Genomic DNA, 144,179 nt, shown 5'->3' with positions numbered 1-144,179 from the left:
GACTCACTCTTTTCAGCTTCCAGTCCCTGGGAGGTACTTAGTGAGTGGGGCTACCTTGATAGCTCTTATGTCAAAAAGAAGTGGGATGGAGGAAGTCAGGTATCCTACCAGCCATTTAAAATGCTAGGAGTTATGAGTCTCCTCCCCCAATAACCTCCTTCTGAACCCACAAATTAAAAAAAAGACTGAAGAATTCTTTCTATAGAACCCCCAGAACACATTAGCTGACTTATGACTTTGTACCACATGACATGTTGATTATAAAATTAGAATATGAAATTAGCCTCCGTTGGTGAGAGAGGCAAGCTTTCAAGCTATACAGAGCTCTTCTTCAGGTCTGGGAAAGGTACGCCTAGCATCACAGCAAAATGCAGATTGTGGAACAGATTGTTTAGCATAAGTAGTTAAAACATATTTAAAGGACCATTCAGAGGTGTTAACGGGCCACTCTTGCAGTCATAGGACAAAAAGAGGGGATTAGTGGGTTACAGATTGTTGGAATAAGCCATAAATCCAAGTCAGGGCTATACTACAGACATATATCATTATAACTACACCACTCAGGGGTGTGAAAAATCCACATCCCTGAGTGACTTAGTTATACCAACCTAAGCCCTGGTATAGACAGTGGTATGTCAACAGGAGAGCTTCTCACATCAATATAACTACCACCTCTCTGGCAGGTGGATTAACTATGCCAACGGGAGAAGCTCTTCTGCCAGCATAGCAGCGTCTTCACTAAAGCACTACAGTGGTGCAGCTGCACCACTGTAGCACTGTACATGAAGACAAGTCTATGGGTTTGTTTACACTTACAGTGCTGCAGCTGCGCCACTACAGAGCTTAATGAAGATACTATCTGCGCCAACGGGAGAGCTTCTCCCATCAGCGTAGGTCCTCCACCTCCCCCGAGAGGCTGTAGCTATGTTGATAGGAGACACCTTTATGTCAATATAGCACTGTCTACACCAGTGATTAGGTCCCTCAGTGACTTAGTTATACCGACATACGTTTGTAGTGTTGATCAGGGTTATTTCCTATGACTGCAGAGGTGTGAACAGGCCACTGTACTTTGAAGGATCCCTTAAAATATGTGCTAACTACTTATGCTAAACAATCCGTTCTACCTTGCATTTTTCTGTGATGCTGGAAGTACCTTTCCCAGACCTGAGGTAGAGTTTTGTGTAGCTTGAAAGCTTGTCTCTCTCCCCAACAGAAGTTGGTCCAATAAAAGATATTACCTCACCCACCTTGTCTTTAATATCCTTGGACCAACGCAGCTATAACTACATTGCATACATAAAATTAGCATGGCAAACATTACATGGATTAAAAGCTGGCTAACTGATAGGTCTCAAAATGTAATTGCAAATGAGGAATCATCGTCAAATGAGCATATTTCTAGTGGGGTCCTGTAAGGATCTGTTTTAGGTCCTAAGTTATTTAGCATTTTTATTAATGACCTGGAAAGAAACACAATCATTGATAAAGTTTGCAGATGACACAAAAATTGGGGGAGTGGTAAATATTAAAGAGGACAGGTCACTATTGCACAGCATTCTGGATCACTTGGTAAACTGGGTAAAAGAAAACAATGTGCTTTTTTTAATATTACTAAATGTAAGTGCATTACATCTAGGAACAAAGAATGTAGGCCATATGTACAGATGGGGGGTCTCTATCCTGGGAAGCAATACGTCTGAAAAAGATTTGGGGATCATGGCAGATAATAAGCTGAACCTGAGCTCCCAGAACAATGCTGTGCCCAAAATGGCTAATGTGATCCTTGGATACATTAAAAAGGGCAGTCTTGAGCAAGAGCAGAGAGGTTCTTTTATCTCTATTTGCCACTGGTGTAACCACTGCTGGAGTACTGTGTCCAGTTCTGGCATTGAGAATTCAAGAGGGATGTTGATAAATTGGAGAGGGTTCAAAGAAGAGCCACAAGAATTGTTAAAGGATTAGAAAATCTGCCTTATAGCGATAAACTAAATAGATTCAGTTCCTGGAGTCTAACAAAGAGAAGGTTATGGGGTGGCTTGATTACAGTCTATACGTATCTACATAGGGAACCAACTATTTAATAATGAGCTCTTCAGTTTAGCTGAGAAAGGTATAACATGATCCAATGGCAGGAAGTTGAAGCTAGACAAATTCAGAGTGGAAATAAGGGGTACATTTTTAACACTGAGAGTAATTGACCATTGGAACAATTTACGAAAGGTCATGATGGATTCTCTCTCTTTGACAATTTTTAAATCAAGATTGATTGTTTTTCTAACAGGAATGCTCTAGGAAATATTCTGGGGAAGTTCTATGGCCTGTGTTATATTGGAGGTCAGACTAGATCAGTGGTGGGCAACCTGTGGCCCGTGGGCAATCCTGAGGCCTGTGCCGCATCCCACAGCTCCCATTGGCTAGGAACAGCGAACCCCGGCCACTGGGAGCTGCGGGCAGCCGTGCAAATGTAAACAAACTGTCTGGTGGCCCACCAGCAGATTACCCTGACAGGCCACGTGCGGCCCGCAGGCTGCCCACCACTGGACTAGGAATCTATGAAATGATAAATTTATGATGGAGCTGCTTTCCTCACTGATTCGTAAAAGAGAAAACTTAAATTCTTTCCAACGGCCAAGCTTCTAAAGGATCCAAAGTAATTGCCTCCAAGTTCAAATTTGCTTGGGGATTCTGGGACCTGTTAGGAGGGATTGTTTTTGTATACTTTTCTTTGAACCTCTTTCACTGCACTTTCTCACAGTTCTTCATAATTTAAGGCCCCCGATTGTTTAGATTAAATTGGAACATTGTGTTTATGTCCATACAGTGTAGTACTAAACAAAAGCAGAGTCACATGAAAGCTTTTGGAATAAGAAGAGAAAAAATTAGACCCCTGATTTAACTTTGCTGTGTCACAGAGTGAATTTATCTTAAATCTCCAAAATAGCAACACTACTTCAAACCAACCAAGTTATTATATCAAAGAACAGGCATTCAGAACATATATTGGGACAAAGTTCCTGCTCTACCTTGGTGGGTCCTGCACTTATTGGCAGATTTGCTCACTTCAGTGATCTCCCCCTCTGGTGGAACCCACAGTCTGGGTTAACTCCTCCTGTGTCTGATCAGGAGTTGGGAGGTTTGGGGGAAACCCAGGCCCGCCCTCTACTCCAGGTTCCAGCCAAGGGCCCTGTGGATCGCAACTGTCTATAGTGTCTCTTGTAACAGCTGCATGAGAGCTACAACTCCCTGGGCTACTTCCACATGGCCTCCTCCAAACACCTTCTTTATCCTCACCTCAGGACCTGCCTCCTGGTGTCTGATAATGCTTGTACTCCTCAATCCTCCAGCAGCACACCCTCTCACTCTCAGCTCCTTGTGCCTCTTGCTCCCAGCTCCTCACACGCACACCTCACTGACTAACTGGGAGGCTTTTAACCAGTTCCAGGCAGCCCTTGATTGGCTTCAGGTGTCCCAATCAATGTAGCTATCTCCACTGCCTTCTAGAAAGATCTTAATTGGCCCCAGGTGTCTTGATTAACCTGGAGCAACTGTCATTTGGTTACCATGGTACCAGGGATTTGTTTAGCCTGGGGCTAACATACCTGTTCCTCACCCCTTTACTGTAGCCATCTGGCCTTGCCCCATCACAATATGGAATGGATATATTCATTCTACTGAGTATTTACCCTTCTCATTGTCTGACAATATGGTCAGTGCTAACCCCAAAGCTGAGCTCCTTACTAAGGTCTTCTTCATACATCCAAACAGATTCAGCTAACTGAAATGAGAGTGTCTACCCAAACACGCACTGGTTTAACCAACACAGTTTAAAACACACCATGCTAAAGTGGTGCAAGTTCATGTCTGTACAAGGCCTTAGATGTTGAAATTGGGGTTCCCAATTATAATAACTGATCAAAGTACTGGTTGTTCCCTATCTATTAACTATACCTTTCAAATACTCCCATCTGTAAGCACCGGGCTTCGAGGAAAAAATAGTATTCAAATAACCATTAGCTGCACATTCATGTTTTTGTATTAGTAGGGCTCTAGTCTAAAGATTCAGAAACCTGTGTAGTGGCAGGACAAGGAAGTGACGGTTGAAAAATGAAAATCTATTTTCACAAAAAAAAAGTACATTTATTTTCACGTCACAGCATTTACTATGGAACTGTTTATCATTTTTGTGGACTTAACTTGAAGAAAAAAAATATTTTCCACAAAATACATTTTGTAAAAAGGACATTTCTGATGAAAAACCTTTCAGCCAAAAAAAATTCAGCTAGCTGCAAGCAGAAGGTGTGATGAGTAAACTGAGAATAAAATAGAAAATAAAATTATTACCTTTTCTCTTTCCCCGTAAGCTCCTCCTCTAAATTCCTTTAACCAGGGCAGTTTTTTCCCCAAACTGTGGTCTGTACACCACCATGGTGCACAGAAGAGTTGCTGGTGATCAACAGAGCTATATGATCACACATGGCTGGCTTTCTTCCTCATCATGCCCAGCTGCTAGTTTGCATTAAAGGCAGCTCAAATACTAAAGCTGGTAAGAAATTTTCCATCCAAAAGGGGTTTTTTGCCCAACAGAAAATGTAGTTTCTGCAAAAATTAAGACTTTCCAAGGAAAAGCATCAACTTTGCCAAAATGTATTAATTTTCCTTTGTGAAAATCAAAACAAAATGTTTAGTTTCAGGCTGGTTCCGCATTAATCTGTGCCCCCAGGAGCTGCTGCACTGTGGAGCTGTAGTTCAGGTGCATTTATATTCTGACTTTTTGTCCTAATTCAAGCTAAAAAGAAATGTCAAACTATCAGATTTTCTCACAGGAAGAAAATTCTGATTTTCGATCAGGTGTAAATATTTTCCTGATACTACTTTTGCATGGAAGCCATTGCTGTAGTTGCCACAGAGATGTTATCTGAGCACCAATACAAGGCCTAGTGGCCCACAAAAGAGTTTCTTGATTAAAAAGTGGTTCAAAGTTTTAAGCTCCAGCACTAGGGGGTCACATTTCATATATTCTAACTTGTTCATTGAATTCTTACAGCACTGTATAAACTATATTTTGTATATTCAACCTTCTTTTAGCCATAGGGTGTCTTCCACTGTGTACATGTCTACATGAGAACTGGAGGCACCATACAGCATCACCACTAAGCAGGCTCACTTGCCAACCTACAGACAACGCTACAAAAGAAGTTAATGCAAACCCCAGCATCATGATCCAAGTGTCTCATACAGACTGGCTCACACCACCTAGTCAGACCAGTGTTATGTGTACCTGAAACTGCCTAGAAAAATCTAATATCATCATAGTATTGAAATTCAACCAGAATCCATATAATGGTGTAACATATTTGTGTGGGAAATATTAAGGCCAGAGGATTTGGCAATATGGGATAAGAAGCCTTTCACCCGTTAGCACTAAGGTCAGTGGTGAATAAGAACTTTCACTACCTGAACATTCTTTCATGGCCTAGTGGAAGTGAGCAGGCAGCATCAGTTCAGTCCCTAATAGGTATCCAAATCACTGAAATCTCAGCTGTTGGCAATTTCAACAGCATTCAGGACTGAATGGGCATAGGGCCTTTCCTACCCTCCCACTCCAAATGGTCATCCAAAAGACAAGTGAGTCACATTGATGGGATAGCAGAAACCTTCATGTGTCACTATCTGCATTACATCAGTTTCATGGATAAAGAGAGAACTTTGGTTTTCAGGGCTGTTGATCTAGCTACCAAGAACTTTCCAATTCTGTACCCACTGGATGGTTCTAATGGCAGACAGCTTATGGCACTGCTATGTTCCCTTCAAAACTATGCTGCTTAGTTGTGCAAGGTCAGGTTTCAAGTTTTTTGAAGTCCGTTGTGCTCAGAAATTTTTTTTTTGATAGAAATCAAAATAATCTAGGGTGGCATTGTAAGTAACCATTCCAATCCTCCCTTTTATTTGCTTTAGTTTTATTAGAATTATTTATCTACATTCCATGACTGCATTTATATTCTAGTTTTACAATGTTATGATATAAATCAGAGGCTGGTTCCTTGAATGCTGAGTAGTATTCAAAGCCCAATTCATAAGCATGCCTTGCACAATCATTTCTGGACATGGTTCAAGTTAGCTATGCCATCTATCACATTTCTGAACCAACTTGCTAAAAGCTCATGAGTGACCATTTTATTAGCCATTCTGTATGTGCTCTCTTGGTGCAATTATACAATATGCATATGTCTATTTGAACTGCTTTATTGAGGAAGCAAAAATCTTGTAATTTTTTCAAAAGAATTGTTGGGATTTTTCCCCCACATCTGATGCAGTAGTATGTATTGTGCAGTATCTGACCTAATATTTTAGTATTTAGAACTTGGTAAAGTTATAATGCAAACAAACAATTACAGTGCTCACCCTTAAAGTCTTACCAACTGGTTTCAAAAGTAAATACACTTACAGTAGTCAAGGTATTTCCTGTAGGAGGTATGGGAAGTACAGGGAAATAATATAGATGCTGAGATAGCTTTATGAATTCATCCAAGGTAAAACAGGCAAAGTTTTAGGGGTGACCACTGTATATTAATGCCAGTGAAGCTGCTCGGTCAGCATCAAAGACTATAAGCCCAGTCAATGGAAAGAATCAGTGGGCATTGGCTCAGGCCCTATGAGAACAGCCAACAGTTGCCTCTTATGAATCACTCCTACACTAGGAAACAAAGAAAAAATGCTTGACAACTTTGATTAAACATGCTTAAAATAACCATTGTGGGGTTAAGGCAACTGTTATAAGCTAGTTGAATATCAATCCAATGAAAAATAACATTTGTCGAGAGTATAAAAATGTAAATCATTGTACAGTCTAGATAATGGACGTATTCTAATGAATGAACCCTATATTTTCAAAGCATTGCACTGGGGTTTAGCCAGTCAGTTGTTATGGAAATTCATGGGATCAACATGTCTAAAACCCCATGTGTCTCTTTGAAAACATGCCCCAACGTGCCTAAGCATGCCTCCAACTTAATGAACATTTCCAGAACACCGAAAATGTAAGTAGTAGTGCATAGGGTTGTTCCTGTTATGGACATTTGGATACATGCATGCACCATAGTGACTGTTTTAGACTTTAGCTTACCTTGGAAACAAGAAAATAGTGTAGACTGTAAAATGAAATAGCTAAAATATAATATACGAAGTCTGTCAAATCAGGTAAAACACTAGATATAGTAATTATCATACAGTGGAGAACAGTGCATACAGGGCCCAGTCTTCTGGTCCAGATGAGCTGCATTCAGCACAAGGACTCAAGAAGAGGGAGGGCAAAGGTGACTGTCAGCCCCCAATCTCTAGAGCTACTGGGGGTTTACTTGGGCTCCCTATAAATATTAGAACATTCCTGAAGTATCCTCTTCTGACCAACATGCCGACTATGCTGGTGAAAGAGATGCCACAGGCCTGGCTACATTGGTTCTGCACCATTTAAGAATTCTTCTTACCCTAATGGGCACCTCAGCTGGCTTCTTAGGCTAGATGTGAGTCTTTTTGGCAGCCCTCAAGTGACTCAAAGCAGACTTCATATGAATCTGCCTACCCATCGGCCGTCCCCTGCAACCCAGTACCTAATAGGCCTTACCAGGCCTGCAGCCTGGGGCTTTCCTACGCCGGAGCTTCCAGCTCCTCTGGCCCTTCCCCAGCCCTGCTCCAATCTAGGTTCCTTACTTAGCACCTTGCGGCCAGGCCCTTCTCCCTCTACAGGCAGAGGTAGACTGACTGGTCTCCTTGCTTACTGCCTCTTATAGGGGCCAGCTGGGCCTGACTGGGGCTTGGCCACAGCTGAGCCTACTTTCCCCAATCAGCCCAGGCTTCTTGCCCCAGCCACAGCCCTCTCTTGGGCTGTTTTAAGCCTCAAAGGGCAGGAGCAGGTAGCCACCCCGCTACACAGGGGAAAGTATCAGCTGGCGGCTCCTTCACGGGGCCGTGAGCACAGGCGTGTATTTGGCTCAGTTTACCCCTGTCCCGGACACCTGCCCCTTCTGCAGCACAAGGGAGACCCTGGCGCACGTTTACTTAGAGTGCACCAGGTTGCAGCCCCTATACCGGCTCCTCACCACCATACTGTTGCGTTTCTGGCTGCACTTTTCCCCTCACCTCCTTATCCATGCACTCCCTATCCGTGGCCCCACAAAGCCGCAGGACCTCCTGGTCAACCTCCTCCTCGCCCTGGCTAAAAAGGCCATCCACGCGACCAGGGAGAGGCGGTTGGCCAATGGAGACTCCTGCGACTGTGGGGCTTGTTTCCAATCCTTAGTCTGTTCACAAAGCCGGGCGAAGTTCCTCTGGGCAGCGTCCACTGGCTCCCTTGACGCCTTCGAGGAGCAGTGGGCGCTGTCCGGGGTTCTCTGCTCAGTGTCCCCGTCAGGCTCCCTTCTTATGACCCTTTGACCGCACTCCTGTCCCTGTTCTTTCATTAGTTGTCCCCCGCAATTAGTGGGTTTCTGAGCTCCTGTAGGTCCTCCCCTTAGGCTGGGGGGGGGGAATCCTTTAGCATTGGGCGGGCTTCTGCCCGCCCAGTTTCCCGGAAACCCAATAGATACAGAGGGGAAAGTATCAGCTGGCGGCTCCTTCACGGGGCCATGAGCACGGGCGTGTATTTGGCGCAGTTTACCCCTGTCCCGGACACCTGCCCCTTCTGCGGCGCGAGGGAGACCCTGGCACATGTTTACTTAGAGTGCGCCAGGTTGCAGCCCCTATACCGGCTCCTCACCACCATACTGTTGCGTTTCTGGCTGCACTTTTCCCCTCACCTCCTTCTCTATGCACTCCCTATCCATGTCCCCACAAAGTCGCGGGACCTCCTGGTCAACCTCCTCCTAGCCCTGGCTAAAATGGCCATCTATAAAACCAAGGAGAGGAGGTTGGCCAGTGGAGACTCCTGTGACTGTGGGGCCTGTTTCTGATCCTCTGTCCGTTCACGTATCCGGGCAGAGTTCCTCTGGGCGGCGTCCACTGGCTCCCTTGACGCCTTCGAGGAGCAGTGGGCGTTGTCCGGGGTTCTATGCTCGGTGTCTCCATCAGGCTCCCTTCTTTTGACCCTCTGACCGCACTCCTGTCCCTGTTATTTTCTTAGTTGTCCCCTGGAATCATTTGGTTTCCAGGTCCTGTAGATCCTCCCATTAGGCTGGGGGCAGAGGGGCTCCTTCAGCAGTGGGAGGGCTTTTACCCGCCCACTTCCTGGTACAGGAACAGGTACAGAGCGGAAAGTCATAGATGAAATTAGCAGATTGGTGGGACTACACAGAGAGGAAATTGCATAGACAAATGAAACAGATAACATAAGGCCTAAAATGGGGGAGTGGAAGGAAATGTTAATAGAATTTGTTTTACTTCAAGAAATATAGCTGATTTCATCTCCCTTCTTCTCTATCCTTCACCCCAAGTAATAAAGTAAGTCATTTGAAGCTCCTATAGTGCCAACACATACAAAGAAAACCCCTGTGGAAATAAGGAATGTACAAGGGTATGGTATGGACACAAAGGGAAACTGAAATGTGAGAAAACACTAAAGGCACGGTTGTTTAGAACAGCGTTTCTCAAACTGGGAACTACAAGGGTACTCCTGGGGGTCTGCTGGCCCCACTGATCAAATCCCCTCCCTCACTCCCAGTGTCAGCAACTTCAGCACTGGCTGAAACACTCAGCAGCCCGGGGAGTGCAGCGCGCAGGTGCAAAAGGGACTGGGTGTTGCGGGGCATGCTGCAGTCCCCCTGGGGCCCTGGGACCTGCGGTGCCAGCTGCACTACTAGCCCTAGTTGAAGTGGGCGGAGCGGACCAAAACAAAATCCTAAGCAAGGAAATGGTCTGGTGCAGGGAGAGGGGTCCCAGTGCTGATCCTGCTGTGCCCCCCTCCTCCTTGGGGCACATGGTGGGGGCTCCTGGTCTCCCCCACTCTCCTGGGGTGGTGGGGAGCTGGGGGCAGCCACGGTGCTGTGACTCCCAGGTGGTGTGCAGCCCCCCAGTGACCCTGATGCCCATAAACTGGCACCCCTCACACACTCCAGGGAAGGGAGGGTAACAGTGTGGTTTGGGGGGAAGGGACAGCTGTGGGGCAAGTCCAGGTGTGATGCAGGAGATGGTGGTGACTCTGTGGGGTGGGGGGATAGGAGAAGCAGAGTGTTAAAGCGGGGGGGTGGATGTGAGGGATGGAGGGAGGGAGAGGAGAGTCTAGGTTGCAAGTGAGGGGTGAGGGTGGAGGTGGAGGGAGGGAGGGAAGGGAGAGTCTGGGTTGCAGGTGGGATTTGGCTCTGTGTGGGGGGCAGTGGGAGGGAGGTGACAGCCCTGGAATGAAAGATGGAGTGTGCTCAGGGGAAGGGTCGGAAAGAGGCGGGGAAGAGGAGAGGTGGGGTGGAGTGGGGGCAGGAAGAGGTGGGGTGGGGGCGGGGCCTGGGGCTGAGCAGAAGGCTTGGAGCTGTCTGTGAAAAATTTTAAATCAAAATGGGGGTCCTTAGGTTGCTAAACTTTGAGAACCGCTGGGTTAGAACACACTGGAAAGAACAGCGGGGGAAAAAATGGAAGAATCGTATATTTGGACATATGTTTTCAAACTACAAATAGAGGGCCAGAATCTATCATCCTTGTTTACACTGAGTAGCAACTCCATTAATAGTGTCACTGAAATCATTGAGGCTACCTGCAGAGGAAGATGCTATTCAACGCAGAGGTTGCAGAATGTGTCCCAGAGAAACCTTGGTTGTTATCAAGCACCTAATCAGAAGGAACCTGGTATAAGAAGAAAATAAAGGTTCTGGGAGAGATTCAACAATAAGCTGGTAGTAACAGGAGATTTCAACTAACCAACCAGCAATTGGGACACCCACTTGGAAGGAATAAGTTGAGAGAGACGTTTAGTACAGGCCACAGGAAGGCTGCCTTGCACAACACACAGAAGAAGAACAGTAACAGGAAACAATCATAAGGAATAGTTTTGAGTAATACACAAAATAGAGTTACAGTGTGTGTCAAGAGGGGAGAGAGAAGCGTGTAAATATAATGTCCAAATATCAGTCCCTGAATCTCACAAAACAATATAAGGAAAGCAAAACAAGAGGAAAGGCCAAGTGCGCTAAACAATTATTTTATTCCCAAAGGGGTTGCTCACCATCTAACAAAATATAACCCAGAGTATTAATAAAGGCCAATGAGGATGAATAAAAAGCTTCAAAAACTAACTAAATAGAAGCTAGAGAAATGTGATGTATGTAATATCAGGAATGGGAAGAAGCAGGAAGAAGAAAATGTAAAGGGTAACAAGTAAAAAAGAAGACAATGAAGAGATGATTGCACAAATTGGGACAATATGTAGTAAACAGATGTATGTATGTAACAGATGGGTATGAATATTACTGAGCTTTGGATCAGCTTGGATCAGAAATTATGGATGGAATGCATTACTATGAAGGGCTAAACAAAAACCCCAGATCCAACGTACACTCCCTTCTCCCAAATTTAGAGAAAATTCAGATCTTGAGCCAAAATTTGCAGCTCAGACCCATCTGTAGGATTTAAGGAGGACTTCCAGGGATGGTATGGAAAATTCAATGGCAGTGCTGTCATTTTAAAAGTGATGCTCTCCAGTCATTCAGTACAGCTGGCATTTAGCCCTGCATTCATGGCAGCAATGGTGATAGTGGCAACTTATGCCATGTCCACTTGCCAGTTTAAAACAAGAGTGTCACTTCAGGAAACATGGATTTTGAAAGTGGAACCTTCAGTCCTTTCCATCAGAGCAGTTAGAGGTATTTAGGCCTCAGCTAAGCAAAACTACTTAAGCACATGCCTAACTTTAAAGCCCATGAGTATTGCTGTGAAGTCAATACAGTCTGCCCATTGAAATCTTCATGGTCACAGACTTCAAGTTAGGCAGGTGCTTCAGTGCTTTATTGAATCCAGGCCTGTTTGGGAGGAATGGGGAGTGGAGAGAATGACAAAAAAAAAGACAAAAAAACCCCACCACATTGTAAGCACAGGAACTACATTGAAAACAAGATTTCACCCCTCCCCAACCCCCCACCTCCCACACACACACACAAAATTAATAATACACCTGCAGTCAGGCAACATTGAAATGGGTGGATGGTCAAATTTTGACTATACACTATACTTTGACTAGGAATGCACTCTACATATTGCTGAAAATTCAATGACTCTTTACCTTAAATGTTCACAGATAAAGAAGGAGGACAGATAGTTGAAAACTACATGTTTTCCAGGAAAAAGAAGGTGAGAAAAAATGCTTAATGTAAGTCATACCAAAGATAATAGTAATAAAGAATTGGGAACATCTAAGGACTGTCCAATGCAGCAATTTGAGCAAGTGAAAGAAATATTTTAAAGGAATTCAAATAATATTTGAAGGAAAAAGAAACTAGAAATGCATAAGGTTGGCTGTTGATTTATAAAGTATGATAGACTGATGGGATATGTGGTTTCCCATCCATTATTATATTTCCTTTTTCTCTCTCTCACTATACATAGTTTTACTATAATGCTTTATTGGCTACTGCCCCACCCCGCAGTCCTTTGGCATGCACAACTAGCCAGATACTTCAAAGAGAGATATGCATGAAGAACAACAACACAATCAAATTATCAGAAAACAAGAAGATGCCAGTAAGGCAAGTCAGTATTTGTTTCTATGATCACACGAATACAGCCTATTGTGAGATCTCAAAGGGTAATATAATGATCACACAATGAATGTGGTTATCTTGTCATTATAGCTCCGATATCTTGCTCAATAACAAATTGTTATCTAGAAATTAGGCTTTTTTCTCACAAGTTCAGATTTCATGTAAGTTGCACAGAAATTTCATAGAGTGATCATTCCATCTAGCTTGCATGGGGTGTGCTACGCCTCAGTATGTAAGCAGAACTCACGGCCAACAAGCAGGTGTTGATATCGGGGAAGCAAAAATTAAAAATAGAGAAGACAAGTGGAGGAAGAAGTAATGTGAATGAAACAAATTAGAAAGATAGGAACAGAGGATTTCCCATACTAGATCAAACCATTTGGCCATTCAGTCTGCTATTTGGTTTCCCTCCCAGACTCCTTCACCCCCTCACCTCACCCTCCTACCAACAACATCTGGAAATTAGATTGATTACCATTACCTTAGCTAGCATAATTATTGATAGTATCAAGAGTTATCCAGCCTCTTTCAAAATCCAGCTAGAATAATGATCATGATGATTTCTGTTAACGAATGCTATGGGATGACAACGAATGTTTTTCTATTGACTTCAGTGGGGCCAAGGTTTTATCCTCTGTGAGAGCACATGTAGCTTTTTTATATCTTCTACTTTACTCCCTTTTCATTTCACCACATGATCCTTGATTTTCATATGATAAAAAAGGTAAAAAAGGTGACAATTATCCATTTTCACTCTACTTTTTAGAAATGAGCAAAGCAGGTTGTTGGACTGATGTACATGTCAAAGCAGCTCCACTGCTGATCTAACTTTAGCAGTTCTTAATATCTATGACGTTTTAGTGTAACCTTTCAAAGCACTGCACTAGGTTTCATTGAAAAGACTCTCATTGATTTTCATAGGAAGTCACATGGATATATACTTTGCTCAGTGCTTTACAAATTTAGGGATAAGTGTTTGATGAGAACCAGACAAACACTGAAATCGAGTTTTGTGTTATGCAAAATAGAAATCACAAAGAGAATAATCAAGCTTGTTTTCTGAAATTGTTGTACCTGAAGCTAAGAAAAACTAACTGATTTTAAAAAGACACCCAGCTTGTATGCCTTTTCAATCAACACAGCGTTATTAAAATCAAACTCTTTCATACTTTGACCCGATATCTCTGTGATATTCCCCAGGGTGCAACTTGAACTGCTGAACTGCTGTGTCCCCTTAACTCTCTAGCCTGGGATGTTTTTGACACTTGTAACAGGGTGCTGGCCAGGAGAGCCTGAGCTAGGCCTCTGTTAGCCCAGCTCCAATTAAGAGGAATTAATTGGCGCTAACTGGGTGTGTCTCGCATAAGGGTTTGAGAAGAAACACCTGCAGGCCTTATTAGCAAAAGGGCTATAAGCTGGCAGGAAAGAAGGGGGGAGGGGAGAGAAGAGGAAAGGGAGGAGCCTATGGCTGTAGATCCCTGCTGGCTGAGGAAGCTGGCTGTGCCCCCGGGTGCTGGGTTGAAAAGACTGTATATAGATGGTGGTGGGAAGTGACACTGCAAATAAAAGAGCACTGGTGCTTGCACTCTAAGCGGTCTCTGGCTGATTTGTGGCACGAGCAGCGCAAGGCACCGTTCACTTCTTCACTAGTGAACAGCAAACCCCTCCAGACTCTGTTCACTCACAGCCACCAGCATGTAATCCATACAAAAGTGGTGAACTTGGGGCACAGGGTGTCACATGGGGTACAGAGTGTCACAATCTCCCTCTGTGATTTCAATGAAAGAATCTAGGAGGTGTTCACTGCTATGCACAATTGTGATGCTGTATGATTGAAATATGACCATTTATGTCATTAATATTGCCACATTTAGACAATAGCAACAAATGTTATACAAAGTATATCACGTAAGGTATCAATGGAAAAGTTACAATCTATCAAAAATGATTATCCTGTTTGTATTCATGTATCATCTTTGTATCTAAAGTTATAAATATTGACTATGTAAAGTGTTTGCTTCTGGGGTAAAACCCACAAGATAGTTTACATCCAGTCTCGCCAGCACACTGTGAATGCACTATTCAAGCTGATGGCCATAGAACACTTAACTCTCACAATGGGTCATAGAAGAAGCTTGTCCCCACCTGGTGAGCCTACCTGTGGATGCCTTAGCCAGAATACAGGTAATGTCTGCTCCTATATGTCACCAAAGCATGTAAGAGCATTTGCCTTGTTCAGGTGATCCTGGACTCCATCTTGTGCCTGTAATTTTCCACAAACTAAGACTGAGAACATTCCTTCCACATGGGAGAAGGTATAAAGTATCCTGGAAGCATCTCCATTTTGCCTCTTTCCTGCTCTGACGTCTGGACTATGGACTTACTCTAAAAGAAGCATATTGACTAAAGTCCTTCCAATCGTCTGGAAGTTACCAGAGACAGCTACAAACCTGATATGTATATGATTTCTTTGACCATTTTAACTCTCCTTCTTTTCTCTTATAAATGAACCTTTAGATATTAGATACTAAAGATTGGCAACAGCGTTATTACTGGGTATGATCTGAGTTATATATTGACCTGGGTATGTGACTGATCTTTTGAGATCAGACAAACTCTCTTTGATGAAATTGGTTTTCAATAACCAGTCGTCATAAAGTCTAGTGTCTGGGTGGTGAATTAAGGTCTGGAATGCCCAAGAACGCAGTTTGGACTTCTTGTTAACCAATGTGGTGAGACAGAAGTTTACTTTTGTTTCTGGCTTGATATATCTAATAATAGAATGACCACCAGTTTGGGGTGAATCTGCCCTATTTCTCAGCAGTTTGTCCTGAAACTGCCATCCTCATCGGTGACCCACTGAGGCACAGAGACAACCATATAATAAAAAATTGTACAGGAAAACTGAAACACTGGACATATCAAAAGGTTCAGTTGCTTATACGGACCTCTTTAGTCAAGAAGTCAAACTGAATCTCACAACCGCTTGTCCAGAAAGGCTTTTAGTACATCCATGTTCTGAAAAAGCTGAAATGATAAACACTGTAATGACCACATTATGGACTAGAGTCAAAGCCCATTAAAGTCAATAGGAGTCTTTCCACTGAGATCAATGGCTTTGGATCTGGCCCTCTGTGTGAAGCAAGAGTCATATAGATTCTGATCACATCCCATAAAAGTCAGTAGGGGCTTTGTTTTTGACCTTTATGGAAGCAGTAGCAGGCCCTAGAAGCCCAAAGGTGAAACAAACTATCAAGTTTAACTACAGCTTGGTTGAACAACACATGGTGAGGAAAGACAGCCTGATTCTCCACTACCTTTCACCTCATGCAGTTATTTATACCTGTGCAGAGTGCTACCATTCTGATTTGGTAATATTTTACACTCATTTTACATTGGTGTAAATGACTTTGGAAGGTGAAGATCAATGGAAAAAAAACAATCTTCTCTGAGTTTCCCACAGAAAACACCCTAAATCTTCCAACAGGATATCAAGTGTCAACATACTCACACTACCAAGTCATAAGCATTGTATCATCAAAACAAATTCTCATTGTCCGATCATGCCCTAATGAGCTAGACATTAGAAGATTTCAGCCTTTTCCAAATTAACCTTCTATTGGTATCACATACAGCACAAACCTCCATCACAGTTTGGCAGTACTTCCCATTCTGATGTTAGCTGGAGCCAGGAAGTGCAGAGACTCACAAATACAAAAGAAGAGTGTCTATCAAACTTTTTAAACCCAAAAGGAAAAGTGTTCATTTGGATTTGGTTCAAATTTACAGGGAAGGCTCCAGTTGACTCATTTTATCTGTGTTTATTCACCCAATGCCTAATAATAAAAGGTTATAGAACCTTTGAAATCTAAATAATAGTTGATGGCTGAAAAGGGGTTAATGCCCTTCCCTAAGACCTACATGATTAACTGAGAAAACTATTAACAATTACCTGTTTCACCCTGATCATTATGCAGTATTATACAGAACAGTAAGGTAGCACTTGGGGTATTTTTTTGGTTTTAATAGTGATTAAGTATCCAAGGGATACTTATTATGGGAAAATAATAAGCAGTCATGGCTCTTCAACCTCTTTTTATCTCTGGCTGACATGCCCCAAGTCATATTGCTTTATACATTCTTACTGATCTTCACCAACATGTTCCATTCATGTTTTAAGTCTCGGCTAGTGTCGCAATTGTAAGCCAACATTGCCTTTCAAAATACTTCTGTCCTTTAATATGAGGTTCAAAAGCAGTAACAAGACAACATTCTAAACTTTTTGGCACATGGCTTGGAGCAAAATCAGTATTTCTGTTATTTTTCTAGAATGCTTTGCACCTTATATAGTCATTTGCATCTATGCAAAGCAAATATCTAACTCTCGCGGGGATAAGGTCCAATTCTCAACTCATACAAGTATAAAACAGAAATAACTCCACTAAAATCAATGGAGATGCATTGGTATGAAACTTGTGTAAGAGGAGAATCAGGTTCATAATGTTTTGCACAGTCATGCCAGGTAGTGGAGAATCAAGCCTTATGTATATTAAATATACACAAAGATAGTCTTATGAAAATTCCTATGGAATTTAGGATAGGACTCATTAGAGATTAATTTAAAAGAATGTAATCTAGAATGGCATCCTTTCTATAGAATTTATTAATCAATCTGTAAAATTCCATAGCCGGGGATAAAGCCTTGCATTTAATATTATAGGGCTTTTCAATAAGATATGCATATTATGTGTATCACAATAGAGTTTGTTTCACAAGAGGGTAGTTAAGAGGTGCCTGTGTACAGTGTGAGGCCAGTAGCAGCCCCTGGCACACCGTGACCAATATGCATATCTTATTGAAAAGCCCTATAATATTTAAAAAGTTTGCAGTCAAGTTGCTTGGGAATGCAGCCCAAAGCTGGTGGTAAACTCCATCTAAGGCTAAATACTGGCATGAGACCGATAGTCAACAAGTACCATAAGGAAAAGTTGAAAAGAACTTTGAAGAGAGAGTTCAAGAGGGCGTGAAACTGTTAAGAGGTGCCCATGGATGGTTTGAGGCCGGTAGCAGCCTCTGGTGTACCGGGACTGGGTCTCCTTGGAGCTGGGTTGCTTGGGAATGCAGCCCAAAGCTGGTGGTAAACTTCATGTTTCACAAGAGTTTTCCTCTCTCCAAATGGGCCAAATGCTCTGCAAACTCCACTGACTTCAACAGAGTGAAGCCAATTTTACCAGCAAAGAATTTGGCTTCACATTTATGGTCCAGTTATCACACGGATATCCACCCAACTTGATGCTGAAGGGCTGTTAATTGGGAAGAGAGACGTGAGTCCTTCCAGCACCATCAAATAGAAGGGGCATGAGCAAAGAGACAGACAGACACAGAGTGCCACCCCAGAATAACCAACAGGCCAGTGCTTAGGACAATCACCTTCTATGTGGGATACCCAGATTCAAGTCCCTAGTCCAGACCTGGGACTAGAACCTGGCTCTCTCATATCAGTGCCCTAACCTATTCTGGGAGATGGGGAAAGGAGTCTCTCTCTCTTTTTTCTGGATATGTTTCCAAAGATCTCAGTTTCATTCTAAAACCTCAAAAAAAAATTTAATTCTTGTTGTCCAGCCAGCCCTAATTGTGACATAAGAAAATAATGCCTGCTAAACAGTCAGTACATTTACTTTCTATTTTTCCCCTGTGCCATGAAAGCCCCACCTTTATTCAATCTACTGTTCACATATATAGCCCATTATTATTCTCTTTATGTAATAGAAGACAGGAAGAAATGTAAGTGCCCTAAAATTTCCTAGGCCTGCTATTTTCTTCCTTAAGTTCTCCCCAGGTTCTCCCTCAGAGATTCAGCTTCCCAGCAAATGTCTTCCAGCACTCCAATTTGTAAAAATGACCATCCACTCTGTAAGTAGACACCATACCATGTGACATTGATGACCAATCACACAGTTCAAAAAACAAATCTCAACAATTAGTATTTGCAGCACTTGCTATGAGGAGATTCCTAAATAATATGTAGGCCCAAATAGGCAGATAGAACCTGCTAGAGAACAAATTAATAGCAATTGACACATAGGATATAGAGCCAAATCCAAAAAAATAATTTGTACACAATGAAAAGTCTGACCAGCTCTAAGTACAATACAAAACAAACATTAAGTTAGATGGAGTGTGTTTTTATGGCTTAAATTCTTCAGTCTCACTAACTATAGGAATCAGAGCATTCTCCCATCCCCCAAAACTTTTGCTTAATTCACCAATCCTTAGGTCAACTATTTGGCTAATTAATTTATGAACAGCTGAAGAGAGGATTTCCTGACATTTAAGATAAGTGCCAGCCCCTTTATCTCACCTATACTTGTGGTAGTAATTTCACTAGCCTTATATTGATGGCTTCCTGCTGTGATGGAAAGTTCCAGACAGGAGTTGCAGAATGGGTGGCCAGTTGCAGGACAGAAGAAGAGGGACATGATCCAAAACATTTGAAGCCAATTTTTTCTGACATTCAGGTTCTAAGGTACAGCTCCATACATATCTCAGACTAAATATATTTAAATTCTGATTAATTCTTCATTAGTTATTAATTCCTTCACAGACAGCATAATAAAAATCCCCTTCACTGCAGAACTCCATCCAACACTTCACCCCAAAACATGCATTTTGCAGTGTACCCTGGAAATGCCCAGATTTTTGCTATTTTAGACCAATGAGGGAAGTGAATTCCAGAGTCTGGGGAATCCCTGCTGAAAATACCCAGCAGCTATTTTGTAAGGCTGTGGCTGTGAAGCCATCAAAGGGTCACCCTCCATCTTACAAAGACCCTGGACCACAGACACAGAATGAGCTGATGGCGATGGTGAACACGAGGCGGTGTTTTCCATTCTATTAGAATAGAGATAATCCTTATATAAAAAATCATAATAATAATCCAGCTGTTCAATACAGTCTTTCACTGCGCTAACTGAAAGAGCACACCACCCAGTCCTGACCACCCAACCAAAGCCAGCCCCAAAACAGAACTTCCTGTTCTGCCACTCAAAACTTCCTTAACTCTAACCATTCTGTCATGTCTGAAAAGATCCACAGAAAAGTTCCCTGATCAGGACAGGCTTCCCCCTAAAATATCTCATTCTCCTCCTGTGACATTCTCATTCTCTGAAGGGAAGTGAGTATAACAACACTCCCACAGCATTGCCACTTTTGTTTGTACACCAAAGACTGATTAACACATTGCACTATTTGGAATTCCCCTCCACCACAAGTTTTACATGACTTCTATGTTCTTGTCTATTCACTAGTATACAGCCTCAGCAGTCTGTCCCATGAGCAAAATAACTTTAGGAAAGTGGTCTGTGGTAGCATAATCTGCTCCATTTTAGATGGCTCCCTATTAAGGTACCAGAGATTCCCGTCAGAATGCCCAATAGATTCAGACTGAAATGTCAGCAGAGGGTGTTGTTGCTCATCTAGACTCATGCCAATAGGAAGTCTCTAAATTACCTTATGGAGAAAACAGCCAAAGAATTATTCCTTTCTCCCTGTGTTACTACATTGCACAAAAATGGCTAGGAGAGGACTTGGCTGTGTTTGGGGTAGACAGAGAAACAACCCAGGGTGCCAAGGGAGATTCATTCCTCCACCCTGTCCTAATCCTGTACTAGGTTCATCCTGTTAGTCTTTAGGGACTGATCCAAAGACAAGTGAAAAGATTTCTATTGACTTCATAGACCTTTGGATCAGACCCATAGCCCCAGTCCTACTAGCTGATCTGCATGGCTGGTCCCTTGCATCCACATGAAGCCCCATTGATTCCCATGCAGACAAAGGTTCACCAGAATCAGAGCCTACAAGGGTATTTCATACTTACTGTGGCTTGTATTTATAGCTCACAACTCCCCCATTCCTCCTTTTTGGGGATGTGCTTTTATGCTGAGCTTGCCTGATTTCTTTTGCTGTGTTGTTAGGTGCTCAGATGCAACAGTGATAGGGGGGTTATACAAGTAGATCTAGATTAGATAACGTTAGACTCTAACAAGCATGGGAACAGGTTTCTATTCTCTTAGTGTGGCCTTGAACCAAGTCCTCAAACCCCAGCTCTCCTGCAGGTCATGAATCTCATTAGATTCCAAGTGGGGAGGAGAGGAGAAACATAACATGATACTAGTTGGCTACAATCCCAATGAAGGGATTTATTTTGGCTTATCGGGCCTATTTATTTTGTATGGATTTTTGCACACATTTATTTTTATATCCATGGTATCTTTCTTTTGCTGTACAGTGTATGGCCTCTTCGTAAAATAATAAACACCCTCCTGTTCTTACGTAAACTTTCGTAAATAAGCAAGACTCTTTTTGGTTGTAACAATACCTTTTGGACAAGGCATGACCTCCACAGTATCCAGCAAATTGTCACATAGATAGCTCACCATGAGATGTGCCTGTGTATAACATATTGCAATGAACTTGCTGGCTCATTACTGGGAAACTCCAATCCCACTCCAGAAATGAATGACCCACAGGTCATTGTGGGAAGGGCAAGGTCCCAAATCAGTATCTAGCAGGCCTAATCTTGCAAACACTTCTGCATGTCAGTGACTTTACTTGTCTCATGGAACTGTACTCATTGAATAAATCTCATGGGGCAGGTAAAGTTACATGCAGAATGTTGGCAGGATATGGCCTTTGCCTACTAGAAGCTCTACAGCACTTTAACTTCTGGCCAGATTTTCACAACAGCTCAGCACCCAATGTACTAAGCTGTTGTGAAAATCTGGCCTGGTTGTAGGTTCTGAGCACTTTTGAAAATCTGGCCACATAGGTCTTGAAAGCAAGGAATGCCCCAGTCACCCGGAACAGTCCTATTGTACTAGCCAGCTTCACCGACAAAAGCAAGGTGTTGTGACACAATTTTCATAAAGCCCTGCAGATACTAAAGTGGGGGTCAGCAACCTATGGCATGCGTGCCAAAGACGGCATTTGAGCCAATGTTTAATGGCCCGCTGCTGCCTGCTGGAGTTCTGGCAGGCAGCAGCGTGCCATTAAAAATCCTGCCCAGACCGGCCAGCTCTTTTCCGCCCTCCACTCCCACCCCCACCCCCATCCCGCAGGGGCAGAAGTTTGGTCCTGCCGGCTCCCCTGCCTCTTCCTATAGTGTGCTGGGTTCCTGCCCCTCCTCCGCCTCTCCGGCCCTCCCTCCCTGCCGGCCAATCAGCTGATGGCCCTTGCAAGTTGGGGGTCGGGAAGGAGCAGAGTCAGCGTGCTCACTGCTCCCAGCGGAGGCAGAGAAGAAGCAGGGGCAGGGCCTTGGGGAAGGGGGGGTGGAATAGGGGCATATCCCCTCCAGCCCCCTGCTGTGAGCACCCCACGACCCAGCCCACACCCCCAGCCCTCTGCCCTAACCCCCCCCCTCACACACCAGCCCTCTGCCCTGAGCCCTGACCCTCCCTCACAAATACCCAGCCCTCTGCCCCGCACATCCCCCAGGCCTGTGCCCTGAGCCCTGTGCCCCGCACACACCCCAGGCCCCTCCCCTGAGCCCTGTATCCCCCTCATATACACCCAGCCCTCTGCTTGACTCCTTCACACCCCCCACGACCCCAACCCTGTCTCTGGCACCCCCACACATACCCAGTCCCCCCCTGCCCTGACACCTGCATCCCCCTCACATGTCCCCAGCCCTCTGCCCTGATTCTTGCACACACACACACACACCCAGCACCCCCACACCCCATGCACACCCCACATCCTAACTCTTGCACTCCCTACATCCCCACCCCCACCCTGAGCACCAAATAGGAGCTCCTGCAACACACACCCCACATTCATCCCTCGCACCAAATGGGACCTGCCCAGGTAAATTATTATTTTTATTTTTTTTTGCCCCACACCCAATCCTCCTGCCCCAACCTTGAGCCCCCTCCTTCATTCTAGCTCCTGGCCAGACCCTTCATCCCCAGCCCTGTGCTCAGTGCCACTCCCACCCTCAGCTCAGTGCAGAGAGAGGAAGAGAATGGACCAGAACCAGGGAGAAGGTAGGTACCCTCTGTATGAGGGCAAGGCCGGAACCCCAGCCCATTGTCACTCAGGGGTTCCATCCGCCGGCTCCTGCCAGCCGGGATCCCGGCTGCTGGACCCGTTCAGCCCGCTGCCGGTCTGGGGTCCCGGCCCTGCCCACATACAGTGGGTACCTACCTTCTCCCTGGTTCTGACTCATTCTCTTCCTCTCTCTGCAATGAGCTGAGCCCACTGCCAGTCTGGGGTCCCCGCCGCTCAGCCCCGCACAGCCCACTGCTGGTCTGGGGTTCTGGCTGCCGGACCCTTGCCAGCCGGGGTCCCAGCTGCAGGCCCCGTTCAGCCCGCTGCCAGCCTAGGTAAACAGAACCCCCGACCAGCAGCGGGCTGAGCGGGTCGGCAGCGTAAAATCATCATTTTAATTTAATTTTAAATGAAGCTTCCTAAACATTTTGAAAACCTTGTTTATTTTACAATACAACAATAGTTTAGTTATATAATATAAAGACTTATAGAGAGAGACCTTCTAAAAAACATTAAAATGTATTACCGGCACACAAAACCTTAAATTAGAGTGAATAAATGAAGACTCGGCACACTGCTTCTGAAAGGTTGCCGACCCCTGCACTAAAGGGTCTCCCTCATAATCCTCCTCTGCATAATTCCTTAAACCAGCTCTCTCCACATACACACAGAGGAATAGTCACATCGTACAACATTTTTTTCATCCAAAAGTTCTTCATGAAAAAATTCTCTTTCAAAATACTGACATTTTCAGTAGAATATTTTCACTTTGAAAAAAAAGTCTTTGTTTTTCAACAAATTTCTAAATGTAATGTTACAAAATTTCATTTTGGTGTGGAAAAAATCCCACTGCCTTTTTTATTCTTCCTTTCTTTCACTGGGGAAAAAAAGTAAAAGTGGGGAGGAGCGAGGAGTCCACTGAAACTAAACAAATTCATAAAAATGAAAAATTTCCAACAAAATAAAAATAGTTTTCATTTCTTCTGATTTTTTTTGGTGAAATATACTTTTTATGATCAACTCTAAAGGTGTAGAAGGAAAGGAACAAGTATTGTGTGGCTGAAAAGCAGAAGAAGGGACCATTTGCTCACCTACCCCTTTTCCTAACTGTCTAAGTAGTCTGTTCATGACTTCATGTACTATTCCTTGTGCCCATCACAAATTCTGTCCCTTTTTTCATTTTGAAAAGCCTCACCACTCTGTGCTTAGTGAACAGGAAAAGAAGACACACCAAGAAGAAATAGATATCAAGATCAGGAGAGAACCAGAGGACTGTGTGTGAGCTGCAGGCAACAACCTGGTACCTGGCTGCAGAGGGAAGGCCAGGTAGCAGGCAGCAAGGACAAGAAGGCTGGGTGAGAAGCTGAGAGTCAAGCTGGTTGTGTTTATCAGGATCCAACCAGCAACTTGTTATTGGAGGAGCAACCTGTACATGGGATATGGGAGGCAAGTGTCACAGGACAATGGGGGATCTATTCAGTGAACCCAGATATGATGAGACAGGACTTAAACTGGCAGGATTTATGGGCCAAGACTAAGTTACAATTAAACACAAAGATAGATTGAAAGTGGAACCCTAGTTACTAGGCCTCAGGAGCCTCCGCAGACAGTTACCCTTGTATTCTCATCAGGCTGCTGCTTAGTGATAAGTTAGGAACTAGTGTGTTCTTCTATTGAGTACTAAAACGTATACCTAATGTATGTGCACCCCCTCTTTCCTGTCAGCCTATCACAGGCATCCCTTCACTTACCCTATAAGTATCGCTTTCTTGTGGTGTCCTAACCACAAGCATATGCAGGCTGTTTCCCCTTCACCATGCATGCTTTTAACATTCAGCTTCAACGCACAACGGAAGAAACCACAGGTATACAGCAGGAGGCGATTTCCACACAGTTTATTCTCCTCTTCCCTGCTCACTCTCTGAGCACTTCCCTTTACTTCTCCCAGTTACTGAGCCAATTGCCTCATGAACCCAGCAATTGCCACCCAAGTGTCAATAATCCCAAACAGAAACTGGTTAATTGACTTCAGTAAAGCTGGTAATCTTCTCAGTGCTACAGCAACCTCAGTGACCAGGATGCTACAGATAGCACTCTTCACACAGCTCTAGAAAAGAATCCTCCAATACTTACTAACAGTGTGAGAATGACCATTGGGAACCTGCTAAGATCTGCAGCCTAGTGAATAGACTGCCTCAGATACTTGCCTGTGAGCTAGGGTTGCCAATCGTCTAATCGCTCAAACCCAAACACCCTGTCATGCCCCTGCCATGCCCCTTCCCTGAGGCCATGCCCCTGACCCACCCCTTTCCCAAGGGCCAGCCCCCACTCACTCCAACCCCCTTCCTCCATCGCTCGCTCTCCCCCACCCTCACTCACTTTCACCAAGCTGGGGCAAGGAGTTTGGGTGCAGGAGGGGGTGCGGGCTCTGGGAGGGAGTTTGGGTGCAGGAGGAGGTTTGGGGTGTGGGCTCTGGGAGGGAGTTTGAGTGCAGGCTCTGGGCTGGGTGCAGGAGGGAAAAGGGGTGTGGGCGGTGCTTATCTCGGGCGGTTCCCGAAAGTGACTGGCACATCTCTCTGGCAGTGGTTCCTAGGCGGGGGGGGGCGGAGGCAGAGGGTCTCCGCATGCTTCCCATGCCCGCAGGCATCACCCCCACAGCTCCCATTGACTGCAGTTCCCAGCCAATGGGAGCTGTGGAGTCAGCGCCCAGGGCATGGGCATTGTGCGGAGGCCCCCTGACCCCCACGCACACAGGGGCCGCAGGGATGTGCTGCCTGCTTCCAGGAGGGGCGCAGAGCCAGGGCAGGTAGCCTGCCTTAGGCCTTCTGTGCCGCCTGACTTTTAGCACCTAAAATCTCCCAGTTTGGCTTCAGTAGCCTCTGGGTGATAGAGCCTGATTTCAGGAGACTCTTGGTGAAACAGTGAGGGTTGGCAACTCTACTGTGAGTTCACAGGACACAGAGCACAATACCAAATATCTAAAAGTGTGTATAGTACTGTGCTATATGTGATACTTTGCAGTCAGTGGCACTCTTTCACCCAGGGGCGGCTCTACCTTTTTGGCCGCCCCAAGCAGTCATGCACGGGAGGCGCCCCGGAGCCGCGGGAGCAGCGGACCTCCCGCTGGCATGACTGCAGAGGGACCGCTGGTCCCGCGTGGCTCGGCTGGACCTCCTGTGGCTGCGGACGGTTCGCGGGTCCGGCGGCTCCGCTTGAGCTGCCGCAGTCATGCCTGCGGGAGGTCCAGCCGAGCCGCGGGACGAGCACCCCCTCCACAGTCATGCCTGCGGCAGGTCCAGTCGTCCCGGGGCTCCGGTGGACCTCCCGCAGGCATGACTGCGGCAGGTCCGCCGGCCCAGCCTGCCGCCCCCCGGCGACAGGGGACGGGCCGCTCCTTGGCTCGCAGCGGTGGGATGAGCTGGGGCCCCAGCCTTTTGCCGCCCCCTAGATTTTGCCGCCCTAGGCACCAGCTTGTTTTGCTGGTGCCTAGAGCCGCCCCTGCTTTCACCCCACTCATATCTCAACAGAGCTGGGGGGAAAATATGTAAAGAATTAGTTTTCAGCTGTAACTCTGTAGTAACTATCTTTTAAAAAATAGTCACTTTTTTTCTTAACTAAAGATTTGCCATGTCTGTCATGAAGTGAGGCCCCCGTGAGTGCAATTTCTCAGAAACTGTACTGCGAGCCTGAAAGCATTTAAAGATGCAAAAGCTACAAATATATCCAAGCCCTGGATGCTTCAATGAACAAGAGTTTTAGTGGGAAAGTAAATGAAAACCAAAGAGAGCCATATAAATGTACATGCACCCTTTACATGGCTGCTGGTCATCTCCATTGTTACTTCTGCTTGATCCACAAGGGTTGTAATTCGGCAACAAAAATCAAGTGCCCACTATAAGGCAAAAATAAAGGGAGCAATGATGGGTCAAATTTAACTTGGATGTAACTCCAGGGAAGTCAATAGAATGACACCAGGAATGTGACCCCTCATAACTCTGCCAGCTAATTATTAGTGTAGTACCCTGCAATATGGTGATACTTTGCTGTCAGTGGCATTCTTTTACCACACTTATATCTTAAGAGCTCTGGGGGGGAAAGATGTAAAGACCTATTAAAGCCCCAGTTCAGCAGAGCATTGTCTTAAATGAGATTTTGGCACATGCTCATATGTTTTCTTGACCTGTGACCTCAAGGTGGAAAAATAGGATTAGTAGAAGTTGAATCTGCTTGGCAAAAAAAAATGGAGAAGAGCTAGGGAACATAAGGAAGCTAATTCAGTTATTTACTCATTTGTCAGGGTTGCTTATCTACCATATACACATCAAGTTTCATAAATTAAAACAAAAAAAGTGCCCAAACACACAAATGGGTTTTGGCAATCTTTCACCTACTTCTTGTCATGGGAAAAATGCATTCAGTAAACCGCTTCCTTCAAAGGGCTTATTTGCCTTGCCTTTGTTAAGTCATTTCAATGGAAACCGGATTGGACCAAAAAAATCAGGTGATTCATCTAGAAGCCTATCTTTAGACAGCTAGGTTTCAAAGTCTGAAACAAAGCTCATACTTGTCATTGAATATCCACAAGTTTTCTTTACATAAACAACAACAAAAACAAATAAAAAGCATAGCAGGTTTTGACCTTTTGTATTAAAAATAATATATCCCGCTAAAGAGATTTTTAAATGACCAAGGCTTTGACTCCCAAAGATACTGTAATTAATATAATTAAAACCAAAAATGGGCCAAACACACAAATGGGTTTTGGCAATCTTTCAGCTACTTCTTTTCATGGGAAAAATGCATGCAGTAAACCGCTTCCTTCAAAGGGCTTATTTGCCTTGCCTTTGTTAAGTAATTTCAATGGAAATTGGATTGGGCCAAAAAAATCAGGTGATTCATCTAGAAGTCTAACTTTAGACAGCTAGGTTTCAAAGTCTGAAACAAAGCTCATACTTGTCATTGAATATCTGCCAGCTTTCTTTAAATAAACAACAACAAAAACAAATAAAAAGCATAGTAGGTTTTGACCTTTTGTGTTAAAAAGAATATATCCCACCAAAGAGATTTTAAATGGCCAAGGCTTTGACTCCCAAAGATACTGCAATTAATATAATTAATATTTTATATTATCAAACCTCATTCCATTTGACTAAACTTATCTCAGAGACAGTAAGTAAAATAAAGTCAATGTATTATTAACACATGCATTTCTAACACATTCATTACTTCAGAATGTGGAAACTCAATACAAAACCAGACTGGGGGTGGTGGGGGGATTACTCTAGTTTGAAGAATATAATATTTCTATAGATCTAAATGGAGTTATTTTAAGACTGCACCTATTTGAAAATAAGAATTTGACTTGAGGCTTCAAATTCAAAGCCAGAAATCAGACATGCTGCATGCTAGTGGTGTTCCCACCCTGCTCCTTACATACTGGATCTAGTCCAAGCTTACCCCTTCCTAGGACTGGACTTTATTGTTAGCAAAATATCTAGAACCAAACAACTTGTTTCTTCAGGTGCTAGAAACCTGAAACAGTATGAAGTTAAAGAAGATTAGAAGATGTCTCACCATTCCTCCTTATAATCTTAAATTTCACCATTCCTCTGCTGTCAGCAAGTGTCTATGAAAGTCACTGGCAAAGTATGCGCCTCATCTCTTCTAATGTTTGTCCACATATAAGATGACAACCTACTATTGCTGTTAGTTACTTTGTTAGCGCAAGGGGCAGAGATCTGTGCCATTGATCTAGTTTCCTATCATGATTATGACACACAAAGGTGTCAATACGATGCCACATTGAAAAAACCCCAGAAATTCCATCACTTTGTTTGTTTGTTTTTTTAACTTAGTGAATTGCACACAAAAATCCTTGTTAAAAATCATTATTAAGGATGAAAAGTCAAGCAAAATTAGAAAATATTGGAATTAAGGTTGCCTGTGCAACCTTACTTGAGCCCCGTTGTGCATATGCATTATGATACAGTCTTTAATTACGTGATCACATACTATTTTTCCATAGGACCCTGCCTCAGTCAGTACACAGGATAGAGTAGCTCTGGGGATGAAACGCAGTTGTGTAGTAAAGATATTATTGCCTGTAGAACCCCTGCCTCACTGATTGTAGAAGTAACACACATTTAGGTGTTTCTAGCTCATTTATTTTTGTTTCACTTTCTCTCTAATCTTATCTAACCAATCTGTTTTTTCCTGTGGTTGTACTTTGAAGTGTACACTGAAGAAACTTTTCAATAAATAATTTGCTTACCAGTTTGTAGAAGCTTGGCTGTGTGAACCAGCTCTGTGAACTTTGACCTCGTGAGTCTGAAATTCTGCAATAACCTTTCGTTTTGCTGTGAGAAATGGCATTTTGACCTACCTCTAGCCTCAGTACTACATAATCACTAGTAGCAAATCCACTGTTAAGCTTGCCCAGCCTTTTCTATTCTATTGGGAGTGAAACCAGAGAGCTGTTACTCCTAAAAATGTAGGCCAAATTCACTCCTGAAGTGTGATCCTGTGTAAACTTCCCATTGACTGCCAGGGGCAGGCTGCTGGTGTGACCAAGCACAAAGCTATTGAGTTCAGTGGAATTGATCCTGCCAGCACTGAGCCCTGGTCTACACTACAGAATTACTTTGGTATAACTATGCTGCTCGGGAGTGTGAAAAATTCATACTCCGGAGCAACGTAGTTATACCGACCTAAGCGCCGGTGTAGACAGCACTGTGTTGGAGGGAGAGAGCTTCTCCCACCGACATAGCTATGGCCTCTCGTGGAGATGGATTAAGTGTAGAAGTGTAGCTTCGGTAGCATGGGCGGAGGTGAATGATGGCCCAGGATACTCAGGGTGGCTCCCCACGCCACTACTCGGCGCTGTCCATGCTACCATGGCTATAGTATTATTTTTAGCGTACTAACTCAATGGGAACTAGCACTAACATGTCTATGTGAGCTGGGAATCATATCTCCAGCTCCAAGTATAGCTGTAGCCTCAGAGTAGTATTTTGCATTTGTCTTCATTGAATTTCATATTGTTGATTTCAGAATAATTCTCCAATTTATCAAGATCTCTTTGAATTCTAATCCCGTCCTCCAAAATGCTTGCAAATCCTCCCAGCTTGGTGTCATCTGCAAACTTTATAAGCATACTTCCCCATCCCATTATCCAAGTCATTAATGAAAATATTGAACAGTACAGACCAAGAGAGACTCCTCTGGGAACCCACTAGTTACGTCCTCCCAGTTTGACAGCAAACCATAGATAACTACTCTTTGAGTATGGTTTTTCAACCAGTTGTGCACCCATCTTACAGTAATTTCATCTGGATCACATTTTCTTAGTTTGCTCATGACAACGTCATGTGGGACTGTGTCAAATGCTTTAGAAAAATCAAGATAAATCACATCCACTGCTTCCTCCCAGCCACTAGGCCAGTAAATGTGAGTTAAGCATTTAAAGCTGTAAGAAATATTTTCTTTGCTAGACTTCATTCCTATCGTAGCCCAGATGGCAGTAAATTTAGTACCTTTACTCAGGCAGTAAATACAGAGCCTTTTACACAGTAACCAATAGTCTAATTACAGGAAATGCTGATGGGTCCTTTATTTCTGTTCATTTCAGCTTTTGCTCAACTGACTGGAAAACCCTGTAGTACTTTGAAATATTGCAGAAAGTTCAGTCATGTAGGAGCCACTGTTTCTATCGCTAATGTGTCAGTGTGAACTCACTGGGCCAAATTCAACCCTGGTGTAACCACATTAACTATGACTGATATCAGGACAGAACTAAGCCCTCAAATTTTAGGCTAGTGTAAATGAAAATATTCAAACAGCCGTATTGCAGCAACAATTTGGTGTTCTGTGCTTTTACAGCATCTAACACAATGGGATTCTGGTCCTTGACTGGGGCTGCCAGACATTATGATAATACAAATAAATAAAATAATAAATAATAATAATTAATATAGTCACAATCCTGCCAATGAGAAAGAGCAAAATTGATCCCTCTGGATTGTCTAAGGGGTCATCCAGGACACAAAGAATGTGTGTGAAAATCAATTCTAAAGGGCTCAAGACTTTACTTGCAATATATATTTTAAAAATTATCCAATTAGAGATGGGCTAAGCAAGTTCAGAAAAGGTTCCCTGCCTCTCTGTGCTGGCTAGTTAATTACACACCAGGTCTCCACCATCAACAGTTTGGGTCTAAGCACCCAATTCAAATGTACAGTACTTTGTGTGTCTTCTCATTGGCTCAGGGGGTTCCTTTGTTCTCTGACCTCTTTTAGATTTTCTGGCACTAGGAATAGCAATTTCAGTTGGCCTTTAAATCTTTGGGCGAAGACTGGCTTTTGGGCTGGTGAGAAAACTGTGAGGCTAAGGACCTCTAAGGGCATTGGAGGTTCACATTCCTAGATCAGTATTCCTTTGCACCCACTTAAAGTCCACCTCACCTCTTTCATAAGCCCTCAGTTTGCCAACAAATGAGTTTGGGTACCCCATGTCCTTAGTCACTTTAATCTGCCTCAGAAAGAAATAATTGTAGAGCAGAGGAAAAAGGGAAATGAAACAACACATAAGTAGAAATAGATTTGTTCTTCCTCTAACCTACAGTGGTTACCATTATATTGTCAACCACACAGAGTGGTATTTGAGATGCCACAACTGATTTCTGTTCTAAGTACAGAGGAAATATTGTGATATCACACACATCACTCAGTAGTAACTATTGGTAAATGGTGACTTTTTAATAGCAAGAATGGTACCCCTCAAGACTATGCCTTAAAAGCAATATCAAATGGCTAATTTCTATGGGAATGCTGGATGTCTGGCATATTGCGAATAAAGAAATATGAGCATCCTTTTTCCTAGACATATCACCTTAAGACAATATAGGAATTAAACGTAAATCTTTTGAAAAGATGGCATGCAAATTGTAAATACTAAAATCAACTTTTGTTGAGACATTGGGTAGAGCCCGGTTGCAAGTTGGTTTGAAGGCTGAGAGATGGTTGTCTCTTCAGCTTTGATCCTTAAACTCTGAAACTGTTTAAAAATACCCCTTAGCAAGCAATATCTAATACTTCCTCACAAAGCTAACAAGTTGTTAGGCTCAATGGTCGCAAAGAAGCTTACGCCTCAATACTGCAAAAACCTATATGCATGGTTAACAATGTCATGTATTGTTTAACTATATGTGTGATGCCAATGTCACTAATACAACTGGGACTACTCACAGTGCATTAAATTAAGCACATGCATGTATCTTTGCAGGATCTGGGCCTTAAGTAAGACCAGCATTTTCTCCATGTATTTATTCGGAAATACCCCCATTTCAAATATTTCCCCTTCTTGAGCAGATTTAAATATTTGGGGGTTTTGTTTGTTTGTTTTTTGAGGGAAGCCCATATAAAAACATACGGATGAAATTGTCTTGGTGCCAAAACAAACAGGTCCCAGTATTTTATGAGATTTCAAACTGTAATCTTGTTTTAAAATGAAATATGTTTGTATTGTTATGCATGATTGTTAATCACCTTGACACAGACACAGTTTTTGCAAGTTTGAGGGTCAGGACCTCTGCAAGTTTCTAATATTTACAATTTTCCCATAACAAATGCCTGAATGGAATCCATGGATCTTAAAAATTTACTGCTTCCTTCAGTTACTAAATTGCTTGACCTCAGTTGGTTTAGTGATAACGAGTCAGATCGTCTCTTGAGAAAAGAGCCTTTTAAAACTCAACCACACATTAAACAAACCCTTCTAATAGGATACTTACAGACACTCTCTGAAGTTCAGAAAATACAAGAGGTTTAATTAGCTACATACCTTAAAGCAGGGCTTAAATTCAGCGGCAGCCCATCACAGCAGAGCTCCAGTAAATATTTTCAAACCCGTAGAAGCCCTGGTGCCTGCCACGTACCAATGGGGCTGAATCGCCAAGCCCTGGTGCCTACTACAGGGTTAAATCCCCAAGCTCCTGCACCTCTTCCCCCCATGGGGCTGAAGCCTCAAGCCCCCCACCCCCATGGGGCTAAAGCCCTGAGACCTCCCACCCTGCAGCTGAAGCCCAGATTCCCAAATGTGGGGGGTGAGTGGGCTCCATGAAATAATCTCTCCGAATTTAAGCCCTGCCTTAAAGTATGCCTCATCCCTTGGGAAAGCAAGCACTGGCAAAGGGACAGGATTTCAGCCCAAGGTCTAAGATGTTTAAAGAACTGCACATGTGTATTGTTCATTTCATTTGCTACATTACCCTCACCTCTTTATTTCCTCATTTTCTAAGTTACCCCACCACACACTCACTCACTCTCTCTCACACTCTCTCTCTCCCCCCAATTCCAGCTCCTGTCTTCTCCATTTCCCTACCCCTACTTGGTCAAGGAATATGTCTTTTGAATGCTTAGCCTCTTCCTACATGCAGCCCATGTTCCCATGGATAGGGTACTGGAGCATAGAACCTTCAAGCTGGATGTCTTCTGATGTCCTCCCAAATCCCTGTAGACTCCCTTTATTAATTCCTTACTCTAATCTTGTTATATATATGGCTGGATTTTCAGAGATGCTGAGCACCCACAACCACCAATGAGGTTAATAAACTGAAGATCACTAGCACCTCCACAAACCAGCACAGTTGTTCAAATGTGCCTTTCATCAATTGCTCAAATGGAACATTGGCATGAAAGATACTTACTGTACAAGTGCCACAGCCATGCTTCAAAATTATAGGCCTGGAAACTGGTGCGTAAAACAATCATAATCAGCAAGGGTTTTTCCTCAAGAAAGTTAACATAGAAAGGAAACAGAGATGTTTCCCAGCTTGGAGTTCAGTTCATTGCTATGATCAGCTAGGATCTCTCCATTCCCCAAACCATATTCCTTCTTCACTATGATAGCCATCTCCCTGGGCACCTGTGTTAGGGGAAATTGAGCTGAAGTTAACCCCTTGTTCACCAAGGACAAGGGAGTGCCCCAGAGTCTTATCTTACCATTAGTTTTTATGCAAAACTCCTTTTGATTTCAAAGAGAATATCACACTTCTAATAATGACAGGGGAAAATGGTCATTTTGTTAATGCACCAATTCAGAGTGCCCCCTTCCTCCACAACTGCATAACATAGTAAAATGGAATTAAAATACAATAAAAAATATTTTAAAGCATCTTTATTAAAATTCAAAAAATGTAGAGGCTCACAAATTATATAATTAACAGTAAGACTTTCAGACAATGTACAGCACACTCTGTGGGAACATGGTCCAAAGAATATGGTTGACATTTACCTGCTACTTCTGACTAATTCTTCTCCATATCGATAACCCAGGACATGAAAAAAGATAAAACATTCTCATAACAGCTACTTTTCCCCATCAAAACACAATTTCTGTTTTCCTATAAGTGAGGACAAGATAGCTGTATTGTATCCACCTGGAAATATTGTCAAAGCATTTTTCCACAACAGAGTCTGAATTAGTAGAGTCAATGAGGCCAAAGAAAGAAAGAGAGAGAGATTAGGATATATTATGGATGAATTGTAAAACTTCTTATTTAAAATCAAAGCAATTTTGACTTACAGAAACACAAAAAAAGAATCCTTAGCTAGTAAAAGGGACACTGACAGAGCAAATCTGGCCCCAAATTTGTAACAGAAATCTTTGCATGCTTTTTATAAAAATAAATTACCACTGGGAGAAAAAATAAATATAAGAACAAACCAAATATCTCCATTAGTATATGCAATCCAAACTTTACAGCATAGTGCTAATAGGTGAAACTTAGAATCTTTCCCTGCCCCCACCCCTAAAGCAAATAAAACTAAAACTAAAACTGACTAATCTATTCTCCATGTTCAAAAATCGCAAAAGTTAAACAAACAAAATAAATAATGAAAAGTTTAATCAGAAGTTTAAGTTTATTCATCTAAGGTTCTATTTAAATGGTTAAGAGTATTTTTAAATCTATTATTCTTAACCTTTAACTTTGTATTGACATCTCTCTTTTTACTCACATTGTTATATAATTTTGAAATTAACATAAAAAATATGGGGAGAAATCCTGGCTCCACTGAAATCAAAACAACCATTGACTTCATGAATTTTACCCATTGTGCTTTAATTAGATGGGATAAAAAAGAAAGGAAAAGTAGCTTTCAGATGACAGTATCATAAGTGTAGTTTCATCCTAAAGTGAAGCTTTATTCTGAATAGACTGACTTTTATAATGAAAACATCTACGCATCTTAACACTAATCATGCACATTGTGGGTATATACCTGATGAAAAAATACCCATTTTATTCTTCTCTTAATTTTTCAGTTATAACATCTGAATAGCTCACAAAGTATTTACCCTTCATAGTCAACAGATAAAAAAATTATTCCATCCCTTAGTCTACCCTCTGCTCCTCTTCCAACCCACCCAAATGTCTCATACTTTGGTATCTGGAGTGCTCTGTCATTCCTCATTATGATGGTCCTGCCAAAGAGTGGACTTTTTTTACTCAAGTAATAATACCAAGACATCATTGGTTATCATGGTGTAATACCATTGGGTCTAATAACATCCTATGAGTCCTGTGAGAAGAGTCCCTTTTGTGCAGAAGTGATACTCAGTGGTCAATGGCCTCCCTCTGGTGCTAGAGTCTGGGTTTCCACAAGGGAAAAGGGAATGGAGAGTGGATAGGCTGGGATGAGGCCTGGGTTACCTCTAAATGGCCTCATGGAGATTACTGAAGACTCTATAAACAGGGCTGAAATATTCCTAGAAAGACAATTCTAATGGGATTCCTGGTGAGGCAGAACCAAGAAATTACTGAACAACAGCCACATTTGCCATTTTTATATTTTAGCTTTTATTAATCTATAGGGTTTTTTTAAGTTAAGAGAACCAAGTTAAACCAAATTAGGTGTAAAGAATTATGAACTTCCCATACTGAACTTTGCGTATATCACTGAGTGAAATTCCATGGCCTGTGTCATGCAAGAGGTCAGACTAGAGAATCCTAATGGTCCCTTTAGGCTTTAAAATCTATTAAATTGAATTTCAGCCCAGTAACAGTTCTCCAAGGGTCACAGATCACTCCCTGTAAAAAAAAAAAGAGCGCTGGTTTGGGTATGCGGGCAAACCCTTAATCACAGCAAAGTTAGAAGACAGCTTTATAATGAAGAGTGCAGTAAACTGCACAGCCCATGACATTTACCCTCTTTTGTTGTTAACATGCTGTAAATATTAAACTCCAAAAAGGACTGCAACAACCAGGGGAGAAAGCTAATGATGATTTGGAGTATTTTTCTTCCTTCTTTCTCCAAAACAGGGATGGAAGCATTTTTTCTGTCTGATAAGAAACTTGAATTTGTATCTGTGTCATTATCCTGTCAGCCTGTACGTGTATTGACAGGAACACTTAAATAAACAAAATATGCCCAAAACTCTAATGTCCAATTAAACCTGAAACTTCAGCGAACTTCAAAGTGGAGGTTCTACTCCAATCTCCAGTGTATGTGGCAATTGCCCCTGTTGGAATGTTGAGATATTAGGAAAGAATGATAGCGGGGCGCTTTAGTATCTCATATTTGACTTCAATCTGCTCTAACAAATACAGTTTTTCATTAGCTAGGACAAAAAACAAAACCACCCAAAACACCTTACTCCACATTGTAATAGCAACCAATGTGGGTGGATTTTATTTTCTCACAGACCTTTTTCATTCAGAACACTTTATCTCATGCTAGTATTCCATGCTGCAAAACCTGACTTCAAAACTATATACATTATGGGAGGCACAGGTAGCGCTGCCTATACTTGAAGTTATCAGACACTTTTTGTTATAAGGTCGTGTTTTCAGTTCCTTATAACTTTGCCAGATGTTAACCATTGGGCTGAAATTTTCCATGTTGTGTGTCTGCCTCAGGCTGAATATTAGTAATTATTAATTTATGGATTATTAATAATTATATTATTATTATTGAACATTTCAGGGGAAAGATTGTTTCGCAGAACCAAGTTAGTAAAAAATACATTGTTTTGCCCATGATAACAAATTCCCCAAGCCATTTCATTGAGAACTCTAATACCTTCATGCTTTGGAGCAGTGACTTAATTATCTGGCAGACGGGTCACCCTGGTGTCAGGGGTTCTTACCATTCCCATGAAAATCTACCCAAATTTGACCAGTTTATAAGCCTCTAACTATTTCAGTTCATGCATGCTCAATAGAGCCTTGTTACTGTTTGAGTGCTAAATTCTCAGAAGATTGCATCTGCACTGAGCATGCTCCAACCAAGGTCTACAGGGGCTGAGTGTGACTTTCCCTGCAATTGTACCTTGCAGGGCTACTGTGGTGCCAGCCATGGGAACTGAGAGGAGGGAGCCTGTCTTTCCTGTGCTCAGTGACCTTCCTACTGTCATCCAGGCAGTGTGAAGGAGGAGGAAGCATTCACTGAAATGCAGAGGGGTGAAGAGCTAGGACTGGGAGAGTGGCAAGGAAGGAGACTGACATGAGGACCCATGAGGTGGAGGAGGTTGGAGAGAGAGAGGGCCTGGGACAAGAGGGTGGATTGAACAAATAAAGTGCTACAAAATTGTAAGTTCTCTGAAAAATCAAGTCCTAAGCATTGAACACTGGAGAACGCTTTTAACATTAATCTGTCACAGGAACTCAGTTCTCCAGCTGTAAAATGGGGATAACATCCCCTCATCATACAGGTTTGTTGTGAAGATCGTGTCATTAATATTTCACTCACTCAGATACTCTAGTGATGAGCCCCTTAGAAAAATCCATGAGGAAATGAATAATTCTGTCTTCAGAACAGTGTTTGAATAGTGTGCAGTAAATAAGGCCTAGGGCCACACATTGAACAAGCATAAAACAAAATACTGAAAAGCTGCTCATGCAAACACTGTCCTATCCCATGCACAGAATGACGCAGGGAAAAAATAGTATGTGATCATATAATTAAAGAGTGCATCATAATGCACATGCACAAGGGGGCTGAATCATGGCTGCATAGGCAACCTTCATTCTGGCACGTTCTAGCTTTGGAGTGCTTGACTTTGCAACCTTAACATCCTTTTAAGGTAGTTTATGTAATAAATATGTAGGAAATGTGTTGTGGGGGGTGCTGAATTTGACCCACAATGTTCCAGCATCCTCCACTGAGAGAGCCTCAAATGTGTCTTTCCATCCTACAAGCTTCATTATTGTTTAATTTCTCGCCAGTTGTTACAAAGTGTAAAACCACACTATCATGCAAACAGCTGGATAGGGGAGTATTTGAACAGACAGTATTTTCAGAATCCACAACAGTCTTTTTTAAATGCAGTGCATAAGCAACAATGCTGAGACTCCTTAGCTTTATCTTAATGTTTGAAATGCGTTGTCTTGCTATTCCACTGCTTGGAGGGGACTTCCTGAAATTTACCAGCTGTTAATCTTAGAAATAGCTGCCACAACAGTGTTATCAGTTTACCAATTTTAATGACAATTTTCCATGTTATGTCATTTAAAATCTGACATGACTGTAATGCCAGAAGCACACATTCCTTCTAAACCTGTCTCTAACGTCTAGCATTATCATGTGATATGTTAGGGAATCAAAATCTCTGCTACACATGGTTTAAAACAAATAATTATATGAGGCTTGATTCTGCATCTCTGAAGTCAGTGGAAGCTTTTGGCATCATTAGGCACAGTAACAGGCCTTTGAAGAACAGAAATATAAAAATGCTCCAGCCATGTGAATGTCAGTGCATCAGTCCTGAACAAAAGGATCCATTTTTCCTGCCTAACGGTGGTGTACGTAGTTTGTATCTGTCATCATTACTCGTTTTCTGTGTATTGCACCTTTCAGTCTCTGGCAGAGGTATGATCCTGGCCCCTTTACACTGCTCTGGTGGAAAATAGGGCTGTAAATGAGCCACAAAGGGCCAGGGGATATTTCCCCTGTGTGACGGGGTGTGCATACCCCGCACTAATGGAGATCTTACTTTTCTTTTTTTTAGTTTTGTAGTTCTCTTGATATATATAATACAGGCCAATCTGACTACTTATAACGTTGCACTTAGGAAAACATAATAAGACTAACTCTGCCCAGGAAACACTACAGCAACTTTCTTATCAGCCTCCCTCTACTCCTTCCTCTAGCAACCCTATCTGATCTGTTAAGGCTTCTGATATTCACTCCATTCTTTATGTAAAATCCCTCCTCATTTGCCACCACCAAGAATAGAATCTGGGATCTCTAGCACCAAAAGTATGGGTCTGTACTTCTTGAGCTAAAGAAGTTGAAAAAAAATGTAATAAAATAAATTGGAAAAAATATAAAAAATAATACACACACAACATGATGGCTAATTTAGCTACAACAAAATACAAAAGATCTTGAAAAGTTATAGAGAGAATGGATAGTTCTGATGTCAGGATCTGAAGATGGCAGAAAAGCAAAAAAAAAAAAAGCAAAAAAATAGGAAGGAATAAAATAGAGAATAAGAATATAGAATAGAGATATATAAATCCATATTAGAATCCATTATAATATTGTGTACAGCGAATGTGTACAGATGTGGTCTCTCACCTCAAAAAAGATATTCCTAAACTAGAAAAAAATCAAAAAAAAATTAGGGGTTTAGAGGGAGAATAGAGAAGATTAGAGAGAGAGGGTATTAAGAGGCAGGAACTCTTCAGGAAAAGAGGAGGAGAAGAGGGACATGATAGAGAGTATATAAATCATGAGTGATGGTGAGAAAGTGGAAATGAGAAAGTAATTTACTTATTCCCATTATTACTACCAGAATAAATTAATAAAAAAAAAAATTAAAAAGCAGCAAAAAAAATAAAAAAAAAAAAAAGTTTTTTTTCACTTCACAGTCAGCAAAACTTACTGGAACTTTTCTGAGGAGGTGAGGAGGAAGGCTATAACACTAACATTTAAAAAAAGGGAACTGGATGGTTCATAATGGCTAAGTCCATAAATATTAATAGCCAGGATAATAGGTAATGTGTCCCTAGCCTCTGTTGTCCAGAGAGGATGGAGATGGGGAGAGAGAGAGATCAATTGATCATTGCCTGTTCCTCCCTCCTCTCAGGGCACCTGGCATGGCATTGGTGGGGGTAGACAGATACTGGGCTAGATGGACCTTTGGTCTGACCCGGTACGGCCTTTCTTATGTTCTTATGTTCTTATGTTCTTATGTTAAGTAACTCCACTAACTGGTAGCAGTAGTAGGCTTAAGATCATTTCAGTTGAATAAGAGATGACATCACTTCATTGGTGGGTATAAAAGCAAGTGGAGAGTCTAAGTCTGAGTCTGCTTTTACTGACACTGGCTTTGCACTTATGTCAAGCCATTCACCAGTGGACCTACTACCAATTTACACTGCTGTAAGTTAGAGCTGAATCAGACCCTCCATAATTTTCTTGTTACGCCTAAGAGTTTTGCCTTTGGCGGGATGGTTATGGATATGTGCATTGAACAGGCTTCAGTGTATCCCTACAGTTAAGTGCAGGGTTGGCTGCAGGCACCAGCTAAGGAAGCAGGTGCTTGGGGCAGCCAATACAAAGGGGCAGCACTCTGTCCACTATTGGGGTGGTCCGTCCAGGTCTTCAGCAGGAATTCGGCAGCAGGTCCCTCTCTTCCTCTTTGAGCTGCTGCGGAAGTGCCACCAAAGAGGAAGAGAAGGACCCACCGCCAAAGTGCCGCTGATGAGTGGAGTGGCGCGATTGAGCTGCCGTCGAAGTGCCACAGATTGGCTTCTTTTTTTTTTTTTGGCCGCTTGGGGTGTCTGAAAACCTGGAGCCAGCCCTGGTTAAGTGGACATATTATAAATCCCACTCCCATTTAGAAGAGTAGAGTCTTCTGTAGTAGTTCCTCTCTGTTCCAGAAATTACAGTGAATGTGTAAAGTAACAGCAGTAAATTAAAGTAAAATCATCTGTTTATTTCATATTTTTTCACAAACCTGAGTACTAATGACTCATATGCTTTATTGTATTTGTTGCACTGAGGGTTTTTCAGATGTATTGGGTGGGGTGTTAGTTGGATTGTTGACATATAGTTTAAATTCTCTACTTGTGTAAACTGGCAGAGCTCCATTGAATTCAGCCCTTAATGTTATATGCAGATTCAAAGAGAGTCTAATTAATGAACCAAATTCTGCTCTGTTGCAATAATTCCGTTGATTTCAAGGGATTGTACTCTGGATTCACACCAGTGCAATCAAGAGCAGAACATGGGCCAAGGACACTAAGGTAAACAACTTTTCAAAAACATTTGACTACAACTCATCACATTTCAGGCTAATTCAAAATATTTCTACACTGCACACAATTTTCTGGAAAATAGCTCAGGTATTTCCATGGTGTTATTTGCAGAACACCATGAAATCAATGGTCCTACAGGTCTTGTGAAAGTCAAGCTTTTCCTTGTAAGGTAAATACCATCAAGTCCCTTTAATCTAGTTTGACAGTCCTATATTTATCCATTTCATAGTGCACTGAAGGGATAACTCTGACGAGATTTTTCCTCATTTTTCATAAAAGTTTCAGTGCTGCTGCAAAGCTTGCCGGTTTTCTCTTTCCTTTGAAGTGCAATTCTTTTATGGCCTCTGCCCTCTCCCACCCACTGCTGCTTCTTGCTGGCCACTGCCATCTCAGGTGGAAGTGAGAAAGTGCCTCTTCTAAACTTAATAGGAGAATTCTATGCCTGACAAGTCTACAGGGCTCCCACAACTTGAGGCTGCATTTTGAAGCTGATGTCAGGTTCTTAAAAAGTACCACAAGACAGCCATAATTAGGGCAGTTCTTTTTAAAGAGGCAGGGTGATCTTGTGGCTGAGGAACAGGAGTCTATGTCTATATGGAAACATAGGTACTATTCTTAGTCTGCCACAGACTTCCCGTGGGAATTCAGGCAACACACTTAAGATCTCTGAATCTTAGTGTCCCATCTTTAAAATACCTCTCAGATAGGGCTGGCTGAAATTTTTCTATCAAAAGCTTGTTCAAGGGAAAACTGTTTTTGACTAAACTAAATTTTTCGCTCAAAGTATTTGCTTTCCTAGAACAATTTTGATTTTTTTCTTTGGAGAACTGAAAATTCTTTTTTATCTTGTCTCAAAAACGTTCCATTTTTTGGCAAAGTCAAAATTTTCCATGAGGTTGGAAAATTCCATTTTCCTACAGCTCTATTCTTAGTTGTGCTGTGATGTGAACCTCAATATTTGTAGATTATTTAATACTTCAGTTGGAAAGTGTTATATAACTCAAAACGTTATCCTGTAATTAAATACGGCTGGTTTTTTGGCCTGCCTCCACCAACAACCAGTTGAGACTTAAAGTGGTGCAGCCCAGACTAATTAAATTAGTTTTTCAGGTGGAGTTGATAGCCGGACCACAAAAAGGAGTGGGTAGAAGCTACTGAGAGAATACTGCTCCATATGTTCTGACAGAATCATTAGGAATCAATCAATGACTGCTGGGTTCTGAGAAGAAAATACTGAGGAGTTTTCATGAAAAAGTTTCAAAATGAATTTCATTTGGCAGATTTCAGAGGCTTGATTTTTAGGTTTATTCAACATTTTTCATAAGAATTTCCACTTTTGGAGAGTTCAAGTTTTTAATACTTTTTGGTTTGTTTTTCCCCCTTCCTCCCTTCTACCACAGAAAAGGGACTGAAAATACCACAAAAAAATTAAAAAGATGAATGTAGTTTTAAAAATTCGGTTTGGGTATCATTAAAAAGTGGAAAATAAAATAAAATTTTGCAAAAATATCTTCTTTTTTCAAAGCAACCATTTTTTCCAACACAGGTCCCATGAAGAGAAAAGGAGACAAAAAAGACTTAGGAGCATAGAAAAAAACCAACCTCTTAATTTTAAGATCCATGGGAACTGAAATAGTTCAGGTTACAAAAATGCCAATACAAGTTAATGACAGTATAGCTCCCAGGTAAAGCAAAAATAAAAAAATAAAATAAAAACCACTCAGAATTAGAGCAAGCCTTTGTCCAGGCTAAGCAAAATGTCTTCAGGCCAGTACAGGCATCTGCCTTAAATCAAGCTTCCCCTGGTAGACTAGAGCAAGCTTCGGCCTCAGTGAAATCCCCAGGTTAGACTGAATCTTAGGTTAGATTCTCGGATAAGCAATGTTTCATAACTGGAGCAGGAATCCACCTTTGCCAGATTTCCCAGCTGAAGCAGGCTTTATAACTAGGCCCCTACCAAATTCACAGCCATGAAAAACACGTCACAAACCGTGAAATCTTGGTCTCCTCTCATGAAACCTGCGCTTTTGTGTGCTTTCACCCTGTACTATGCAGATTTCACGGAGGAGACCAGCATTTCTCAAATTGTGGGTCCTGACCCAAAAGGGAGTTGCAAGGGGGTCACAAGGTTATTTTACGGGGGTCACAGTATTGCCATCCCTACTTCTGAACTGCCCTCAGAGCTGGGTGGCTACAGAACAGCAGCTGTTGGCCAGGCACCCAGCTCTGAAGGCAAAGCCCCGCCAACAGCAATGCAGATGTAAGGGTGACAATACCATACCATGCCATCCTTACTTCTGTGCTGCAGGGCCGCCCAGAGGATTCAGGGGGCCCGGGGTCTTCGGCCGGGGGGCCCCACTACCGAATTGCCACCGAAGACAGAGGAATTCAGTGGCGGGTCTTGGGGCAGAAGGACCCCCCGCCGCGGGTCTTCGGGGCACTTCGGCGGCGTGTCCCAGAGTGGAAGGACCCCCTGCTGCCGAATTGCCACCAAAGACCCAGAGCAGAAGAAGCTTCAGGCGCCCGGGCTCCGCGAGAGTTTTCCAGGGCCCCCGGAGCGAGTGAAGGACCCCGCTCCAGGGACCCAAAAAAACTCTCGTGGGGGCCTGGGGCAAATTGCCCCACTTGCCCCCCCCGGGTGACCCTGCTGTGCTGCTGCTGGCGGCAGCTCTGCTTTCAGAGCTGGAATCCCGGCCAGCAGCCACCACTCTCCAACAGCAGCGCAGAAGTAAGAGTAGCAGTACCACAACACCCCCCTACAATAACCTTGTGACTCCCACCCCCCACAACTCCTTTTTGGGTAAGAACCCCTACAATTACAACACTGTGAAATTTTAGATTTAAATAGCTGAAATCATGAAATTTATGATTTTATAAATCCTATGGCCATGAAATCAACCAAAATGGACCATGAATTTGGTAGGGCCCTATTTATCACACCTAGTCCCTTCCCTTCAGGCTCTGATCAATCAGCCCCTTCCACCCTACTCAAAATGGAGTCTCACTGCAGTCATCTGCAGTTCCAAGGTGCCAACCTGGCTCCTCCAGCGTAAATCTATTAGTTCCAAGAAAAGGAGAAACCATTTCTGCACATCACATTCTTCATTTGGTGTGTACCTTTCCATTTCTCTTGGAAACGAATAACCATTTAGCTTTAGACCAACCAACACCCCCTGGTTCTCCCTGCTCCTAATGACAGAGGAGCTCAAACAAGGTCTCAATTCAGAGCCCCACCCAATTCTGTGGGGGTTCATATTTGAAACCCTAGATTCAAACCAATCTGCACAACTTTGATTCTGGTTCAGATCCAAAAGCAAAGTCGTCTAACTTTAAATCTGATTATGTTGTGGCCAGAATAGCAAAGATCTTGCATGAACAATTGATCTCACAAGAACTTTGCCATTAGGGGCCATAGTCTCACGAGAACAGAGTGGAAGATTTTAGCACTGCATAAACCTAAATTCAAATCTCAGCCCTCATTCAAGACCCAAGCATGAACCTAATCAAGGTTTGACCAATGCCTTGACCTTAGCTTTCATATAGAATCATACAGTGTCAGGGTTGGAAGGGACCTCAGGAGATCATCTAAGTCTGACCCCCAGACATATTTTTGCCCCAGATCCTTAAATAGCCCCACTCAGGGATTGAATTAACAACCCCAAGTTTAGCAGGCCAATGCTCAAACCACTGAGCTATCCCTCATGTAGTGTAGGGCAGAAAACTTTATAAATGCCTAATTATATTTGAGGGTAGTACCTTGGAAAGCTTAAGCTCTGTATTCAAACTCACCTTGTAGAAAGGCTGTTGCTGAAGAAGGAAGATATGCCTGTGCTCACTATTCCATCAGTGTGCCTCATGCATATTCTGGAGGGTCTACCTATAGATGAGAGGATCGAGCAGTTTCTATGTCCAGTCACTCCTTACAATCTCATTTGAGACTGCCAAGAAGATGCTCTCCAGAGTGTAAAGGACAATAAAAAGGCCTTTCTAACACTGGGAATCTCTAAACACTCCTTTTCCAGTAATGCAAACCTACAGCTGATTTATTTCCATACAAAAGTCCACAGATCACTGCTCTCAATCTGTGCCAGAACTTCCACTGATGATACTTGGATTTCTGTGCATGATGGAAGAAAAATATAGCCAGGGCTTGCTAAATGATCTTTGCCACTGGAAGCTATTAATAGCCTCAGCCTTAGTAATGCTGATTAAAACATAGCAATGAGTCCAAAAGGGAGCCAACTCTTTCCAAGCCAAGTTTTACATAATGCTCCTGAACCTTGAGTCAGTATCAGGGTTCTGGTTCAGAATCCTTGTGTTATAAGGTCTGGCCCACAATTTGGCTCCAGATGTAAACTTTTCCCCTGACAGAAGAGTGTTCAGAGCTAGGAAATATGAGTTAGCTACTGCACATTAAGACACACAACTGGGACATTAAGATATTCTTTTAAACCAGCAGTATTTTAAGTGAACAGTTTCCTGTAGTGAAGAAAGAGAGCCTCCATTTAACCTGTTTGTTCTGCTAAGAGTTGCCTACCATTTGCCACTTGGGTATCTGTCTGAACATGATGCTCTCCAAGGGTTGTAATTTAAAACTCTGAGCAATGCATTCATAAATCTGATGAATAACACAATGAACACTTGGGAGCTGCAGCAAATGCTGGAAAGCTGATGTGGCTACAAAAAATGTCTCATGACTGAATTGGATTGCCCTTTAAATGAGTCACCTGACCTCAAAATGAGAGCCTGCCAAGGCTGGATCTTTTTAATTCTGGGTTTATTGTTTCTTAGGTTTTATATTGCTGAACTGCCTTTCTAGAAAATGACAATAACTGATGGCAGCTTCTTCTAGGGGATTGCCAATGGCTCATTCTGGGTGCTGTGATAACGTTGCATAAATGCTTTTGTTACTAAATAAATAGGGCACTAAAATGGTGACTGTGCTTGTAGAGTTATGTAACATGGTGCTGGGAGATCCTGTTGTATATTTGTGTTAATGATTAATCTGTAAAATGGCTAATTTTGTCACACACCAAACATGCTTGCACCAGAACAATGAGTCAATACCACTTAAATGAATTATGAGAACAAAAATTCCTCTGCTATCAGGAATTGGCTTTTTTGCTCAACAGGTATTAGCAGTAATAGGGCCCTGGCAGTAATCAGACATTGTGCTAACAGAGAGCAGGAGTCTTTCAAAGCAGCTTGAATTATCAAGAATTTAATTTGCTTATCAGGGGGATATATTGCACATGGTCAGTGTATTGACATGCCTAACTCAGAAGGACATGAACCATAAGGAAAGTCTTACTGCAGTCCAGAAGACCATCTTGACAAATGGCAGCAGAAGACATAAAATAAGCAAAAAAAACTAGGAGTAAAGGGAAAATCTCATCCATATCAGTCCCTTTTATTATTATTATTTCCAGATATGAATTCTGGTTCAGCCTGACTCACATTTATACTAAGGGACCGTCTGCACAGGGATAAAAGACCCACAGCACGGCTGCAGCTGGCCCATGTCAGCTGATTCAGGCTTGCGGGGTTTGGGCTATGGGACTAAAAATTACACTGTAGATATTCAGGCTCAAGCTGGAGCCCGAGCTCTGGGATCCTTCATGCTCACAGGGTCCCAGATCTCGGGCTCCAGCCCAAGTCCAAATATCTACACAGCAATTTTTCAGTCCCAGAGCCCAAGCCCCAGGAGCCTGATTCAACTGACCCAGGCCATGGGTTTTTATCCCCATGTAGACGTTCCCGATGGGAACTTTACACAGTTCTGTCAGTCTAAAGGCAACCTAAAGTGGGGGTAAATGTAACTTGCATCCACTTTAAGGCCCCTTTCATGAACCAAAACATAACAGATCTGAACCCTCCCAATATGGAGCATGAAAAATACAAATACAAACCTTCCCAAACTGCAGCATGTTCACATTCAGCCCATTCCAGATTGGTTTGAAATGTAAACTCTAACCCTGAGCTGGGCTTTTGTTTGGTCCCATCTCTACTTCCTGTTAACCTTGTTTCTATTTTTCCTTTCTTTTTCAAACATATCCCTTTTTTAAAAAATGAAATGTTTGTCCCCTGGAACATTTTCATTTATTTTAGCTCAGTGAACACCTTGAGCTGTATTTTGCTTAAGCACTCATTCTTTTTCCACTTCAACAATTTTGCCCCAATTGATGTTTTCATAGTTAGTTATTTTGCTTGGGGGTGGGAGAGGGCATCTCTAACTTCTTGGGTCTTTCTCGGGTATAAATGTTTCTGTGAAATAGCCACAACTCTGTTCTCTTCCAGGGCAGAGATACTGTGGTCAGATCTTCAGCTGGTGTAAATGGATATGTGCTAATTCACACCACCTGAGGATCTGACCTTTTAATTCCTGATGCACCAAAAATTTAGATTTAATATGTTGAAAATCTGATATTTTCATGATGACTTTTTTACATTTTGCTCCTCACCTCTTACCGCCTCAAAAAAGAACCTAAATTATTTTTTTAAATGTCAGTCGCTACTATGCAGGGGACAGAGAAGTTCAAGTGAATTTAAATATGATTTACATGCCAAAAATAATAATATGTGTTTTTCTTTTCAGTGGTTCCTTTAAACAGTGTAGCTCAGTACCTTCACTTAAAGCTTTCAGCTCATTGTGCAATTGAACTAAGGATTTTTCCACCATTATGCCAAGAATTTTTCTTATCATTGTCCTGTAGTAGTTAACCATTAGATAGACCCTCATTAAGACTCTGATTCAGCAAAACTTCCCCTTTCAGAAAAGCACTGTTCTGAGTACATGCAACAGTTCATGAATTTTGTGAGTGCTCAGCATTTCTCTTGGCCTTTAGTTCTTGCCCTAAAACATGCTCTCTGTTTATCTACTTTGCCATCTATTAGCAAAGGAATATACAACTGTCTAAGGGATGGAGCTGGTTGAAAAACTTTCAGTGGAACCCTTTTCCATGGAAAAAGAGTTGAATTAAAATCTAAATGTTTCACAGGGATATGTTGATTTTGGCAAACTTTTGAAGGGGGTGGGAAATAAACTAATCATCTGGGCTCTTTTTTTCAATAATGTCAACATTTTGCTTCCACTTTATTGTTTCAATTAATTTTGCACCTACTTTTACATTATATCAAAATATTCATTCTAAAATTGTATCTTCTCTAATATGTTGACAGTATCAAAATGAAACATTGATGTTTCCGTATCAAATTTTTTCAGAATTTTCTTGTCTCTGGAAATTTTTTGTTCTGATTGAGAGCAACAACAAATTTCAACATGTCAGAACTTTCTGCAGAATGGAAATTCTGTTTTCCAACCAGCTCTACTAAGGGGTTGTTAGGAAGAAGCTATGCAACTAATATCTGCTGTTCCTTCTAGTTATTGTCATCAGCAAACATGGAAATCTAATTTTCAACACCCTCATTTACAACATACACCCGTTGTATAAATACAGTCCCTCCCTTGCCAGGTTTCTCAGTGTTCACAAACTAATCTTGCCTTTTAAAGGCAACAGTAATTTCCTGTGTTCAAACAAGATATGGTGCATCAGATATTCGTGTTCAATGGAAACTCATAAATAGGGATTGATAAATCTCAAACTTCAGAAACTGGTGGTAGGGCCATTTGGATGATTAATAATAAAGTAAAAATATCACTTGTACAGTGTCATACATCTTCAAATACCTCTTACAAGGTAGGTATATAAGTGGTATTGCCATGGCTCTGTGTACAGTATGGCAAACCAAGTTAAATTCTTCAGGAGGGGCCCCTGTTTCTGGAGCCTAATCGTAATTCTGTAGCAGTTGAATTAAAGGTCAGATCCTGAGCTGATGTCAACTGGCATACCTCTGAAGTCAGTGGAGCTACATTGATTTACAGCAGTTGAGGATTCATTTAATTAAATATGAAATTACATGTCATGATACAAGATTCAATTTCATTTGCACTGTCCACACATTTTCAATGTGCCAACTTTTTTTTTCTTGTATAGATAATGCATTGCCACATCAGAGAAGTTGTCAAGAGGAAGCTAAAGGTTTTGGCAGTTGGGCATGGGGCAGTTGGGGCTTTTAGCACCCAAAAAGGTGTGGGAGGTGATTTGAGATTGAAGAAAAACCACAGTAACTGAATACTTCTGCTAAAATGATCAGTGAAATATTACACTACGCTGATATTTAAATTGCCATTTTAGGGTTTCACTGTTAACATATCACTGAAATGAATGGGGCAGTTCTCAGGTCTCAGAGTTAGTGTTAAAGGCTGTTTGCAGAAAACAACTTTGCTACAATGCACATTAGTTCACATTTTTAAGATTTTCTTCAGAACCATGAAGGCTAGAAACATTTTTTTTTTAAATTGAAAGATGAGATTCTGGATCCTAATTCCAAATTGATGAATGGATTCCAGTCCTGCAGAATACATGCGGTCCTGTTCATCTGATGGCCCATCATATGACAGACTGTAATAAGTAATCAAATGACAACTGTGGTTATTCTGCACATTAATTCAGATTTCTACATATCATTGTCCAGGCGGGCATAGCACTTATCTATTTGTTTGCTCTCACTGTGACAATGAAATGAGTATCAGCTATTCCCTGAGGTAAAGGTCAAAGGAATTTGGCAATCAACTCTTTTAAGCCCTCTGTCCTCCTCCATTAACCCTTACTGCCCTCCACTTTGTTCACAACTGTAGCTCAACTAGACTTCACTAGCAAATAAAAAATGGTGCTTGTAAAATTCCTTATTTTATGAGACTTAGGGATTGTTCTGCCACCCACTAAAATCAGTGGCTACACTTCCACTGACCACCATGGTGACGAATCAGACCCTAGTTTATAAGGACCTCACGTTGCTGTTGTTGAAAGCAATGGCAAAACTCCCATAGATCTTAATGGTTGCAGGATTAGGCCATTTAGTCTTTATTCACTGTACAAAGAAGTACCGCATAATACAGAATAGGACAAATATTGACAGTTCAGAGAGTAATGGATCATATAATAAGTACAGTGGATCCTTCAAGAATGTGAAGCAAAACAACTTTACTGGAATCTTATAATTGTCCTCACAAAACCCAACTACTCCTTTTTCATGCACAGAAAGCAGTCAAGTCCCCGTATTCAAAGTTTCATGGAAAAGGCCCTACAACGGGAAATCAATAGAGACAACTCTCTCTATCAGTTTACCATTATGACCTTGTACTTCCAAATATTTTCATTCCTTTTCTAAGAACTCAGTAAATGTGAGCCATGTTTCTAAACCTCTGACTTATGCCTCTTTTGTTGACTTTGAGCCTTAAACATCTATTTCGCCCTTACAAACATTTCCCAACTGTCCCATCAATAACTAGTGACCAGGCATCTAGCTAACACCAAAAAGATGTGCTATTCACTTGCTCTTTATTGGCCTCATTTGTTCCCATATCTCCCTTGTTTAGATCTACTTTTACTGAAAAAAATTTCTCTCCTCCTGACATTCTTTCAATACCTGAGGTACAAGAGTCTGAAATGATTATGTCTTTGCTGCAGAAACATAAAGCGAACCAGTAGGGACACATGGTCAGTGTGGGGAAAGGAATATTTCATTTGTGGTATATTTGGAGGATTCAATTGAAGTAGAAAAGAATTGTCAATCAGGAAGGCCAAGGAGTGGGAGAAGGGTATGGTACAGAACCAAAGGCTGAACTAGGAATCACCCAACAGTGGATTTTAGAAATATTATAGAGGGAGAAGTGTCAAGAATTGATGAGAGCCTACATGTGAAGAGAGAAAAAATAGGGAGTTGTAGATAAAGTAGCATCCTCCTCTGTTTCCTCAGTTTATCTTATACCTTCTCAGACCTTACTATTCATTGATTTTCCTGATACCCCCTGTCCTCCCAAGTCCTCAGCAGGCAAATTAAATCAGCAGACATTCATTTACACCAATGTAATTCACACCACCATTTATGTCATTCCTGAATTTAACCCAATCATTTAATCTCTATTCCAAATATTGGCTTATATTTTACAGATATGTGCAGGAACAACGTAGGTACAATAGAAAAAAAGGTTGACACAGTAACACGTACATAGACACTGTAAATTCCTACATATGGGGAGAAATCAAGGGACTAAATACTACTAAATATGCAAGAAAATATATATCTTAAAGCTATTCGAGTGCAGCATCTCACCATCATGGTTTCTCTTCCAGGATGATGCTTTCCATGCCAAACCATAGGCCAGACCAGAAATAACAACCTCATTTTTTTTTCTCTCAAACAAGACCAATTGGTTTAGCCAGACTGCTGAGTTTTAAAACCAGAATTTTCTTGGACTCTAAAGATAAGGTACACTCAGAACAGTGTGCTTTGGGATGGGGGGTATGTGGATGAGAGGGAGTAGAATGTATTCCTGAAGAACTTCTGCTTCCCCCACCCTAATATTCAGCCAAAGAACTTCCCTTTGGTTCAAAATGGCTATCTCTCATCAAATGCAGCGCAAACACTGGATAAACTACTATTAACTGGGGTAAGGGCTGGCAGAAGATCCTTTTTTTCTTTTCCTGCTATCCAGCTCTTGGCATTCTGACCTTTCCTAGCCCTCAGACCTGACTACTTCAGTGATCTGACAATATGGAGGAGTGGTTATGTGCTGTTTCAGAATTTCACAGTGTGCAGTGATCTGAGGCAACTTAGAGGGTTTTATAAAAACATGCATAAAATTTCTCCCGATATCTGTAATATATAATTAGACCAGTCCTTCCTGTTATCATTCATATGACAGTGTCCCAGAATACACCACTTTTGTAAAAAGTGCTGAATAATGTTACCAGTCTGGCTCCCACTGAACTCCAAGCTGTATCTTTGCCGTACTGTCTAGGTGAAGAGATCACACCACCTGGAAAGAAATGTATTTCTATTAGTACTAGCAAAAAGGATTTTTTTAAATATTGTGTAGCAGCACACTGCAGTTACAGTTAATAAAGAACATTTTACTAATGGAAACGATTAGGGACATTTTGTCTGACATGTGGGCCTCTTCAAAATCATGTTGCTTCTAGTTCATCTACATCAGAGACCAAGTGGAACAGACTGCCAATTACAGTATGACACAAACTATTTGGCTCTACATTTGAAGGTTATCTGTTGCTGCTTGCTGTAGACTAACTTCAGGTTTTCTTCTTGTATCGATAGAACTTTGCTGAACACTGATGGTCATTTTCTGACTCATTAAGGGGCAGGTCTTACTTAAGGGGCAGGCCAAACTTAAGCCCTTAAGACCTAATAATTAAAAACATGACTATTAAGTACAGTGCCCTTGTGAAAGAAACAATCTTTGTAAAGACACTGCCCAATGTTGAATAACCACAAAAGCATTGAAGAAAAAGATGTTCCTCTTCCCTCCCAGCATTCCTTGGTAGCACGTATCATTATCTGCTTGCACAGTGGTTTGAGATGTAATTGAAGCAGAGGTGGGAAATACAAACTCCCATTTTTGAGAGTTAAATGCCTCATTAAATTAAACAGAATGACAATATCTTCCATTGTGTAGGTTATTAGCTACAGCAGGGCTGGCTGTACTTGTCACATGGCAGCATGGGATCCCAGTTGCCACTTGTCACCATGGCACAGGGTGCGAAATGACTAGGCCCATCATGACAGCTATTTACAATGGAAACATATGTATTGCCATTTACACCAGGAAAGCTAGGACTTAGAGATCCTTTACATTCCATCTGCAGATGCACTGATCTCCCTGCAAGTTACCAGGTGCACCTCTTAAACAACTTCACTCCATTAAGACAATATTGTGTTGGCACAAATGAAGGATAATTAGCATTAAAGGGAGCTTAGAATCCTTCTTACTGATAAATAGTGAGCTTGTAGCGGGAGTTTGGGAGTTTTCCGTTCAGCAAATTATGAGCATTTGAGGGACTACAGAATCATTTTACTCTTCCCCCTACAAAAAAAAGTAAAAGCATTGCAACTTTCAAGAGAAAAAACAGGGAACAGTGGTTTTCTCATTGCCAGCCATTGGCCATTGTTCATAGCATCAGAGAGAAAAGCAGCTCTATCTGTTCTCTTTGTGTGCTCAGGTTTGATACAATGGCTCAGGGAATACTGCTAACCCTCCCCTCCATCCAAGTTATTCAGTAACTCCTCCTGACAGGTCCAGTTGTAGACTCCGTAAATAATTCACGTTTCTTATTTGAAAAAAGATAAGGGTGTTCACTAAAGATTAGACACTTTCTGTGCATCTTCTAAATAGAGACAGACAGGGACTGAAATACTACACACCCGCTCATGTGTCCACATTTACAAAGAAAATGTCTATAGAGTGATAGGGTCAGACACCCACTTGTTCAGATACCGAGTTAACTTAGTAGGAATGTGTAGCACCTAAGTATCAACGTCCCAGTGTTATGTATAACCACACAGAAAAGCCCTGCACAGTTCTATTTTTCATTACAAAACAGAAACTTAGGCCTTACCTACACACACAAAACTTGTACTTGGTTCACTAAAAATGGTTATTAAATTGGAGGGCTTATTCTAATTAAATTTTAAATGATTTTAGTTAAACCAAGACATGCTTTGCATGCAGGATGGCCCTTAGGCCAAGTTTTCCAACCTTTCAATGAACTTGGCTCACATGAGCGTGAGGCAGTTTATAATTTCAGGTGGGAAATATGCAAAAATATGGTGGCTTCAAATGGTTTGGACACAAAACCAAGGAAACACGTGGCTGTTTTAGCAGATGTTGCTTTGAAGTTTTGGGGCTGTTGGAGGCAAGACATCAAAGCAAATTGCAGCAGTGCAAACCCACAAAGCTTTAAAGTGAAAAAGTGTTTGCAAGACTCCTCAAAAGCCCCAGATGCTGAGTTTCAGACAGATCTAATTGTTGTACTTCCAGATGAATCACTTCTGAAAAGTGTGTAGCCCTCCCTTTCTTTCCACTCCACATAGTGTAGGGAGAGATACAGGTTTTTGAGAAAGTCTAACTAGAGCTCAGTCTCTTACCTCACTACTCTCCATACACAAAAATCAGAGGTTTAAAAAAAAATTGCATTTGTGTAGGGTTTTTCCCCCTGCTCTGTGTTAACTCAGCATTAATGTCTCTGTGCACAGCCTAGCACAAAGAAATTGCTGTTCTGTGGTATGATTACTCAGCAGTCAGCACTGTATATCATGCAGGGATTTTCCAGGTCATTTTTATACAGTTCGTCATTGCAACTTGCTGCCCCGATTGCCAGATCAGCAGATGTGCTTCTTAAAAGAAAGTCTCACCCATTTTGCACAGGGCAGAGCCTGAAAGTTCACAGGGTGAGCAGCATTTTGCAACAGCTATGAACTGTGAATTGCACTGCACATAAAGCTCATTAAAATAGCATCAGGCCCTCCCCTCAGCTGATATAGATCAGCATAGCCACTTGCTGATTTATACCAGCTGGTGGTCTGGCCCATTGTTTTAGTTTTTCGTAGCAAGATGGTCATTGCCAACAGCAGACTTAGAAATGCCAACTGTAAATCTAAAAAATTATTTTCAAACACATGTCACAGCTAATACAAGGGATAATGTTTCTCATGCTGTGAATGATCAATGTGTGGTTTGGCTGAATGTAAACAAGAAAAAACTGAGTTTGCACATTGTTCTCTGGTATTTAGGCAGAGTCGGGAACAAGGATCCATTCTAGAGACAAAATAAAACAAGCTTAAAAAGGCATTATTCTAGGTGTACAGACCCCTTTATTAAAAAAAAGTACCTTGGTATTTCAGAGTAATGGTCCAAATCTCTGCAACAATTGTAGTGGAACACAGTGGTATTTATTTAAGGCTTGATTGTAATCCCCTTCGTTACACTGGCTAGTTCCTTAACCATGAGTATTCCCACTGAAGTCAATGGAACTACATGCAGAGCACATCACTTCTCAGTGTACAGGATAGTCTAGCCTTTCTTTATTTAGCTAATGGTAACCAGGGATCTGCAGACCCTTTTCTAGTTGTTTTCAGAATGAAACATTTTAACGCTCTAACAATGAGAGTGGGGGGAAATAGTTTAAAAAAAAGCCCCCATTTAAAATAATCCACATAATGAGGAAGTTGCAATATCACTGTTTCATGCATGAACATTTGTCTAGGGCAAGCTGCTTCTTTGAGCAAGGATCCTCATGCAAACCTCTCCAGAAGAGTGGAGTGCTTCACCTGTGTAACAGTACAGGATAACTGCACCTGTGTTCCTCCTCTGCTCCAGGAATGCCCAGCTAAGTCTCAGGCCTCCAGCTGTTCTTGTCTTTGGGCAGGGACCCGCATACCATTCCCTTCTGTCCAGAGTTTTAAGGCTGCACAGCACTCTGCCATGCAGTGCCTTCTGGCAAGAGCATGTGTATTTAGAGACAAAAGTGTACAGAGAAAATATATAAAAACAATCAAGAAGTCCTATAGAATATCAGGGTTGGAAGGAACCTCAGGAGGTCATCTAGTCCAACCCCTGCTCAAAGCTGGACTAATCTCCAGGCAGATTTTTACCCAGTTCCCTAAGTGGCCCACTCAAGGATTGAACTCACAAGCCTAGGTTTAACAGGCCAATGCTCAAACCACTGAGCTATCCTTCCCCTCCCCACTTAAAGATATCAGAAATAGACCATCAGTCCAGGTAGGCAAAAATCTTTCTATACCTTAAACAAGGATTAGGGCCCCCTGTATGCTAAAGCCAAGTCTTTTTAAACTCAGCCTTTATACCAAAACTCTTGCTTTGTCTCCTGAAAACAGGTAAACCTTCCCTCCCTTTATTCCACAGGAGGACAAGCTTCAAAAAGCCAGCCTTGGGATTTTGACTTAATTACCCCCTAGTGATTCTAGGAGCACACAAATACACATCACCTGCATCAGTCCAAAGGGCTATGAATATTCTACAGCTCACACCAGCTGGCCCATCTCAATATAATGTTTTTTTGAGGTTTTCATGTTTTAAACATTGATTGCAATATGGTCCCCACCAAGACATTGCAGGAGGTTGTAATACCTGTCACAGCATGCTCTTCTTTCCAGATATAAGCACTGAGCAATTGAGGAAAATGCTGTCTGGCATGCATAAAGCTGTGTTCATCTTCGAGAGAGGAGAGAGAATAATCTCATAAAGAGTTGGAGGGAGCTGATAGAAGATGAACTAGGGGAAGGAAAGAAAAGCAAGTAAATAGATTTTGTAGTACTGAAGCAAGAGAAATCTGGCATATATGTAGAGAGTTTGAGAGGAAAGAGCAGCATTGCTGTCACCTAATTAGGTGGGTGAAATTAGAGAATGTCTGAGGAGGAGTGTCATTGAGGACAGGGAAGGCAGGAAGCCCTTGGTCTTCCCCACCTTAAGCCCTCACCCCAACTTCCTTTCTCAATCACCGTGAACAACAGCACCATCCCACCTGTCACTCAGGCCTGTAACCTGGGCCTTATCTTCAACTCAGATTTCTCTCTAGGTCCTCATGCTCAGGCTATGTCTAAATCTTGCCTATTCCTTCTGCATAACATCTCTAAGATTCAGCCTTTCCAAACCATCCACACAGCTAAAACTCTCATCCAGGCTCTCATCTCAGTTACCTCAACAGCCTTGTCTCTGTCCGTGACCAAACACAAGCTTGCCCTGCTCATGGCCATTCAGAATGCTGTTACAGAGATCATTCTCCTAGCCCATCTCTTTGACCATGTCCCTCCTCTCTTCGCAGCCCTCCGCTGGCTTCCCCATCTCTACTGCCTTAAATGTAAGCTGCTTGTCTTCACTTTCCAAGCCCTCCACAGCTCCCCTCTCCCCCCACCATCTATCATCCCTCAATCAGTAATGAGATGCCAGCCTCCAGCACCTATTTCTCACATTTTCAAACAAGCACCTTTGTGCTTTCTCCCAGGCTCACCCTCACACTTGGGAGGAGCGCCCCATAAATATACACAAACAGGGCCATCCAGAGGAGGAGGGGCAAGTGGGGCAATTTATATCTAGTAGTGTGGGAGGCTGATCAACATGTGCTGCAACCTCTTTGGAGAATTATGAAAGAGCCTTGCCATTGTTGAGTCTTGGGGTTTGTGGTCTGATTTAACTATTAGTGGGTGGCCAGAGGTGTACTGATGGAATTGCTTCACTCCAAATGCCATAGCCAGAAGCTGTTTTTCCATTTGGGCTTACCCCTGTTCAGTCTCTGACAGGGCATAAGCGATTGACTGCCACTGCAAAAGAGCTACACCCAGGCCTTTCTCTCGTGTATCATACTGGAGCATCAATTACTGTCCTGATTGGTATCATCTGTTACAGGATGTCCAATGTTTTCTTTGAGGACCGTCCCAGTCCCACTCAACAGACTGCCTTCTGAGCTCACATGTGTGTTCCACTACTGCAGCCAGGTGTGGACAGGACTTGGACAGAAATTTATCATTCTTTGAATTGCTATTACCCTGTCACATCTACTGGAGCTGCCCATTCTCTGACTGCTTTGCTCTTGTTGGGCTCTGCGTTCAGTCCCTCTGCTGTGAGCTGACATCCAATGTATGTTGCCTCATGCTGTCTGAGCTGCACTTTTTCTGAGTTGAGTTTTATGTTCTTGTCCCTGTATCGCTGAAGAAAAGCTTGTCGTTTTCTGTCATGGTCTCGTTCAACTTCTTCATCACTGGTCCATTTCACTGACAATAAGACTATCATGTGTAAGTATTTTCACCCCAGGCAGTCCTTCCAGCACTTGGATGAATCTTCTCTGAAACATCTCTGGTGCTAGGCTTAAGCACATTGGCATGCACAGCCTTCTGCAATGACCAAACAGTTTCAAAGGTTGTCAGCGTGCTGGACTCTTTATCCAGGGTTATGTGCCACAAACAGTTCCTCACATCACAGACTGGATAGTGACATCTTTTCAATACCCATGGCTTTGAGTCTATGCAGATACATAATTTGCCTGATGGCTTCTTTACCACCAGCATGCTGCTTACCCAGGCTGTTCTGGCCTCGATGGGTGCTATGATATCCCTGCTTTGCAGAATTTTGAGCTCCCTAAGTGCTGGATTACATAGTGCCACTGAAATTTTCCTTCATAGTAAGCACACAGGTTCCACTGTGGGGTCTACTTCCAGTCATAGTTTTCCTTTGAGGCACTCATCACTTGTGAATACATTCCCATAACTTTTAAAATTGTCTCCTTTGTCCATGGGATTCCCCCTTTCGCTTCTTGCACTGTAGCTATAAAATTCTGATGATGTGCCCTGATCAGATCCATGGCTTGTATGACTGTATTCCCCATGAAGGAACAGCCTGTTGTTTTTCAGGTTAGCTATTATGAGGTTAAGTTTCCCTACAGGCTGCATTATGCTTTCATTGTACATTACTGGACTGTGGATGCTCTTTGAAATGGGTGTGTTCGAGTCCAATTAACCCCAAGGATTCACACTGCAGAAGGCCCCAGTATCCAGTTCAAATAGCACAAGGTGTTTCCCTATTAACATTGTTGCATGCATGGAGGTTAATATTGGTCCTTGTTGCTTTCCTTTCCTGACAGTCTGAACCTGACATGCTCTTGGAGAGAGTCAAGATGTCTGATGCGTCTGCCCCCTCTTGTACAAGTCTGACTGAATCTTCCCAAGACCTTCCTCTGCTCTTACACACTGTACTGAAATGGTTCAACTAGCCCTATTCCTTGCAATGTTGTCCTCGTGGGGGCACTTCTCTTTTCCCCATTCATATTCTCTCTCACAGGAAATGCATCTTACTATGGATATGGAACCCTGGCCACCTGCTCTCCTTTACTGTTGTCTCACTACATGTACTTCTGAAGGTGAGGGGCCTCCTAGGGCGTTCATCCTTTCTCTTGAGGCTTCCACTGCATGCCTCATGTCTAAGTGTTGTCTAATATCAGCTTGCCTTACCAGAGCAGCCACTCCCGCAGGTGGTGATCTCAAGCATGGCAGACTATCCTGTCCCAAATTAGGGAGTCTGTTCAATCCCCAGATTGCACATAGCACTCAGCAGTAAAAGATGATTCTATACCATCCCTTCTGGATTGGTATTGAGCGAAAAACCTGTGTCACTGCACAGTTTCATTCTGCTTTTTATTTTTTGGAACAATAGTCCCCCAAGGCTGCTAGGACAGCTGTGTGGCTTTAGGCAGTGATGAGTTTCAGATTAGCACAGACCTCTCTTCCTTGTTCCCCAGTTAAGTAAAAGAGGTGCTTTACTTTCCTGTTGCTGTCATCCTCCTGCGTGGCTAGGTCTGTACACAGCTCTAACTCCTCCTTCTAAGTTTGTGCCTGCAAAATCCAGGCCTCGGGGAAGTTTCAGGCTGAGTTCCATAGCTCACGTTGCCAGGTGCTGCACTGCAGAGAACTCACCCACTGCCACCAGGCATCATTCACAAAGAAGAAAGCTGAATGCAGATTAAATTGAACAAGCAGAACATTATTAAACCCCGTGGACTGTTCTGTCCATGTGGCTTGAGCTGCTTCCAGTCTAGTTCCCCATCTTCTCTGTTATCTTGCTATCTCATCACTAACAGTCCCCACCATAAACACGGGCTCTCTGACTCCAATTCCACTGATAATATTACAAGGCTCAATTTTTAAAGATATTTGGTTGCCTAATTTGCTTAATAGCCTACATTTCATTTTCAAAATGATTTGGGCCCCAGATCCTCAAAGGTAACTGGCTTCTATTTATTTCATCTGATCAGTTGGCAGTGATCATTGTGCTCACTGTATACAAAAATGACACCTCTCATCCCCCACAGATTTTCCTGAGAAACATCATTGTAATTTCATTTCTGGCATTTCATGGTGCAGAAAATTTTCTTTTTGTCAAAATGGCATGTGTTGCATCATATGCAGTATTGTTGTAACCATTTGTGTCACACTGATCTATTTGAATAGATGAATTCTCCTGTGGGCATGACATTTGTCAATTAAATCTCTGATAAGGACAACTCCTTTAATCAGTGTGCAAAATTAAAATGGCTTCAGTGTGCAAAATTTTCAGATTTTATATGAAACGGTCAATTTTAGAAAATTTAAGCCCTCAACTGGAAAACCTGTTGGTAGGCTTCAAATCTGGATCCTAATGCTGCAATTGACTGAAGGTATGAGTATATCCCTGCATCCCTTTAGACCTCACTGGGGCTATGCAGATAGCATAGTTCTGCTCCTATGTAACAGTCATTTCTCTTTCTCAAGATCGCTACATCTCTGCACCAGGAGTCCTCCTTTGTAGCATCCCACAAGATTCAATTTTTACCCTTCTGTTTTTCTCTAAGTACATTCTACATCTTCATCTTTAAGTCTACCTTAAACCTAAATCATCACTTTTGCGCTAATACCCAACTACCTATGATGGCTTTCATGATTCTTCCCTTTCTGTTCTCTGCTTGCCTTGACCAAGTAAATTTGTGGCTTCTCCAGTAAACATTTGAGAGATAGAATGTGCTATTCCTCTTTCCCAAATGAACTCTCTCCTCAGGTCAAACCTTTCAGTTACCATCACTTGTCCTATGTTTGGAGTCATCCATGTATGACACTCACTGCCTTAATTCCAGTTTTGCTGAAATCAGAATGCAGGATTTAATTTCTCATCTTAACTATTGTAATTTATTCATCTAAGGCTTCCCCAGATCCTAGTCCTCTCCAGGTGGCAGCATGTGCAGAATGTTGCTTCCCATGTCAAATTACTTCACTGGCTTCTCATTCATTTCCCAGATTGCTCTAATGTTTTTTTTAAAAGCTCTCTGTGAACTTGTTACAGCATCTAACAGACCTTTATTTCCCTAGCTCCTCCACCCATTAATGTAGTGGTCTCTTCTCTCTACCTCCATGCAATCTTACCACTATGGTGAAAGACTATTTTCTCCTGCATCTTCTACTATCCGGAACCTTCTTACTGTGCCTCTCTGCTTCATTAATGATCAATTTAATCAAATTCCCAAACACTTCTCTTTTCTCTCCTTTCAATGCATGATAATTTCTCTCCCATTATTTGTCATAACCATAACTGTATCATTTACTTGAATTAAAGATATTTTGGGAGGACAATATCTAAATTCCACCTGAGGATCTGGGCCAATACGTATTGTGCAGGTAAGCTATGACAAACCATAGCAGGTGGAGTGGGGTAAAATTCAAACCTGGAATAATAGATACAGCTTCACTGCTCAAATAATACAGCCATCCTACAACCCATTCCTATAAAAAACTTATATATCACTTTCTTCCCTTTATATTATGAATTTTCTCCCCTCACTCAGTGTGCATGGATTTGTATCCTTAATTTTTCCCACTAATTTCATAGACACATACAATTTTCAATGTTCATAAAAAGCAGATTATGAAAAGTCTTGAATAAGCTCTGAAATCTGCTATGAGACTTTGTGCACATTCATATAATTAGTACTCAGTAAACAACTGCAATTCAGATCCAAACTTATCAGTAACTAAGTTATCACCAAGAATAAGAGTTTAATTCTCTAGCATCCTGTGACTGTGACAGTGTATTGTAATGCAAAATGATAGTTATGAGAATATTTTTGCACAATTGTGTGAAATAGCTCATTTAGGGTGACCAGACAGCAAGTGTGAAAAATCAGGACGGGGGTGAGGGATAATAGGAGCCTATATAAGAAAAAGACGCAAAAATCAGGACTGTCCCTATAAAATTGGGACATCTGGTCATCCTAAGCTCATTGAACTAAAATGGAGGACAAGTCTTGAGTACAGGGGGCCAGATACTGAGCTGGTGTAATCAGTGTAGCTCCCATGACTTAACTGAAATTACGTCCATTTACAGCAGCTGACTATGTGGCTCAGAATCTAATTAGTAAGATGCTAAATGGAGTGTCAATTGCTTAACTATGACTAATCTTTGAAATTTTGCCTTTTTTATGGATTGATCGGTACCATTAAAGCTTCAGTCAACAATGAACATGTTTTAAATGTCAGATAACATATTTAAATAATACATTTTAGAAGTTCTTATACTATGAAAGGTTATTTAAGGTTTAATGGGATTGAAATTGTTCCTGTGCACCATACTGATTATGAGCTACTGTAGTTTGTCTTTTGAAACACAAAAGGCTCGCTTGGTAATACTTCCTTTTATTTAAAAATAAAAATAAAGTGCAGCTGACAAAATTACGATAATCAGATAGGGCAGTGGAGCTTAAAACAACAATGTGTTTAGCACACAGACATGATATCTTTTGAAATCTATGCAGGGTCTTTTAGCTTACAGCATTCCATTTCAGAATCCAGGGCTATCATAAAACAAAAGGTTTGCTCTTTCAACCTTGTACCAATTTTCATCAATATAAAAATCTTTGACCTCTCCAGCCCACTGGATCCACTTAGCCACATCTGATTAATGAATTGTATGAGATCTCATTGGTTCCAATCCCTAGGTCACTGAAATTGTCCAAACACAATTGAGAAGCAGGGAAAAATCTAATTAGTGGAGGGCAGGTATCATGGACTTCTCCTATCACATGTAGTTGAAATCTAGGACCATGAGCCTACCTTCTAGTCTAGTTACATTGAGACTCTTTGTGGTCTCAGGTACAGAAGTCAATCTCAGTTGTAGATTTCCCCTTGGAGGTACTATAGGCAAACAACCCATTTTTCAGAGAGCCACTTTGTGGATTGTATTCAAAACACTAAATATTAAGAGCCTCCACCATTCTAATGCTATAGGATTTACAGTGTGGGCAGCACTTGTTCCAATTTTCAGTTAGTGAATATTTTTGAGAGTTCCAGATTTGGGATGGGGAAAATTTTTGAAATCTTAAATTCTCATGGGATGAGAAAACTGTTTCCTGCCCAGCTCTAGCTGTGATTGTAAATCAGTTCTGTTTACCTTGATGGTCTCTGGTTCTACTGCCCACAAGGAACTGGAATGTGATCGCCAACTCACTTCACTTTGGTCCCCAGGACACGTAACAGATGGTAAGTACATTTTGGTAACATTGGTGTGTTCACATTTTTTAACCTCTTCGCAGTATGCTGGGTTATTCGTGAATTTACACCAAACTTTCAGGTAAAACTGTGTATACCTGACATTATGGGCCTGATAGGCCTCCCATTAAAGTAAATAGAAATAGTCCCACATTAACTTTAAATGGGAACTGGATTGGGCTCTAGATTTCCTCAAAGTCTCTGAGTAAATGATAGTAGCAAAGGCATGAGACTGTGCATGCTAGTGTGACTTTGCCAAGTGCCTCCCTGCCCCATAATCAACATAACCTACATTACAAAATGGCAGCACCAAAGAGTGTTGCTGACGGTCCAGAAGAACTATTTAAAAATGATTTCAGGGTATAAAAATATAAATACACTTTTAAATCCTATCATTTTTTCATGTGAATGATAGGACAAAGTCCCCATCCCACACCTTTGAAAAGCATCCAGCGCGATTCACTTATGTTCCAGATTGAGTCTGTCACTTGTAACTTATACCAAAGTTAATTCTGTAATGGACAGATACTGAAACACACCTTTTGTTTGCCAAAAATTGGCACACCAGTTTGAAACACAGGAGCCATTGAAAATGCAGTTGTACAGAGTATGATGACAATTCCAAGACCTTACTATAGTGACAAATTTTGCAGTATGAACATTTCAGTGGGGTTATTTCAGAATTACCCAGGGGTGACAGAGCAGAATTTGGCCCATACGTATTAAAATGCAGAGCAAGATCCAACTGGTAAGCATTAAGCCATCTCAATATTTTGATGCTTTGCCAAATCTTTTGACATTTTCCCAACCCTTCTGTAAACATGACAACCCATTTTTAGGCTATGTAGGTTCTAGGTACAGCAAAGGTCTCTTTGACACCTTATGGTACACCTCTAACGTACTGCAATATAGGATTTTAATTTTATATGAAATCTGTCCTTGATTGATGCCCAAAGTAATGTAGTGGTTTAGCTAAGAAGAATGTCACACTACCTGCACAAGACACATCTGTAACTAGGGTGACCAGACAGCAAGTGTGAAAAATCAGACAAGGGGTGGGAGGTAATAGGTGCCTATATAAGAGAAAGCCCCAAATAAAGCCCCTATAAAATCGGGACATCTGGTCACCCTATCTGTAACCATAGGCATATCAATCTCTGTGCTTCAGGTCCCCAGAGGAAAATCAATTCCTTTTTCCCCACCTGATGTCTGCTCAGTGTGTATGCTCTTTGGGGCAGGGGCTGTCTCCTAATGCAAGTGTACACAATGGAGCCCAGATCTCTGTGGGGTGTCTAGGTGTTAGTATAATACATACAAGTCACCAAAAGTTTTGACTGCAGTGACAGAATCAATTTTGCAACCATATGTACAATAGCAAAAGAAGTGCTCAGCCGTATCAGGTTAGTTAAAACACCTACTTGTGGCTGCATTTTCCTCCACCCCTCCCCATTTTTCAAGCACAAGCACGTTTGCCTTCTTTGCACATGCCTTGTGATTAACTGTCTGCAAAAGGAGCCCATACCCATTGTCATCTACAAGGTAAGGAGGAAACAGCCATCTCCATATTGCAAAGTCTGTGGAATTTGTGGGTGGATTTACTGCCAAGTCTTGCTGAGTCTGTCTGATGTGACTACTGCTGTGGAGTGTTTGGGTTTACTTCATTTGTCTCCCATCACTAATGAAGCATTAATGTGAGGAATCATCTGAGTTCTTCTAATTGCTCTGTATCCCAGGATAAATCAAAAGATAAAGTATTTGTTCAGTCTATATGAAGTTTGGAGAGATTAAAATGCTTTTCTATACATTATATAGAAGGTGAAAGTGTAGTGCTGGAGTATGACTGTTACCAGCCATGAGGTGACACATGTTTGAAGAAGGAATATGCTTATTTGAATATCGCCATAGTCAATAAGTTACATACCTATTCTCCTTCAGCATCTGCTCTCCCATTCAAAGGCAGCAGGGTCAGAGTGCAGATTTTGTCCCAATAAATCCAGGTTGATTCATGTACTACATTAACAGAGATAACTAAGAGAATTCAAAGATTAAGGCCAGAAGGGACCATTGTGATCATTCTGATCTGACCTTCTGTATAACACAGGCCGTAAGACTTCTCTGAATTAATTCCTGTTTGAACTAAAATATAGCTTTGGGGCAGGAAAGAAGACAATCTTGACATACAAATATCCAGTGATGAAGACTCTACCACAACCCTCAGTAAGTTGTTCCAGGAGTTAATTACCCTCACTGCTGAACAATGCGCACCTTATTTAGTGTCTGAATTTGGGTAGCATCAGCTTTCAGCCACTGGGTCTTTTTGTACCTTTGTCTGCTAGATTCAGTGCATTACCTCTTTCTATCTTGAATTAGTTTCAACCAAAGTAAGAAAAAATAGTTTGGGGTTCTGGTTTTAGCTTCTCCATCTCCAGGACAGAACAAACACTACATGGCAAGATGTGTAGTCACATTGATTAATGCACTACTGGAAGATGCTTGGATATTATGGCGCTGAGTGCTGGAGAGAATTTAAAAAATCTCCAAAAATGTATCCACATTGGTGCAATAGACTTTGCAGGGAACCCTAAAGATTGACAAGGAAAGGATGTGGCAGGTGTATTGACAGAACTTGGTGGACTAACTTGCACACTGGCTGCCTGAACTCTGCTATTCTTTAGGTATTGTCATTCAGTAGCAGACACATTTACTTTGAATTTTTAAAAAGTAATCAACAGAGAATTGTTTGAAGTTTTGGTACATGAAAAAGGAAATCTGATCTTGACACACTAGGAGTGAAATTCACCAATGTGCACAAGGATGCATTGGTCTTGTGTTGGCCTTAAGTTCCGCTTAAGCCTCTGGAGCCAGATCAAAAGTCAGTAGTCAATAAGACTAACTTCTGTTGACTCCAATGGGCTTTGCATCAGGCCCATGGTGCTTTGTTCTCTCTATGTGAATGAAATACATAAACCCTACAACATGTTCTGAATGCAATTTTAAGATACTTTTAATCACAAATGAACCCTCCTCCCCCTGTGTAAACCCTTCAAGAATAAACCCAAAGGAAGCATGTTGAGTTATGATTTCTGATATTTGGAGTTTGTGTGTGTGTATTATCTATATTACCTTTAAAAACAGGTGCCTGTTTAACATATCCATTCATGCATTTGGTAGGTCTAAAAGTTACTCTGTTTTTGTTTACTACTGCCCTACTTCTCTCATTATCACTGAACAGCAGATTGAGTATGGTGAATGACAGACTATGATGCCCCTGAATAATATCCCAGAGCAGGAATCTTTCTAAACCTTGTTTTATGAACTTAGATTGCATATGGTAATCTTGAGCTGCATCAGACAGGGACACCTTGCCTGTGATTATCTTGCAGTTCAGACTGATTTTAAAAATGACATGACACGGAAAATTCTATTGAAAGAAAGATTTGATAAATTCTATTCACTTACACACCTATAGCCATATTTGAAGGAAGCAGCATTTGGCTTACTGTAAGTCATGAGCTCAAGGTCATCTGCTTTATATCAGCATTGAGAAGTTAACCAAATGTAATAATGAAAGAAGTATTTTAATGGGACTCCAACTAATCTAGGATTAAGCTCTATTGCATCATTTTAAAAGATGCATCTTTTGAAAAAAAAATGTATTGTATCACTTTTTTTTCTGATGGACTATTCATCTTGCACCAAGTAAAACTTAAAATCAACCAGGACACCTGTAGCTGTGTATAATAGCAAGTGAGGATATTCAAAAGCATTTATTTTTATTTAAAATGGCATTGGCATATGACAGATGTTATATTCTGCTTATGCATAGGGTATAAAGTATTTCCTGTTCACTCACTATCTCTAAACTCTCATGGAGTTCTGTGCCACGTGTGAGAGTTTATGGCAAAATATCTCTAGGGTCAGATTCAAATATCCTTACTGATGCTGAGTAGCACTTTATACTGGTACTCATTGTGAATGTGGGTAGCTGAATCCTGACCACAGTGATTTTGATTTGCCCTAAAATAATCATCCTTTTCCTCTGAATATGTGGATTGTGGATGCCAGGCTGTCAGGGGTTAATATGAAGAATTAGTCTAAATAAACTATCAATCTTTACACGTTTATTTTTTTTAAATTATTTAACTTTTATTACTGTTGCACCATTTATACAATTACATATAATTTCAATGCATCCATTGTACATTTTATTTTTCATTTGTTTTCCAATGAGTGGTGTGTTGGTGTCTGTGACACAGAATGGAAGAGAAACTGGAACTGCAATGAACGCAGACTTTTTCATTTCCACTGACCAATAAACAGAACTACAGGTGCACCCAACCACAGACATGCATTAACTCGTCATGAGAAATCTAGGTAGGCTAAGTAGGATGAGAATGCTGTTTACTCCCAAAAATATTTGGAGAGGAAGAAGAATTGGAGGATTGGCATTGAGAAAAATGTGGACAGCTAAGTGGGTTTTGTCTGAAAGTTGGCATTCATCCACTGCATAAAAAATATATCAAAATAAGAAAGGCTGTAAATTAAAAAAAAACACCCACAGAAAATACTGCTTTCATAAAGATCTGATTGCCTTGGCACAAGCCTAGCGGGCAGAATCAAAAGCATCACTCCCAAACCCCATTACAAAACGAAAAAAGTATTTTGATACATTGGTGGAGTGCATTTACAGCAGTTAAGATACAAAAGATGTGCTGTACTTTCAGACATCCATATTTTTCATTATTATTTTTAAATCCTGGCAGAAAGTATATTAGATATTTCCCCACAAAAATACTATTTGGATTCTTCCCCCCTCCCTTGCTCCCTCCCAACTTGATGGGACATCCTTTTTTTCCCCCCTGGGCAATACATATTGTTATTTCAGATCTGAAACAAGTTAGTATAGCTGAAAAAATTAAAAAAAAAAAAAAGACACAGGTTGTTTTAAGTGGTTAATTTCAACAGGCTGTCCAATTTAATCTTGCACTGCTATGGTTTGATCCGAATTAGTCGCTGGAACTTCAGAAGATTTCGCTTCCTCTGGTGGGGCTGCAGGCGCTGAAGCCTTGGGAGTAGAACTAGGTGCTTCTGTTGCAGCCGGGGTCTCCTTGGAAGAAGGTGCAGCCTCGCTGCTGCTAGGTTTTGAGTCTGAAGCTGGGGCCACATCACTTTTAGTTTCTTGCGCTGCAGGTGCTGTGGGAGCCTCAGTCTTTTTGGCTTCCCCTTCCTCTTTGCTCTTGTCATCCGCTTTACTAGTAGCTGTGGCTTCTGAAGGCTGGGAAACTTTTGCATCATTGCTGGGCTCAGAAGTTTTAGGTGCTTCACTACTGGCAGCAGGAGCAGAGGCTGAAGTCTGTTCCTCTTGCTTAGGTGCCAGTTGTTCACTGTTCTTCTGTGGCTCCACTTTTGCGTCAACAACGGCCTCTGGCTTCTCTGGTTCAGATTTCTGGACTTCTTCCTGGCTCACGGCTTTTTCTTTTTCCCCTTCTTTGTCTTCTGTCTTATTGGCAGCAACCTGGGACTCTTTATCACCCTTCTCCTCCTTGTTGTTCTCCTTCACTTCTGCGGTCTCTGTGGTTTGCTGGGCATCCTCATTCTGTTTTGGAGTCTCCTCTTCCTCAGTAGCTGCTCCCTCAGCCTTCTTGTCCTTGTCTTTAGCTTTTTCATCATTCACATTGTACCCCTTCTTCTTCTTGCTAAGTTTGCCTCCCATGTTTGGAGTTCTGCAAAAAAAGAGAAAAAAGATGGTTAACAAAAATCTCCTCAAAGCTAAATTCCTTACTACTTCTCACACCAGCAGCTGGAAAGTTTGGGTGCTGACTATTCCAGCAGAGAATGCAGTAACTTGATCACTGATTAGCTACTGGACACAATGATCCACTAGCGTGCCAAACACCTATCAGGGCACTACCTGCCCTGCCCCCAGAGGCCCTGCAATACTTGGGCCACCGGATCCTTAAATCATCACCCCATGAAGTCAAGAAGAATCAGCTGCTAGTGCTATTTATCCCTCCACTTTCCAATTTCTGTCAGGAGGAACTGAAAAGGGAGGAAGAGGAAGCATGCAACCCTATCCTCTTATGTCTCGGAAAGGTATTCAAGGGGAATAAAAGAAGAAGAGCTCAGAAGTACCATTCAAGTTAGACAAATACTAAATTTGAATCCTTACAAAGCCTAGCTGCTATATCCATCTCTGGCTAGCACAAAAATCCACTATTACTCAGTCCCTAACAAAACTTGTTTTGGATTTACTAGAATAACAGTGGTCACTGCTTCTCAGTGATTGAAATGAATCCATCACATACAAGCAACTTGACAGCACTGATCCATACTGGGGGGTGCTTGGTGTAACAAAAAACACAAACAAGTAGTGCATGTTCAGTAGCCAGATTTCAAATGTTAATAACTCAGCTATTTATATTTTGATCCAGAGCTGAGACCACAGGCCAAGTTTTAGCCTAGAAAGATTTTTTTTTTTACAGCCAACCTATAAACTGATTCAAACTGTTTTAGAATGAAAGTGCTGAGCCAACTAACAGTGACACTGAATGGATTTATGTTTTACCCAACATAAAAGACTGCATATACTTCACAACAATGTCCCATGACTTACATAGTTCATTCCCACTAAGAAGGCAGCTTGCCCAGTGGGTGTGGATGCACAGAGGACAAAAATGTGCACACAGATTCAAGTTTGATTAAGTGGACATGCCCACTACATTCAAAATTAAAATGGAATCAAGAACCAGGAAGGACTTTGGAATAAGGACTGACCTGGCTTATTGTGCAACTTATCCTGTTGTTCCTTCATATTGCAGCACATATGGTATGTAAGAATCTCCCACTGTTTTAATTCTGTCACATAAGGAACCTTATGAGCGGCAATACTTGGGCACAGCAGGTTGAGTTAAGAAACAGCAACGCTGACAACCTGAAATACAGCAAGGCTATTACCGCTCTTCTGATAGAGAGACAAACCCAATGTGGGGATTTTTTACATGCAGGTTTATATGTAGTACACAATGTAATATAATCTATTTAACCTGTTTAAAATGTTATATCTCTTTCTTACAGCCTCTCACCAAGATTTTTAAATGTACTAGTGATTGGATCCCCAACCTGAGTCACCTTAAAGAGATCCAACTTTCAGAACCCCCAAGTCCCTGCCCTTAGTCAGGCCCCTTTAAAATATGCCTCAAGCTGGACATGCAAAAGTGAAGGCACCCAACATCGCTCGTCATTTCTGAAAATCTTGGCTTCTGTCAATAAGTGTCTACATCTGTGTTTGATGTGAGGATTTATATCTTTTTGGTAAGGCGTAAAGACAAGTCTTAGCTAACAAGATCTTTAATCCTGAACTGTACATTGAAATACAAATTTGGTCTGGTTAAAACAAAGCAGAGATTGAAAGGTGATGTCATTATTAATGGGCCCCCAACTTGAAAATCTACTCTCTGTCTGAAAAATATTTACTCACTATTGTTACCAGTAGTACTACTGGTGCAACCTGGAGATCATCATAAATGAAAGATTAGAGCGGGGAAATTCTCTCTTTCAGTTTTATATTTAGAAGACAGCGAAATGTACTGTCAAGTTTCCCTTGTTTGGGTGGTTCTTTCGCACAGCTATAGGGGAGAAAAAAATATATGAAATGTTTTGTATTTTTCCATTCACAATTATTAGGGAAAATCAGGGGCAGATATAATATCAGGAATTACTCTTAAGCCATTTTTAAAAAGTGACTAGCTTTCAAGTTGACTATGTCCCTTTAACATCTTGGTCTTCCTGAAATTCCTTTTACAAAAATCTAATTTAATTTGCACCACCTATACTCTTTTTGTATTTCTCCTAGCTTGGGAAATGAAGATAACCTAGAAAAAAATGAAAGTGAAACTGACTAGTCAAATTCTACTCTAGCACAATCCTGCAATGTTTATACAGTATTGTAAAGAGTGTAATATGTTGTTTCCTTGACATCTTTCTATTAGCATTTTACTGCAAACACAAATCTAATTTTAGGGCAGAAGTTGAACTATGAGTGTCCCTTTAAGATACAACAGCGCTCTATATCAAATTTTACTAAAATAGTGATAACATCAACTCAGGGGTGCGGGGGGAAATAATCCATTCCATCCTTCTGCATGGTGGCCAAGATACCCATCCTACACTCAAGTTATTCATAGATTCATAGATTCTAGGACTGGAAGGGACCTCGAGAGGTCATCGAGTCCAGTCCCCTGACCTCATGATAGGACCAAATACTGTCTAGACCATCCCTGATGATAGACATTCTAACCTACTTTAAATATCCAGAGAGAGATGGAGATTCAACCTCCTAGGCAGTTTATTTCCCAGTGTTTAACCACCTGACAGTTAGGAACTTTTTCCTAATGTCCAACCTAAACCTCCCTTGCTGCAGTTTAAGCCCATTGCTTCTTGTTCTATCATTAGAGGCTAAGGTGAACAAGTTTTCTCCCTCCTCCTGATGACACCCTTTTAGATACCTGAAAACTGCTATCATGTCCCCTTCTCAGTCTTCTCTTTTCCAAACTAAACAAACCCAATTCTTTCAGCCTTCCTTCGTAGGTCATGTTCTCAAGACCTTTAATCATTCTTGTTGCTCTTCTCTGGACCCTCTCCAATTTCTCCACATCTTTCTTGAAATGCGGTGCCCAGAACTGGACACGATACTCCAGTTGAGGCCTAACCAGTGCAGAGTATAGCGGAAGAATGACTTCTCGTGTCATGCTCACAACACACCTGTTAATGCATCCGAGAATCAAGTTTGCTTTTTTTGCAACAGCATCACACTGTTGACTCATATTTAGCTTGTGGTCCACTATAACCTCTACATCCCTTTCTGCTGTACTCCTTTCTAGACAGTCTCTTCCCATTCTGTATGTGTGAAACTGATTTTTCCTTCCTAAGTAGAGCACTTTGCATTTGTCTTTGTTAAACTTCATCCTGTTTACCTCAGACCATTTCTCCAATTTGTCCAGATCAGTTTGAATTCTGACCGTGTCCTGCAAAGCACCATCTGGTGATGTTCTACCCATTTCCTATCAGATTTTGAAATGCAAACCCCATTAATTAGTACATTACTTGACAAGTAGCACTGATGTGCCATTTCAGTCCTCATTTCTTCAGATTAGCATATTACCACTGATCTCGATGGAGGACCATTCATTTTTAGCAACCTGGACAAAGGACCTTTCTTCAGAGAGGTAGATTTCCTGCTGTTGTATCAACAAGGCATATGCACAGTCTCACAGTGGCTCCCCTGTATATGTTCAGTTGAAATTGGAAATTATAATCGACAGTGACCTTTCAGGTCTCAAGCCTCAAACAGGAGAGTAATCACAAGGAAACTATTTATGTGAGTAATGGGGAAATGTGGAGTCCCACAATGGTAATGTATCTTAAGAGCCTTATGCTGAGAAGTAATATGCTATTCCCAAAGAGATTGAAAGGTGAACCACTGTAAAAGGATTCTAACCCTAGATGAACAATACTGGAGGATTCTAAGGACTACTTTTGTTGAAGGAAATTCAACCTCTTAGTTATTTAAAAAAAAATTAAAAAAAAAAAAGGCCAAGGACTTTGTTTGCTGTCTGATAACATCATGGCCTCCCCAATTCTCACTACTTATTAGTCTAGTCCATCGATTTCAGCTCCAGCACTTCTTATAGAAACAAAAGGCGGTTTACATGCTCATACAACTGGTGAGCTTCAGAGGGTTTTTGCAATTCAGCAGGAACAGAGATTTATACCAGAACTGTGTGCACTTCCAGATTTCCAATCCCTAACTAAGCCTCTATTTGTTTTCCAGTACTAGTGCCCAAATACCATGAGCCTAATTTCATTTTCTGCACCTTCTGTATTTTTCCAGATTTTACTATAACATGTATTGCAATTTGCCAACCTTACTTTTTTAATACAAATTATTGTGCTCTGAATACTGCTGGTCACAAAATGCTCTAGGGTAGAGGTCCCTCAAGAAGCAGAAATACATGCTTAAAGGATAAATGAATGCCCAAGAACCTATGAAACAGATTTTATTTGTTCTGATGTATTTTCTGTGTGGTTCCTGTGCCCCAGATTTATCTGCAGCCAATCGGTATTATGCATTAGGACAGAAATGTGGGGGAATGATGTATAAACTATTTTCAGATCTATTTATAGATGCTTAGAGTTTAAAATGGACTGCTACTTTCCAGCCTTGAGAATAAGCTAACCAAAGCAGATAAGGGTTTTTTAAAAAAAGACAGATCACTCTGGAATTTGTAGGCCAGCTTATTAGACAGCTGTTTCCTAAGCTAGTAGGTATTGCTACCAGTCATGCAGTAACAGTCATTTACTTAATTGAAAGTGCTGCATGAAGATCACTCATCCTCTCAGTAAGTTTTCCAGTTGCCTTGTTTCTATTCATTTTATAACCAAAGAGACTGTTGCTTTTCCTTTCCTGTCTTATCAGGCTATAACACAAAATGAGGACATAGGAACCATCAGTGCTACCATGGAGGTGTATTTGTGCTGTAGGTAAAGATGGGATTTGATGTTCTTCTCCCCAACCCATCCTACCTTCCGCTCAATTACTCTTTCTCTCAATGCACCAAGTCCCCTCTCGCTTTCTATTTCTGATTTCCTCCTCCAGAAGTGGGTCCTTATTTCTGTTACCATTGTCTGAAGTGAGTGCTATTATCCCCAGAACCCTTACCACCAGTTCTAGCCATGATTCAAAGAAGACTCTCAGTATAGTGTAAAGAATCCTGTGGTACATCAGACACAAAAGGCTCCTGCTGCACATAACTGAACAGAATATTAAAAAAACATTTAGAGCAGGAACCAGAGGGGAAGAAACTTAGCAAGCAGAATTCAAGACTGGTCTGTTGGTAAGAGACTACAGCAGAGATCATGATATCTGGTGTCATGTAACCATGTGTCTAATGTATATACAAGGCTTCCTCTTGAGACCATTCCCATACAGTATTGTACTATTGAAGGGTCAAATACTAGCTTTAATATCCACATTTGAGTCAATTCAAACCAAAGGCAAAAAAGATTCCTTAAATATACCCTTAAATTTAATGACATCTTAAATCTTAAATTTACTGACAACATCCCAAGGTTTGCTTTATTTTTGACCACCACACAGAGACCCTTCTGGTATGAGAGAGAAAAGGAGGAGAAAAGACTCATTTATGGAAATAATGCTGGTTTTAGATGGTCTCATTATGAGAGCCAGGAGCAGGTATTGTTTTCATGTTTAGGCAAAGAAAATGGTGTATGTTCAGAGACACATTCATAGCTTCCATTGACCTAAGTGGGAGCTGTGAGTGCTGAGCATTGCTAAAAGTCTGGCCACTTACTGCAATTCCTAATGTGGGTTTGAGTGCCTAAATTTAGGCAACCAGGTTCAAAAATCTAGGTGCAACTGACTACACTGAAAAATGTGCCCCATGACATTCTGGGAAGAAAAACAATCTATTCTAAAGAATAATCTATTAGATCATGTTGACTCAAGGATCAAAGCCACCCCAAATGAAAGGTGAGAGAAAGCTGATGCACATGTACAAGTAGAGGCCTTTGCCCGGCACTTTCCAGTGTGCCAACTGTGTAGCCCATTTTTTTTTTTTTTTTTTTTTCACTTCAAAAAAAAAAAAAAAAAATATGAGACATACATTACAAGTACATTTATTATTATTATGTTGTTGTGTTGTGGTAGCATCCACAATATGCTAAACACTGTCTGTGTATCTGGGAAGACGGTCCTTGAAGAGTTTACAAATCTACAGTGGTTAATATCATAACTGCTTGAGCTACAGTTGAAAGATATTGGCCTCAAGCCTCAAAATACATGTTTGGATCAAAACACTCCCCAAAGTTTGAGGGGTTCGCAAAATCCAAAGTTTGGGTTTGGAACTCTCTCTAGCTGTTACCAGCTGAATGTGGTGAAATTTAATTTGTGTAATCAAACACTCTCAAAGAGAGGGACAGTTTATATTGTTGTGAAGAGGTCCCTTGAATTTTGATGTCTGTGCTCTTCCATTGCTGGAGAGAAACAGGAAAAGCAAAGTAGTATATAGGCTGTTTCTGTATGAGTAGTGAACAGCAATAATTTTCTGAAGATCCAAAGCAGTAGCTCAGCCAAGTAGAGTGAAGTAAAAGACTTACAAGCTGCACCGGAGATAAAAAGCATTTCAATCCATTCAGAATTTTTTCACTGTAGTGTTGAAACATTAAGAAAAAATAACCCGTCTGCAGATATTGGAATGAAGATGTTCTAAAAGAAGATCAGAGTATATGTATAGGCTTTGTTCAACTCCTTCTAAAAGCTTCTTGGGCCAGATTTTTAAAAATCTGGGACCTCATCACCCTGAAGTTTTCTATCACTCCCAGAAAGTAGCACCAGAACTGAGTTTATTTTAAAAAAATTCATTTTTATATCAGTAAATTAGCAAGTATCCTTCCCCCCTCCCCTCTACATACTGTCAAACACTCCCCTAAAATGGAATATACATGATTAGCTGGATACCTAGGATGACAGCATCACAAAATGTTAAATCTAAGATCATGGATTATAGTAATGTATTCACAGAATAGAATGTTTAAAAAATTCAACTGGTCTTTAAATAGGCCAATATAACTGAAAAAAGTACAGTATAAAAATCTGACTGAGCAGTTTTTAAGAGTCATAATTAAATTGTGCCTCTATAATGAAATTGCATCCTTCTGAAAAAAAGTCAATAGACCTCTCTCTTTATATAACCATCTGTTTCAGGGTTTCATCTATAAAGTTATGACTTCCTGTATACACATACATATTTTATATAAAGCATCATTCAGTAAAAGCCTTCACATTGCAGCAAAGGGTCAGATCATTTAATGAGCGACCAGACTAGGATTGACCATTACCAACATCATTAATAGAGAGAACTGTACATTTCCAGGATGGATGGAAGGCTAGAAAGACTACAGGCTGGAAAGGCTATGACCCCATAAACTAAGAGTCTGCTTCTGAGAAGAAACTACGCACCCAGAGTTCCCACTCACCTTCAGTGGGAGTGTGGGGTGCTCAGCACTGCCAAAAATTAAGCCCCAAATCCCACTTCAGGAAAGCACTTAAGAATCTACTTAAATCCCATTGAAGTCCATGGAACTTAAGCATGTGCTTAAGAAACTGAGGCCTAAACTAGCACATTTGGCATACCATAGAAGAATGAAACTAACCTTCAACAGAATATTTGGAGGAAGTAACAGGTCAGTTTCAGTCATACCAACTACAAAAATCAGCTGCCAAGCTACCTCAGCATCAGCTACTTCCCATCTCATTCCCAGCTTTAAGTATTGTACAACAAAAGTCTACAATTCAAAGCAGAATTTTAACATTGCAAAATAAATAGATAGGTACCCTTCCTGCAGGTTACCCAGCCAACTGCCATTTAATAAAGGCATTGCAACAAACTGTAAGTAATCAAACATTGATGGAGCTCAGTAATTCAAAGACTTGCTATACTCATGTTTTTAGAAAAAGCCATAGATGTTTAACATAAAAAAGAGTGTGTATTAAAAACTTAGTTCTAGTGTTTAAAGCATTCAGTCAAGAAGTAGAGTTATATATACATTTAGGGCCAGATTTTCACATGTACCTCAGCACCCAACAGCTCCCACTTCACACTTTTGAAAATCTGAAAATTGGGATCCTGATGGTCTACTTCTATTGCAATAGAAAAAAAAATTACTAACTTGCTTTTGCACAAGGTATACAACAAAACCTAGGTTAAAGTACCAACGAGTCTTTCTGCAATTCCCACCACCACCAGTACAGGGAAATGAAGTGACTAGTCCAGGGGCGGGCAAACTTTTTGGCCTGAGGGCCACATCGGGGTTCTGAAACTGTATGGAGGGCCGGGTAGGGAAAGCTGTGCCTCCCCAAACAGTCTGGCCCCCGCCCCCTCCTCCTCCCTCTCCCACTTTCCGCCCCCCTTAGAACCGCCAACCCATCCAACCCCCCCTGCTCCTTGTCCCCTTAACACCCCTCCTGGGATCCCCACCCCAACCCCGATCCACCACCACCCCTGCTCCCTGTTCCCTATCCACACCCCTGCCCCCTGACAGGCCCCCTGGGACTCCCATGCCTATCCAACCACCCCCTGCTCCCCATCCCCTGACAGCCCCTTGGGACCCTCAGCCCCTTATCCAACCCCCACCCCGCCACTCCCCACCCTGTTACCATGCCGCTCAGAGCACCAGGACTAGCAGCTGTGCCCCCCGGCCGGAGCCAGCCACACTGCCGCACAGCCTAGAGCACCGGGGCAGCCCGGCAGCTCTCGCAGCTGCACTGCCCGGCAGGAGCTCGCAGCGCACCACCCAGAGCACTGGCAGCACAGCGAGCTGAGGCTGTGGGGGAGGAGGGACAGCAGGGGAGGGGCTGGGGGCTAGCCTCCCCGGCTGAGAGCTCAAGGGCCAGGCAGGACAGTCCCGCAGGCCATAGTTTGCCTGCCAAAGTCAACAGAAGTCTGTCAGGGTCAGATTCCCAGTCCTGATCCTTAGCCAAAAGCCCATGGCTCCCCACCCATTCACATTTATCCTCAATCACCCTTATGCTAACCCTGACCTAACGGCTTAACGTGATGGAGATGATTAAGGTTGCCCTAGCTCAAGTTCAGGCTTCTTAAGACAAAGAAATTAAGCAGCTTTGAGAAATTTTAGTTGTCAAAGTCTGGAGGTATATGACCAAATTATGCTCTTAGTACATTGATGTATATATGAAATAAATCCATCAACATCAGTGGAGTTAATTACATGGCTGTAACAGAACAGAAGGTGGCCAGCAGTCTCCAGATGCCCCAAATTGTTCCATTTAAGTCCTTAAAATCTAGCAATTGCATTTGTTTATTGCAGTGGGAAATAGGATAATAAAATGAGAGATCCTTGACTTTGGCCATCATTGAGTAAAGCGTCAGCCTGTTTCTTATACTGGACACAAAGATCTTTTTTGCGCTTCCTCAGGCTGCATACACTCCTGCCGCTGGTACTCTCTCCCCTCTTCCTCATGGGCACTGTTTCAAAAACGTCATGAATTTCCAGGTCTGGTAAAAACAGCAAAGAATCCTGTGGCACCTTATAGACTAACAGAAGTCTGGTAAGGAACTCTATTGTAAGGGGAGATATCCCTTAAAATACAAAAGCAGTGGTCACCTAATTTCCCACATGCCATATTAAGCAGATATAGGCCGTCCTTTGTTCCTTTTTGAAGCTGACTTTTTTTTCCATGGGCAAGCCAATATGGCACTACCAGCAGGTAGTATCTCAAAACTAGGTGTTTAGCTCTCAGATGGATAAATTTCACTCTTACTTCTCTCCTTGTAGAAGTGGAGTGTGTCTCCCCCATAATTTTTAAAAATACAGCTCCGATTAATTATTGAAGGTAATTTACTATTCCCCACATACCGACACACTGCGATACATTTAATTTCTTCTGAAAAATACCAACAGAAGAGCCAGTGCAGGGTCATGTAATCCCTTGTAGATTATGGAAAATGCTGAGTGAGGATTTATTTGGATATGGGCAAAAAGATTCTGTTAAGAGATATTCTAAATTCATGGAGATGTTATTACTATCAGACAAAAGCAGAGTGACAATGATCCATCTAAAAATCACAATATGTAAGAAATGGAATATCAGAAGTCCTGATTATTGATAATAGACCCCAACTGTCAAATGCAGAGTTTCAAGAATTTGCCAAGTTCTATTAGTCCAAATACAACATCTCTTCATATAACAATATCCACAAGGTACTGAATAACCAGCCCTCCGGGGAATGGACAATTATAGCTAGAAACCAAAATAAACCCCTCCCACACACGGCAAAACTATCAGTATTGTGGGAACAGGTCAAAAAGGAAAAAAATACATGAGATATTGTCCAGATTTATTTGAAATGCTTGATCTCAGGTACTTGTTGATACAGTAATGAAAAATAGGTGAGGAATCTATTATTCAAAGAACAGAGATGAAACTCTGTCTCAGGGCCAGCAGATTCATTAAAAACACTAGACTTGCCAAAACCACCAAATCCAATTAGCACCAAACTGAAATCACATGTAATCTGCTCAAATGAGTCATGGTCATCCCCACGTCTGGAGAAAGCCAGCCAGCTAAAAAGTACTCAAATAAAGTATAACTGATCAATTAAGTGACTGAAATATTTCAAGATATACTGATCAAGTGTGTTACTTCAATATTAAGTGTTGAAGTGGAATTAAATTAGTTAAATATACATATGTATTTCAGATTATGGTAGCCTTGGCTCAAATAGCAACATTCTTCAAGCCTTGCTAATAGGTTGTTCTGCTCCATGTAACATGGCTTGTTGGCCTAATGCTGCAAGGTCATTTAGTTTTCCCAACACCGTTCACGTTTCAGGAGCCCTTTCAATGGAATAGCTGAATATTGTAGCCCGTATGGTCACTGAAGACATAATATACTTGGCTTCAGAGACTCAAACTATTTTGGTCTTAAGAGAAGCCATAGAAACAAGCAAGCATGTTTGATTCTATCAGAGGAAACCAAAAGCTCAAGGTGTTTGATTTTGTGGTTTCATATTATTTGTCACCTTGTATTCAAGTCATATTGGTCTGGTACTGTACAGCCTGGGCCCTGTTTTCTCTGATCGCATCATTTGTTGCAGAATCCACAACTTGTTGTAGAATTGTACTCCAGAATGTAACCCATCATTCATTACTATTTATTTTTGGACCAGGTCCAGATTGTGGTAGATATTACACAAACAATAAAAAACAATCCTTGCCTCAAAGAGTTTACAATCCAAGTATAAAACAAGAACAGAAGGATTACAGGGGGGTAAAAAGAAGCAATGAAACTATATTGGTCAGCATAATACACAGTGGTCTTTAAAAAAAGGTTATGTTTCTAGTCTTATGGTTGCAAAGAAAACCTTGAATACATGAACACAGTGTAAACCAAATGTGCCTTCCTGAGCAAACAGGCACCCTGAAACAACAGCTCTGCTAGGTGTGAACTGCTGCATTAACCTCACTGCATTTTCTACAACAGAGAAGTCATCTTTAAATGTCACCATTGTTAACTATTGCACTACCGTGGATTTTAAACAGAATCAACTAATGTGTTTGCCATGCAATCCCAGACTGCCTCCAGTGACTCTCCATGTGCCAAAAATGCACCAACTGTCACCTGCACAACTGCCAAAGACTCCAATTTCCTCCCCCATAATTTCCACAAGGCAGTTATGCGTTGTCCACACAAAAGATTTGGCACATGGAAAACTGTAAAGTGAAGGAACAGCATAAGACATTATTTTAACAAATACTGTGCACGGGCTGAATTATTCATCTTTATGTTTAATTCATTCAAAACTTCCCTTTTTAATTTAAAACAAGCAGCCACAGAATTTTCAGTTTGCTACATCAGAGTGCTGCAGAATTTAGGAAACTTGCTACACAATGGAGGTCCAGCTTGCCATCAGCTATGCAAGATGTTGGCTACAGTACTGGATGTTTCAGGTTACGGGATCATTTTCTTTTGTCAGCTTCCAATAAAAGGGCCCTTTGCACCAAATTAAACATTGCAAAAATGTATGGCCAAAAAGTCAGTCTGCCCCAGACCAGAGATCTTAATCACACCATTGTTCACAATTGGAAGCAAGGGTTTTGACAAACTCCTTCTTTTCAGAGGATTTTAATAGAAATAGATTTTACAAGAAAACCTTTCTGAAAACAATTTTGTTTGTCAGGTCTTTAACAATAAACTAAAACAACAGCCAGAAATTGGCACATTCCTTTTGCATACTAATTACAAGCTGCCATATTGGTTTGTTTAGTGTGCATTTCTCCCCAAGAAATATTGTTTAATAATTTCACAACATTAGCCAAAGCTTTCAAACCATGATGCCTAATATTAGGCACCTAAATCTGTATTTGGACCTCTAAATAGAAACGGCCTGGTTTTCAGAGGTGCTGAACACCCACAGCTCCCAATATGGGTCAGAGCCAAAGAATTTTCCCAATTAGTCGTGAAAAATAGAGCTGGTCAGAAAAATTCCAATGAAACAGTTTTTTGTTTATTTGCTGATTTGTCAAAATCAAAACGTTCCACAGAGACATATTTCAACAAAGTTCCTCTAGAAACCAGACAGGGTTCCAGGCCAGCTTCCATTTATGGCCAAACCACCTCTCTAATACTTAATATATACAATCCAAATGTCTAGCTAAAGAAATATTTAAGATAACAAGAGCCTCAATGCTTCGGGACAATTCCATCTTCACAAGTATTCTATTCATATTGTGTCCCTCCCATGTATCCTGCACCCACAATTATTGACACATCTCTAATATGTACTTGCCAATCTTATCTTTTGGATGTCTGAAACTGGGCACCCAAAATCACCGGTCACTTTTGAAAATACAGTATAAGGCTTGGGTCCAGGCAGCAGCCAGAGCTGAACAGGAAGTTGTGGGATGCAGCACTGGGGAAGAGCAGAGATGTGGTGAAGACCTCAGTTCTTGAGGGACTCCTCAGAGCACTCTGGTACCTCTGTGTGCTGGGAAATGAGGGCAGCACTTCCAGCACACACTGCCCACATTTCCCTACCCTCCTCCTGAGCAACCGATGTGCAGTCTTAACTCAGCCCACAAATACAATACACAAGCTTTTTTAGAAAGTGATGTTAACAACCGTTCCCTCAAAAGAATGTATGTTTTGGGATCTAAGTAATTTGTTATTATATCCCTTTAATGTTTCTCACTTACAACTATATGTAACTTTATGTATTTAGTAGCTAGACCAGGGGTCGGCAACCTCTGGCACGCGGCTCGCCAGGGTAAGCAGGCCGGGCCAGTTTTTTTACCTGCCGCATTGGCAGGTTCAGCCGATTGTGGCTCTCACTGGCTGCAGTTCGCCGTCCCAGGCCAATGGGGGTGGCGGGAAGCCGCGGCCAGCACATCCCTCGGTCTGGGCTGCTTCCCACAGCCCCCATTGGCCTGGGACGGCAAACTGCAGCCAGTGGGAGCCGTGGTTGGCCGAACCTGCAGACGCGGCAGGTAAACAAACTGGCCCGGCCCACCCTGGCGAGCCACGTGCCAGAGGTTGCCGACTCCTGAGCTAGACCATTCTATTTTCTGCATCAGCTTAGGCAGAGTTATTGGAATATAAACTTTGGCACAATACTGTAAAGTAATCATTTCATTTTTTTTTCTCAGATTTCAAGTGGAAAAATTAGTTGTGGAATATAATTTTAGATTTTCAAAGTAATTATCAAGTTCTTACAGAGACTTTTCCTTTCTGACTACAGTCTGCTCTCGTACAGTGCTAGTTGCCTGAAAATGTCATGTGTGAGCATACGATAAGGAGATGGAGCCAGTAACTGAGACTAGGATTACAAAGAGGTAGTGAATACTTGCAGTAGCTCCCAAGACTCCTCAGACTATATTTTTTCTGCTCACTTGTGCATCGTTTTAGAGGGCTTTCCCTCAACCCTCCCACTTCCCTGGTTCTTGTCACGCAGACAGCAAGCAGCATAAGGCCAGAAGTTCGAAGCGCCGACAATGCGATGTTTATTGGGGTTAGTTTCCAAGTAAGCATATTTCAAAGCCCTTCACACCAGTCGGGCTTATCTCTATATGCCAATAGAGTCTATTCCCCAGTGTCCCCCTTCCCAGCTCTGACACCGCAGACCCTTGCCGCTGTCCCTGTTCCCCATTCCCCCCCCACTGAGCAAACATGATTCCAATTTCCCATCTTCCCACTTCCTGTTTGACCCCAGTTTATATAGTAATAGTCTCAGCTTTTCCTTAACCAATCATTTTACTGAAATTTAACTAACCAATCCTAACATATTGTAACATAATTCTCTAACCAATTATATCCCACTACCCTAATTAACTTACACCTAGCAAAATTAATTATACAGCAGATAGAAACAATTAGAGAATCAGACAGATTAACAATAGAAAAGCGAGAGCCATAAAGATAAAACATACAGAGATGAGGGTTTCACAACCACAACCATTGATAAGTGATTTCTTGCCAGACAGGATGCCATTAAACTAAGTTTTCTTTAATCATTTTAAGTTCTGTTTCTTTATCTGGTGAGGATGGGCACTATCAAGAAAGGATCGTCTTCCTAACAGCCCAATACCACCTTATTTCAGTTTGACTTGTTTGGGATGTAAGGATGTGACCATACACTTCCCAGCTGGCTGCCCCTGCTGCTTAGCCAAAGGCCTTAGCCTAAGAACAAGGCCTCAGACTATCCTAGTGAGAGAAGGCCCATACACAGGCGGACTGTGATTTTGATTCTTTGTTTTTATACCCCTGTAACTAGCTAAGTGATAAAAATACACCTGAGTTCTTAAAGTATAGGCCTTTACAGGCAGATCTGAATATCTATATTCTAACACATGGCACTCCCATTGCAGCCAGTGGGAGCCACATGTGTATCCACAGGCAGAATTTGACTCCAATTATATTACAAATCAGCACTCCTGACTCCAGCATATTGACATCATAGCTGTACCACAGAGAAGGAGGGAAAGAGACGTGGGAAAAGAAGGACAGTTCTTAGACACCTACCTTCATGTGAATGTTCTTCACCCCTGAACACAAAATGGAGGAGTCTTACATAATTAAAACAGATGCAGTATCACAGAATTAAGCCATGTCCCTCTTCCAGTTAATATGGGATTATTAACAAGTATCCCAAATAATTGGTTTAATTATTGGAATATGCTCTGCCTTAGTCCTCAGAGACCATTAAGCTAATCGATAGCTCATGGAAGCTAACCTTTGTCCTTAAATAATGGTTTCTTAGGAAGGCAGGATATATTTAAGTCTTCAGAATGAGGCTATATATCATGCTATTTACACATACACACACTGGCGTATGTACTGTTGTGTGCTTCTAATACTGTTGAGTGCTTCATGTGCATCCATGTTGAAATTTACACCTCTGCAGAGGGCTAGCACAAAGCCTATGCACCATTAAGTGGTAATTTAACCATACAGTGGGACTTATATGCTATACAGGCTCTGAAGAGGCTTACATTTCATCTTTGGAATAAAATCTTTAGCCTTTTAGGTCTGTCTCCAGTACAAAATTTTATGCAAGAATATAGCGATGAATTAGGTGTACACAAGGCAAGTCATGTTCTGCATGTACTTGCAATTAAGCCCTACTGGGATCTGAATTGAATCATAAATGGTTTACACGATGCTAAATACCACTCAGCTTTGTGATGACATCATCAAGGGTCAGCATCACATTAGCTACCTCAACTCTACACAGTTGCGTTCTAATTAAGTTTTGTAAGACAAGGCCAAAGGTACTGAGAAAGATGCAAGTCTTAACATCTTAGGTTATTAAGATCTTTGAAAAAAAAGTTTTACATTTATGTTTCCCGGCAGTCATTTGAGCTGTTTCCATTTTTCACTTCACTTTAGCAGGGTCAATTATACGTATTACGCTAGTCTATTTGGTGCATTTCATTCCTGGTTCTCATACATGTTTGTGTATTTCCAGCACTGTAGAAAAAACAATCCTGTTTCTATTTTTTAGATTTTGATTCATACTGAGTTTTGAAAAATTTTACAAAACCTACATTTTCTATCTGAACTACCATAGTTACCGGTGTCACTTAGAAAATCTCCTCCAGTGTTCTAAAGGAACACAAGGAAGGAAAGTACCTAAATACCACCAACTTTCAATGGGAGTTAAGCACCTAACTGCAAATTCTCCCCTATTATCCATTTTAGATATTCATTTTAGAGAAGATTCCATATGCATTACCCTAAGCTCGTTTAGAATTGACTCTGAATGGCAAAGCAGAAATTATTGTGCTGAGCAGTGTACCGCTTCACCCTTTCTCCTGCCTCCCACTCAAGGCAGCAAGAGATCCAGCAGCATAGATCCACCAAAATATCCCTCCTGATCAATTGTACGTGTGGGTATTGACACAACTCCTCAGGCCTGCTCTATTATAGGCAGTATGGGGATTAGGGAAGTGATAGTAAATGGTGACTCCTGTTCCTCCATCCTTCTGTTTCATTTAGCAGTAGAGGGATGAAAAAGAGAGAAAATTAGTTCTGGGTGAGGTGTTTTGGGGCAAAAAAGTATGCTTCCTGTGATGAAAAAACAGCCTACCACCAGTAAAAAGAGCACACAGCACTACAGGAATAACACCTACAAACAACCAGTCTATTCACTGCAGTTATCTAGGGTGACCAGACATCCTGTTTTTAATGAGACAGTCCTGTATTTAAGCCCCCTCCCAGGTGTCCCAACCAGTGGTGAGTGGGGGGGAGGGCAGGGGGTCAACGATGGGGGTGGGTGTGCAAGGCTGGTGGCAGGAAGCTGCAGCATGTGGGGCTAGGGGGCTCCCCCAGCTGGTCTGTGAGCACAGCCCCCCAACCCCCATCTTGTTTCCCGCCAATGATGGCTGTGTGCTGCGAGCTGCGGCAGCTGGTCAATGGGAGCAGGTGGCAGATTCTGGCAGGGAAGATGCAACACCAGGTACTGGGAGAGGTGGGCCTATCCTGGGGACCCAGTGGGGCTAGGAGGGAGGAGGGCACCCGTCAGGAAGGGTTTGATCGGTCAGTCACCCCCCATCCCCCTATGTGTGAGAGAGGGGTATAGGTGTGTGTAGGGTTGTCTGGTGTCCTTTCCAACTGAAAAGTCCAGTCGAAAAGGGCACCTGACAGTGTCTGGTCAGAAACAGTGACTGGACACCCAAAATTCAGTTGCTGCCTGCAGGGGTGCAGAAACAGTTGAGGCCGGGCTGACGGGCAGGGAGATACTGTGAAGGGATCGTGGTACCGAGCCAGCAGCGGGGGGCAGCATGCAGCCCTGCCCACCCCCTTTGGTTCCCCCAGCACGTGCCCACACCAGAGTTTTCCTTGCCGCCTCCCACAGCAGCAGGGATGGGCAGCAAGAGCACTCTCCCCCACATACACTCCCGCTGCTGCTCCTGTCCCCCACCCCACCCCGGGCAGCACCCCCACTACATTCCCACCAGTTCCCACCTTGCACAGGTGAGTAGCCGGGGCTTGGTGTGCTCCCCACCCTCCACACACCTCATATGCCTCCTGCCCAGCGCCTGGGGCAGCCCTCTGGAAAGGGGGTCCCTGCTAAGCCCCGGCAGGAGGATCCCTTCTCTCCCAGGCAGAGGGGCTCCTCTAGCCCTCTGGTAGGGGAATCAGGCTGCGAGCAGCATTTTCACTGCACATGGGTGGGCAGCAGGGTGGGAAGGAGCTCGGAGGACCAGCCCCATACACAGGCAGGCAGTGGGGTGGCTTGGACCAGGATCATGAGGGGGAAGAGAGGTGCAGGTGGACGGGTGGGCTTGGGCTGTCCCCAGGTGCGAGTGGGGAGGGGGATCTCAGGCTGGTTCCGCATGGGCGGGAGGCAGGAAGGGCTTGGGCCAGCTCCACATGTGAGGGGGGAGGGGGAGGGTGGCCTCAGGCAGCCCATGTGCAGGGGCAGGCTGGGGGGACCTCAGCCCAGCCCTGTGGGTGGGAGGGCTGGGACGGACCCTGCAGAGGGGGAGGGGGAGCGCTGCGGGTGTCTCATTTTCCCTTTGAGAAAATATGGTCACCCTATTTACATCCAGTTTAAGCACTAAGATCAACACTTCCCACACTGGGAGCCTAAAGTTAGATATGATTCACGTGCATAAAGCTGAGCCAATATTTCCAAATGTGGATGCCTAATAGCCTCAAACTGCTGCAGTGCAAATTAAAGAAGTGAGCCAATTTATAGGAATGAGAAATAGGACCATTTTAGAAGCCCCCTTACCCAAACACATAATTTGCATTTGTCCCATGTACTACTTAGAGATTCTAAGAAGGGTGTTTCTAATCATGGAGGCATTGGCAGTAACTCCAGAGTGTTGTGCAATTTGCATTTAAAGCAGGACAAAAATCCCTTGTATTTAAGTGATTGCATTACTCTCCACATTTGGCCCACTAACTCTTCATAGGACAATTTTAATCCTGCTAGGACAACAGCTTCTAACTTTTTCAGCAGAAAGATTTTAAAATGTTTCTTTTTGGAAAATTTGTCTTGTTTCCTCATATTGCTTTAGGGGGGTTACTAACGAAACCATCGCAATCCTCAAACTCCAAAAATCTCTCTCTCTGCCCTTCCCCCACCCCTAAATAACTATTGGGCATAAACTACTTTTGAAGTGCTAAAATTAGATGCACTGGGAGTTATTCCCCTTATTCAGGATAATCCAACTGCATTAAGCCAAGACTACCAAAGTCACCATCAAGTTCCATCATCTACTCCCATTCTCGCCTGCCGCTTCTCAGAGGGACAATGGGCAAGTGGGGGGCAAGGAATGAGATTGGGCAGTAGAAGATTTGTAGGTGAGGACTGTGCGTGAGCCCTATGGTTTGCCTGTAGATGCCTGCTGTGAGCTCTGCTTCATTAGATCAGAGCTCCTTTTCACTTCCCACCTTTGCAACTTAAGCCCCAATTCTTCCCCATGCACCACCTCACAACCCTGCTCCCCACACTGCTCCATACCACATCCCTATTTATCCTTCTCAAATCATCACCAAGCAGCCCTGGGGTGCATAGCCATGTAAAGGGGGAGCTAGAGGGACTGGGTGGGCACATGGAGTTCTACTTTGATGATCCTCAGGCAGAGGTGAAAGTAAGCCAGTATGCCCAGGTACGGCATACTGGCAAGAGCCGGTGCGCCGTACCGGGGTGGCCCGGCTTCCCCAGGTGGCAATTTAAAGGGCCTGGGGCTCCCAGCAGCGGCTGGAGCCCCAGGCCCTTTAAATTGCCGCCAGAGCCCTGTTGCCAGAGCCCTGGAATAGCGGCAGGCTATTTGAAGGGCTGGGGCTATTTGAAGGGCTGGGGCTCCTGCTGCCTCTACTGCCCTGGGCCCTTTAAATAGCTGCCAGAGTCCCGCCGCTGCTACCCCAGGGCTCCGGGGGCTATTTAAAGGGCCAGGGCCATAGCAGCGGCCGAGCCCTGGGCCCTTTAAACTGCTGCCTGAGCCCCCAGCTGCCACTGCTACCCCGGCAGGGGAGGGGAAGGGCACTTACCAGTAGAGGGTGGGCCGGGGCTGGCTCTGACCCCCCCCCCCATCCCTGCCCCTTCCACTCAAGGCCCCGCCCCTTCCAGGGGCCAGAGCTGGCCCCAACCTAGCCCCATACCAGTAAGTCCCTATTTCTACTTTCACCCCCGTCCTCAGGGGGGATGTCAGAATCCAATTACTCTCCCCTTGGCTTCTTCACAGTCCAAACCTATCTCAGCTCAATTCCCCACCTCCTCGATCCATTCCTCCACCCACATTTGGGGCAGGAACCATCTTTCCAGTGTATGCATATATACACGCAGTACCAACATAATAGGGCTCTATTCCCTTACTGTAACCTCCAGGGGCTACCACAATTCAAATTAGTAAACAGGATTTCCCAGTCCTCATTATGGCTCCCCTATTACTTTCTGCTTTTAAGCACTGATCCAAACAGAGCACTGAAGGGGGATTCAAGAGCCTGGGTTCTATTCCCAACTCTATCACTGACCTGCATCAACATTTGGCAGGTCACCTCACCTCTCTGTGCCTCAGTTTTCCTATAGTGTTACTTGCTTTCAAAGTACTTTACAAAGGCAGGTAACTCATGAGAACTGTTATATACGAGATACTGACTTTTTAAAAAAAAACCAACCTATTTCTATCTGAAAGACCCACATAATTCTGTTCATGAAAAAAATCCCTTGTTTTCTAACCACACCACAGAGTTAAAAGTTGCACATTTTGACCCCACTTCTGAGAACACCTCTGTATGGAGTATGCATAGCTATCGAAGCAAGCACCATGTTCTGTGAGAAAGGGTCTAGGAACAATGTAATGTGCTACTTACAATCCAAACATTATAGTTGCACTGATTTATTATTACTGTGCTTATTTAGCAATCAGATTTACTCTAGTCATGATAAAATCTAATTAAGCACTTTCCATGCTAGTAATATTGCATTAATGATGCAAGTCACAATATAGAGACACATCACAGCTCAAGGTTTTCAGATGCTTCTGTAAAGTTGCCTTTGGAGTTGAGCTTTTTCGTTCTTGTTCTTGGCCCATCGGCAAATCTGTGCATGCAAATTTCGGTTTAAAACTGCAAATACACACATTTCTGTCAGCTTTTAGTTCTACACTAGAAAAGGGGGATGTTTTCACAAGTTAAGAAAGCTCAAGTGGATAAGTCAAACTGTTGTTACTTCCACTAGCCCTTACTGAGGACTATGGACATAAGGAGGCTGAAGTGATTTTGATCAGATATGAAGTTCTGAATGTTTGAGAATAAACTATGACACATCCACAGTAAGCTGCTTTCCTTATGTTTCCAGGAATCCAGTTGAGAGGTTGTGAACAGTGCTATGCTGTATGGATGTTTATACCTGTAGAAGTTCACAACACTATTAAAAAGGCATTTGTTTCAGAACGATCATTTGAACACAGGCAGAGTTGTATGAAGAAGTTCAGAAGTGCTTCAAGGTTCCTTCTTTTTTAAATTCCAAATCAACACAAATGTTAAAAATCACACAAGTTAGGAAATTCAAAGTTATGTATATAGCAGCTTTTCTCCTGCATAAGGTGTTGAGTTGTAGCTACTCCATACTTGCAATAAGGCAGAATCATTTTGTAAACCAGAAGTTTTAAACTTTCTTCCATTTATGTAATTAAAATCTCAACAGTACAGATGCAGCAATGCAACAATAGTCACCCCGATTTCAAGGACAACAACATCAACAACAGTCACAGTTTGTACTAATGGGTCTTTGCACAGCTCCAGAGACCAACCTGTGAAGATCTACAACATTGACTGTAAAAGCAGCAAAGAGTCCTGTGGCAGCAAAGAGTCCTTCTTGCGTCTCACTTGCATATATATATACACACCTGCCCCTGGAGATTTCCACTACATGCATCCGACGAAGTGGGCATTCACCCACGAAAGCTCATGCTCCAAAATGTCTGTTAGTCTATAAGGTGCCACAGGACTCTTTGCTGCTTTTACAGATCCAGACTAACACGGCTACCCCTCTGATACTTAACATTGACTGCACTGACCACAATCATTTGCCTGGTTGTGTTGCTTAAGCTGATATGTTATTTCCTTACCCGGCACTGCACTTCCAACTGAGAAGAACAGCTGTGTGCAAAGTCATGGACACACACCCTTACAACGCAGCACTGGGCAATATGATCAATTATCAGTTGCTCAAAGATCAAATCAGAAATATTTGTCTTGTGCAGCTTTTATTTCAGGGTATCTTTGAAGCATTTCATCTGCCCTCCATGCTTACAGTTGCCAGAACTTAATTTGGAATATAGAATTTGTTTGGACAGACAGGTCTCGGGCATATGAATCACATGTCTGGGCAAATCAAATCAAATTAGTCTCAATACTGACTGAACCAGCTTTGGCCAAGATTTCCGTGTTGGACACCCGGTCCTGCCATTTGATGCCAGCAGTTGTAGGTGTCACAAATCGAAACTACCACACCTTTTAAAGTGAAATTGATAACAGGTCCATGTTCTCACGGCATTGTTCTGTGGTTGTGAAACAACAGCATTATATGCTTTGATTTTTGTTTATAGGCAGATTTGGTATTGCTTCCAGATTTGGTGATAGAGGCGACCATATGCAGTGCTGGCTTTCTTAATTCACATGTCTACTTCGTAAGTGATTGTCATTTCATTGTTTTACATGCTGCCAAGATAAGGAAACAGTTTGACTGCTTGGAATGTGGTAACTTTCAAACATTTCGATAGATCTTGCTAAGGTTGTTGAGAAGCTGGCTGGTACAAAGCCTCCATTTTTGTTCAACTGATGGTAAGGAAAAGTTACAAGCCGCCCCAGCAAAGCAGTTTGTAATATCTTCAGTGCTGCTTCAGAGTGTGCCACCAACAGGAAACCATCAGTGTAGAGCAGTTCCTGGATCAACACTTCGATCACCTTGGTATTTACATGTAGACGAGAGTGATTAAAAAGCTTGCCAGTGCAAAAGCATATAAAGATGTCATTTGAAGAGCCATGGAGGGGCTTCCTCTAGCATTGCAGAGAAGAACAGACCAAAAAGGCTAGGAGCGAGGACACATCCTTACTTCACCCCATTCGTGATCGGAAATGGATGTGCTAGATCACCATTCGACACTAACACTGCCAACTATGCCTTTGCGCAATTGCTGAGCAATGTTAATAAATTGTATGGACACCCAAATTTAGCAAGCAATTTCCAGAGAGCAGTGCAGTTGACCATGTTCAAAGCTTGGTTAGATCGAGAAACACAATGTACAAAGTTTGATGCTATTTGTGACATTTTTCCTGTAATTGTCCAGTGATGAAATTATGTCAGCAATGCTCCGCTAAGCACAAAAGCTGCCCTGTAACTCTGATTTGGGCCAGGAGCTGGTTCAAGAGACTCTGTGCAAGAATCCTACTGGCCACAGAGAGCAAGGACATGCTGCGGTAATTACCACAATAGCTTTTTGAGCCTTTGCGCTTATAGATAGTGACAATGTTGGCATCTATCAGTTGTCGTGGTATGGTTTCTTGAAGCCAGACATGTGAGAAGAATTCAAAAAGTTTGTCAATGAGAAAATTTCCTCTCTGTTTGAAAACTTCAGCTGGAATGACATCAGGACCAGAAGGCTGGTTAGTTTTCATTGCTTGGACAGCCTTCAACACCTCAACTCATGTGGAGAGATCAGCAAGAGCATTATATATCCACAGCAATCAATGTAGCATTGCTGTGGATATGCCGCATGGCTGCTAGACAAGAAGCTTTACCATGTAGCTACAGAACAAGGAACTGAAATTTCTGTTGCAATGCCAAGTATCAGAGGGGTAGCCGTGTTAGTCTGGATCTGTAAAAAGCGACAAAGAGTCCTGTGGCACCTGATAGACTAACAGATGTATTGGAGCATAAGCTTTTGTGGGTGAATGCCCACTTCGTCAGATGAATGTAGTGGAAATTTCCAGAGGCAGGTATAAATATGCAGGCAAGAATCAGTCTAGAGATAACTAGGTTAGTTCAGTCAGAGAGGATGAGGCCCTCTTCTAGCAGTTGAGGTGTGAATACAAAGGGAGGAGAAACTGCTTTTGTAGTTGGCTAGCCATTCACAGTCTTTGTTTAATCCTGAGCTGATGGTGTCAAATTTGCAAATCAATTGACGCTCAGCAGTTTCTCTTTGAAGTCTGGTCCTGAAGTTTTTTTGCTGCAGGATGGCTACCTTTAAATCTGTTATTGTGTGTCCAGGGAGATTAAAGTGTTCTCCTACAGGTTTTTGTATATTGCCATTCCTAATATCTGATTTGTGTCCATTTATCCTTTTACGTAGGGACTGTCCAGTTTGGCCAATGTACATAGCAGAGGGGCATTGCTGGCACAGGATGGCATATATTACATTGGTGGACGTGCAGGTGAATGAACCGGTGATGTTGTGGCTGATCTGGTTAGGTCCTGTGATGGTGTCGCTGGTGTAGATATGTGGGCAGAGTTGGCATCGAGGTTTCTTGCATGGATTGGTTCCTGAGTTAGAGTTACTATGGTGCGGTGTGCAGTTACTGGTGAGAATATGCTTAAGGTTGGTGGGTTGTCTGTGGGCAAGGACTGGCCTGCCTCCCAAGGCCTGTGAAAGTGAGAGGTTGTTGTCCAGGATGGGTTGTAGATCACTGATAATGCATTAGAGAGGTTTTAGCTGAGGACTGTAGGTGATGGCCAGTGGAGTTCTGGTTTCTTTCTTGGGCTTTCTGGGTACACTTCTGGCTCTGTTAATTTGTAATGCACTGGCTCAACCCTGGGAACCTGGATAAATTGCTTTAAGGAGCAGCAGGAATGTTACTGTATGTTTTCACATACTCTCAATACTCCCAATTTGAATATCCATTTTAAAAGCTTTGACCTGTATGTAAGTGAGCAGTCCATATATGTTGAATTAGAGAATAGTATTGGTAGAGCTGGAAAGCAGCAAATCTTGCCTGGAAACCCCAACTCCCAAGCAGTTAAATATGAACAGCCACCAGTTATAAAGGTCTATGCTTTTAAAGCCTGCATCTGTGAAGTTTCAAATTAACTTTCTGAGATCTATTCAGCTCTAACCCAAGAGTCAACTTAGGGAACCTCTAAGTCTCTTCTTCCCCTTTGACTTTTATATAAAAGTAGAAGTGTTGTAAGCATGACACAAGAAGTAATTCTTCTGCTCTACTCCACTCTGATTAGGCCTCATCTGGAGTACTGTGTACAGTTCTGGGCACCACATTTCAAGAAAGATATGGACAAATTGGAGAAAGTCCAGAGGAGAGCAACAAAAATGATTTAAGGTCTAAATAACATGACCTATGAGGAAAGATTGAAGAAATTGGGTTTGTTTAGTCTGGAGAAGAGAAAGCTGAGGGGAGACATGATAACAGTTTTCAAGTACATAAAAGGTTGTTACAAGGAGGAGGAGAAAAATTGTTCTCCTTAACCTCTGAGAATAGGTCAAGAAGCAATGGGCTTAAATTGCAGCAAGGGAGGTTTTGGCTGGACATTATAAAAAAACTTCCTAACTGTCAGGGTGGTTAAGCACTGAAACAAATTGCCTAGGGACGTTGTTGAATCTCCATCACTAGACGTTTTTAAGAACAGGTTAGACAAACATCTACCAGAAATGGTCTTGTCATTACATAGTCCTTCCATGAGAGCAGGGGACTGCACTAATTGACCTCTCAAGGTTCCTTCCACTCCTACTTCTATGATTCTATGAAAATTGGGCCTGAAGTTTTGACATAAAATATATTTCTTTTTACATACAACTAGCGGGTATTTCTGTATGACTAAAAAGACAGTTACTGCAAACTTAAATCTGCACAGTTTAAAAAAGTCAAGAAATGCATTTCTTGTTTAGACTCTGTTAAAAAAAAACCATCAGGGATAAGATTTTCAAAATCACACAACTTTGGCCTAACTCTACTCCCATTAAAGTCAATGGGAGCAGAGTTAGGCCAACAAAATGCTTTTGAAAATCCCATCCTAAGTGTTTACTGAGCACATTCAGAACTTACTTTCCAGCTGCCAGCTAGACAGTCAAATTCTTTTTAAAAAATTGAATAGGCTTCAAAAATAAGCACTGTTTGCAGGTCAAATGTCCAGGTTCAGCCTGTCACGGAGTCCCCGGGCAATGCTTTGGAACTGCTCCCCACAAAGCCAGTCAGGACTTTGGGGAGCCTCCTCTCCCTTGGAGCAGACTGTCTTCAGGGCAAGAAGCTCACACGGCTTCAACTTCCTGGATCTGACCTTGGAGCATTCAGCATATGCCCCTCCGTGTGCTTCCCACAGCGAGTCTGCCCAGGTGGGGTCCTGGGGAAGCCAGAGGGTCCTGCACACACTCCCACTTCGCAGTCAGACATGACTCTTAGCCAGCCAGTAAAACAGAGGTTTATTAGATGACAGGAACTCGGTCTAAAACAGAGCTTGTAGGTACAGAGAACGGGACCCCTCAGCCGGGTTCATTCTGGGGCCCAGCAAGCCAGACAACCCTGTCGGCCCTCACTTCCCGTCCCCAGCCAGCTCCAAACTGAAACCCCCTCCAGCCCCTCCCCTCCTTCTCTGCTGAGTTCCTTTTCCAGGCCAAGTGGTCACCTGACCTCTTTGTTCTCCCACACCTTTAGCATCCCCTTGCAGGGGGGAAGGGCATGGGCCATTAGTTGCCAGGAGACAGAGTGTCAGCCAGAAACTGAGGCACCCACACAGTATTCAGAGGAAACATTAAGAACAGCCCCACTTTGTCACACAGCCATCTGTGTTGTGTAAGTGCAAAAGATTAAAAAAAGAGTAGATTTTTTTTAAAACTGAGGGAAACTTACAAACATGGATGAAAAAGTCAGAGACAAGCATGGAAAATGTCGTGCATACCAAAAAGAATTTGTAGAGGTTCTTGAGTAAGTGATAACATAGAGTTCGGACGGTAAATCAGCTTGTATTATAACTGTGGTGTTCAGTTCCATGTGAACTCTATGTGGTTATATTAAAAACACATGCACAATGTCACCACAGGATTTTATCACAAGTTTCATGATATCTGGAGTTTTTCTTAAAGACCAGCTCCAGAAGTCATTACAAATTAATCTCAGCTTTCATTTCTAGACCTTATAGTTGCAGAGAAAACTTTGAAATCAGGAACCTTAAAAGGTTTAAAAAAAAAAAAGAAATGTATAGATTTTTTTTCAATTGAAGTCTCATGATTTTTAAGCTACTCATGATTCTTGGAGCTGTGACTAATTTTTAAATGTTTAGGGTTGGCATGCTGCATGCATATTGGGGAGAGGAGCAAAACATGTGGAACCTTCATAAACAGTGAATTGGATATATTAATATTTTTACACAGAGACACTAACACTACTAACCTGTCATTCAGTAGATTATTGCAAAGCATAAATAATGTGCTAAGTAACTAGTCAACTATTTAGAATCCATATGTATAGACTACATATGCCTCTGTTTCTCTTGAGATGAGCACCAAGTAAAATGAAGCAAGCTAAAGAATTAATTAACCTCTGCATTCAAGAGTCAGATGCAGCTGGTATCATTCCTAGTCAGTAGAAACAAGCCTGACAAAGAACCTCTGAACAAGGCCACAAAGAAAGGGTGAGAATGGAGAAAAAGGAAGCTGAAGTGCCCTGTACATGATATGTTCAAAAGTGTGGAAGGAGAGAGAGGCTTCCAATGTCGCTGATTCTAGCCTAAAGAAAGAACACGCTTACCAATTTTTCATCCACAAATTAACAAGAGCAGATCTTAAAAAGACATCACCCTCGAGTGACTATAATTTCTAGAAAGATATGAATTTTTTAGTCTTGAATCAGAGATTCTTAAGAAGTCTCTGTGGGGAGCAGAGAGCACCAATTGAGTCTTACCATCCCTCACTTTTGTGACATTGATAAGGTAATCTACTAACTAGTTATTGTAAATGACTGCAAGATTTCATACATAATTCATTCTCATCCATCAGTCTTCTGAGTTTTTAAGAGTCTGTTACTATATGCCTTTCATTGTTCACTTGCACTTTCTGTTGCTCTCTTAGTTTTCTTAGAGCAGTCTAATACATTAGTCATTTGAAATTTATTGTCATGTTAATTAGTTATGGAGCATAAAGGAACCACAATTGAATCTATGGGAACTTGAAATTAGCTGCTTGGTAGGCCATTTTGACAGTTTGTTCCAGACATTCAACTCCACTTCTCCCCCAACCTGATTACACTACAATTATTAGTTAATCAGCAAATCTGTTTTGCTATAAGTAGCTGCTTTCTATTGTCTAGATTAGAAAAAAAAAAAGTTCTGAAATCTGTTCAGAGTACTGTTGCCTTTCTAAATGGCATGTTTGTATTATGTATTATCCTCTTCACTAGGTAACTAACGTATAAATCAATGTGTTATTACAATGCTGCAACAGAGAGCAGGCTTCTTCCACGGAAGGAAGAGAGGAAAGATTAATTTGTTTTTTGAAGTACACATTTTTATTTATATAGTGGGGAAATTTCAAAAGCACTTCAGTCACTATTTAGTCTAAGTCCCAAAGACTTGTGTGCCAAAATCTTTAGGACTTAAGTGCTTTTGAAAATTTTAGCCATGATCGGTACAGTTCTTCCCACCTGCCTTACTGGTTATACAGTTAATATTGCAAAGCTGAAATACAGCCTTTACAAAAGGACACTGTTAAGAATAATTGCGTTGCTTAACTCAAATAGTAAAAGTTGTTAGCAATGCTAAACACACATTTCAGTAATCGGTGACAAAAGGATGCAATTCTGTCATTTTAAGGGAACTGTTTCAAAGGGTGACGATTCAAAATTTAGAAGACTGAATTTTAACTGGGACCTTAGAATAAGCTCTCAGTATTTTGTTCAAGGTTGGATGCTTTGGAATTGACGGTGTCCACTACTGTAAGCGGTATGTAGGGGAGGGACATCGGCACAGGCAGAGCCCCATTGACTTCACTGAGGTCTGCCCACACAGAGTAGCTTTACAGGGCTGGGGGCCAGTGTCCCTAGTTCAGAAAATGGGAGGATAATAGACTCTGGTCTCAGGATAGGATGAGTCAGGAGTGGATTACTGGCTTGGGCTCTGTCAATGACATCCCCTTCCAATCAGCCTAATAAGGAAGATGGCTGAGGCCAATAGAGACACAAGGAGACCCAGAAGACTTGATGTGTCAGGTTGGGTAATTGAATTATGGGCTGTGAACTAGGAATACCAGTTCAAAGACACTATAGTTGGTTTTGCTTTACTAAACTCTAGATTTAACAAATTTACCAAAAGGTCACCAGGGTATTGCATGCCAACATGTCATATCACAGATACTGTTCAGGATCCTCAGTTGTTGGAGATATGCTCTGATGAGAGGACTCAAATACCAAAATGCTGTACCTAGATGAAGACCAAGATCTGCTCCCTGCAAGCTAATAGCCAAAGAAAACAAGTTTTACAACTCTAGAGGGTTATTTTCCCATTGTAGAACCAGGGTGCATATTTCAGACAAACATTGTGAATTACAACACTGCCTCAGCAAACATCTCAGCAATATGCTGCAAAGTGTTATCAGACATACAAATTCAGAGTAATTGTTTAAAAAGTATGTGTAACTAAAGCCTTTACTATGAGGCCACATCACATCTGACCTTCCAGAGATATAAATCACAGTGTGTGGAATACTACAGTGCCATCAGATGGTAAAATTAAAAACCTGACTTCATTTACAGTCTGAATTTTCTCATGGAAAATAAATACTGGGCTGAACTAGAGAAACAAAGCCCACTCCTCCTTCATATAACATGACTGACCTATTGGTAGATCTGCTAATAAAAAGGATTAGGGGCTGATGGAGAGTAGCTTTTGTCAGACATATTTTGTATTTTAATCAATGGAAATATAAGACCACGGCTGAGATTAGATTTACCAGGAAAGAAAGTTTTCCATTATCTAAAGGGCATTTACATTTTGTAAGAAGGAAACTAAGCTACTTGACAGAAAACTTTGTTCCCTCTCTACAGAGCAAATTCAGTATGGGAATGGTGCAGCAAGCTTCCTCAAGCTATCCTGCCATTTTGCCTCAAATCTGACCTGAAGCTACTCACTTTAGGAGTAGAGCAAAGTTAATTCTCCATTCCCATTGGCCTCTCTGTTTAGAAATTGAAATGTGCCAGTTTTTATGTACACACCTGCTGATCAGGAATGGGCTGAGAGCAATAGGGTGTATCACAAATATCCAAAGAACTATTGGCTGTGTACTTTCCAGCTACACCCTAACCAGCCAGGATTACCAATTACTGACACCTCTAGGTTTACCATGTCAGTTCAGAAAGCAAAAAAATTTGCTTGAGCCCCAGCACCTCTTTCATTGCAAATTAAGCACTGTTTGAAAGGTTCCGTATCTCATCACCCATCCTTTCACAAAGGTGAGGTATTATCACTCCTAAAGACTATTTATTCCGCTTTATAGGCAGAACTTCCAGTCACAGAGTAAAACATCTATTCCATACTGAAACAATGGACACTAAGCCATTTCCTCAAACTTAGTGCATGGACATATTCAAGCTTTAGTTATGTATTCACTCTTCACGAATTACTAGCAGGTCTCCATAAAGCTAAGCAAGACTAATCCTTATCAGATACTTAAGTGCTAACATGAGTATTATAGGTCTATGTGGGTTTCTGTATTCTCAAGCAACCCCCACTCCCACTCAGATTTAAAGTTTCAACTACACTCTGAAATCAAAATACAACCAAAATCACTTTTGCCTGAGTTTATTTCCCCCACCCCCATAAGAAAAATAGCCCATCCCACAGGCTTAGCAACCTAGCGGGAGTTTCATGTTTGTAAAGAAACCAGTGGATTTTTTTGCATAGTTTGGTTAGATGATTGAACTCATTTTGTCTACTTTCTACTTTTCCCACAGTTTTCTGTTTTACACTTGTCTATTGAAGCATTCTGGCTCTGTTACCTACAGCATTGTGTTTCGGATGTCAAGCATATTAAGTCATTTGGGGTCACAGCTGGACACGAGAAGAGGATTGGTTGCCAAGAAAATCATGTGTGTTGAACTTGAAGGCAAAAGATTTGATGGTGCTGGGTTACAAAACTAAAAAGAAGTTCTGAACAGAGACTAAACTAAGACTGTATACTGGTGCTGTGGCTATTCTATTGTGAACGATGAATGCGCATTGATCAGTATGCTTCTAGAAAGTGAAGTTCTATTTTGCAAGATACTCTACAGAAAGTGAATTGAATGTGTAATTAGTTAATGTCAGATAAATTATATCAGATTAGCACTGATATTTCTGGGGGTTTTATGCCAAAAGCACTGTCATTTTCATTGTTCATTGGTTTTCTAAGCCTTAAGTCAAAGTTACATCTTTGCAGCCCACCAAGGCTTTCAGACACACTGATTTTTGTAGAAGCCAATTGGTTGCTAAACAGAGGGTAACTTAAAAACTGAGAGTAGTGCGCAGTAGAGTTTTGTATGGTTTTGGTCTCATTTGGGGGGTTGTGTTTGTTTGTTGGTCATTTTTAGGTGGGAAGAGAGCCTAGTCTCTGGAGAACATTCCTAGAAGGGCTATATCCCATCTCTTGTTTTATATCAAACACTGTCACAAGCCAGATCACCCCTCCCATGGCAAAAATATAGGGAAAGGACCTGAGGAAGGAAAATCCAATGAGGTCTTCCTTGTGGAGTTTTCGACAGGTCATTCCATCTTGTGCCTCACACAGAGCAGGCAGAAGTTCAGCTGAGCTCTGCTAAGACCTCCTCTCATCTCCATCTCCACCAGAGGCCACACCCATGCCTACAGAGGGCCTGCAGATATATGTTTCCTTGTGACTTCCTAAAGCCCCATCCCCAATCATTTCCCCCTCCCCTGCCCCAATAATCACAGCTCTAAACCATGTCAATAATGGTCTCCCCTCACCACTGGATGCTTTCTGTGCAATTCACAGCATATGAAAAGCCTGATTCTCTTCTGCCCGCACCAAACAATATAATTTTACATTCTCTTTGCACTGGCATAAATCGCTATATAAAAGTACGGGGCAGTGGGAAATTGAGACCAGAGGTTCTACATGAGAGGGAAAACCAAAGGTTTTATTTGTCTTAGGCTACATCTATGCTGCATGCTTCTTTCAGCGGCATATTGAGTATGTAGGCGGATAGCCTCCCTGCCAGGGTTTAAGTAGCAGTGTAGACAGTGAGGCACGGCTTAGGTGAGTAAAGACATGCCTGAAGGGTGTGGGTATGTACCCAAGTACATGCAGGAGTGAAATTAGGAAGGCCAAATCACGCTTGGAGTTGCAGCTATCCGGAGATGTTAGGAGTAACAAGAAGGGTTTCTTCAGGTATGTTAGCAACAAGAAGAAAGTCAAGGAAAGTGTGGGCCCCTTGCTGAATGAGGGAGGGAACCTAGTGACAGAGGATGTGGAGAAAGCTAGTGTACTCAATGCTTTTTTTGCCTCTGTCTTCACAGACAAGGTCAACTCCCAGACAGCTGCACTCTGCATCATGGTATGGGGAGGAGGTGACCAGCTCTCTGTGGAGAAAGTAGTAGTTTGGGACTATTTAGAAAAGCTGGACGAGCACAAGTCCATGGGGCCAGATGCACTGCATCCGAGGGTGCTAAAGGAGTTGGCCGATGAGATTGCAGAGCCATTGGCCATTATCTTTGAAAAATCATGGCGATTGGGGGAGGTCCCGGATGACTGGAAAAAAGCTAATGTAGTGCCCATCTTCAAAACAGGGAAGAAGGAAGATCCAGGGAACTACAGGCCTGTCAGTCTCACCTCAGTCCCTGAAAAAATCATGGAACAGGTCCTCAAGGAATCAATTCTGAACCACTTAAAGGAGGGGAAAGTGATCAGGAACAGTCAGCATGGATTCACCAAGGGCAAGTCATGCCTGACTAACCTAATTGCCTTCTATGATGAGATAACCAGTTCTGTGGATGAGGGGGAAGCAGTGGATGTGCTATTTCTGGACTTTAGCAAAGCTTTTGATACAATCTCCCACAGTATTCTTGCCAGCAAGTTAAAGAAGTATGGGCTGGATAAATGGACGGTAAGGTGGATAGAAAAATGGCTAGATGGTCGGGCTCAACGGGTAGTGATCAATGGTTCCATGGCTAGTTGGCAGCCGGTATCAAGTGGAGTGCCCCAAGGGTCGGTGCTGGGGCCGGTTTTGTTCAATATCTTCATTAACGATCTGGAGGATGGTGTGGACTGCACCCTTAGCAAGTTTGCAGATGACACTAAACTGGGAGGAGTGGTTGATACGCTGGAGGGTAGGGCTAGGATACAGAGGGACCTAGACAAATTAGAGGATTGGGCCAAAAGAAATATGATGAGGTTCAACAAGGACAAGTGCAGAGTCCTGCACTTAGGACGGAAGAATCCCATGCACTGCTACAGACTAGGGACCGAATGGCTGGGCAGCAGTTCTGCAGAAAAGGACCTAGGGGTTACGGTGGACGAAAAGCTGAATATGAGTCAACAGTGTGCCCTTGTTGCCAAGAAGGCTAATGGCATTTTGGGTTGTATAAGTAGGGGCATTTCCAGCAGATCGAGGGATGTGATCATTCCCCTCTATTCAGCACTGGTGAGGCCTCATTTGGAGTACTGTGTCCAGTTTTGGGCCCCACACTACAAGAAGGATGTGGATAAATTGGAGAGAGTCCAGCGGAGGGCAACAAAAATGATTAGGGGGCTGGAGCACATGACTTATGAAGAGAGGCTGAGGGAACTGGGATTGTTTAGCCTGCAGAAGAGAAGAATGAGGGGGGATTTGATAGCTGCTTTCAACTACCTGAAAGGGGGTTCCAAAGAGGATGGATCTAGACTGTTCTCAGTGGTAGAAGATGACAGAACAAGGAGTAATGGTCTCAAGTTGCAGAGGGGGAGGTTTAGGTTGGACATTAGGAAAAACTTTTTCACTAGTAGGGTGGTGAAGAACTGGAATGGGTTACCTAGGGAGGTGGTGGAATCTCCTTCCTTAGAGGTTTTTAAGGTCAGGCTTGACAAAGCCCTGGCTGGGATGATTTAGTTGGGTTTGGTCCTGCTTTGAGCAGGGGGTTAGACTAGATGACCTCCTGAGGTCCCTTCCAACCCTGAGATTCTATGATTCTATGCCCTACATGTCTCTCTCTACACACCCAAGCTGCATCTCCCCAGCTACAGTGCTACTGCCTCGCCCCTGCACGAAAAGGCTCCAGCAGCAGGGAAAGGCTTCACCAGCTCCCTGCTGCTAGAGCCTTCCCTGCCAGAGGGAAAGGGTCCAGCAGAAGGGAAAGACTCTGGGATGGGGGTGGCAGCAGAGAGCTGCTGAAGCCTTTCCCTGCTGCCTCTCTCTGCCAGAGCCTTTCACTGACATGCGTAGCTACACACTACAGCATGGACGCAGGTTGCTTTCCACTGAAATGTGTAGATATGTGCAGTACCAGGTTTACCATGGCGCCGAGCCCAGAGTCAGAAGGGGCCCTGGCCAGACCGATCCCCAAGCCAACTGAGCCGCCCTTGCTCCGCCCCCGCCCCTTCCCTCACAAGCTCACCCCCCGCCCCCGAGCTATGCGTCCTGGGGGGACTGCAGCAGGGGTCGGGCCCACCCTGCACTCACCGGGCTGCAGGAAGTGGAGTGACCCCAGCCTGCTCCGCTACAGTGGCTCATGCTGGGGGGCAGTTTCCCCCTGCCCCCCAAGCCTGGGGAGGAGATAGAGCGGTGGGGAAGGGGCATGGGATGGGGGAAGCTGGAGCCCAGCATGCACATCCCCTTAGCAGAAGTTGGGGCTCCCCTGTTAAGCAGGCCCATCGAACCCTCACCCCAACAAGCCCCACCTCCCCTGCATCTGTACCACCTCACTGAGCCCCACCACACACACCCTCCCCACTGAGCCCCAACCACCTGTACCTGGACTCCCACCCAAATGAACCCACCTCCCCTGCACCTAGACCCCTCCCCCACTGAGCCTCAAACACCTTCACCTGGATCATTGCCCCTACACCTGGAACCCCCCAATGAGCTTCTGTGCATCCAGATCTCCCACTGAGCCACCCGCACCCATATTGCCCCACAGAGAACTCTCTTACCCCCATCTGGCTGGATCCCCCCACACTAAGTCCCTCTGCACTTGGATCCTGCTGCTGGGCTGAGCCTGCTCAGCCACACCTGGTGCACCTGGCACAGGGAGGCAGGGCCCCAGGGTGTTTCTGGGCCAGGTCTGACCCTTGCACTGTGTCAGGGTTGGTTGAAGCCTCACTGCTGAGTCCCTGTCCTGGGGTGGGGTGGGAGGTAGTTTCAGGGTAATCTCCCACCTCTGTGCAACCAGTGGTCTGTGCTCCCCACTGCCATGTTGGTGTCTCCACATTTATTTATTAACAAATAAAATTTGCAGGATTTTAAAATATTGTGCATAGAATTTTTAATTTTTTGGTGCAGAATCCCCTCAGGAACATGGGGTGCTGTGCAGCTGTGATGGTGGGACTGTGAGGAAGGTGGTGGGCAGTGGGGAGGTCTATGGGCAAGGGGCACAGGGCAAGCGGTGTGTTGTGCAGGGTGCTGTGCAGTTGTGGTGGGAGGCCAGCGGGGGAGGTGTCTAGGAGGGGTGGGGGCTGGGCATAGAAATCTGTGGAGGAGGTCTCTAGGCAAGGGGGCACTGGGCATAAGGGTGGGGCACTGGGCAGGGGGGTGGTGTGATGCGGGCCCCAAATTTAGTTCATCTCTACTAAAATTCCTACCCAAATTGAAGATTATGAGTTAGATCTTCTTTTCACAGGAGGTAAGTGTATAATCCCATTCCATAGCTCTTTCCTAATGGAGTATTTTGTCCATAATTCATGAGCATGCTAAGAATGGACTCTGGTTATCCTGTGTTCTCCTGTTCTCTTCAGTGAGTTGTTGATAGATTGTTATGCGAAGGTTTGAGAGGTTCATTTTGTAAACAGTAATATCATAAACACCAGCCTCATACTTCACCTATCTCGTGGTTCTTGATATGTTAAATTTTACTCTATCAAAGTGTGTTACTTCTCCCCAACACACAAACACCATATTTATTTAAGATTGTTCTGACGAGGATAGTCTCATAAAACATACATTTTGTTTTGCCACAGTTCTTGAGGGAGGGAGGGTGGGACAGCAATGCACAGTATAATGTATTTGAGACACCAATAGTATAATGCAGGACACCATCTAAACATCAACTTATATTTAACAGTCAAAATTTAAATTTTATGCAGACAAGACTTTTTATAGTAAACTGGGCATTTCTCTTTATATTTAGATAAAGAGTTAACTTTCAAGCACTTGTATATATATTTACCATTGAGTTTGAATATTACATATTTAGGAAGTATTTTCTTCTTCCAGCTCCATCACTTCCAAAAAGCTAACTGGCAACTGCAAGAAATAAAGGAACACAAGCATTTGTTTTTAGGATTTATTTTGTTAATCCACTCTGTCCAGGGAGCTACATGGTCTTTGCCACTATAGTATGTGAGAGCCTATGTCACTCTGTGACAAAATTTTCTGATAGCATGAAGATCATATTAAGCTGTAATAGTAAAGCTATTTCTGATCATTCCATTTTTGTTTTGTTTCGCAAGTTCTAGAACTGCATTTTATTTAGCCAAGCCAAGAAATGGTAACCAAGAAAGCCATTATAGACAGAGCTCTGCTGGCATTTGGATGAAAGGCCAAGCATAGAGGGGAAAGGGACTGACTTGTTTTGGGAAGTGAGACAATCTTAAAAGAGTCTTAGAGCTTCAGGTGCCAGAGACGCAAGTCCTCAGTGGACATGGTGTCAGGCTTCTAGAAAAGGACTCAAGTCAAACACTGATGTTTCTGATCTTTTTGCAGCACCCATTAGCACTGTTCCCATAGCAACAAGGAAAACCAACATCCATGTCGACTTAAAGATTCACAATATAGTAAAGTGTATTTTCCTGCAATTTACCGAGAAAGATAAATTTAGGTATTTTGGTTAAGTGAAATTTTTCTAAAGGATTAATAATCCCACTTTTTCTAACTACAGTACTATAATAGAAAACCAGCCCCTCCTCTTACATACCCACCCACTCCCTTATGGAGTGTACAAGTTGCCTATTCCTATGATTTCTCTTTCAACACGAACTGGAGATTGACTATGCTTTGTTTACAAGGGAGGGCTGTTGTTTCATGGGTGGAGAGGTGATTACCAACAGGCTATAGGCCTGTGGCTTCTGGTAGTCCAGGTTCTTTTTCAGGTCCCATCATTCCAATTCCAGTCCAAATGAGCAGTAGTGCTTCTCACTAAAGGCTATTCCTGACAGATTCGCTGTTGTTTTTATTTTGCTCACTGGGCTGGGTAACTAAGTCAATCAAGCTGCAGCAGAAATAACTACCACACAATAAACCCCCCACTTTTTTTGGGAGGCAGGGGGTCAATCAACCCTCCTTATATCCATGTATGTTTCCCCCTTTTTCCCATGCTCTCTCCCCAAAATCATTCCCAGACAATGCTTCTCAGAATATTTACAATTTTTAGCGGCAATTTTGTGTTCCTCACTTCAAATATGCTTATTTCCAACAGTGACTAAGAGAGCAAGATGAGCCTCATCAAATATTTCACCAAACACAGAATACCTTGTCTCAAGTATAGAGCCTTTTGAGCTTCAATATGTTGTGAGCCAGCTAATTGGATAATGTTTGGCTAGCCAAGAGTACAGTTTCTATATAATCTTACTGCTGTTGACCAGCGTAAAGTTCAAACTACTGTAATGGATTCTGATTTAGGGCCCCAATCCAGTTTCTACTGTAGTCAATAGGAGTCTATCAGTTTCAATAATATTTAGCCTGGTCCTTAAGGCCTTTAGTCTTGCAACATAAATACCATACCATACCATAATACTATTGACTTCAAAGGGAGTCTGCCCTGCCCAAGATGTTGCAGGATCAGGGCCTAAAATTCAGCTGTTGAGGATATTAACAAATAACCTACTTTTCATGAACAACCTAATTACATCCTCAAATCAAATATAACTGTTTAAAAAAAAAATCAGTAGATCACTTGAGTGTTCAGTTCCCACCTTAACAATAAATAGATTAAACCCACCTTAACCTCTACATATTATAGAACAGAGGTAGGATTTCAAATTAGTCTGTAAACACAAATTAGCAGTAATTCGAAGAAAAGTTTAATGTGTTTAAAAACATATCCTCAGTTAAAAAAAAAAAAGAACTCTCAGAAGTATCCTTATGACATTCCAGGAAGATAGCAGAACCTAACTGTATATATTGAAATATTACTAACAAAACAGTTTATGCAAGCTCATAAACCCATGTGTGGCACAAATGTTTACAATTGCATTGTCATTGCTAAGTTTGGGTTGTGTGGATACATGAAAGGTTCATACATGAATTTTTAATACTTGTTCAATTGACATCACCAAAGAATGAAGTCTTCTGTTCCTGCACAGAACAGGTATAGCATAGGTAGTGACTGTACAATCTTCCCTCTCACCAAGGGGACATTAAAGTCAACAGGAGTTTTCCTATTGACTTCAATGGACTTTGGATCAGGCCCCAACTATGCATCACATTGCTGTTCTGGATGCACCAGCTCTACGTGAGAAGATACCCTAGGTTCAGTCTATGTGAAGTTTTTTGTCCTGCAAAGAGGGTGAGGACAAGATTGCAAATTAGTATTGGTTGTGATTCAGATAATTTATAACCTGAAGCGTAATAATTCCCAAGAACTCAGTATTACCCTACAATCAGAACTTGCACGTTAACATGACCTTGTTTGAATTAAAACACACAAGTGTTTTCAGTAAAAGAGACAGTACCTGCCTTGGCTATGCCAGTTATTCATCCCCTCCTATTTTGCCACAAATAGACAACTTCCAGTTGTCTCCCATTCCAAATCTGCCTAACCTTACAATTTACACAAGGATCCTGTTATGCAGGAAGGTAGGAATGTTATCTTTCAAGTTTGCACATAAGTGAAATTCTGAAGGGCTTTTTAAGGTGGCCATGTGATTTCAAGCACCAAGGAGTTAAGGGATAGTCAAAGTTAAAATAAATGAACAAACAATAGCACCATAGTCCGACCTTCAACCTGTTTTCAAGAAGATAATCAGAATAATCAGATTGAGAGCTAGGAATGTTTTAGAGACAAAGACATTTTAAATTGCTGTTTTTCTTAGCATTACAACATGGCTACCTTTTGTTCATTCCCCAGAGCATAGTTCATAAAGAGGTGAGATTCACAGCCAAATGCCTGTGCGGAAAGATAATGTAGTATTGGGTCAGTGCAAGCAATAGGATGCCAATGAAGTAATCTTACTGTACATTTGTGGTTTCTGCTATGTAGCTGTGTACAAGCTAATTGAAAAGTGGTAAAGGAAGTTCAAGCTGATAATATTCACTACATAGTGAGAGGAAAAAAATATAAATGCAAGTTAAAGAAAAAAATTTCAAAACCTGGGGACGCCACTAGATTTTAGATTTAAATAATTTCATAGATGGCCCAAACAGGTTGATATCCTGGACATTTCATTTAATTCAACCAGTTTTATGTTCATAAACAGCCTTAATACACAAGCCCTAACACTTTGCAAAAACCTGTTTTAGCTCAGCACTTTTTAAGAGAGGTCTAACAGAATAAGACTCATGTAGGTCGTTCGGTAATCATTAATCCTAATGTTGTACTACCATGCAAGTACTGAAGTACATACATATCTGTTTAAGGAATGGACCGGTAAAATCACATTTCTACAGCTCCCACACATCTTCAAACACACAATCACCAAGGACTCTTGACAAGTTAAAGTGGCATGTCACTCTTGAACTATACTAGATGAGATGCTTTTACATCAACTACATTTGGTGCACATTACAACTTTCCACACACATAGATAATACTTCCTAAGTGCCTAACCTTTCTAAGTGGACTCCCAAAGCAAAGTGTAAATATTTGTCAAAGCCCAAGCAGTGAGGATTCTAGTGCCAGTAGCAAAAAAAGTACAAGTATTTTTCAGAAGATCATGAAGTTTAATTCGGTATCTAAACAAGTATACAAGTGACGTTTCACGAGTGACTGCATTATGAAAGCATGAGGAAGTAGAAAGGGAGGATTCAGAGGCTAGTGAGCTATGTTTAGTGGATCCTGGGAGAAAGTAAGCTTCAGTACTGGTAGCATATTTGCAACTTTTCCCATGAGGATCTCCAAGGAGAGGGAACAAGCCAAGTGATAAATAATACTTTTTTTGCCCAAAATAGTTCCACAAAATTTAGTCTTCCATAATTAAAAATCAGTCATATAAACAATTAAGTTAAATTCTCAGTACCTCGCCTGGCTCCACTTTGGTTGGCTCTGGCATTGGCACAGATAGACCTGGTAGCTAAAAGTCTCATGAAACGAACAAACCAATCCCAGATTGCAAAAGAACACAGGCTTCTTTCCCATACACTTGTCATACCAAAGGGATAAAAGTAGGGGCAGCAGCAGAAGAAGACTATTTCTACCTGATTGATGAGCCACATTGTCAGCACTTGCCAAGAGAAGTGTGAAAGCAAAAAATACTTCAGCCTTGGACTTCATTAGGGCTGCTAGGAGAAGGGAATGACAATGTTATTTCTTCTCAATACAAAGACCACCTGTGTAAATTGGTTTCCAAAGCAGAGAACAGTGGTAAGATAACCAAAAAATAAGTGAATAAATCATCAGTTCTGAGCAGCCCAGAAACAAGAGCTTGTCAAAAAATCAGTTGTTATACTCAGCCACAAACAGAACTAAAAGAAACTCCAGAGATCTTAACTACAAATTGCCACACACTATTGTGAAAGCACCAATCTTATTTAAGCCAACTGCTACTTTTGCTCCACTGCAGTTAGTAGCTGGCCAGATCTAGGAGCATGTTTCTTCCATTCTGCAGTAAGTCTACTCTTTAAACTGTATCTTCTGGTCTTTGAAATAAATTAATGAAGGCTCTCTCTCCGTCTGAGTTGTGCATTCCCAGCAGAATTAATGGTTTGGGGAAAGGTTTTAGGCTTTCTCTTAGTCACATGCTAGATGGCCTTGCCTCCAGCAATGCAAAGTCAATGCAACAGCAGCCTGGAAGCCAGAAAAAGAATTTATAACTTCTTGGCAATCCAGTCCAGAGTGAAATACTTAGTAGCTGGAGCCAGGTTTGTGTTTGGCATTCTTGATCTACTATAATAAATACAACTATTAGTGCTTGAACTGACTTAGCATGAGCTTGTAGGACAGTCTTGTTTTGCATGCCACAACATCAAATCCACTCCAGGACTAGTCATTATATATTTTCAAAGTGTCTCCAAAACTAAGGCTCCATTGCCCTACTATGTCACACTCTGGCTCCAACTTCCAAATGGAAGCCTATAAAATTAATAGATGTGGGTCAATGTAATCAAGTAGCAGATAAGGCAGTTTATGACTTTGGTACAGCTGCCACTCAATAGGAGAATAAATCTCAACTGAAAGGTTTTGTAAGAACTGTGTGCCAATCAAAGATTCAGCCTGGGATGTTAGGTCACTAATCCGTATCCTAACAGAAGGGACAAATGGTTTATAATGGGTTACAACTTCTAAGTGCACTCAGCAAACACCTTAGGTCTCACAACTGATTATCTCATGAAAACTCATGGAGTGCAACCCAGGACTGGGAGCAGGAGTCCATGTGCCGGGTCATAACACCACTCAAATCTGGTCTGGCTGCCCATCGTGCCAGTACAGAACGCCACCCAGCTCTTCTTGCTTCATCTGCTTTGGCTGAGGTGTACCCTACCCTTGCCCACTGCTGGAGGGGATCTGAGCAGAACCTAATCAACTATCAGCTCCCAAACAATCAGGAAATGGGTAGCCAATAGCTGGAGGTGAGTGGTGTCAAAGCCTGTGTTGATGAGGAAGCAATAGTATGAAGCATCAGCACCTTTGCTAATAAAGTGTCCCCCCCTCAGCAACCAGCTAGGTTACTCATGTTTCTGTAACATCATGTTACTTATCAGAAAAATGTACGCACTGCAAGTTTGCCAACCTGAGATCTCTGATTTAGATTTCTTATGTGGGCAGCAATGAATTGAAGAGTGATAAGCTAATGATACAAACACAGCTTACATCCATTTTACATTGAGGAAGCCATCCAAACTGCTTTGACCAAGCTGAGGTCTTTTCGTTCTAATAGCTCTATATTTTTCTCTTCCCCCTAGTTTTTTGTGTGCATTAAAAAAAAAAAAAGATAAATTCCTTTACCAAAAAATGGTCAATAGCATCCAAAGTCTGAAAAAAGATCAAACCACTCACTGCAGACAAAGTTTTTGAGGAAAAACTTATTGGTGCCAGATAACAAGGTGGATAAAAGATACATGATTTTTAAATAAGTTTTAATTTTTTATTTAAATCAGATTTGTTTTATTTAAATTAAATATAGGCTTATTTAAGAATAAACCAAGTTGAAATTGACAACATATATGAAAGCCTAAATTTATTATAATCTATTACATCCAAAAATAATATTAAGCAATATGTGTTTGCTGCCAAGTTTTAAAGAAAGTCAAACCACTGAACTGGTGGCAGTCACTGGCTAAGCACCTGAAACCAGAGTTCGTTGAAGTGCTAAATCAGCTTTTGACATCAATCTGTTCTGCATGTGCAGAGAATATTTTTTTTCATTACAGTTTATTCAACTAATTCAGTGTAGTGCCTAGTTCAATGAAAGTTGAAAAACTAATTCAGAGTTGAAAAAGCAGGAAAGATTATTTTCCTTTTCCAATCTGTGAATAAAAAGGATGAGATCTACTAGTTTGAAAATTTTGAAGGACATGGTGATCAGAAACAATCAGTTCAATTCAGTAACTACAGATAACATGCAAACATGTTTAGATAACCTTTTTTCCTCATGTATCCAGCTCATTTAAGGTACTTTTATTTAATTTTTAAAAATTAAAATCTTGATTTTGTGCATTAATTGAATTTAAATTTCCATCCAAATAGAACTTGACACAAATTACAAAAAAAAAAAAAAGTTCATTATCTAGTAAATAAAAAATGCATCATTCACCATGTAAAAGTTTCTGGCTTCCTGATTTAAATCATGATTAAAATTGATTATTTAAATCATTTTGATTTACATCAATCCACCCTGCTTGACCATGACAACTACAGCAATGGGTTTGGTTTAAAAAAAAGGAAAATGGCAAGAGTTTGCGTGCCTGATGGTGTCAGTCATTCCTGACCAAAGGCTGCCTAGGCAAAACTTCAGTGTGCCACCTTTCTATTTATCCCAAGAAGAGAGGGGGGCATGTCAGACTTTCAGGGGTGGGGAGGCACAGCAAGCCTTCTGATGGTTCTGTGGTTATGGTAGAAGTGGGAGCACCAAGCGCCAAGTCACACCACCACTCACTCAGGTTTGACCCAGCCAACCCTCTGTCGTGAGTGAGAGTGGCACTGCACCCTGGTGCATGGGATCACAGCACCATTCGGGTTTGGCCCAACTTCCTCAAGAAGAATGTGCTAGCCTAGTTTGCCTCTAGGTAGAGTGGCCCTGCTCCTGCCGATGGAAAATGAAAGCCAAGGTGCAAAAAGAGAGATCTGCTGCAGTAAATATCCTCTTGGAGGAACAAAAGCTGCCCTGGGAAAAGAGACTGTAATTGACAAAGTGAAGTTAAATGATGCCTAGAGCCTAGTTACTGCTTAGAATTTTATATTAGAAGCATAAACTGAAATATAAAAATTATAAACTTCTGCATGCAGCAGAGTAGGACTGAGAGAATTCAGGCCTGAATTCTCTCACTGAAACTAAATTGGTTAAGTTCTATTTTATACATTCAAGCTTACACATTGTGTCTGGCCCAAGATCTGGCACATAATTAAATGTATATGAAAGAAGTTTCCTCCAAATATTTAAAAACAAGGTATTTACAAATTAAAACTCCAATAATGGGACTAATCCAAATCCTATAGAGAATTTGAAACTCCTGCTCTGAGGTATTCATTTAGAAAATAATTAACTGTAAGTAGAAAAAAAAATCAAACCCAGGGGGTTAACTGACCCACAGGAGAATTTCAAAAAGATCCAGTTGACAAAGTGGCACTGGCCACCTAAAAAGAGCAGCTGCTTGTTCCAGGATACTCTGCAATTGTTAAGGCATTTAATTGTATGCCTACCAGGTAACAGTGCACTCATTACTCTATCTTCAGGGAATGGAAGGTGTGATGCAATAGGAATTAACACATGTAAACAAGTAATATATAGAGACAAAAGAGACAAGAGCTCTAAGTGTAAGTATTTTCTAAATGAATGTGAAGAGCAAAGAAGTAGCACCAGATTCACAAATTCCAACTCAGTTCTTCCACCCTACTGAATGTTTAATCTGATTTTATTAGAATTATTCATTCTTTAAAGATGGTATTTCAGTCACCACTTCAATATGGTGTTTCTGAAATTAATTCAGAATTTTAGTTTCAGCATTTTCCTGTGCCAAAGCCTTAAACAAAAAATCCTCAATATTAAACACACATTGGTTCGTTTATATACTCAAGGCTTTGGCATGCAGGCATACTTGACAACCATGATTGTGACTAGACAACAGCAAATAAGTTTATGGACACAAAGGCCAATGATTCAAGACCGATATATACACTTTGGAACTCTGAATTGTATACTATTGAATTGCTAGTGGGGCAGTGACCCAAAATGCCATAAACAATGGACACACAAAAAAAGTTTAAAAAAAAATAATTTCACACATAGGGAATCCATTGACACGATAGTCTTCTGTTCAACCTAAAAATCAAGAATAGGCCAATTCAAGCAGAGTACGCTAAGCTTGTTCAGGAGAAAGCCTACATCAGGCTTTACAATTGCTGGCTTCAATTAACTTACTTTAAACATGTCAGTTCTTCTCCCCCCTCTTTTTTAAGTAAAGTGAATTGTTTTTATATTGTATAATTGCAATAGGGTCCTTGGAGGGCTGGGTAGTCTAGTGACTGGTGCCCACCCAGTAGTTGGGGCAGTGGTAAGGGAGCCAAGGCCTGCCTGCTACACCAGGATCTGACCCAGGACCCTAGATGTTTAGCCTCTAGGTAATAATTTGAGATATACCAATCTCCTAGAACTGGAAGGGACCTTGAAAGGTCATCAAGTCCAGCCCCCTGCCTTCACTAACAGGACTAATTTTTGCCCCAGATCCCTAAGTGGCCTCCTCAAGGATTGAACTCACAACCCTGGGTTTAGCAGGCTAATGCTCAAACCACTGAGCTATCCCTCCCCATCTCTAAAGGGGCCTCTAAGTTACCCTCCCTGGGTCACCTCCTCCTGCTGCTTCCCTCCCTCAGCTTCTGGTCCCAGAAAAGGTAAAAGAAAAAGAAACCAAATGATCAACCCCAACTACACTCAGCATATAGTGCTGTTCCCTCAAGAAGGCTCCTCCAGTCCCTTTCTCAGGAACCCTCCACTCCAGCCTCCCCATTCTAAGCTGGGTTGCTCCCTTTTTCAACTCAGTTAATAATGTGCAGGGCCAGAGGTGTGGGGCTACCTTGGCCCAGTACTGTCCTTTAACCCTTTCCAGCCCAATGTGGGGTTGTATACCCCATCACAATGATATATTTAGAACTTTTATTGTATGAAAAGTTAAGGACTATACATTACAGTATATCTTTCTTTCTGTTTATCTCACGTTTAGTTTTCATGTTGCTTCATAAAGGAAGCCTCTAGTGATGGTCTATTTAAACCTCAGGAGTTTATCATTTAAGTGTTCAACTTCTCTATAATCTGTAAGTAACAGAATGAGATATTAGGGCTTTTCATTAAATGTTGATGATGTGTTTTGGAGTATTAATTTCCTCTTCCCTTGTAAAGCCAAATACACATTATGAGAAAAGGGTTCAGAAGAGACTTGGTAGATTTTCTCTTAGGAAAAATGTGTTTGTTCTTTTTTTTAAATTAGCTGGTCCTGCAAAATGCTATGCATATGAAACATTTATAATTGTATCTGAATTAAATCACTGATGATCATAATTAAGGTAAGAACTGCCCATAAAAAAAAACCCTCAGAAATAGTTAAATAATTCTCTACAGAGATGAAGTCCACACATCTACCTGTTACAACCCAACAGGTCCATCCTCCTACATGTATGCTGGCTCCTCAGGGGTTTACAAGTAAAAAGCAAATCAGCTGCTCTTCTTTTGGTGTGCTATATTGTAATGGTTTGCTGCTAGATTTAGATTATTTGCTTCACAAGTTAGTGTTTCATTTGTAGTCTGGGGAAAGAATTACACACATGCCAATGTCATGTATTTCTGAACTTTCAGTGCACCCTGTACAGCACATGATGTACTTTTCTTTTGCTGGAACTGTAGTTAAGGTAGTACATCTTTAATTGCAACATTTTGTCACATTGAAGGCTTAAATAGCATCTACAAGACTTCAGGCACTAATGTAGGAGTCACACCACTGAGTACCTGGCTGAAACAACAAAATGTAACCTGATCTCTGTGTGGTTTGTTGTATTTTGGTAATGTCCTGCCTAATGTTCCTCATATGACTGCTTTAAATATTGTTCTACAAAAGACACATAGTGTGCTTGTTCAGGAATGGAAATATTCTCTATAGTTGGAGAAAATGGCCTTTGTTTCTCATTTTATAGTAAGATGGCTTGAGGAAACTCATTCTGAAGCAATATAAGTCAACACTTTGGGCTAAAATGGAAAATGGAAGAAATGTTCCAAAAGAAAAAGGAAACAGTCTGAAAGTTCTTGATAAACTTTCCATGCATTGCTCCATCTGACCACTTGAGTTAACCTCATTGTACCAAGAGCATTCCACGCACAGAAACCAAAACCACATAATTTTGGCATGAAAAACTTGGTCTCCAAAAAGTAAATTTTGGAAGTTATAAACGCCTGAAAATAGGTGTTTATAGTTTAAGAGCCTTCTCAGATGTTTTTATAGTTATGCTATATTTAGAGAAGCTCTTGTATTTAAGTCCTTGAGTTGAAAGTAATGGCTGGCTTCATTCTAATTTTCAGATTTTTTTTTTAAAGTAGCTGTTTCAGCATGGACAGAATAACACTTGTTATACAGAAGAATTAACGCACAAGTCAGTTGTTAATGCCAACAATATCCTTCAAGCAGTGCTTCAGCATTAGTTTGTGGAAATGACGGAGCAACCTAACTGAACTCAGAATTTCAACGGAGAGCTCTTTATATCTCTCTAATTGGGTGGACACATCAATCCTTGTTAGAGCACCTCACTGAATCATTTGTTGTTTACTGAGGCATGTGCTGGAAGATTCCATTGGCGTGCCTTCAAAGGTCACCAAAGAGCCTCTTTCATTGAAATTAAAAATGAAGTTGTCTTTAGCGGCTTTTTCATAAACAAGATTTGCATTTCACCCACACTGGAAACTCACTTTGTTGCAATTTAGAAAGAAAGGTTTGTCCTTCCAGAAGAGTGCAGGGGACTGTTAACATCCACACTAGATTTTTGTAGTGACCAGATACTATTAAAATGGAGTTCTGATACAAAATTAATATAGAATCTGTTTCTTCCAGTTCTCACAAAAGGCTCCTTTCACCCACCCAACTTTCTTACTGTGAAAGGAGCCTAGATTTAGATTATTTGCTAATAATCGGGCCTGATCAAAATCCCACTGAAGTCAATAGAAGTCTTTCCACTGATTTCAAGTTTTGAATCAGGCCCTTAAGGGTATGTCTACACAGCAGCTGAGAGGTGTCCCAGTCTGGGTAGACAGACTCAGGGCCGGCTCCAGACCCCAGCACGCCAAGCGCACGCTTGGGGCAGCATTTTGCCAGCAGGGCGGCAGGCAGCTCTGGCGGACCTTCCGCAGTCATGCCTGCGGGACGTCCACCGGAGCTGCGGGACCAGTGGACCTCCTGCAGGCATGACTGCGGAGGATTCGCTGGTCCCGCGGCTCGGGTGGACCTCCCACAGACGTGCCTGCAAGAGGTCCCCCAGAGCCGCGGGACCAGCGACCGCCAGAGCGTGCCCCGCCACGCGCCACCCTACTTGGGGCGGCGGGATTCCTAGAGCCGCCCCTGGACAGACTGCACTGTTTTAGTTCGAGCTCGCACACTAAAAATAGCAGTGTGGACATTGTGGCACAGGCGGCAGCTCAGGCTAACCATCTGAGCTCAGACCTAAAGGGCATTCACGTTGCCTTAATCAAGCAGTAGACTGGATTACTCCATCTGATCACAATCTCCTGAAACATTATTCGCAAAACTTTAATTTCATCTTAGACCATTGTTATTAATAGATTACTATCCCTGACATACATAAAGGAAACAAATATGCTCACCTATACTGTACTTGTTATCTGAATATAAAATTACACTGTACCATTAACATGATTAAGTTCCCTTATTCTTTGGGAGCCGAGCATAGTGTGTTTTATGAATAGGCAGTACTGTCAATTAGTGACTAGCGCCTCAAGTGATTTGGAGCCCTAGTCCTAACACACCATTATATGATGATATAACAGTATGGCATATGTGTGAGCCATATTAGAGAACTGGGTCCTGCGAAGTCAACATTTATATTAGAGATTGAAAATCACTCATGTCATTCATTTATACAAGACCTGTGTACTGTCCAAGTCTAATATAATGAATGAGCTGGATAGAACAAGACCCCTCTCCTGCAATTTCTCAAGTCAACATATGGATAAAAATTTTAAGTATTCAGTAATTTAAAACTTCAGACTAGTTTTAAGAACTTAGAATTTATAGCCATTTATAGAGAGCTAAACTCACTAAATCAAAGTATTTAAATACAATTAGAGAAGACACATTCAACATATTTTGCATTACACGTCTATGCAACACTCACAGCTGGATTATGTACTGTACTTTTTTACTCAGTTTAAACAACTGAATAAAGACATTCAATAGTCTGGATTATGCAGCTGTTATTAGTTTTGAAACACTGATATGCATTTTAATGACTTCAAAGAAAATGAATGGACAGAGGCCTAAATTTACTAGGCTAGGGTATTTCCAACTGTTGTCCAGCTTTCACCCATTGTTTGGAACAGGAAGGCTTGCTCCTAACTGGTTTCTCAAAAATTACAGCAGTAGTAATATTTTTAAAAAATCTAGTCTCTGTACACATGTAGAAGAGATCTAGCACTGGGTGTCATTGTAGGGTAGACATGACTGATGAGTTATTACAAGAGATGGGCATGTAATTGCTTGATCAGCCTCATAACAGAGTAGAACACTTCACAAGGGTTGCGGTATTGCCTCAGTGCCATGGCCAGACTTCAGTTTAGGTAACTATATCCTGCCTAGCTAATATTCTTCACTTCCCTTCTTAAGAGAGATTTGCATGGTATTGCTGGACCAAAATGGCTGACATTTTATTCTAGGGGTGGCTGCGTAATACCTGAATTTATCTAGGACCAATCCTAGAAATGCTTCTAAGCAGAGTGAATCAAAACTACTAAGTCCTATGCTTAACAATATTTTCAAGATCAGACCCCTCTTTATTAAAAGTTTCGGAATCTTTCATAATGGATCTGATTTATGTAGACTAAGGAATATGTTACATTATTTGGTTCATCTATGTTGTCTTTGTTATGTATCAGCACACATATAGTGTATTTATTGCTCACTGATTTTGTTTAGTTTTATCAAGCAGTATACTTTGAATAAGCTAATGTCTATTGGAAACCAAGAGTTACGGCAGATAAGCAAGCTCTATACTTCACCTTCTGAAACAAATTATCATTTGACTTACAAATTTGGTCTTTGAAACCTTAGTGCACTCTTGGTAAGTCAATAGCAGAGCTGATCAAAACAGTTTTCTAAAAAAATGCAAACATTTGAAATCATTTTCATTGTGTTAGTCTTTGTAACAGAACTTTTTTACTGCAAGTTTTCATTTATTGGTTTTAATTTGCAAAGTAAGTTTTTTTTAAGTGAAATATTCTTCAAAAATTCCACAACATAACTAGGACACACTAAACATCACAAGGTCTTTTCAAAATTAATTTTTTTAAACACCAATTTGGAAAAAAAAAAGAAATGAAAGTTTTTGATAAAAAGTTTTTAAATTTTTTTTAAGGTCACATTTTTCAAAAAAACATTTTGAGTCCAAAAAGGGATTAAACTACCAAAAAAAAATCCTAGAAGTTCTAGAAACGGCGTGAAATTCTGGCCACAGACTTTTTTGGGTGGGGAGGGAGAGGCAGGACTTCAACTCATGTTTTGCCATTTACTTAAAATGAAGCAGTATCAAGTCCTTAGCTAAACATACATAGTATAGCTAAGGATACACCTACAGATTTTATTGGAAAAACATCTTCTGAGCATGTTCAGCTTGCTATTTTCAAACATTCATGGTATTTTTGAAGAGGGAGTGAGGGAAATATATGCCTGGATAGGAATTTGATTTACAAATCCAAGCAAAGCCATTAGCCTTTAAGACGATGTCATTGCCAAATTTCAAATCTCAAGCTTTTTTGGCTATAGCCCTGTTAATAAATTAAATAAATAAATAAATAAATAAATGTTAGAATTTAAAATAAGTATTTTTATATCACTACTGCACTCAAAACTGTTGATGACATTTTAGACAAATTTGCCTCCCTCAAAAATCCCCCATTGGATCAGAGAACAAGTATGGAAGACTTGGGGCTATAAGGGAAGCCACCAAATACCCACTAGAATTATTCAATTTTAAAATAATTCACAGTATAGTAATTGTATCCCATGAGCTATCATACTGCTGGGCTCTTTTAGTTTTCCACAAATCCTCATTAGCCCTTAAGGATTGTGCAGTGTTGCAAGTTTCAAGGCCTTTCGTCCCAAAGCCCCCACGAAGATGGAACTGTGGAACGTGGCTAGTCACATCATGCTGGAATCTCTAGACTGCTGCAGATGAAAGTACATTTTAATCCTTCAGTACAAACTTCAGGGTTGATTCTAAAGTTCATGTTTATTTTTATTGGCCTGTCTCTTGGCAGAAAAGGCTCTGGTAGGGGCACACCAATTATGTCAAATATATCTGGGTTATACATGTCAGACACTTCCTATGACAAACCAGTGCTGCTTAGCTCTAGAGTTTAATCTTCAGCATTCACATAATACTTTGTGGGGAAATGCAGAAATTTTCTAGGGCATGTTAACTCTGAATTCAATTCTGACATGCATTTTTAGCACTTCACCCTACACTCCTGTTGCTTGTGCTACAGCTCTCCAGTAGCACTTACTAAAACCTGATTGGACTTCTTACGAACACACAGGCAGTTCATCCCTGGCCAGATTCGCTTGCTGCACCACTGCTCAGGCCAACAAATGGACAGATGGGTGGCTGCTGTTAGAACTGTAATACTAACTCATTTTTCAGTTTACTGGCAGTTCTGGAAGTTGGGTGGAATGGGGGAAAACCTGAAATTAAATATTTTCAGAATTTAAGCAAATCAAAGCATTTGGGGGAAATTATTTTGTTTGGCATTTTCCCCCCTTTTAAATAAAAAGGTGCTGGACTGCCAAGGAGATTTAGGAACCCCTGGCATTCACAAAATGGTATCCTCATTATACCCTATCACCCAAGTGTTGGGCACTCACCTGGGATGTGGGAAACCCAGGTTTGAATCCCCACTCTGGAGGAAGGATTTGAACTCAGAACTCTCCCCACTTCCAGGTGAGTGCCCAAATCAGTGGGATATTGGGTATTCTGGGACAGATCTCTTTTCATTGCTCCTACTGAAGCATGAAATACTTCAATATTTATTGATCCAGAGGGAAAGAGACAGAGAGACAGACAATGACAATAGGCTTGGACAGGACAGGTTCCAGTTCTAATGAATATTTATACAAAGTGGAATAGCTTAAACAGGAGACATTGAGAGCAGCTGACCCCAGAATACCCAACAGTCTGATGGTTAGGGCACTCAGTTAGCAAATCTGAGCCCAAGTTCCTGGCTCCAGAGTTGGGATTCAAACCTGGGTTTCCTCACTCCTAGCTAGATGCATTAACCATTGGACTACAGGGCACTACCACCACAGCCCTTATTTTGTGAATGTCAGTGGTGCTTAAGTTTCCTTGTGAATGTAGCCTAAAAAAAGCTAAATGATTTATTCCAGAAATGTCAAAACATTTCTGTTTGTTTAGGTAATAATTAAATAAAATAATAACAACAACAACAACAGCGGAAATCAACATGGCTTTGTGAACTGTTTCAGTCAACCCAAATCTGCATTTTTCAGCAGAAAAAGTTTCAGGCAAACAACGTCACCCACTCTAGTCACAGGAGGTTGAGGCAGCCCCAGGCGCAAGCTAGGGCAGCCCTGAGGCTAATCTAACACACACCCCTGCTTCAATGGCCTCTGTGCAGAAGTCTATTGCAGGGATGCAGATTACCCTGCCCACATCCCCTACTCCCCTGCTATACACTCCCCTTCCTTCAATACACACCACCATCACCTCTGTTCCTAGTATACAGGCCCCTGCACTGGGGTATTTGAGGGGAAGGGGTTTATGCGTGCCCTATAGCCGCTTTATACCCATTCTATGGGCCTTCAACGCTAATACTAGGAAGTGACTGTGTGGGCATGGTGCAGGAGACTTTTGCCACTGATCAGAAGAATCCCGTCCTACAACAGCTTTGTTCTAAGTTATGGCTTTTCCTGCCCTAACTGCCCATCATGGCGCAATTGCATTGCTACAGATAGGTGTCCTCTAGAAATAAAGGAGCCAACCTTGCTTCTGCTGTCATCAATGAGACTTTTGACTCTAGCTTCAATGGAATCAGTATTGGACTACTACTGTATTAGTTTTTCTTTGACTGTGCATTTAGTGTACTGGAATAAATGAAGGACCATGTACAGAGCTAGTACATTTGAACCTACAAGAGACTGTCTTGTTACAAGTTAATGTAGGAACCTTTTGTGCAAAGAGTCAATCCAATAGAATAAATATTGTGGGGGAGGGAGAAGAGAAAGATGCACAGGAGTCAGTGTGTTGGATGAAGATAAGCAAGTTTCTTTTTCTTTAGCTTTATTGAAAGTGTCTGTATATTGTGGTTGCAAACAAACAAATATATTTTGTACTCATCATATCAGTACTGAGCATGCCCAGTGACTATTTCAGACAGTTTCTTTCTATTCATCCAAAATTCAACTGTAGCTCTGAGACCTCATTTTGATTTTATTTGCACTTATTTATACTGATATAACTCAACTGGCTTCAATGGAAATAGTCATGACTTACAATGGCATAAATAAAATCAGGGTCAAGCCTGTAGTGTCTTCTATTTCTCTCCCCCCGCCCCAGACACACATACTGTGACAAAGTTCCTCCTCTACCTTGGTGGGTCCTGCGCTTATTGTCGGATTTGCTCGCCTCACAGATTCACCCTGTGGGTTGGGAAACAGCCCAGAGACCTTCCCCTCTGGTAGAAGCCACAGTTCAGGTCAATTCCTCCTGTGTTGGATCAGGAGTTGGGAGGTTTGGGGGGAACCCAGGCCCACCCTCTACTCCGGCTTCCAGGCCCTGTGGACTGCAGCTGTCTAGAGTGTCTCCTGGTACAGTTGCGTGACAGGTATACAAATCCCTGGGCTACTTCCCCATGGCCTCCTCCCAACACCTTCTTTGTCCTCACTACCGGACCTTCCTTCTGATGTCTGATAACGCTTGTACTCCTCAGTCCTCCAGCAGTATGTCTACTCACTCTCAGCTTCTTGCACGCCTCTTGCTCCCAGTTCCTCGCACACACTTCCTCTCCTCTGGCTCGCTATCTCTCTTTGGCTTGACTGGAGTGATCCCTTTTATAGCATCAGAGGGGCCTTAATTAGAGTTCGGTGCTTAACAGCCTCACCTGACTCTTAGCAGGTTAATTGGAGTCAAGTGTTCTCATTAGCTTGGAGCAGCCCCTGCTCTGGTCACTCAGGGAACAGAAAACTGCTTATCCAGTGGCCAGTATATCTCCCTTCTACTACTCTGCTGTTCCCAACCGGCCTGGGTCTATCACAATACATATGGATCTGAATGCAATCTTTACAGTCAAATTAGTAGCCCTAATACATGGAAGTAACCCTATCACAAATCTTTTGTGCATGGCTCAGAGACTAGACAGCTTAATATTTTCATTGTTAGAAACTGGCATGTAGGTGAACACTTCTTACTTTCAGTGAACTTTCTTACACCATGTGAATCCTGTAAGTGTTTAAGAGCATGCTGCAAATTTCCAGTAAGCAAACAAGGGCAAGTACGGAAATTAAATAAATATCAGGTCTACTTCCGGGTCATAAGGTTTACAATTTTTGTCAATTATGTAGTGCTATGCACCTGCAGCATGGTTAGCCTGTGGTATGCAACTGGAAAGATCACTTCAGCCACTTACCTGCACAGAAAACAGTGTTTGTTTTGCCAAGCGTTGAGCCTGTTCAAACAAACAATTTAAAAACACAAACGGGGCATTTCTTTAAGCTTGGCCAAAACCTGCACAAGGCTCAATCTTCAAAGCTATTCTTATGACATTATTAATTTTGACCAACCATGTGTTGCATATCTTTGTGTATCATTTAATTCTCTTGTTGCTCTATGGACCATCCCAAGAATACATTTCTGCAGCCTACAGATTAGGCTACAGTGTATGCTACTGTTGCCCTTTCAAGTCAACACTGCACAAGTGTACAATACTAGACTTTATTCTGGGGTCCAATGTGTGATGCTATAAAATTTTTCAGTGGCACCTAAGTGACTTCAGACACTAAGTTACATTGACTTGAAATGAGACTTAGGGGCCTAAGTGCCTCAGGAATTTTTGAAAATGGAGCTTACGTGCTTTTGAAAATTTTACCGATGGTCATTCAATTTGTAAAGTTGATTTGCTTCACCCACGCTTTCTTCAATTGTGCCTGAAATTCTGTGAACATTAGAGCAAGACGATAACTCAAAAGCTCTGAAACACCAAAGTCACCCCTGTGTTTGCATCAGACACATTTGCATGCTCCTGCATTAGGACAACACTTCTGTTTCATGTGGCTTGTGACCCATCACAACTAAGTAACATATTTTGAATATTTAATAGCAAAAACAAGCCAGAGGAATCCTCAGCTGCTCATTTTGCACAGATTTAAGATTCCTTTGTGCTTTCCTGGTGGTGCAAAAAGCTATTAGCAAAGCAGAGTATCTGGCCCATCATAGGGGAATGTCTATATCCCACCAAGAGAGTTTATAAATCAAATTTAAAGATAATTTTGATTTACTTGAACTCTCTCACAAATTACTCCCTACCTTTCGCACTGCCTTACACCCCATATTAATTGGTTAAATTTGATTAAATTGAATGTGCGAGGGGGACAGAATCTACCTCAGATTTGGAGCTTAACCTATTCTGTGCAGAGTCCACACTAGGAAGTCTTAAGGCTGCGTGCATCCTCTCAAATGATGGAAGCCATAATACCAGTCAGTAATTGGCAATACAATAATTTGCCAGTTTCTCCACCCAGAGAACAGGGAAAATACCTACCAGCAGGGCCGGCTCCAGACCCCAGCGTGCCAAGCGCGCACTTGGGGCGGCATTTTGCCGGCAGGGCGGCAGGTGGCTCTGGCGGACCTTCCGCAGTCATGCCTGCGGGAGGTCCCCCGAAGGCGCGGGACCGGCGACCGGCAGCACGCCCCCCGCGGCGTGCCGCCCTGCTTGGGGCGGCCAAATTCCTAGAGCCGCCCCTGCCTACCAGCTTTTGTACAGCACTTTTACAAGAAGTGCTAGATGCAAATTGTTCTTTTTATTATTAAACAGAACAATATTTAAGATAAAAGTGGCACATTTGTATTTCTGGCAACCGTGCAGTAAAATTAGCTAGGAAGTGTTCTAAACCTTGATATTTAACGTTGACAACTTAGTCTCTTAGGAACTGCAAGTGGATTTAACTAGCTGGGGAGCCAGTTAAAGTAGTCCAGAATCACAGGATTATATTTAACTGCCTCCCCAGCTAATTAAATCAGGGACCAGAATCACAAAGCTGGTTTAATTAAAGCTTGCCAAAGCATTTACAGTATTTCTTTTTTAATTGTTAACCATCAGGTTTACTATACGATGCAAGTATTCATTCGACATTGCTACTGACTCTCTGATTTACCACAGCAGACAATGCCAAGCATGCTGGACCAAGTGCTATGCTTGGGAACAATCGCACTGAAGCCAATGGGGTCGCAAGATTGTAACTGAAGTCAGAATTTTGCCTTCTATCTTCAGTTTATTTATCTCGATCAGAAGTAGCTGGGAAATGTTTACTGTAGACGTTTTCCATTAAGAATTCATTTGGCCCAAGCACGGCATTTGTCTAGACAGCATTCATAATGACTTCCCATAGCAGTCATGCGAATGTCACCCATCATCTATAGATACTGTACTCTAATCAGGCACGATGGCAGTTTCAAGCAGTTAAAACAAATCCAAAGAAAGTGTGCAACCTGCTTTAGTGCAAGCAATATAAGGCAAACAGGATGGAGCCCTTTACTTAATAGCCACCCTGAACAAGCTTGCCAAACAACCCATACCCATTGTAATATGACATCAGTTCCCACTGCACTGGCACTTTGGAAAGCAATTGCCATTCATCGTGATATAGTTTAATTGCACTATTACAGCAATTTGTTTAATACACCACAAAAATCACAGAGGTCTGATTGTTCTGGAAATTAGAAAGTGTCGGTATAGGCAAGCCACCACGCACAGCTTTTCATTGAGGTATGAGCCAGTTACCCTTAAAAACCAAAATCAGTTTTAGAAAGGGAAGGAAAAAATCAAAATGCTGTTCCCTGAATATCTTCAATCAGTAAAGATTACTCACAATTATCATGTCCTCAACTTCTAAAAGATTAGAGATGCAGAAACCTTTATGCTGATTGAAGGGGTGAGAGATTTCTACATTTTGTTAGAAGTGTTAGCTTGCTCTTAAATGGAATTTAAAGCATTTAAATTGACAATATTATAACTTAGAGAATTTTGAGTTAGAAGTTAATGCACGCACACTTACTACTATGATCTAACAACTCTTGTTTAGAGTGGAAATGAAATCAGAATTAAGGTTCCATAAACTAACAGCTCTAATTCCATATCCCTGCCTGTCACATGGATATACAAGTATATTAATGTTATACAAGAAAAGCTGTCCATTTTGTTTACTATAAACAACAACATCTTATTACATTCTACACAACCGCTGGCTGCTGTCTTCTCCTCCCAACCCTTGTGGGGAGACAGTAAAACCTGAGCCTATTTTGGCATATGTGGTTCTTTAATTTGTAGAAAGTGCGTCACATGAACAGGAAAAGGTTCACAGGCCCAGCTCTGCAAGAGTTGAAAGGACTCTGAAATGGTCAACAGAGCCAGACAAAAAGCAGATTTGGTGACACTGAATATTTCATGAATTCATATAAGTTTCACTGAACTGTTCATTTTTTAAAAAAATCCAATACTTTTTCACTTTGACATTTTCAAAAGAAAACACATTTTGATTTTTGGTATGAAACAACTTTTCATTTTGAAATTTTGTTTAATTTTATTTAAAAGGTTTTTTTAAAAAAATGTAAAAAAAAAGCTTGAAAGGGTTTCATTTTGAGCTGAACAAAATGTTTTGTTCAATACAAAATGAATTTCTCAACTTTTCAATTTGCCAAAAATTTTCAAAATATGTTTGTGCTTGGTCTGTCCCAGAACAAATTGTTTTTTATTTTTTTGAAATTGCCAACAAACTGAAAAAAAATCAGTTATCTGCCCTACTCTCATGATCACTATAGTGTGTGTAGACTTTGGGAAGGAACTCTGTAGATAAAATCAGAGTACCTTGTAACATCCATGGTGGTCAGTACCTTGCACAGGGAGCCATACGATGGTCTGCACCAGCAGGCATTGTAAGCTCTGCCAGCAAAGCCTGCAGACTTACAACCTTACCACTCAGAGGCAATCAGTTTCTTTCAGAACTGCTGTTGGGCTCTGCTCAGCATGTTGATAAAATGTCTGCTGTAAGCTCCTTAAAGTTTAGTTTTATGGAGTTTAGAGAGTAGGTTACACATTCCTGAAGAATTTATAGTTGCTAGAGACTTCATGAAGCTCTTTATTAGTAGTAGTAACTCCAAGATTAACCACCTAGACTTTTCAAATATTTTAAAAAGTCATGGGCACCTAGGTTTTGTTGAAGACCAATGAATATTTTAAATAAAAAATTATTGGTCTTCATATTACAAAAACATCACCATTCTACCACAAAGTGTATGGTAGTTGGGTGGGGGGGAAGACCAAGGCATATCACCACAGTAACAAATTTTTTTTAAGCATGAAAAATGTCTTTATTCTGGCACACACTTTGCCTAAGACATTATCCTTTAACTAGGAGGAAGCCTGAGCTTTCATGCCAAAGAGAGCTTTTTACAGAAAGTTTGGGGAAGCTGCTGAAGGAAACATTTCTATTATCAGCCTATGGAGACACTGTCAGGGATCCCCTGCGTATTTCTTTACTGGGGTTCCTCTGGATTGCAGTTCCTGTCCTTTTACAGGATTCAGGTTGTTTGGGGGATTTTTTTTCTTCCTTTGGAGGGGGGATGACTAGAGGGCTATTCAACTTGTTGGTCCACATAACCAACTTTATTTCCAAACAGCTGTGGAGGAACATGCAATATAAACTCCACTCCTTCCCCCCAACTTTTGAGCTGCTTCCACATATTGGCTCAAAACAGAGGGGAACATTTGGGTCCAACTCTAACTCCACAATGCTCTTATAGCAATATACAAGAGAGACCTTACAAAAATGTCAAGTGATTTGTTAACCTGGAGATGTTTGTGCTTGACTATATTGCTTGGTGACAGTACTGTTGAAAAAGAAATTCACACAAAGAAATACCTTTAAATGTTATGCAGCAAAGTTTGAGCACTTGGAAACGAGCTACCAACTGCGGGAAGTGACCCGTCACCACAAAAGCTTAGAGCTTTAAAGGACTCTGTCAATACTGTACACTGTTCAGCAAAGTTTGAGTTGCTATGAGGAACTACACACTTCTCTTTCCATAACTATCAATAGTCTGTTTATATACCTGTTTGTCAGTGAGTGACTCATCTAGAGAAGAGCATTGACAGCTGAACTTTCTATGACCTAATAATTACTCAAATGCCTATGAAAAAAGCTACTGTGCTGTTCATTTTCTGGAGCTATTCTAGTGACTTTATTCAATGTTCTATGAACAGAACTCTTGAGTAACTTCTAGTGAACTACAGCACTTGACTGGGCCTGCCAGCAATTACTGACGTCAGTTCTGAAAAATATATTATTCATTGGGACAGTGCAATTAAGGTGGAGCAATTGGGCTTAAAATTGGATCTTCCAGCTTTCTATTCTGAGGTGATCTGATGTTCCTCAACTCCAGCATCCTAAGAAGCAAGAGATAGTATTTACAGGAAGCCCTCCACATAAGAATGAATTAAACAGGTAAAGTAATGTATTCACACAAGCTAGATTCCAAGTTGTTTGTGGGTGATCCTACTGAGGTCTCTAAACTGTAAATCGCCCCTTTAATAAAGAAGAAATCTTTCTGGAGGTAGGAATGTGGCATGAGAAGGGGACCAGGCCTCCCAGACTCTCATATCCTCAGGAAGGACAATACCAGATCCATAGAGATAAGTCATCTACATGGATGACTTGTATCTCCAAGCTGCTCGGCTGCACGCTCTTCATTCTGGCAACATGGCTCTGGAAGTGCCATGGTGCCATTGGCTAGGCCCCCTGGAGGTGCTCAGTAGAAACCATGGAGGGAACACAGAGTGTTAATGCCATTAACAGTTGCATTAAATCTGACACCAAAATCTAGCCAGTCCACAGAGAACATGGAATATGACCAGTGACGTGCCCTTTACTGCCCCAAGACATCTCTCCACAAACCTAGTCAAGCTGCTTCTGTGCAGAATCATAGAAGGGCTTCTGCAATGTGCCAGGGAAAGAGAGAATGCCACAAGGCAGCACTACACCACATCACCACCCTTTCAGCATCGGTAGTGAAGAAACCTATGAAAGGACAGCCCCCGCCAAAGTTACTGCATGAACACTGCAAATGATTAGTCAGCAGCATGCTCCCATCTTCATCCTCCCTCTTAGATTATGGCAGAGACTAAGTAGCTGTATAAAGAGACAGGATCTTTATTTCCAGTCTTTGAAGCAAAACAGAAAATGCGTCCCAGTGAGCTGGCAGACATGAAGAAAAAGAGAAAAAAAGCAGAGATCCACAGGAAACTCTAGCCCATGCCCCAGCCAGGCACATATTCCCAGCAGTGGCAGCATGGGCCATGCCTACTCTGATCTGAGTGCATGCACAGAACTAACTGATGCTGCTCGAAGTAGGATGCCCCTACCCTGCCAGCTTCAGTCTGCACACAGAGCCATACTGTTAGAGCCGCTATTAACTAGGTCGTCCCCATTTACCTCAGTCACATTAGGAGAAGGTGAGAATCCCAGAGGGACTGCTTTCCCCTCTGCACATTCTCTCCTTCCTCCCTATCCAGTGTAATTTTGCTCCCCTCAGAACAAGCATGGAGCAAATAAGGCATTCACAGCAGTAATAACTAACACACACATCTGCCAATAGTTGCATACATTTTCCTGTCAGCAAAACAAAAACAAAAAAAATTGCTTTGAGGTATTTGTGGGCAATTCCTCAGTACATCAAACATTTGCCCAGTAAACCCCTTAATAACAATAGTGAATTGGGCTTTGTCCTCTCTTCTTTGGTCAATGCCCATTGCCCGTTCAGTAGCAATTTACTCTATACTATTGTGCTTTCTCCCACAATTATACTCGTCTCTGCTTTGAGGAAGTGTTATTATTTCTGAGAGTTTGAAGAAGTACGTCTCTTGCACTCCTGGGTATCTGGGACAGACAAGATGGATCTGGGTGCTGCGATTTGGTTTCGGTCTCTGGCATGCTGGCTACCCATTCATAATGCTCTGCATTTCTACCTCCCAGTTGGTGATCGCATTCTGCATATTTACTAAGTAGGCCGATAGTAAGGAGAGATGTGTAGCAGCTCTGTTATTGTTAGTCTGTTGTGTCTGTAGATTTGTTTTGTTTGCCCTCTGTGCCCCTGTAGCCATTTTAGCTTTGTCTAGAATGTGATCACATATTGCACCTTGCTATTTGACTACTAATTTGATTCTAAATGGTCAGTATTTCCAACATATAATGTAGAACACGGGCCCCTATTTCTACTTTTTCCATCAAGGCATCAATTAAATAAAAGGAAGAGTTACAACTGTCAATTTTGAACTTTCTGTGAAGGTATAAGTCCTTATGCAACCAGAAGAGTCCTCCCTTTGAGTATTTTAGGGTTTACTTAAATGTAACCTGAATATTAGTCACTGAATTTACTACTTTCACATAAGGCAACTTCTATTTTTCACTTGGTGCTGATGGCACATGTTTTTGCCATTAAAATGAATCCTCGTTAAAGAAGCTTTACAGGATTTATATTGTAGCCACTTAACTTTTGCCAGTAGTTGAGAGTTATGCTTCAATGGAGCATTAAAGTACCTCCTATTCAGAGCAAGTAAAGTCACTATAGTTGTTATTCTAACACATTATCAGTAATTATTCTGTAATGAGATACCTGTAGAATGAGGGAAGAGGGGAGGTGAAAATCTGATTATCTTATTACATTTAAAAGTTTTGGTGTTAGTGCTGAGTCCCTTGAGACTATGCGTATAATTAATTAATATTGAAACTCACTTGGCCAGAGCCCATGGTATGCAGCACAAAATGGGTGCTGTTCTCTGAATATCTAGAGGAGAAATTCACACAGAGTTAGTTACAAAAGGATATCCAACTTCCTATGTGGTGGACACAACTAAAATGAAAAATCCCAGGATCAACAGAATATTCTCACATAAATCATGTGACACATAAATTATGTTTCCAGCTTAAAATTCAAACTATGTAGCATATAAGTGACAGTGCCATATGGCTTTCAGTTATGGTGAAAGTACACAGCAGTCTGCAACCTAGAAGAAAGTTGGATAATATATGTATGCAAGCTAGCTAGGTCCATTTTGCAGAGCAGTGTACCAAACAGATCAGAAGACAGTACTTAGATAAGAAGGCAAATCTAAGTCAGAAGGATTTTGTTATTAAAACTCTTTCCCCAGAATTAAAGTCCATTAAATCATATTTGAGGTAGGAATTAGTACACATCTTGCTCTCAGGAAAATTCTGACTATGTCACATGTTGAAAATTAGTCCTCTTTATATCTACTGATGTGCTGAAAAATTTTTTATAGACATCCTGTGGGAAGAGGGCAATTCTCAAAATCTACCGAATCACCAATTATTATACAAATCCCTTTACATATATGCATAGTGACACATTTTTCCAAATATAATGTTTCAATTTTTAAAATTGTTATGAGTTTTACATCAGAAAACCAACATCTATATGTTTGTACTAACCAAATTTCTCCATTTTGAAAAAAGATGCTTAGTTGGCATCACTATTTTGAGTAAGAAAGTTATGATTAGCAAGATGCTAAAATGCTGTAGGCTAGACATGAATCTTAAGTTCTTTTCATTCTCCATAAGAAACTTTTTAAATATTTTGTCTTGAAAGTATTTCCTAATTCATTAAGCTTCCATTATGTTGCATATGGTTTCTATTCTCAGGGCTTTAATGCTTTCACCAATTACTTCTTTGACTTCTCTGGTTGTTGGCTCACTCCTATTCACTCTGATTTGTTGGTTTATTCCTTGTCAGAGTCTCCTCCTTAGTATTCTGTTTCTCAAACTCTGATCAAGGAAGAAACTATTCCATCACATCTACACTTTGGAACCGTCTTGGCCTTTATGGTCCTCCTCTCTCTCTTCTTTGTGCAGTGAAGGGGAGAGAGAATGATTTTGAAAAAGCTAAGTAGACACCACTTCTTTGTATTGGAACAATTAGTACTGCCCATTTTCCTGCTTGGGAAACTAAGATCTAGCCTTTAGATTTAGGAAGTATAGAAGAAATTACAGTAGTAACTAGAGACCTAAACCAAGATCCAGCTCCCCAAGGCCAAATGGATGCCCAAGAATGAATATGGATTTAGGAGCCTGTCTTAACTCTTCTTCAAAATATAGCTTTCCTGATTAATTATGTAATACGAACACTGATGTTTCTAATTTCTAATAAACCTGAGCAACTTGCATTATGCACATCTCCAGGAATTTTGTCTGATAAGACCAGTAAAGCCAAGATCATTGCATCAGTTACCAGAGTAGCCTCCAGTACATTAAAGAATCTAAGCCATTTGGTGCTGCCACTCATTTTTAGATGTTACTTCTCACACATTATTTAATTTACTAATTCATATGTATTAAATGCCTATAAATTCATACATCTGTAATAAGACTGGATACAAAAACAAATATTCTAGGCAAGTCAAAAGATTCAGCATCCAAAGAGCAATGAAACTACACTGATCAAAAGATATTCTACATATCTACATTGGGCCTATGAAATGCAAGTTTGATTAGTGTATGTTAGTCTTAACTGTATAAATAGTTGATAACTGTCTCATCAGCTGATTTAGCCACTAAGCCGGAAGTAATCTTGCTAAAGAGATAAAGATAAGTTGAGATGGGGAAGTTCTGCAGGAAAGGTTTTTGTAATACTGGTGTTTTCAGTAAAGATGTGTCCAATAAAAAATGGCTGTTTTACAGTCACAGAACGGTATTTTTCAGACTAAAAGTTGTCCAGCATGCAGAACACTCTGTTGCAGGTTTTCAGGACTAGTTGTATTAGGGGAAAATCCACAAATGGAAGACAGGACAAATACATGAAGCATTAGTTAGATAGTACAATTTATTCCAGTGGATGCATGTTTAAAGGTGATTATACACAAATATTTTCATGGAGATTTAAGAAGGTTCAAAATTCATAAGGAGTGCATGCTCCTTATGTAATTTCAGGGTTACATTTTCAAGGTATGTGGGAGGATAAATACTGAAATCTTCATTTCAGAAATAGTTAACAGGGATAACATATCACTTAACTTATCTTGCTGGCACACTGTTTAAACAAAACACGTTTAAATCCATAGGAAAACAAGCAAAGGCAGAAAAATTACTGCACACAAAAACCAGAACTGAATAGTCTTGTGTTTTAACCTAGATTTTATTTTAATGGGATACAATTATGATATTCTCAGGGGTTCAGTTAGATACAAAAATGCTGTGTGGTGTGCAGTTCCAGCAGCTATGTACTAACAAATTCCCTGAATTACACAATCAGCTGTTTTATACATTAAGGCACACCAAGAGAAAGAACCACCATGATTTTCCTGTCTCTGCATGGGTTTTTTGGGTTCTTTTCCCGCCCCCCCAGACCATGGAATGTAGCTAACATTCTCCCTCTGAAACTGAAACCCCTACATACGCAGACTGCCCATTCACTAATCCAGCAGGGAGGAAGACCATAAAGTCAAGCATCTCCTTGATAGGAAGTTCCTGTCCTGTAAGAAACAATAGAGCCACAGCAAAGGCAAGAACCTTTGTTCCTTTTCTCCCTCCCTACTCCCACCTCCTTTTAAAGCCAGTTGTATTAATTCATTATTATTGTATTTCCCTCCCTCCTTCTCCCACTCTATATTAAGCACCAGAACCAATTGACAGAGGCTGCTGGTAGAGGTACTTCTACTGGAAACTCCATCTCTGCAGCTGACGCGGCAGCCTCACTGGCAGCTCCCCCCACCCACGCCCCCAGCCTCCCGCTGCTTCTCCTGCGAGGCTTTTGTTGGAGGAGGTGGGAGGGGAGAAGCAGTTGTGCTTCAAAATCGCCTGCGTGTCTGAAGGCTGTTCAGCCCTGCAGGTACTGTGTCTGGCATGCGTCTGTACGCCAAGCGTACACAGGCTCCAGTCAAATTCAAAGGCTCTGATAATGGACAGTGCATCTGCTCTCCCCCCCCACCCACCCCCCAAGTGCCCTTAATGACAGTACTAAAAGAGCACGAAGTAATCATCCATTGGGGACAAAGGGCCTGGGAATGTGAGATTTCCAGCCAGTGCTCAGAAGTGAGGTTTGAGGAGAGGTAATAAAATCCACAGCCAAGATCAGGTCTGGTGAATGACTGCGGCTTTCGGGGGGGAGGGGATCGCCTACAAAGAACACGTTTTGGCAGAAGCTAATCATACAGATCCACTCGCTCTGTAGCTGTAAACTCATAGTCCAAACAGTCGTAATTTACAAAGCCTACAAGATCTGCACCACCTCCAAGAGTTTCCCACCAGGAAACAATCATAGCCTGCATCATAATTCTTGACAAGTGTGTTCTGAGGAGAGAGGAAAGAGACATACCAAATCGGCTGTCAAGATGCGACAATCTGAATGAGAGAAAATGTCTCATGGAAACCTCACTAAAATAGAGGGAGGTGCTTTAGGAGTCTGCCTTAAAAACCACGAGAGTCTCCCTCTTGATGGAGTCTTGGTAGGATCTGTCACAGCAAGTGTCCCCCTCCCCAGCAGCATGCCCCCCCTTTTTTTAAACAAGATCGTTAACGTGGATTTTAACTGCAGTAAATAAATTAAACCCACTTAATCGTCTTCAGCCACGAGGACTCACAAATGGATCTGCCTCATTAGTGTTGCTATATAATACCCCTTTGTCTGCGAGCTGGCCAGACAGCAGTTCCCACAAGAAACTGAACACAGAGAGACATGCCAGCCGAACATGGTTACCCCATTTGCAGCACAGACCTTAAAAGGCCATTTTGCTAGAAGATTTACATTGCAATGATAGCGAATTTTGCAAAACCCCCAACCTCATTTTTCATGGTCCCTTTTTCTTGATCAAAATTTGGGAGGCAAGAAGGTTGCCCCCGCCCAAAACATAGGTGTAGTGCCATTAAAAAACAAACCAGTAAAATTCTCCTTAGTGTAACAATGGCATAGTTATCGGGATAAAAAAATTACATGGAATAGGAGGGGTGTGCAATTTATTCCCTCTTTAAATTCCCCAATAAAAAAATTAAGATCCTAGCAAAATATTATGCTCTTTAAAACATTATTTGAGCTCGTGGGAGAGGAATGTGTTGGAGTTTAAATCTACAAACATCGTGGCTTCCATGGGTATATTGGAACATCTCTGAATGCCTTTGTTCCATTGATTCTGATATGAGTTTGATTAATGATGGAGAGATCTTTCTAACTTGTCCCTCTCTCCACACCCTGCTCTCCGGCGCATGCGTGAGGCAAAGACAAAGGAATAGGTAATTACAGCACAGTTTCATTCATTTTCACTGCAGTATTGCTCTGTTAGCAAAGAGAACCAATACCATGGGGCTTATTCACACCCACCAGATGTGGCAGACGGATTGTGTGTGTGTGTGTTGGTATTAGTCACTAAAAAACACAATAAAGACACCTGGAAGTTAGTTGCGAGAGAGTCCCTCATTGTAAATAGATATTTTGTGTGTGGTGAGGTGATCCTTCCCTGCATCATAAGGGGCTGATGGAGGGAGAAAATAAGGCAAACAAATTTACATGGACATGTAGCTTTGACTGAGAAAAAAAAGATCTGTTGGCGTAGAGAGAAAGCATTCGATGCATATCCAGAGGAAAAATGCGTTTAGGAGTCATGCACATTTACTGAAATACAGGCTGCATTAGAAGAGGAGATGGTCTTTTTTTTTTTTTTTTTTTTTTTTTTTTGGTGGGACGTCTGGTTTGTTAGCTGCTGCCCAGACAGAACTAACGCTGCTAAACCTCCAAAAATTTGCATAAAGCACTGACAAGTCTGGGGATTAAAATTGTTGCCGCGTATGCTGTCATTTTCAAACACACCCGTGATTGTTAAAGCAAAAAGCAAGCTCTTTTATTGCCTAATCAAGAACAATCACATTGTGAAAAGCCACAATAGGTTAACTGGCTGAGCTTCCATTTAAACGGATCTGGCTCCCAGTTAGTGAGGGTTTGCGTCAAGATTTATATTTTAATCAAAACACATTCCCTATCTCATCCTATTCCAAAAGCCAAAATGCCCCACAGGTAAAATAGAAAACCATCCTTCCAAATCTAGGACATTGCCCTTGTATCAGCTGTATGTTATCTCGCTATGGTGCCTCTTCGCCTCCCTCCCCTCCATGTTCTTAACATGGATGCATTTTCTTCTCTATGTGCTTCATTTCATGAGTAGATTTGGAGGTGTGTTGTTTAAAGCAACCTTCCTGAGAAAATTCAAACCACTAAAAATTACGCAGTATTACAAACACCCTGTTCCCCCACCCTCACACACACACACACTCCCCAAAGCGTGGTAACAGGCATTTAAATGTAAGGACTGGATTTCAATCCATTTTTGAGCCGCACATGAATTCATACGTTCTCTCCCTTTCGAGGAATATAACCCTTCACAGCGTGCCTGGTGAGAGATGGGTGTTAAAGCACCTCCCAATCTGCTATTCTTTCTCCACTAGAGCTGTTTTAAAAAAAATTAATCCTATCCCCACATTTGAGACATATCTAGACAGAAAAGAATCAAATGCAAAGCTCGTGGTGTCTGCCACGGAAATGGCATAAGTGAGACGCTGCTTCTTACCTTTTTTATATTTTCCTCTCTCCCCCTTTGTGTGTTTGTGTGCTCTGGTGTCACAGGGAGAGTCCTAGGTAGCCTAGCGCCCGCTTGGCTTGGGCTGAGTTGGTGTGTGTCTCTCCCCTGCTCGCTTGCTGGGACTGGAGTGACTAGTGCTCGTTGGAGCAATGCCGCCGCCGCTGCTACTGCTGCTGCCTCTGCATTTCTCTCGCTCGCTCCCCCACCCCACCCCCCTCTCTCTCTGTGACAGTCTGTGGGCAGTTCAAAAGCCACACGCTCTCTTATTTATTTATTTAAGAAGCTCGTAGGCAGGCGAGGTGCTTGCCCACGCTCACGCGTAGGGGGCGCCCTGACCCAAGGTTTTAAATATAGGCTTGCACGCTAGAGGAGGATTTGTTGGGAAGGTGCATAACCCTCTTTTTCGTGTAAAATTATAGGATCCCAGAAAGGATCCTGGCGGTGGGTTGTTTGGATCCGAGGAACCGTTCCTCCTGCCCAAAGAGATCTCTGACAGCCCGTCTCTCTCTCCAGAGGGAGGGAGGGAGGGAGGCAGGTGCCCTTTGCGAGGCGAAGCTGTTCCTTACCAGCAGCAGCTCCCACGCCACTTCCAACACAGGATTTGCGTCTGGAGACATCGGCAAAAGAGCCTTCCACCCTGCACTCGTGCGGCAGACCGGCCAGCAGCTCACAGGAGTACACGCAGATCAGCGGCCTCCCAAAGTTAAGCGGAGCTCGGCAAACCTTAGCAGGAGGTTGCATTGTGGTGTTGGGAGCCGCGAGGGGTCCGTTCAGTTGCAAGCTGGGCTGCCTGCCTCAAGGGTCACCTTTTCTGGAGGAGATTAAAGAAGCCCGGTGTGAGGGGCATAATGGGGAGATGAGGAGAGCTCTAACCAGCCGTGCATGCCGTTAACAAGCTCAGGACCAGGTCTGCCCTTTAAAACCCGCGAAGGCCACTCGTTTCTCAAGAGAACGGAGGGGATTTTACTCGATCGCTCCCGCAGTTGACGAGCTAGCCTGGAGATCGCAAGTTTCTGTAAGATCGCAGTTCTTGTCATGTTCAGAGCTTGCACAGACCGTAGGGCCATCCTGCACTCGCATCATACCCCCTACCCCACAGGAAAATGAATGCCACACGCATTCTGGATCTTGGTGTTTCCCCAAACACAGAGTTTAGGGGAACAACTTTATTTGCAATTAACGCTGCTGTTTATTTGATTAAGGGTCTACATGTCAACGAAATTGCTACCCAAAAAAAAACCCTATTCGCCTGATATTTTGATTTGCAGCACTTTGACGCCCTCTGCGCCTTAGAAGAGGTCAGGACAGTTTGTAAATACAAGTAACGGGATAGGATTAGCTACAGCGTTGATGAGTATATCTTGCGATCTAGTGAAAGGGAAGAAGAATCGGACATCGTAAAGCTGGACCCGTTTCACTGAACAAAATTTTAAAATAGTGGCTGTGGCATCTCCTCTGGGAGACTGACTGCTTCATAGTCACGAAGTGGAATTGACAGGTATGCCAGTACTTTAAAAGGCAGCAAACCAAAATACTATCTTCTAATATATCAGACTTGGAGGCAAAGAGAATAAATAGCCGACCAGACTATACTAGCAGGTTTGCTGCAGGGATATAATTTTATATGCAAGGAGACCTACTTCTAGTGAACTCTAATACAGCGGGACTTGTTTTATAACGCAGGAAAATGAATTGTTTCTGGGTACCACCAGGTACAAGCTGTGGCTGTTAGGAATTTCCGATTAGTTTACTGTCAAGTTGAATGGAAGAGTCTGTAAGAAGGTTCTATTTCTATGTATATACAGCCCCACTCCAAACACCTCGTACACAAATCAATAGATCACACTGTTTAGAGAGGCGCGCGTAGCTAGCAAAGTAATGCAGTTCCCATTTTCCTGATATGGACACTTTATAATACAAAGAATTACATAAATACACTAGACTGGGAGAGTTAGTGAGCACAAGCCAAAGATCTCGCTAAAGTGATAGCACTCGAGTATTATGCAGAATACATCGTCCGTATTTCAGGAGTAACGACGAGCCAGGGTGTTGTAGACATTCAAATACAACAGTCTGTGTGCGACATGCACATTTCCGCTTTCAAATTTGTCCTTTCAATCTAGCTAATCTGCCTCTTTCAGTATGCCGTAGTTTATGCCGTGCCCGTACATTTCCAAAAATGGAAAGCGTCAAGAAATCCACACGTACGGTGTTGCTGGCTGGCTTTCATGCTGGGGACAGCAAGCCCCAGAGAACGCGGTTGGAATATAGATCCACACGTTACCATAGAAACTAGAGAGAGAGCCTGCATCGGGATTAAGAGCTGCAAATTCACAAGAATACAGCTTGTGGTTTCCTAGTAGCTGTTCTTATCATGATCAAAAATGCTGCGCTCTTCGTATGCACTGATTAAATGGTTTCATTAGCGTAACAAATCTCGATATTCAAAGTCTTACCATAAATCAGTGTTTAACTAATGCCACCCTTAATATCTTTAAGCCTGTAAACCAAGAACAATTCAGTACTTGTAAAAATGTCTTCTGACAGCTTCCAATGTGTACAGTTAAGAAGATTTCTTACTAACCTTTAAATCTTTTTCAGACAGTATGAAGACATCACAGTATATTCTCTCTCTCTCTCCCTCTCTCTCACACACGCACACACACCTCTTCCACCGAGCAATCATTTGCAATTTAGGTACGGTGAAATGGCAAAATACTGTAATGTAAAATGGCTTTTTGACACCTTACTGCATTAATTTCATTGACTGCAGAGCCTTGAAACCAGTCTGTTTGGTTAAAGGAGGTTGGTTAATTGGTAACCAGAGCTGAAATTTAGGGTTATGTTTAATAATTAGAAGGGATTTTCCACCAAGTTAAAGCAGCAGTTCCAATATAAATTAGGTTGGAGTTCGGTACAATGACACTGCAGGAACAGGTATGTTGACTAAGCAGACTAATATTCTCCTAAGGCCCAGCAGAGTTTGTCAAGAAAGAGGATGAGACAGTACAGTTGAATTTGGTGCCTGATTGCAGGGCCCAATGTTGCTTTTCTTCACTCTCAAACATTTTAAGGTGTCCACTTTTAGGTGTATAGAGCCACTCCTGCTCGTGCTCACATACCTACGTGTTCACCTGTGGCACCTGAAACAGAGTGCAACTGACTTGAGCCTGACCAGTTTCACCATTATTGTCCTGCAGAGAGTGACATTAAACAAGCTTGCATCAGATAGTCACCCTGCTGCTGCACCTGCTTCGGACATTCTGTGTGCAGAAATCTGATGTTGAAGTAGGGTCGGGAGGGAGTGTGTATTAGATCGACAGGGAAACAAAAGTGAACTGCTTAGTTTTAGTGTGAAAATTACAGAACTAAAAATACTCAAACAGCCTCTTCTGAAAGAGATTAGGCCCTCAGGGTTTCATAAGAGACCTTTGATCAGATATGCTTATTCACATGGAGATCAGAAAAAATAAAACAGGGAGACTGAGGAAGAATTGTGGTGCCTTGCTCCAATCCTTGTACATCATTTACACTCATCTATATATACGGGCAAAACATAGGGTTCAATTCCCCTTTGCCCTCCATGTTGTGTCATCAGTTATACTTGTGCAAAGTGCCAAATCAGAGTAGTCCACTCAGAATGGTGGTAGCAATTTACATTGGCTTTGCACAGGCATAAATGATTACACAAGAAGAAAGAGGAGAATCAGGCTCACAGACATTACAGTTCATTTCTCCAAGTTATTTTTCAGTAGGACAAATACCATGTCCACAGGAGTACATAACTTCTGAACAGGCTGTGATTCGAATGTTGGTAGGTGGGACTCCTGCCTTCACCAAATCAGAGCGCCACTAGTTCTTACACGCATGCTCATTCATGTATATGGTCCTAAATCTATTCATGATTTGTAGGGTTAACAGGATTCAACCAGATATACCACAGGAAATTGCAATTATGAGGTAAATGTGCAAAGTATTTCAAAAATATTCCTCCTAAAGGCATACTGAACAGAGGAGAAAATCGAAGTCAGAAATGAAGTTACTTATTATAGGAAGATTACTGGTGTGCTAGTGCAACTGATATGTATGCAACTGATATTTACATTGTAAGTACTGTATCACACACACACAATGGCCCTACACACCAAAATCTTTTTAGTGTATCATAGGCAAATGCATTAACAAGCCTATGCACTCTGTGTGATGGTGCACCCCATAAGGCTTTATGGAAATATGTTTATGAATGTATCTATGACATAACTGGAATATGTTTTATGCTACATATGCCATGTAACATATCTATGTAAAGATTATGATCTACTGAATATATTCATCCTATTTGTATGCATGTGTCACTGTTGTATTCAAAGTTATGAATACTGGCTGTATACTTGTTTGATTTTAAATAGCCTTAGCAAGGCATTTGGCCAGCTTCTTGAGAAAGGAATGTGCAAATTAAGTGCCCAATCAAGAAACACTTCACGAACAATGGATCTTGGAAGGCTCCAATCACATAAGAAGTCTTTCTGGAGACATTCAAGATAGCATGTGGGCAATGGCTGCTGCCTGTAAAAACTGAGTTGTGCATGGACATGTGACTTGCCCATGTGACTCCAAAACTCCATCTTGGAGCTGGACTTTGCATAGGAGAGAGGAGGAGGTCTCCACCCACAAGAGAAAGTCTATTTAAGCCCATGGAAGACCCTTCCATTTTGTCTTCAGCTGGCTCAAGAGATAGCCTCTCCATCCCCAAAGGATACCTGGAAGAAACTGAAACAAAGGACAGTAACCACCAGGGGCGGCTCCAGACCCCAGCACACCAAGCGCGTGCTTAGGGCAGCATGAGTTTACTCTATATAAGCTTTATACAGTGTAAACAGATTTATTTGGGGTTTGGACCCCATTGGGAGTTGGGCATCTGAGTGTTAAAGACAGGAACACTTCTTAAGCTGCTTTCACTTAAGCTTGCAGTTTGTGTGAAGTGCTTCAGACCTGGATCTGTGGTTGTGGCCGGCAAGCATGTCTGGCACAACAAGGCAGGGGTCTGGAATCCCAAGCTGGCAGGGAAAGCAGGGGCGGAAGTAGTCTTGGCACATCAGTTGGCAGCCCCAAGAGGGTTGAGTGGTTTTACTCTAAAATAGGGTGACCATATATCCTGATTTTATAGGAACAGTCTCAATGTTCAGGGCTTTGTCTTATATAAGAGCCTATTACCCTCCACCCCCATCCTGATTTTCCACACTTGCTATCTGGTCACCCTACTCTAAAATGTGTTAAACTTCCTAAAGTCATGTCAGACTCATGGACCTCTCAACATCAGCAGGGTGATTAATGTCCTTACAGTTATTAATAAACAGCCTGAGATACTAGGTGTATGGAGAAAAAGCAAAATACTGTATTGAATTTTGAACTAGAACTCCAGACTCTTGTGTTACAATTTGTGTAATTTCCTCTTCAATCCCTGGGTCTTTAGAGAGGGATTTGGCCCCAAGGATTTAAGGGGAAAAGTTCTTTAAGAAAATTTCTCATCAGTTATGAAAGGTATCAAATTTAAACTCTCTTACTTGATATGGTGTCAAAATTGTGTTGTGAGTTATTGGCAAGGGGATCCATTTCCAAATCAAATTTGGGGGGTAGTATACTTTAATTGATATATTACAAAGAAGTAGTTTCTCCAGAGTTATTAGTATTCAAATATTTATTTCTCTCTCCTTCTCCCCAGTGTATTTTACTTAGCAAGCTGGTTTAAAGAGCACATAAAGAGGAAATGACTAATGGTACTGACAACAGAGAAAAGTTACCATTTTTTTAAAAGGATGGGAGAAACGTGGTTTTGTTGCGATCCAACCTTTCCTGGGAAGAGTCATCATGACTTCCCTTTCACCTCTGCACCATGTGAAACCTACATCCATCGCTAGGTTCATAAATTGTATGCTTTAGGAGGGCACTGTTCGGTTAAAAAAAAAAACAAGTTACCTAATTTAGAAGAGAGACTAGGTTATTAAAAGCAACAGAGTGTCCTGTGGCACCTTTAAGACTAACAGATGTATTGGAGCATAAGCTTTCGTGGGTGAATACCCACTTCGTCAGATGCATTAAAGGAGTTACAAAACATGCATCTGGCCTGTGTTTCACAAAATGATGTTCTTTACTTTTCACCTGGGATAATTCAATCCAGTGAGTAGCCAGTCTGTAATCAATTTTGGTTTCAGGTTCTCATACGCTTGCAAAAACATTCTCATTAATAAACAACAGGTGCATTGTGAAACATGATATGCCATCCAACAAGTATAATTCAATAGCCTTCATTATTTACCAAATCACACCCTTTAAAGAGAAGACGGATGCCTAGCAGTAGCCATTGTTACAGTCCTAGAGCACACTGATAAAGTAAGCTAGGTATTTTTCCCAGGCTTGAAGAAATACTACAGTTCATAAGAATACACTCTTTATGAACTTCAGAATTTTAACAAATAGTTGTGTTTCCTGAGGACTTCATAAATGTCAGTGTGTGCTATTATCTACACATGCCATTTTTTTAAAAAGAAAAAATCAGTATGTATCATAGGAACTAGAGCTCCTAAGAAACGCATGTTATTGTTACCAAGGGAGTTAAAACTCTAGCCATTCCTTTGACTCCTGCCACTGCTATTGTGAGAATCTTAAGTAAGGCAAAATCAAGTGGAACACATAGGAGGGAGTTGTTCAATATCAGAGTGATCCAGAAGAGAGCAGAGACCATGAATACTCCAAATAAGAATGATAAGGTGGGTGAGGTAATATCTTTTATTGGGCCGACTTCTGTTGGTGAGAGAGAGACAAGCTTTCAAGCCACATGGAGTTCGACAGAAGTTGATCCAATAAAAAGATATTACCTCCCCCACCTTGTCTCGAATATCCTGGGACTGACACTGCTACAACTACAGTGCATACCCCAAATAATAATGACATTCTCAGAGGAGCTTAAACTGAAAGTGTATGTCAATTTCTCTTAAATCCCTTGCTTCTTACTGCAAGGTTGCTCTATTCACAGAGTACGTTTAAGTGTGCACTTCAGGATATCGCTGTAGTTGAAAGACATATGATTTAATACTCTGAAACTACATTAAAATCGTAATTGTCCAAACCTCCCTTTTCTAAGGAACTGCCAGGTTTCCTCCCTGTTCTATGGCTCCCTATTATGCTACTGGTTCTCCCAGTACAACTCAGGTAACCAAGTTTTATTGGATTTATTACGCAAATCATCCAACACAGGCTTTTAATTTTTAATCAACCCACTATTGTTAAACATTTGTAAGTTTATCAGCACAGACCTCTAGAGGGTGCCCTGAGCTTAGAGTTTGGAACCTCTATTTAGGCTCACAGAAAGTCAGTGATGTTCCTTTCTTCAATCTGAATTCAGAATCCCACAAGGAGTGTGTGAGATGCTATCTTGGGGTGCCCCAAATTGTGAGACACCTTGTTATCCCTGACGCAGCAAGAGGGGGACTTGTTTGCACTTAGCTCCCTGACGCTAGCAGTCTGTCAATCATCCAAACAATCTCCACAGAACTCTGCCAGCCCTTACTTTGCCTTGCAGGTTAACAATAGGAGCCCCACATTCCTTGAACTCCTCTGAAAGTGGCCCCCTATCGTATCCAGCCCATCACCTGCTCACAGAAATTACCATGTAAGCTGTCTCCAGAGGGACTGCGTACAATACATGACTGGCACTACTCAGGATCAGATCTTTTATAACATTACAGCACTGAAATATATTTATAATGGAATACTCATAAGTTTGTTATCAAAGGTTTAATTTTTAAGAGACAGTGAGTAAGGATAATAAGTGGAAACAGAAATGGCTACAAATATAAAACAAAACATATAATGCAATCCTAGCCTTACACTTATTAATGATTATGTTTCCTAATTAATAAAAGAGATTTTCTGCCAAGGATTCAGTCCTCAACAAAGCTGTTGATTTCCAGTCAAAAATCAGGATCCAAACTTCCATGAACTGAACACCCCACACCCTTCAAAGGGTTTCCCCAGTGAATGGATGACAAATGTCTTACTTGTCTCCCAGTCAGTAAATCTTTGAAATGCTAACCTGTTGTTTGTTCTTTGGCAAACTCTTCCCTGTTGGTTTCCCTGTGGGGCTTGTCTACACTGGCACTTTACAGCGCTGCAACTTTCTCGCTCAGGGGTGTGAAAAAACACCCCCCTGAACCCTGCAAGCTTCAGCGCTGAAAAGCCCCAGTGTAGATAGTGCACTAGTGCTCGGAGCCGTGTTCCCAGGACTGCTAGCTACACACCTCATGGAGGTGGTTATTTTAGAGCCATGACTACACAAGCCACATTAACAGCACTTTAACGTTGCCAATGTAGACTAGCCCACAGCGCCTTGTTGGAGCCACATGCAGATGGAGCTTCCATTGTATTGGCTTACAACCAGGCAGAGATATACATCTTATCTTCGGCCTGGAAGGAACCTGTTTGTCAGCTTTGCTTGGGACACAGTTTCTAAACCTATCATCAGTACCTACATATTACTCCTTAAATATCATCTGTGCATACATCTCACAACGATTCTGAGGAACAATCTG

At 41.8% G+C, this 144,179-nt stretch overlaps 1 protein-coding gene across 3 annotated transcripts; it reads right to left on the bottom strand.

Annotated features, from left to right (window-relative positions):
- Window positions 1-67,047: 67,047 nt before the first annotated feature.
- Window positions 67,048-135,811, bottom strand: BASP1 (brain abundant membrane attached signal protein 1). Of its 3 annotated transcripts, XM_039526790.1 has the most exons (3): window positions 135,580-135,811; window positions 104,322-104,398; window positions 67,048-68,645 (listed from the first exon to the last, which is right to left on the bottom strand). In XM_039526790.1, the coding sequence occupies exon 3, from the start codon at window positions 68,633-68,635 to the stop codon at window positions 67,898-67,900; it is 738 nt and encodes a 245-aa protein (XP_039382724.1). In that variant the 5' UTR covers window positions 68,636-68,645; window positions 104,322-104,398; window positions 135,580-135,811; the 3' UTR covers window positions 67,048-67,897. The 3 variants fall into 3 exon arrangements, with proteins under 3 accessions (XP_039382724.1, XP_039382723.1, XP_039382725.1); XM_039526789.1 differs by lacking the exon at window positions 104,322-104,398; XM_039526791.1 differs by lacking the exons at window positions 104,322-104,398; window positions 135,580-135,811 and adding an exon at window positions 76,572-76,616.
- Window positions 135,812-144,179: the final 8,368 nt, after the last annotated feature.

This window comes from Mauremys reevesii, linkage group 2 (assembly GCF_016161935.1).
Source record: "Mauremys reevesii isolate NIE-2019 linkage group 2, ASM1616193v1, whole genome shotgun sequence".
NCBI lineage: Eukaryota > Metazoa > Chordata > Testudines > Geoemydidae > Mauremys > Mauremys reevesii.
The sequence above is the reverse complement of the archived record's forward strand: the minus strand, read 5'-3'. Positions and strand labels throughout refer to the sequence as shown.

What these genes read in the sequence shown, in the direction of transcription:
- BASP1 (XM_039526790.1), bottom strand. Translation starts at nt 68,635, where the DNA reads ATGGGAGGCAAACTTAGCAAGAAGAAGAAGGGGTACAATGTGAATGAT.